The 142,364-nt window shown below is 49.1% G+C and overlaps 2 protein-coding genes and 1 long non-coding RNA gene across 4 annotated transcripts; 1 reads left to right on the top strand and 2 right to left on the bottom strand.

The window, feature by feature from the left end:
• Positions 1 to 59,270: 59,270 nt before the first annotated feature.
• Positions 59,271 to 77,719, top strand: RGMA (repulsive guidance molecule BMP co-receptor a). Its single transcript, XM_035554854.2, has 3 exons — positions 59,271 to 59,607; positions 71,593 to 72,104; positions 74,540 to 77,719. Exons 1-3 carry the CDS (start codon positions 59,526 to 59,528, stop codon positions 75,248 to 75,250), a joined length of 1,305 nt encoding a protein of 434 aa, XP_035410747.1. The 5' UTR covers positions 59,271 to 59,525; the 3' UTR covers positions 75,251 to 77,719.
• A 2,698-nt stretch (positions 77,720 to 80,417) lies between these two features.
• CHD2 (chromodomain helicase DNA binding protein 2) lies at positions 80,418 to 136,119 on the bottom strand. 2 transcript variants are annotated; one of them, XM_035554859.2, is made up of 39 exons: positions 135,190 to 136,114; positions 134,721 to 134,854; positions 121,206 to 121,437; positions 118,393 to 118,479; positions 112,742 to 112,803; positions 111,269 to 111,391; positions 110,819 to 110,968; positions 109,757 to 109,890; positions 108,867 to 109,092; positions 107,949 to 108,049; positions 107,279 to 107,323; positions 106,937 to 107,112; positions 106,118 to 106,242; positions 105,374 to 105,590; positions 104,703 to 104,792; positions 103,827 to 104,017; positions 102,589 to 102,777; positions 102,084 to 102,246; positions 101,547 to 101,699; positions 100,325 to 100,396; positions 99,097 to 99,246; positions 98,375 to 98,523; positions 97,750 to 97,846; positions 96,942 to 97,034; positions 96,293 to 96,466; positions 95,187 to 95,362; positions 93,694 to 93,735; positions 92,529 to 92,668; positions 91,687 to 91,825; positions 91,392 to 91,542; positions 89,982 to 90,104; positions 88,995 to 89,123; positions 88,107 to 88,247; positions 87,459 to 87,593; positions 85,867 to 86,045; positions 85,354 to 85,453; positions 84,907 to 85,123; positions 84,290 to 84,539; positions 80,418 to 84,148 (listed from the first exon to the last, which is right to left on the bottom strand). In XM_035554859.2, exons 2-39 carry the CDS (start codon positions 134,780 to 134,782, stop codon positions 83,815 to 83,817), a joined length of 5,517 nt encoding a protein of 1,838 aa, XP_035410752.1. In that variant the 5' UTR covers positions 134,783 to 134,854; positions 135,190 to 136,114; the 3' UTR covers positions 80,418 to 83,814. The 2 variants fall into 2 exon arrangements, with proteins under 2 accessions (XP_035410752.1, XP_035410753.1); XM_035554860.2 differs by having other exon boundaries at positions 80,424 to 84,148; positions 135,186 to 136,119.
• On the bottom strand, positions 122,149 to 126,747 carry LOC118252051 (uncharacterized). The gene is made up of 3 exons (XR_004780030.2): positions 126,577 to 126,747; positions 126,339 to 126,463; positions 122,149 to 122,929 (listed from the first exon to the last, which is right to left on the bottom strand). It is a non-coding gene; the product is annotated as an uncharacterized LOC118252051 (long non-coding RNA).
• Positions 136,120 to 142,364: the final 6,245 nt, after the last annotated feature.

The raw sequence follows: 142,364 nt of genomic DNA, 5'->3' as shown, positions 1-142,364 counted from the left end.
ACAGGGTGGGGGGGGCGGGGGGGGGGGACATGGCCACCCAATGCTCCCGCAGCGCTGAGACCCACTGCTGGGGTGTGAAAAGGAAGGGGAAAAATATGACAAAAGGCAAGAACAAAAAGACTTCCAGCCCAGAGCATGGTTGGGAAGAGTGTACCCCTTTTTCTCAGGGTTACTCTTTTCTCTTTCTCTCTTTTTGGCCTGGCTCGCAGCTGCCTGCAGCTCCCTCCACTCGTTGCCTAGCACGGGCAGCATTCATGGCAAGCTGAGGTACACCATGGATGCTCCTTGGAAGCAGCCTGCTATTTCCTACCCAGATGTCCTTTATTTCGGTCAGTGTCACTGCTTGGAGAAGGACAATAGCGCTTTATTTCCATGGCACTCATCTTCAGCTAGTCTAGCGACAGCCTTGCCTTACCTTCAGCTATGCTGTGCCTCAGATGAATATGGTGTAGAGAATAATTCAAAACAAATCAAGAAGGCTAAACTTGTTAATCCTTCCATTCTGCAGGGCCAAGGGGTTATTTTACAAAGCACAAATGCTCGGGCTGCACAGTTCTGCTCAAGTGCCCTGTAACAGTCAAGAACAGCTGAAGCAATTAGCAATGCCCCATCTCCTCCAAAAGGCATAAACTCCAGGGAAGAAATCAATAGGAAAACTTTACAATACAGAGCCCTTAGCTCAAGACACGTTTTAGGGATAAAGCTTTTAAAAGACAGGGGATAAGATGCTAGACTAAGACTTAGGAAAGGGCCAAACCCTATCCTTGTGTATTTGGCCCTGCTAGAGAGCCTCAGGTTCCCATCTGAGATGTAAGATAGCGATTTTTGCTTCCTTCATGAAGTCATTTGGAACCCACTGACAGAGCAGGCTACATAAGCTCTGTACCTCCGAGTTACTTACACTATCCTATTATTTAACAGAGTAACAGATCAGACATGCCAGAACAGACAGAGAAAAATGTTTCTACAAACTTCTAACCCCAAGCACAGCAGGATTTCTGGCTGGGGGTGAACCATCTCCTCCTGGTTAGATTTTACAGGAGATCTGTGACATGTTCACTTGTCCAGGCAGGAGGTTCAATTCTAGACTCCTCCAGTCCCGCATCTCCAAAAACTGCACTTTTTACAAAAAGCAAAGGTGAAATGCTCTCAAATGCTTGCTGGATACATGATGGATGGAGAGTCAGGTCAACCTCTCAAACACACCGAGTGTATTTTTTGTTGGCAGAACTTGAGTCCAGGTTTCCAAAATATTGTCTGAATAGTGAGGCTTCCCAACAGCTTTCAGATTTATAATTTTTCCTTTTATGAATCCGTATTTCACCTGAGATGTTTGTGGTTTGTTTATGCCCTTCTTTGTCACATGAGCACCAAACACCTGAGATGTTTGTGGTTTGTTTATGCCCTTCTTTGTCACATGAGCACCAAACACCTCAGTCAGATAAAGTACAAAGACCAAGACTTAGAAAGATATCCTGATCGTAAAAATGATTAATTTTTTACTCTCACAGGCCTTACTTGTTACTTCCACTGAAGTAAATGGGAGTTTTGCCATTGCCTTCAATAGGGTGGAGCAGAGCCAGGGACTTTTGTCTGTTAATTCCTTGTGGATCATTTACAGCCTTCCAAGCACCACTGTAAAAATAAACTTCAGATTTTTAAAAAACCACACACACAACAACAAAAAAACAACCGGAGTTAAAATGTGTATAAATACCCAGAGAGAAGCACTGGCATAACATCCCTACAGTATTTTCAGAATAGCTCATTATTTACTCATTAAATCAGTAAACGACAACCCCATTCTTCAGGACCAGCAGCATGTGCATTTGTCTCCTCGGGGCAGGAAGAGACCAAATGATCCATGATCCCAGGTATGGAGTTTGCTCCTGAATATCCACCAAGCCTGAGTAGAAAGAGCTGGGCTCTGAGCAAATAAACACAGCCAAACATGGGCCAAAAACCTCTGCACAGGGGAGCCGAGCATCTCTTCTCCATAACCTCTCTGCTGCAGTGCAGTTGACCAACCCTAGATGCTTAAACTCATGATGAAGGGAGAAAAAGCAGGCTACAGGGGACAATGAGCAACATTAAGTATTTAGGAAGCTAAAATAGGGACAAAGTGTGAAAGCTCACCCACCCTCTATTTCTTCCACTTTCAATGTGCTCCTCCTATCTCAAATATTTGAGTGACACAAAAACCAACATTGGGATAGAGTTTGAGCATTTTTGCACCACACTGTTACATATTTTCAGGCAGAACCCTTCTAAAAGTAAATATTTTTTCCCCGCAGAAAGCATGTGAAATGTCACACGCTTGCAAACTTCCACAAATCAGCTACTGAGAGAGTCAAAAACTGCAGCCCTGGACGAAACGAGGGGCAATGCTCCTGGGTGAACCTCCACCATCTTGCTGCAGCCATTCTCATGTCAACTGCTTGGGAAAAGAGGGGCTAAGACAAAAGGGGAGCTGAAAGCCCGGCGGCTTGAATCGGAGCTATAAAAGGAACAAAAGTAGCAGCAACAAAACTCTAAGGGCTCCTTTGGCACCCAAGGAGGAAGCTTAAAATACAGCCAGTTTCTCTCTCTCCGCCTTTTTTCTCCCTATCTTCTTTAAAAAAAAAAGAAAAAAAAAAAAAGGAAAGAAAGAAAGAAAGAAAAAAGAAAAAAAAAAAGACTGCTCTTAGAAACAATCTCTTTCTGTTGCCAGAGTCTGAGAGAATAAGTTTCTGTGCCAGCCCATTCACATGGCCAGGTGAAAAGAAATTCATTCCTTTACAGCCACACAACATCTGCTGAGAAAGTGGGATGGGAAACACCAAAAAGGGAGAAGAGAAGAGCCGAGGCCTCCAGGTTAGAAGGGCAGCCCGTTCCCACCAGGGAGCCCCCTCTTTCACTTGCAGACAACTGCTGCATTTGACATTTCAATGGGAACTGAGGCAGAGCAGGAGGGAGGGAGGTGGAGGGGGCTGGGAGGGCGCACATAAAGGGAGCCGGGGGAGAAAAGCGAGGGGACAACAATTCTGCACCTCTTTCATTTCTGCTTTCATGTTTTCCCCCATAATATGACAGTCAGGAGAAAGCGGAGAGTTTCTTTTTAAAATCAGACGGACAGGCAGAGGGTTGGCACTGTTAAAAACTCCGTCAGGATGAATCGATTTTATGGGGCTTACAGAGAAAAATTCTTTTTTTTTTTTTTTTTTTGTCCTCCCCTTTTTTGTTTGTGTTTTCAATGAGAAGGAAAAAGGATTTACATAAAATAAACAAAAAGAATGAATAGCAGCAAGCCCTGCCATGGGCACCAACAGTGGATGCTTTTAGAAAAGTTACACGAATATTGCTGCAGTGTTCAGCATTGTCTGAGTGCTCGACACAGACACATTCATCCCAGAGAGGAATTCAACAGTCCCCATCACTTCATACAAGCCCCTGAATGAGAGCTGCATGCTTTTTTAATCTGCTTTATAGAAACTTTCATCCAAACACATCAGATTAGTTTGTAAGGGCATCAAAGCAGCCCCGGGCTGTAAACGGGTATTATCTCCATTTTACAGAACAGGAAACTGAGGCCCACGGGGAATCACTCAGGCAGCGTCCAGAAATGAATCACTGGCAAAGCCTGGAATAAAACTGGCTCCCAGGAGCACCATGCTCATCTGCAATGAATGCAGAAATGGCCTTGACTAAATGAGAGCCTCTCCGCTGGGTTTTATGCCAAGCCCAAACGTACAAACCAAAAATAATGCAAACAAGGCCAAAAAAATGAAATAGCGCCTTCATATCTAGCACCACTATGGATATGTCGTCATTGAAGCCCACGTACTGGGAAGCATGAAGGAATCTTCCAGCCTTTGGTGAGGAGATAAGCAAATAGCCAAGGTGAGAAGATTGCAGAAGAGCAGAGCAGGAAGGTTATGGGGTCTCCTTGGAAGGGTGAGGTGCAAATTGGGTTCAGCTTCACCAAATCAAAGTGGGAAATGAGATTTTACATCCACAATCACTTTGGGTTTGCTTCTTTACCAGTGAGAATTCCCCTCATGGTCAGCAAGGGAGGCAAGCAACCAAAGAGCCAGCAAGATGAACATTGTGCTCAACATTCAACACACACTGTGCAGTAGTCAGAGGTGCCTCGCTATATGCTTGAGACCAGGGGAGAACCTCCAAAAAAGCCACAAAGCCCTGAATGTCTAAGCTATAATTCAGAAGCTAGGATTAAAAAGGTTTAAATGTTTTATGTTCAGCTGGAATCAGTCTAGAAAGACTTCAGCATCGCTCACTCTTTTGTGCAATGAAAACTGCTGATCCTTCTTGACTGCTGTGCAGGAACACTACTCCCTTTCTGTCCCTGCTCCCCTCTACATGTGCACACACAAACCAGTGGATTCCCGCTAGGAGGACACTTTGCACCGGGACAGATTTAAGGGTGATCAAAGGAAGTAGCAGCCACTTCCCAGTAACGGCAGTCAATGTGTCCAGCATCATAACGAGCAAGTGCAACCTCCTGAACCCCCTCCTACCAAGCCAACCTCATGGCTCTACCCACAGCTCTTCAAGTTTTCTTACTTCCACAACACCTTTGCAGGTTAAAGCAGGAATTCTGCTGCAAATTGATCCAAGAGCTTCTATGCAATGTGTTCTCTGCATTTGTCACACCATCAACAAGCCCAGTACCAGGTATCAAAGCCCTGGGCAACCTTAAGTCCTCTTTGTCACTTCCCATCCCATCTTTTATTTTCCTCACCACCCCAGTGACAACAAAAGGAAGCTTACCTTTGCTGTCCTGTGCGTCCTCCAGAACCACAGTGAAAGCTTCAGCCCATCTTCTGCAAACTCTTGCTTTTACCCTGGAAGAACAGTCAAGAGCAAGATCTCAGGCTTAATCCAGCACCAAAACAGCAAGCTATCCCAAGAAGAGGAAGAATTGCTGCTTGCCCATGCTCACAACTGAAGTCTATCACATGTGAACACATGGAGGGGTGAATCCAGATTAGTGCAGGGTGGGCTAGGCTGCGCCCCGCACTGCGTCACTGCTCAGGGAGGATGGATTTTCAGGAGAAAGCTGTAGGCACCTCTGAAGTATATGGCTCTCTTTTCCATCTGCAAAATGGGAATGAACTCCACACACAGGCACTGAAACCCTATGTGGAAGAGAAAGCTGCAAAGTGCCAATAGGAGGTTAAATCCCTTCCCCGTACCTGGCTGTCAGGGGGAAGGAAGCAACAGATTTTTTTTATTTTTATTTTATTTACGTTTCCTAACTATAGTAAAGTTCCCCTTATTATTTTTGGGCAAGTTAGGGGACTTATCTGCAGCACAGCTTATCCTCTCCCCACCCTTTAATCCCCAGGAGAAGTGGCTAATTGAGTGCCAACGGGGCAGAGCCGCCAAGGCGCGCTCAGCCTCCGGGACAGGTGACAAGGACAAGTCCATCCCCAGCCAGCCAGAGGTGGCTCCAGCCAGCGCTGAGAGGCTTCACGGCTTCGGCTGCCCCTTTTTATAACACATACTCAGAAAAAGAGATATCCGTGGGGTAACGGTGAGTAATGCGCTGGCTGCTATCTGCCTTGCTGAAAGGGCGATAAGAGCGAGTCTGTGATAGTCCCACTTCCCAAATTAGGCAGCCAAATGATCAGGCCTTTGGAAAAACACCACAAAACCCCTCCCTGCCACCACCTCACCACTCGCAGATAAGCACCAAGCATTGCTAACAGCCTCAGCATCAGTCCCCAGCCTTTAAAAAGCCGTGACTCACACGAGCTTGGTTTAGATCTAACGTGATTTATTTTTTTTTCCATCAACAACTGTGAATCAGCTTCGGATTTTCTCCTCGTTGATGGACTACAAATGGGTTTTAAACCCAAAAATGTGATCAAGAGACAACTTGCTGTTCCTACAGCAGGATTTCAGTGATTTTTTTTCCATTTGCAAGAAAGGTACAACTTTTTTTCCAGCCAAGCCATGTGGCAACAACGTGTCTGTCAAAAGCATTCCTCAGGCTAAGTGAGGCATCTTCCACCTCTGCCCTCGGCTCAAGCCAAGTTTTTGAGCTCTAGTTCATACATATTCCACCAAAAATAGCTGCCTCCCAGTCACAGTAGTGTCTTAGATGAAACCACTGCTGGAAGATGGGTTTGTTTTCACACTGCCAGCAGCTATGTGCCAATAACTGCTGGCACAGCAGGTACCCAGGTGGGCGATGGAAGCGACCACGCCTGGTCCCATCACCACTGGTTGTCTCATGGCACCAGAGCCACGTTCCTGGGATGTTTGGCTCCTGCTTTGAAATCGTCTCCAGTGCCTGTGATAGGGGTTTGGGTGGCACAGGCAAGGTTACAATTTTGGTTGTGCCTGAGCAAGGATCACCCTGCAAATGTCCCTAGCAGAAAATGGAACACCGTTAAGAACTTGACACTGAAACAACTCTTTGGAGGGGGCATTTTGCTGCTCTGGCTCTCTTTTCATCAGCTTTATCTGCCCTGGGTGTGAAACCCTGTAATCCACACCTCCCAAAACCAGAGATGAAAGATCTGGGGCTCAGCACTAGCTGAAGACCAGGGTGACCACAAGGCTGGGATCAGACTTCAGCCAAATCTTCCTGCATGTGCAGGAGTGCTTTGCACTGCGGTTCTGGTGTTTGCAAGCTCCTGGAGCAAGGACCATTTGTGTCCTTTTTTTTTTTTTTTTTTTTTTGTACGGCTTAGCACCATTTAATTTATGTCCCAAAAGTTCCCATTTGCCAGGTTAACTCTGGACAAAACTACACCGTTCTTTGTACTGTGCTGTATCTCAGTGCTGACCTAAATTAACCTGAGACCCACGAGCTGCACGCATTGAATTTGGAACCTCCTCCACCTACCACTCCCCAGTCACATTCTAAGAAATCAGGAAAATAAAATAAAAAAAAAAATCAGAACTTTAAATACAAATACAATGAAATCATCCGTAAGACATATGTGGTAACTTACCTGCTCGCTGTCACAATTAGCTTTTTTTTTTTTTTAAACTGAATTTAAAGCAGATGAAAGCCCTGAAGGCTAAAGTCTGCTAACTTCACCCCCCACCAGCTCCACAAATAAATCTTGTGGGTTTGGAAATAGCTGCTTCCCCACCTCTAACCACAGGCTTGACAGTCCCCGCCAAGCCTCTCCGTTTCATTACTTTCTGGATCTTTCACACACATACAAATATGCTTACATACACGCGCACACACACACACAAAAAGCTGCCCACTTATAAACCTGACAGGTAAAATTATTCCCTCCTCCTGCAGCCCTCCTAATTGCCTCCCATGGGCTCTCGTGAAGCACAGACGTCACTGGCTAAACACGAAGTTCACGCGGTGTCACTGCTATGCCTTTCATTAAGGCAATATCTGTCTCGTAGCCCAGCGTGTGTGTTACTTCTGATTTCACTGTTTGGACCCACAAGTGGTGTGCGACTTTCCAGGCTGACTTTAAATCATTACGCCAATTTCCCACAGTCATTTAAAGACAATTTCTAAAGAACCGCTTGAAAGATGTTGTGTTTTTTTAAAGCCCAAAACTATATTTTTTTCTAATGTGTTTGTCCCAGCATACAAGGGTGCTCTTCCTCCTAACAATTTCCTCAGAAACTGATGGTAATTCAAGGCCTCATTCAAGCAGTATCATTAAAAATGAGTTATAAGAGTTATTACAAGGTTTTACAATATTTACCATCTTAAATCTCCACTGCTCGAGGCCTGTGAGTCTCTGCTTTTTTCTTTCTTTTTTTTTTTTTCAAACAGAAGTGAATTTCCAAGTTGAATTTTCCAAAGAGAATTTCCCCATCGCAAAAGCAGGATCTCCCACACAAGTTGCTGGTGGTGTTTACACCTCCCGAAATCCAAAGGAGGAAGCATGCCACCTACAAGTAACGGCAGTGATTTTAATTGGATTACAGCAGTCATCAAGACATAAATAAGCAACCAAAATAATTAGCGTCGTGGTTCCTTGTTTGCAAATTGGGGCCTGTAACACTTGCTCCCAAGTTCAGGATGCAAACCTGCTCTTCCCAAAGCCCTTTTGAACCCTGTGCCCAGAAGCGACAGGACCTTAAAAATTCGAGAGCCAGACAGAAGAAACTGTGCAAGAATTGGACTTAACCAAAAAAAACTTTAAAATGGAAAAATAAACAAATCTGACTGCTGCTAGCTGTGGGGCATTCAGAAAATAGCAGTGCCAAAGAAAGTTTTGCTCTGTTAACGTACAGAAAAATCGCACAGCTTTATAATTTATAACAAAGTGAAATAAATAGAATTAACTTAATGACTGATTTATAACAAAACAAACTGCCTCCAAAGAGCTTGGATTAATGAATAGCAGTGATCAACATAGTAGTTTTCCACTTTCTGAAGCTGTAGGTAGTAAAAACAAAGTATGCAAACCCAGATGCTTAAATCTGGGCTCCTGCTATAGGTTTGCACATTTAAAATCCTTGTTCTAATTTTTCAAAAGATTCGTAACGGCTCTGCCGCTTTGAACACCAGACTGCGTTGTTAGTACCCAACCAAGGATTTTTTGAAGCTTGAGATTTGAAAGGCTATGACTAGAAATACTGGAAACGAACCACTAAAATATCAGAAAGTACCCACCGACTTCCCAACTGATTTCTTTCAGCAGGTGAATCTGCTGATTACAGATTGAACAGGGAGTCAATAATTCCCATTTCTATTTCCACCTCTGTCAATAAAACTGTTCGGGAGCATTTCTTCCAGGAAAGATCGCCTTCATATCCTTCCATACAGGATATCAATTTGTCAATGTTGGCTTAGGACAGAGATCTCTGCATTAATCAGAGATAGGCAGGCGCCCCAGCTGCTCGGTGCACGAGCTGGGTGTCAGGGAAGTTATCTCAGCCCCCGCCACCACCGTGGGCAATCCACACAGCTCCTGTGCTCCACAGGCCAGACTCTTTCAGACTATAAAGCCACATTTTGATTGCAACAGCTCGTTCAGGATACAAGCAAGTCTAATAAGACCAGCTGCTACATCTGTAATAGATAGCTATGAAACTATGTTCCTCTTTTGCATAAAATGTGAGACCCTTATCCAAGCCCACAGAAACATTTTTGCCCCCCCCGACAAATACCTAACCCCATTCAAAGGTGCAGGTATGCATACATTTATTCCATCTGTGCACTCGAGCTGCAGATTAAATACCATTTTTCTGGGCTTGACAGAAAAGAGACCTGGAGAAAAATGTGAAGAAAAAACCGCCAGGGAATGGCTAGGATCTAAAAGCTGCTCCCATCACAGGTGTCCTGTTTCCCCTGAGGGCCACTTTTGGCTGTTTGTACCCCCTCGCCCCCACCCCAGAAGTTACAACCCAAAAAGCAGAGGGATGGGTTAATGCACTGAGTGGAACAAGTCACGCTCTCCATCCCATATTGCCTTCCTCCTGCTAACAGAGGCAGGCCAGGCACCCCAGCGTGGTGCCCACATCTACCACAAGGTTCACAAAGCCAGTTCTACCCAGCACACCTTCCTCCTTTCTGCCACTCCAGCAAGGAGAGCGAGTGTGGAAAAAAATGATGAGGGCAGGGTGGGTGCACAGACCCTGTCCCCAGCCATACAACGTGCACAGCAATGTTTGGAATACTCCAGAGGATGGTTTTCATCGGACAAAATTATGGACGCCGGAGGCAGTAGCTTCTCACCCCAAGGATGATGACTGAAGGAGACACCCAGAAGTCCTACCCGGGTTTATGGGGACTGGCACGTTCCCTACAGAAAAGCCCGACCCCGGCCAGCGGGTCGGTCCCTGACCAGGGCAGTGCATGGGCAGGACCCAGTGTGGTCCCTTCAAAGGAACCTCGCCACCACATCTAGACGCCAGCTGCTCCCAGGAATCCCGAGATGCCTGCAAGCACAGCGCTACGGGAACAAGAAGGGGAGGCTGAGGTGAGAACAGGATTTTCAGCCTCAGGTGTTCAGGCACTTCAGGGGAAAAAAAATTAAAAAAAAAAATCCTTGCTGTAAGCATCGGGAGGGTTGGAGAAGGTAAGATTTGCACAGAGACAAAAGGGAGAGACGGAGCTAGATCCCACGTGTCCATACTTGCTCCTGTCTTGTAAACACTGGGGGAGCAGAAGCCTTTTGGAGCTGGTCCCCATCCCCCAGCAGGGCTTTTCCAGCTCCTTACCACTATGGTCACACAAGGTCCATGCTGTCCCTCAGTGCCCAGCCCACCAGGACAAACATCTGCCTCGTCTCCCCGAGGGGCTCCTTGTGCCAAGGGCTCTGCAGCACGTCCTTCCTTCCCCCAGCTCCTCACCCTGCTAAAGGAAGAGAGAGAGCGGTGCACTCTGCTTCAGAAAAACGGAGGCCCCCCCCCCAAAAAAAAAAAAGCAGCTAACTGCTTTTGGTTAGCAATGTGGAAACGGGAGCCCGGCCAGCTATTACAAAATACACTTTTGACACTGATCTCCCCAACAGGAACAGACTTGCTGGGACCGTACGGACATGTATGCACACCCACACGAGGGGAAAGCTCCAAGCTGGGCTCCAGCCACCAGCAGCAACCCCAACCTCCATCACCGAGAGAGGAGACCAGCTGGTGGTGCCACCAGCCTCAAAGGGGACCCCGTGGGTTGCCAATGCTGCAAACACCTAGAAAAGTAAGAAGGAAGAGATCAGTCTACATCCATCAAACGAGGCAGCTAAATGAATTGCCCTTTACGAGAGCTGCGAGCGCTCCGATGGCAAATCTTTCAGAGTTTGTGACAATAAATCCCACCCCCCACCCTATTAATAAAATATAATAGCGATTCTGAGAAGAATAGCCTATTATCTAAAGTCTTAAAATGACAGAGCAATCAAAAGGAAGGTGATATATAGGGCTGGGAGAAGCAGTTCTGGGGAGTTTGCAACCTCCCCTCATGGTGCATGAGCAGATTGCGATAGATTTAGTGGTTTCTAAGATAGAAAACCACCACAAAACAAGAGTTTCATATCCTAAAAAAAAAAATCTAAAAATAATCCATCGAATGCACATTTTTAAACCCTTCTCGGCGCACATATGTCAATTGTTTGCAGAGCTCAGAGGCACTGCCGGGATCTGCCACCAGAGCCTGCAGAAGATGCAAGCCCCTGCCCTCCCATGCTGCAGCTGTCATGGGGTGACAAGCAAACAGGTGGCAGTGGGGACAGCCAGGGTGACGTTAGCACGTGTCCGGTGCTGCCACTACGAGTGTGGGCCTGGAGCACCATTTTGAATATTTTGTCCCATGGGAAATGTACAGAAAAAAGGAATTTAAAGTCTACAAAATAATTTGAGATCAAAAGTCGTGTCTGATGTCTTCTTTATTTTTGTTTCCTGGAAAAGCATGGCCAAGACTACAGTTTGTTTTCAACTCCTTGCTACTTTTGTAGGGATATGAAATCTAAGAAAATTGTCAAAAACATTAATATTTTTTCCCATTTCTTATTATTACGCCATTATTCTTTCTTCCTCCCTTATTTTTTTTCTCTCCTCCTCATCAAAGGGCCAAATTCTCCAGAACACTGTCTTACTCAAAAAAAAAAAACAAAACACTGATCCCCCTCCTTGCATCCAGCCACTAATGCAAAAACTGCTTATGACTTAATGATGTTCCTCCACGCTTCGTTAGCTTTTATCAGGACCAAAATCAAGATTCGTTGCGAGTCCTGCAGACCTGTCATTCAAGATGGACGTGGGGGAATGGGGTAACTTTCTGGCTTTCTCAGCACCGTTGGGCTTTTTGCCATCAATTTCAGTGGTGTCAGAAATGTCACCCATGGAGATTATCAGCAATAGGCTGCTGATTCTGATCCAGCCCCAATTAGCAGCTGCCTGATAATTGTTGACATTGGAGAGCTATGAAGTAAATGGGGGCCTTGATCCAATGAACCATAAAAATAAATAACCATAAAACTACGTCTGCACTATAAAATCTCACGCAACGATTGCCAGTAATGATTCCTGCTATTTATACGCGCTACCTGGCTGGGGAGGGCTCAGTGCTTAGACTCATAACAGAATCTGCCCTAGCCATCTTTATGAGAAGGTGAAGGGTTGAGCAGGCAGTGAACCTGCACCATTATCCTGCCTTGCCCCTAGTAAAACCCAAACCAGGGCTGCAATGTCGCAGGGAGATCAATCATTGTATCTCTGCCCATGGGGTCTTTCAAGAAGGCAGGTTTCGAGCACTTCTACGAAGTTCTGGGTCTCAGAGTCAGCCCCTTCTCAAGCCCTAAATGACCCATTAAATGTGGTGGCAAGTACAGGGAACAGCCTCAAATTTGCTTTGAGCACATCTCAAACAAAACACGACCCCGCTCAAACAGACACCGCCTTGAGTTCACCTTTCCTGTCACCTCACCTTTGGTATTGCTTTAGCATGTGTGAGCATATTAAAAAGAACATGTCTGCCAAAAGCATTTTCATATCAAAACCTACCGAGTTATAATTGACTTTCCCCAGAGAACATTATGTGACAACTCACTTGTGAATCAACTTGGGCTTGTAAAATGATCTTGATCTTTGCCAAAGCCCAGCTGTGGCTGGCTCTTAATGAGCCACCAGCAGGGACACAACTTCGTACTCATTTAAAAACTCCAGCACTAAAAACCATGGAAACCTGGTCTGCTCTTAGCAGGTCTTCTGACAGTCCTGTACAACCCAGTTAGTAGCACAGAGGCAACAGAAAGGCTTTAATGGCTTGTTTAGGGTCCAGTCCTACACAACTCTGTGTATCAAACTCCCATTGCCTTTGAACTGCAGAGGAAAAGCCTTAAAGCTTTCTTAGTGCTATTCTAGCCCTTACAAAAGGGAGATTTTAATACTTTGGTGCCTCTACCAAGCTTAATACATCATCGTTGGCCAAGAGCTCTGAGATCCCTTCGTGGAAGATGAGAGTATAAAGTTATCATTCACAAACAGCCTATTGATGTTTTCTCCAAAGCAGCCAAATTAATACGATACCAACTCCTTGCCCACGTTCCACGTAATTAATTCAACACTCAGATGACATTTCATTTAATCAAGACGTATCATATCTTCTCTTTCAGATGAAAGAAACACTGAAGTTATAATGAAAACAGGCCAATATATCAACTACCAACTATTTTTCTCTGTATTTCTGCTGTACTCTGAAAGCCAAAAAAGAGCTGACTCCTTCCCTTCTTGATCTGTTCCTTGTTTGATGTGCTAGTGATATGAGAGCCACTCTCAGGCAGTGAACTTCTCAGAATAAAGACTACATTTTCATTATGTTTGTTCACAGCAGAGTTGGGAACAATTCTTTTTTCCCCCCAAACAAAAGTGTATTTTCATTTAAATAATAAATATATATATATATGTAATTATCAAACCAGACCTGACCACCTGGCCCTGCATCCTGACTCCGATGGGGATCAGCTCCAGCTGTTCCAAGGGAGTTTCTTCCCCAAATCCTCTGTTAACAAGCCAGTTTGCATCCTGAAACAAGAGGGCTTCGATCTGATCCAAGCTCTTAAGAGAGAATTTGCAGCTTCCCAATTTCCACCCCCACCCCTGAATTTTTTACATTGTGCTTTCAGAAGGGTAGTGCAGTTAAGAGTCAGCTAGTGAAAGAACTTGATTTTTGTACCCCCAAAGTATTTACAACCTTCTTTGACACGTTTAACAGAGAAAGCCTTTTGCCATAGGTATTTCCATATTCTCCATATTTTGGCCAAGATTTCATGAGATAGGTTCAGCTGCCTTCGTATTGTACTCAGAGTGTTGCAGCCCCTTTCCCGAGGGACTGTTGGAATTGCCTTTCTGGGTTCCTAATGAGGGAAGGAACTGGAATGCTGTAAACTCACAACTTTGTCCGCTTCGTGTAAATCAAAGCACAGCTGCAAAATTTGGGAACAGAAAAAAGTGAGGGGAAAAAAAAAAAATCTCCAACCACACACATCCAAAATATAAATACTCCTGGCTAGTAAATGTCACTTGACACTCTCACATCAAACCTGTCATCAGCTCCAGCGTTTCAAGGAAAAACACTGTTGGGGTTGAGTTCACAAATCTGTCCCTAGTTCTAATTTACAAGTTACCCTTTTATATTAATTATTCCTAAGTATGCCGTAATGACACATTAAATTTGCATGCAAAATCCTAGTTAAAGCCTGAACGAGCCAAGACCTCTGAGAAGGCGCTGCACATAAGAGAAATGTATTGTTTTAAATAACTACCTACTGCTGAGCTGGGGCACAGAACATATTTGGTAGCAGTAAAACTGCTGGAGAGAGGCAAGAATATTTTGAAAACAATACATTTGGGTCCTGCTAACGTAGGAACAAATGAATAAACATATATTAGGGTAGGTACAGGGGGTTCGGGTCTGTGTTTTTTTTCAAGCAAATAAATGCAAGCACATATTTGCATAGGATGCTTATCCTTGGAAGTGGGAGTTAGCCTGTCATGGTCACAGCTGTAGCAAATGCATGGAAAATGCAGGTAGCAGAAACCATGCTAATTCCCAGAGGCCAAGCAGTTGCAGGGACTACCCGTAGTTCAGTGAAGCTTTAAATCAAGTTAGCGAGCACTGGCCCTGTTGTGATTTGCATGGACCTTCCCACAGTGCACCAGGATCTTTTTACCTCATAGCTGATACCATCAATGCTAAGCAAATTGCTTGCATAATTATGCATATTTGCACGGTGCCGTCAGCTGCAGCTGATGTCACTTGCTGATTATCTTTCTCCCAAATTTTTAGTCAATGGAAGCCTGTGGGTGGTTTGCTTTTTATTTATTTATTTTCTTGCTTTTTTTTTTCAGTGTGTGTTTGAGATTCACTGTGCCATGCCAGGCATACTTTTAACACTGTTGCTCTATTGCCACAGATGTGTTGTTTCAGATGGGGATGGGGTGGGAAAGGCATCTGGCTGAATTCCCCCTTCCCACCCCATGGAATGTCATTATTAATTATAATTTACCTTTCATATTAATCACATGATCTTCATAAAGCAATCAGTCATCCCACATACCGCAGTCATAAAAGGATCACATCTTATCTTGCCCTGATGAATCAGTGCTCAGTACATTTAGGTTTCCCATAATCATCTGGCGAAAGCATTCTTTCAAGCCCTTTATTTTAGATTAATAATGGACATCAGGACCCCATAAGAGAAATAAAGGGAGAGCCAATTCTCCAGCAAATGGAATGATCCCAGAAAAAGAAATCTGCCCTTAGCGGGGACGGTTACAGAAAAAGCAGTGCAGAGACAACACCTCACTGCTCATTACACATCATGCCACCCATCCAAAAAAAAAGGTATAACATCCAAGTTTGGCCCCATCAGAGCATCCTGCTGTGCCCATGTTATCACAGATGCTTCCCCAGAACATAAATTCACAGGCTGACATATAGAGCTGATCAACGGGTTGGCAGGGGGTTGGGAAGGCTGGTGGCACACATTTAGTGAGATGATGTCCAAGAGAGGCTCCAGGAGATGGTGGGCTGATCAGATCCACCACCAAGTAGAGCTTTACCCAAGCCTTGACAATTTGGAAAGAAGGTAAAGGATGAAGGAGCTGGAGCATCGTGAGGTGCGTGGCTTTCTGGTTCCACTTTGTTAGCTTTAGAAAATGAAAATCTAGTATAAAAGCCAAAGTGTGACAATGAGGTGACACTCAGGAGCTGCTTGCTCGGCTCCAAAAGCAAACAGCCACTGAAAGCCAGGCCTCAGCAAGGCTGTACCTGGGGTTTGCAGACAACAGTAGGCTTTATTCTCTGGGGACCAAGCAGGGCACGGAGCCTTTGACCTGGAGGTCACTGGTTCAAAACGCAGACAGATTTTGTGAGCGATCAGAAGTGGGCAGCGCCTGATAGCTGCTTGCTTCTTCAAGTGAAAGACAGGGGAAAGGCCCGCTCCAGCTGCCCGCAGCCCGACAGCTGCCTCTCAGCACTCAGCAGCAAGATTGCCAGGGCTGCCCCGTGGCCTTGGAGAGAACAAATCCTGCAGTCCAAGGAGAGGCACACATGGGTCACCAGCGCAACCGCAGCCACAAAATGCTTCACCCAAACCAGCTTAATATCTACAGTAAGAGACCAAAGGGCAATGTTATAATCCTAAATGAAGTATAATCCAGGGAAAGGCCCCATCCAGGCAACGTGGAGCAGCACTGGGAACATGGTCCCAGCCTTGACAGCTCCTAAGCCTTCATCCTTCATCATCAGATTGGTTCCTCCAGCATTGGCTGAAATGGGAGATGCAAGGTGCTGGCTATGTCCTGGGAGCCTGGCTACCCCTTCATCACCACAAATCTGGAGCTTCTCGCAATAACCGTAAATATCTACAGCTCATTTATTCAGAAACCCAAAGAAGAAAGGAAAACCCTTGCTGCTCTCCCACCTCCTTCAGAAAAAGGCATGGACAATCAGGAGTATCTGTCAGTAAGGCCAGCAACAAATGGCTCTTGTGGCTCTGAACACACATACTTTGGCAACTCTGGAGTGTTTGGGGAATATATTACTCCACAGCAGGCTCCCCCCTATTTGTTTACCCAGCAAGCACACTTAATAAGGCGCCTGCTCAGGCGGCCATGGTTATAGCGCAGTGCTGCTCTGTCGAGCAACCAGGCTGGGTTACGTTGTTGATCATCAATTATTGGGGGGGGGGGGGGGGGGGGGGGGAAAGCAGGCTTAAATTAAAAGCAAACCCAGAGTTTATTAGGCACGTAGTAAACCAGGCATAAAGACAAAGACACTCAGCTCCTCCTACCCTAGAGCAAGGCTCTCCTGCTCGTTCCTGGTGCTGCTCTCCATCGGCAGGCAGCTGCGCCTTTCTGCTCCGTGCCCACAGCATCCGGGCAGCCCATGGCACCCCAAAACTGCAGCCACTCGGGGAGGATGAGGCACTGATGTTCCCGTGTAGTTAAATGAGGGCAGCAGTTGTGGGGACTGGAGTGGCAGGACACATGAGGGGTACTGACACAAAGAGGAAGGCATGGGGAGATGAAAAAAAGGAGACAGAAGAGGAGAATGGAGTACAAAAGGAGAAATGTGAAGAGGTGTAGTTGGGTAAGAGAGGAGGAATGGGGAAATATGGGAAGAGGACAAAGCTGGGGACACAGTTGGAGATACAGGCTTGGAAGAGCATCTCCATGCCTAGGGGAAGAGCTTGCCATGGGTCAGCACACCAGAGCAGGAAACCCCGTAAGGGACCGAGCCCATCAAGGACCTCATGTCAAAACAGAGGGGCAGCAAGAAGCTAAGGAGCAGAGGAGAAGGAACAAGCAGCACGGAGGAACATCAGAAAGACAATGTTATGTGCTGACCTTCACCTCGCTGAAGGAGCAGCATCACAACAGTGGCACCGAGTTTGCAGACACTGCACAGATGTTACAGCATCCCAAACACAGGGCATGTGGGGTTTGACCAGTCAAAAACACGAGTACTTGGCTGTACATTGTGCAGCATAAAGTGTGCTAGCGAAGGTCTGACCTCTCCCTGGGTAACAACTCAGATTCATTTGCTTGAAAAATTTATCAAGCACTTTTTGCCATCCTTGATGCTGCCTTCAAGATTCCTTGACTTCAGAGACTTAGTCTGGGTTAGCCAAACTCTGGGGAGAATCCTGCAAGCATACAGACCCAGTCTCTACAGCCTCAGTCAAGTGGACCTCATCCCATTTCCATTGCCCATTCCAGTGGCCTACCAGCCAAACAAATTTGCCACCACCACATATGTTTTCAGCATACGCAGGTGCAGCACAGGAAAGAGACTGGTAATCAAAAAATAAAACTTAAAAATCAAACTATTTTTGTCCAAAACCTTCCAAGAGAAGGCTCTGCAGAGCTCTTTGGGCACACCCAGGTCTTTCACAAGCAGCCAGTCCAGCAAGGACATCTGGCTGATGAACAACTCAGGTCACCTCTGGCCAACCCTCACAGCAAGGGAAGCCACTGACTCAAATCCGGGTTTCCTGACTGCTCTCCCCACCCATCCAAGGAACCCAGCCACTTTGTCATCCCTCTGGAGCTCTCTTGTACTCAGATCAAGCCTCCCACCCTGTTTTCCAGACCAAACTGGTCTCTTCCTGGCTTCTTCCAACGATCAGAAAAAAAAAAATATATATATATATATATATATATATATATATATATATATATATTATATATTATATATATATATTCTTCAGCAGAAGTCCCAATATCCTAAAATTTGAAATCAAATTTGCCTGCCTCAGAAGAGGACCCTCAGTCTCTGTAGACCTCATGCAAGATCTTTGCTGTCAAACCCCAAGAGAAGCTGCAGAAATCCTCATTTCAATAGAATGCCATTCTCAGGCATCACCTTTTCCTAGGACTAAGGGGGGAAATACGGAGCAAAACCACAGGCAGATTTTTGACTCTCAGCTGCCAGGTGTGAAGAGTTTAAAGGGAAGGATTTACACAACTGCCTTGCCAGACCAAGCTCAGATAAGACATATGCAAGATCCCTGTACCTCAGTTTCCCTGCTTGCTTTAACTGACGGATGGAAGAGCTGTTGACTAATTAATCTCGCCTGTAAATGAGCTGCACTCCCAGCATAAGGAGGCTCCGGAACTGAAGGTGGGGTATTAACCCAGAACAAAGGCAAACTGACAGTAAGTCAGATAAGACAGAGCTGACTCCATTGTTTCTCATGGAGTCTCTTACTTGCAAAATAACCCTAATTCACTGCATGTGTTAAGCTTGGAGGGGCCACTTTCCTCCTAGATACAGTCATGCAACTGCCTCATGCCCTGCCCATAAACGAGTGGCAGTAGAGACAAATTTGAACTGGAATTTAATGAATCTGGCTAATTCATTATTTGAAAGACTCTTATAATGTTTTTCAGGTTTATTTCATCTCTTTTTTTTTTTTTTTTTCCTCTGAGCCAGGAGCACCAGATGGCCAATACCAGTCTCATTGCTAGGTACTAATCAGCCACTTCCATATGATATTTGCCATGAAGAATTAATACAATTAGGTCAGGATGTAAAGACATCGTATTATTCATGGCAATAAGCCCAGATTACTTTTTATTCCTCCTGCAACTGCCTGCAGCCTGAGTGAGGTCAGCATCCAGGTCCCTCTTCATTGCAGTGAGCTGAGCTGCTCCACATCTCGTTGCACAGCATTTCTCTTTGCAGCCCTGATCCCTGTTCCCTTTCCAGAAATCCAGTCAATCTCAGCTTCAGAAAGAAACCTTCCTGAGAGCTCTCCAAGTGCACGCTTAACAAAAGGATGATGCCCTTATAATATCTCTCAGCTTTATATATATTATTTTTTAAAGTTTCATTTTCCTTTCTTTTTCAGTCACTAAAAAGGATGCAAGCAATGTGAATTGAGAGCTGGTGACAAAGCTGGGCAGCCAGCACAGGAGGGAGGAGGACTACCGCCATTTTCTTATACACCCCATCACGGTGCTGCTCCCTGACTGCTCACCCAGAAGGAATTAAACAGTGACTTCATTATTAAATCATTGTGGGGTCTTGTCTTCCTTTTATTTTTATTTAAGTCACTGAAATATAAGCAATTCATCCCATGGCAGAGGCTAGCCTGATAGGATGTAGGTTTGCCTGGGAAGGACATTTCCTATCTGCTCCCTTCTCAGCACTTGCTCCCAGTTCTCACCCACACTGGATTTCATTTACTTTAGTCCTTTTTCCTCAAAGTCTAAGGCTGTGAGCATAGATGGGACTGTCCAGTAGCATATGGCAGATCAAGGCTTAATTCTTCTGTCCAATAAATACGTGAGACTTGCTTTTGGCCAAGTTGATTTTTTTCCCCCGTGCCATAGTCTCCCTGTCTATCAAAAGCTCCAGCCAAAATCACAAGCATTCACTGTGGCAGCGAATGGGGAGGCAACTGTGGAGCAGAAAGCTCCCAGGCTGCAGAACAAAGCCAGCCTGGACAGCTGAGGTGCCGCAACAAGCAGCCAGTCCCATGCAGGGATGCCTGGCCGTCCCCAGAGCTCCTTCCTATGCCAGGCTCCACTGCCCCTCACTGCAGCCAGCATCCCGGCGGGGCTACCCGCAAGGCAAACCCTCTCCTGCATCCTACATGACAGCTCAGCTCTGCTTCCTCTGGCTACTTACAATTCAAGACATCTGTGTTTGCTTCGTGACCCCTAACAAAGGGTTGTTTTCCCTGGAAAGGCTCCATCACTGCCTCTCTCCTGGTGCCTACCATGTGTCCATTGATTTCCCCCCCCCCAGGAAGATCTGCATGCTGCTATTTCCAGCACCCTCCCCATGTGCTAGAGGCAATTCATACTTTGGGACACATGGCAAGGGCTGCAGAAGTATTTCCTGTTGTTGCAAGGAGCAGCTTTTCTCACTAACAAAAATACATTACCATGCTTCAAAGACCCACACTGCGACGTGGCTGGATGTCCCCTTGCATGGAAGGGTTATTCTTTCCTCTAAAATCTTACCAACTGATATCACCTCTCCCAGCCTGAACCCCACTCTCACCCTTCTGGAATCACATTTGGGTAGAGAAGTAGGGTGCCAGGGACACCTGAAATCCAGTAGGAGAATATTGTGGGAATGGCAGGAGATTCCCCATGCACAGCATGGTGCCCTAGGCAGAGAACGATCAAAAACAATTTTTTTATTCCTTCATTGACAACACACAAAGTGAACAAAGTACTAAGAGACAAAAAGCTTAGCACGTGGGTTACCCCATTTATCTCAATACAATTTCTAAGGCAAAATATATTCTTTATTACTGCACTTTTCTTACACGAGGGAACATGACCCATCTCTGGGTGGAAGACTACCCAAATTTCTCTGGACATGGACCTAACCCCCCAAACAGCTCAGCCAGCCTTCATAGCCAGTCCCACCTCCTACTGTCACACAAGGTAGGGAAGGCACAGCCCCTCTTAGGACGGCCAGCCCTCACTCCTGCAGCTGAACACCCCTTCATTTTTCTCCTGTATGACAGCAGGATGACTGAATTGTCATCTCGTCACCTCCTGGTGGCAGGACACCAAGGGACACTAACTGACTGACCGGGCCCAACCTCCTGAACTAACATCCTTCACGTTCACATAAATCCTTTCTCACTCTTCCATTCCACTTTGTGACCCCCAGGGGGGATTAAAAAACACAAGGCCAAAGCGTTCCTTGTTATTGATACTATTATGATATGGTAGGGGAGATGAAAAGGCACAGGTAGGAATGGGGGCTCGGTGGAGCAGGCAGGTTTGGTGGGTGGGAGAAGAGCTTGCAGGGCCGAGCAGCTCAGGGAGGACAGGGACCGATGAACCAGGGGTGGGACTGAAGCCTGCCAACCCTCACTGCCTGGCAGGGGAGGTTTGTTCCCTTCCTATCCCTTTGGCCCTGCGCTGACATTCCTCACCGCTGACAGCGGGGAGGTGCTGGGCTGGGGCTCCGCACAGGGCCAGATCCCCAAAGCGGCACGTGTGCGTGGGGAGGGAGGGCTTTGTAGGCCGACAGCCTCAGGTGTGAGCGCTGACTGCAGACATTCCTGCGGAGCAGGGGCAAGAGATTTGTTACCTGGAGAGGGCTGACGCCTGATGAGTGATGTCTTCATCTAGCTGTCCAAGTGGGGGTTGCTCTGCCTGCAGGCAGCTTCTGCTTCACCAGGGCCGGGAGCCCACACGCTCCTAAGAGGCTCTGTAAGGTCCTTAGGATGTCTGTGAAAGAGGTGGGGGAAGAATTTGATTGGGAAAGGGTGCCTTCCCTGTTCCCATATCAGCTGGGTGCTGCTGGGGGTTCACAGCAGGCGCTCGGCCTCCCGCCTGCTTGCACGCTCCCAGCACGGGGCCTGCAGGAACGTGTTCCCCCTAACGAGCTCATGTCACTAATTTGGCAGCCTGCCCGCCTCAGGGGAGTGCCACAGCTCTGGAGAGCAGTGGGACACATGGAGTTTTCAGTGCTCACCTGATTTCCAGACCTTTTTTTTCCGCATGGAGCTGTGTTCCATAACACAGAGAATGCTTGGCTAATGATGATAAGCCTTGTTTTCTGTGGAACTCCTCAAAGACAACTTACAAAAAGCAGAAGGAGGTTTATTGGGAGAGAATATTTGGGTATGTTGTGGAAAGGAGCAGGAGACTGAAGCTCATCCCACCATCCAGGACAGCCAGGCTCCTACATTTCATACCACTTGTACTGTCAGATGGTCCTGTGACTTCTGAAAGTGAGCATGTTACTCCGTGCTTCACTCCTGTTATCTTTAAATTCAGAATTCAGGCTGGCTCATTACTACTGCATTGCAGAGTGAGCACACACGGTTTAATTTATTAGAGTCCATAAAATACTTCACATTGCAGTGTGGGAGTCTTCTGCAACCCAGACCTCACTGCTCACTGCCTCCTGCTGCTGCCAGAGCACACGCATCACTTCTTAGTCTTCACCAGACCACAGCAATTGCCACCATGGGCCAAAGCAGGGCACTATGAGGGCAGGCTGAAGACTGGATGAGAATCAGATGAATAATATACATTACCTGACACTGGGAGGAACCAGAGAGGGCCTCATGCTCCTCAAATGGATTCCAGCTACAGGCTTGATCAAGTCCCATGTCTATTCCAGCAAATACATCTCCACCTGATGCGATCCCCTCAGCAACCAGAGGCTCAAGCAACCAGAGGACCCCTGGGACTCACACAACTCACCCCAGGCCATCTCGAGGGGTTAAAAGGCTCCACAGACAGCCCATTGCTCTTCCTTTTATCCCCATCATGCCCAGCAGACAAAAGGAGATCTGGAGGAGGTGGGGAGAGGGTTAAACTTGAGGGAGGCAGGGAAAGAGGCTGGCGGTGGCTTTTAGCACAGCCAGCAAAGAGGCTGGCTGCCTGCCTCCAGGGACTATTAAGGGACTATGGTGACTTTCATCTCCAGGTCACCAGTTCAAATCTGGTCTAAGGCAGGGACAACAAAGGTATTATGTGAAATTAATTGCCAGTCTCAAGTCCAATTCCTAGTACATGTGTGTCCATCTCAGTAAAACTTGAAGCAGCCAAAGGCCACTCGAGCACAGGAGCAGAGCAGCAAAGAGCGACAAAGCTCCTGCCTCATCCCCAGATGGAAACCTGCCTTTGGCAAAGGTCAGCATGAGCAAGCAGCACTTGTTGTCCTGCTCTCTCCCTTTCCAGAGGTATTCTTCTCACACCACATACGCTTTTGTAGAGAAATAATTGCAAGATGTGTCTCAGATTCACATACCCTAGATCAATAATTCAGAGTAAGAAGTAATCCTTATTTATTAATTCTGCTTTCCAGAAGAAAAATAGCTGAGATAACAGGATGGAGTTAGACGGGGAGATGTAGAGGACAAGGGCAGCCTTTTGGTTCCGATTTTGCACAGCCAGCAGCATAGCAGCCCCTGACCCATACGTGCAGACTGAAGACCCCACTCACTGCTTTGAGCCATAACAGGGCAGCACTGCTTCAGGCTCTCATGGGGGAACATCAGTGCTCTCACTTCAGTTTTCTCTCATTTCAATTTCCAATTGAATAAAAACACTTGAGAGAAATCCAGGTGTTTAAAAAATAAAGTTAAACATCAAAATATTTTTAAACTAATTTTCATGGAAAACTGCCTGAGCTGCTTTAACAGAGCAGGAAACTACTGGACACAAACAAGAGGGTCCACAGCAAACTGGAGAAAAAAAAAAAAAAAGCCCAAATAGCAGACCTCACCCTTTGGGCACCAGATGGTACCTCCATACCACCACATGGGTCTAGGGAAAAAAACATGAGCCTGCCTTAGTTGTTCCTGAGGCATCTTTAGGGCTGCCAGAAAGCAGTGGTTCTGATACAAAAGGACTTTTTGTAGTCTTCCTGGACAGAATGCTCCCAGACAAGGGCCAAGCAACAACTTCAAGAGCTCACAGCTTTTATTTTCCACCTTTAAACTGGGCCACCCAGGGCTCTGGCCAGGATCCTTGCTGGTGCAGGCGGTGGAAGGACTGCTCTCCAGCCTGGAGGATGGACTCATCCCCCACCACGCTCACCCACAACGAGCACCAGCTCCCTCACACTAACCAGAAGCATTACCTTGTTTAATTTCTCAGTCCAAAATGACAGCAGATGGTCTCAGCTGGGAAATGCTGCTTGCCCCTGGAGTTACAGCTGCATCTCTCCTCTCCCAATTAGAAGCAAATCTGCCTCCTGTCAGGCAGGGGTTCATTTTGCACATACAGCCCACCCCATATTGGCTTCCATTTAAAAATAAAAGATTGCCTTTTCTGAGCTGCTTATTGCTGCTTGCACTGACAATAATTCTGTGGAAATTGGTCGTTGCCACTGCTGATGACCATTAGCATGCTGACCTGCTCTGACTTTGCCATCAGCTTTGAATATCAAATCAGTGATTAATGACCCCCAGAAATGACCCTGCCAGGAGGATCCCTGTGTTTCTCCAGGAAGGTATTCTCTGAACTGGATCATTACAGGAGCTTGTCATTTGTCAGCAATTTAAAAGCTGATAAGTCAGCAGCACACGCTCAGGGATGAGACTCTGCTGGTTTCCTTGATGTGCCTGCTGTACTTTGCTTTTTTCACCAGCAGAGGCACATACAATTAGCATGGTTATGGCCCATCTTGTTTGGTTAACAGCATCTGAGAGAATACTGTGAGAAGAATCACTCCTTGCTTGCCCCCTTCTTATCCTTTTTTTTCCCAGAGCATCTATTATTTACAGCCTAAGGCTGTGACTCAAAACATTTCTTGCCACAGTTATAGCTCAAAGACATGACAAAAAGCAGCGTGGAGTCTAATAAAAACTCATTTTTCCAGTTCCAAAAATGGTGACTAATTCTAATAATAAAGCATCTGTGTTGCCTCTGACTTCCTAGGCACTGAAGCGTAAAACCAGGTTCTATACACACCAACAGATGATCCAGATCAGACTTGTCACTGACCGGTCCAACACACAAAGCCAGCACAAACGATTGTGACATTACATCCTCAGAGGCATGCTGCTGGGCAAGGCAGGCCTTTGGTCTGCCCAGCTACCTTAGCTGCTCTTAGAAAAATAAAGCCTTAACAGTGCAACAAAGGCCAGACCAGAAAAGAGCATCAGAGGCAATATATCCACCTAACAAAAATATCCAGTCAGCCCTTTGATACTTTTACAAGGGTTTCCTAAAAAGCTCCCTGGAGTTGCATCAAGACCAAGTGCCACAGAGAGCAGGTGAGCCATGCTTGGAGGCTGCCTTCACATCTGCAAGTGCTTTATGGTCCTGGTGAGAAAAAGAGAAAGGAAGAGGGGGATCCTCTGTAACAAGATTGTTACCCGCACCTGGCACTGCAGCAAGGCTGTATAATGCCTGCTGCATGCCTTCCTCCCACAGGAAAGGAAAACTTTGGGTGGGGACAACTGAAAGGGCTCTGGCTGGGACACTGAAGATACAAGCTCTCAACAGAGTAGGGAGCCATGGATCAATTTGGCAAACAAAGGAAAACGACCAGGATTTTTAGCAAAATGAACAGCAAAGCCTCACCAGTAGATGCACTTGCATGGCTGGAGACTTGATTTATCTAGCAGAGAAGAGGCTAAATTTACATTTGCTGGACTGTGTTTGGTGCATGACTTCTCTGTGACTCAGTTTCCTTTTTACTTGCAAAGGGTTGACTCTGACGGACTCAAGGACAAGCAGAAGACCAACCCTATTTCCTTTGGTCCCATCTATCGCTACCATGAGCACGAGCTGTAACAACCAGGCCCCAGGAGGAGGGAAGCCACCTCATTTTGAGCCAGACCCACCACCCACACCAGCATCACCAGCGTGCTCAGAGCCCACAGAAGGAAGCTGCTCTCCCGCTGACCCCATTTCTCCATGCAATGCTGACCCAGAGCCCCATGCTTCACACAGCAGCAGTCCCAGAGCCATCCCAAGCTCAAACAGACATCCTCACCCTAACGTACTGATGAACTGCATCTACGACAGCACCTTCCCTACCTCCTGCAGTTTCCCCAGCCAGCACCACTCGCTGTGGGAGCAGCACAGCAGAAGCAGAGGTGGATCTCCAGCTGCTCCTTGCCAGCAGCTGAACCAGGTGGCACCTGCCAGCAAACCCTGTCAAGACCCCTTTTCCTACCTGCACCAGACAGCTTCCCTCCATGCTGAGGATATTTCTTCTAAGCAGTTTTGTGTGCTCCACTGCAGGCCCATTCCCCACCCCTCACAGGGCTATCTTTTGTTTTTCAATCCTTCCACTTGCTTTGCAGCACATTTCTAAATCATAACAGGGAAAAAAAAAATCAATAACTAAAACCTTCCCCCCTTTTAAACAACATCTATTTCCTTTTCCAGCCTCCTCCATGAGGAACAAGCACCCTCCAAGGGCCCAACCAGAGCTTCTTCTCAATTAGGGTAATTGTCACCCAGCTGAGCCTGTCTCCCAATTGGGACCCATTAACACTCAATTAGGACAACCCCAGGCACTGCCATCCTCCCTGGTAGGGCTCTTCTGTCTATGTGCATAGGCCTGAACACAAAACCCTCTCAAGGCGGTGCAGAATTGCCCTGTAGTTGGCCATCCATGGGATGTCTGGAAAGGCATGGACGATGATAATGAGTGTAACGAGCAGACTGTGTTCTCAGCACATAGCTGCTCTCCTAGAGCCTGAGTGATGCAGTCAGCCTTGTCCCCATGTCCCCTCCCATTTTCTGAGGAAAAGGCAGAGATCTGGAAAGTGTCACCAGGCAGAGCTAGCTTGTTCTTGGTGACATCAGGCTGGGGAGCAGTCCTTGGTGCCTTCTGCTATCTGCTAAGTCCGATATCTCACTGACTGAGATAACAGCACCTTGATTTCTCATGGCCCAAAGTGGACCGAAATCACCTTTTCAAGGGCTTTTTTTGTTGTATGTAATCATAAAGGTCAGAAAGCAAACAATAGCAACCCAGCGCACAGGAAACAAAAGTTCTTGATAATATTCCTTAACCTTGTGCTTTCTTTAAAGTCTTGATACACTCCGGCTGGCTGTTTGAAGCTGATGTGTTGAAACACCTTCACACAGCCCATCGAGGCAGGGAGCTGAACTGGTTGTCCTCTGTGTCCTCTCCTCCACTGCTTCCAGAGCAGCCTCCTCCATCCACGGGCACCTTCGAGGATGCAGCCCCTGTTCAGCCACATAACCCCAGGGAGAGGAGAAACCAGCCCTCTCCCCACTTGAAGCTGTCAGCATTTTGCTGCTCCCCCTCAAGCTACTCCCTAAATACACCTTAAAAACGCTGTCAAACCCCCAGAAAAATTATGGATGATCATTTTGCCCATTGGGTTTGACCCACATCCACCTGCCTGCCTGTTCAGGCTGTGGGGCAGGAGCTATGCCTCGCTCTGTTGTGCAGCCCCAAGCAAACCAAGGCTGCCAGGGAACGGCACTTGTGCCTTCCTTTCTCTCCTCTGTGATTTATTTCTGTGCCACACATCTCCAAACAGCACGTGAACTTTCGGTCTACTTTTAATATATACATTAAAATACCCATGTCTGCATTTCCATGTGTATATAAAAGCAGGGGGACAGGGAAAGGGAAATTTGTCAGATGACCTAGCAACTCCAAGCCAGCCAGAAGGCATTACTTCTCCCATGTTTCTGAAAATAGCTGGTGCACATTTGACTTCAAAGTAATAAACAGTACAGACATTTTCCAGCCATATTTATATCACCGTAGGAGGACTTAGCAGGAGGCTGGGTTAGTGAACAAGTTTTTCTCTTTGCTGCTTGTGCTCTGGATGAAGCTGAAAGAGTAGGTCCAGAGAAACCATCCGTTCTCAGGCACAAATCACTTTCTCTTCCCCCTATCTTTTCTGTTGCTTGGGGAGGTTCAGGGAATACACATCAGCACCAAGCCCACCATGTCACTGCTGGGATCCAGCTCACAGGAGAGGGAGGGTCTGGCGATGCTCTGACAGCTGGGTTTTCTGGCTCTGCCTGGTGTGCGGATGCCATCTGTCCCAAGTGTCTGAAGTAATTTACTTCTAATTTTCAAGGTGTTTGAACTGATGATACTAATTTATGCCCAGGGTATTCGACACCTAGCGATTCTTGTTGGGACTGACCTTCTCATCACTCTGCTATTTAAGCCTGAAAATATTCTGCTCGTGTATTGAGATCAGCCACGGTATGCCTGAAGCCTACCACTGCCTTTATGAGCAGTCTCCCAACTGGTACTTTGTCCTGTGGCTCCAGATGCCAGACGTCCCACCAGCATGGGCATCACACTGCCACTGATCAGTCACACACGACCCACTTGTGTCCTGCCTGGGGATGCTGTGATGGTGATGTGGAAGTGTCCTGGGGATCTCCAGGCCTCCTAAACACAAGCGATGGTGAACAAGAGAGCTTGTTCACAGGGAACATACACTCTCAGATAAAACCTCTCTTGGGAATTTTGCACCAAACTGTGGCTCTGAGAGCACTAACTCGGGCATACAGCGCCTTGTAAACAGACCTGTGATCATCACTCATCTTCGTGTGCTCTGCTTTGTTCATCCTGTACAAAGAACAAGAAAAGATGACTCAGGATATGTTCATGCTGGCCTGGAAATCAGAATCTCCTGAGATCTATAGCCATCCTCAACACTTACTCTTTCAGCAATCTCAGGAAAGCCATTTAACCATCCTGCCCCTGGTTCCTCTCCTGTAACAGAGCCCATCTATCACACCAACGGCAGCAATTCAGGCCGTTCTGCAGCTGACTAAAGGATGCACCCCACTTTACCCTCTGCTGAAGCTGCCTATATCAGCTGCAGGGTGATCAGCATGGGAGGCTGAACCCCCCAGGTAGCACGGCTGAGCTTTAGCTTCTTTTTTATTATGAAGAAGCAGCAGCTTCTAAAAGGCATGTCATAAAAGCCAGCCAAATTGTCAGGCAACCCAGCCACCAGAAAACAGAATTTTTGCCTAAGCTTTCCTTCCATATGTATAGGTGGGAGGAGGAATAGTTCTGCCCTTCCTGGATGGGAGGTAGAAAATCATTTATATTATTTAATTAAAGACTTTACAGCTGTTGCTGAATGGCAGCTATTTCTAGGGAGAACTTGGCCAAAGAGCCGGATGAGGATGCATCGCGCTGTTCCTCTGCAGGGCAGAAACAGGTGGAGGGGCCATCGGTCACCACATCAAAGCGGGGCTGGCCCCTTTGTAGTGCCCGTGAATGAGACTTATTTTATCCTCCTAACAAGTGGGCTCTGGGCGGAAGGTGGTCGCATCGGTTCCCCAGCCTCTACTTTTAACGGAGGCGGCAAAACCAATCAACTTGGTGTCATCGACGGCTTTTGAGAGGTTGGCCAAGAATCTCCGGAGGGCACAGGGGACAATACAACCTGGAAAGTCCTCCTTCCTTTCAGCCTGCCCTGCACTTCCCCTCGCCTTGTTCTCCCTCTCCTCTTTATTAAGCTGCTTTTGTGGGCTTTCACCCATTCTCTCCAATAGTGAAAAAGTCCTAGCGAGCGAATCGCCTCCTCCTCCTTTTTTTTTTTTCTTTTTTTTTTTCCTTTTTCTGGCATCCTTTTTCAAAGAGGTGCTTTCAGGGGATCGCAGGGCTTTCAGCGTGCCGGGTCCCCGCCACGCCGCTTTGTTGGCTGCCCCAGCATTGTGCTTCCCAGGGCAGTGCAGGTGCAGCGGGGTTTTGTCTGGGTGTTAAACGCGGGCTAATTAGCCAGAGGGAGGGGAAGGGAGATTGCAGCATTCCTTGCACAGAGGCATTCAGGTTGCGCAGGCCCTGGGATTTGCCCGGTTAGCATGATTTCTGTCCCCACTGTAAGAAGGGAGAGCTTTCGGGAGGCAGGATCACACCCTGCGTGGGCTCGCTCACCTCCTCCGTGCTCCGCTATCAGGGATGGGGAGAATAAATTGCACTCGGCTCTCCGCAGCACTTCCACGCCCCAGGAATTGCAAAACAACACATCAGCTCAGGCAGCTGGGGAAAGGCAAATGCAGAGCCAAAGCAACCTAAATAATCCCCGCGTGCAGCCCTGGTAGTGGGGGCTCGCAAGTGAGGGTCTGCCCGGACTGCAACAGGTTTTCTTCACAAGATGTCACAGAAATAAATCTGTAATGTACACCACGTGCATTCACTCCGGGTATTTGTTTTAAAAGACACGAGCCCTACCTTGGTTTCATTCGTCACTATAAAAGGAAAAAAATAAAGGGATTGAAGTAAGCAAAAATAGAAGCAGTTCAACCCAGACCAAGAACACCAGTGGCAGCAATTTCACCAAATAACAAGCAGGATTTTCATCCCAGGTGCCAGCCTGTGCTAGCTCGGAGGCTCAGGGCAGCACGTGAGCTTGCACCGAGCAAACCACACCGACAGCCCGGGAGCCAGGGTACAAACCTCCGAGGGCTGGTAGAAAAAAAATGAGGAGCTGGGAGAGGAGGATCAGCCATCCCCTTGGGTCCTCTGACCTTGCATTTCCAGTGTGAGGGTTTCTCCGTATTCACGTCTCCAGGTTGTGAGCCCAGCCAGGTCAGAGCAGATTCCATGTTGACTTAGCAGCATTTTACATTTATTTTGGACTCACTTGGTGCTGGTGCGAGTAACTGCGACAGTATCAGAGAATCAGGGGAGCAAAGATGTGCAAGTGAAACAAAATAAGCCATACCAAATCTGTAAGGGAGCAGCTCCAAAAAGTCCAGTATTTTTGATCTATAGAAATCATGCATCTGCATCAAGTCTTGGTCTAGGTAAAAGTTGCTAGATAACTCTGCCACAGGTCAGGTCAAAAATTAAAAATCTCCTATTAGGTTTCCCCCGTCAAACGAAGGACAAGTTTGCAGAGATCATGTTTGTGGGAGTTTTCCACAAAGGGTTTCAGGCAACATAAAATGTTCCTGGCAGCACTTTCAGCTGTGTGTCCCAGAGACACTTAACTCTGTACTTAATTCAGGTTTAATAGGCTGCGATTATATTAAATAAATACCAGCTGAACTGATTATTTAATACCCAGTTATAGCTCTTTAACAGCTGTGTGATTGACTGTTACATCTCAATAAATGTACATTTTTCATCGATTGCCTGGCATTTTATTTAACATCCCATAATTGACCTCCGCAAGCCTCGGACCTTCGAAGCCCTGCTGGGGGTCACCGCAGCCTGCTGCACGCTCCCCATGGTGGCAGCAGGAACAGACCCAGTAACTTCCGAGCAACTCCTGGCAGGCAAATGTGCTTCCCCCTTCCTCTCCTGTGTGTTTTTTTTGGGATGCAGGAGGTTTCTTCGCATCTCTCCCGAACTCATAGAGCTGCTCGGTGCCGGCGAGGCAGCTGCATTCTTCCACCCCAGCGCTGGCCTCCCCTCAGGAAGTCGGAGATCATCCTGCTCTCAACAGGCTGTAAAGAGTTTGAAGCTTTGAGAGGCTCTAGAAATGGATAATCCGGATTTTTATACTTTAAAATTCATAGTCCCGTGCCCATTGGTGCTTTCAGTTCCCCAGCAGATATTTTTGTTTTCCCCTTCCCTATCCTGCGGCTCCTTCGAAGACGCTTACCCAGCTAGGAAGCATCTTTATTGCAGCGCTGTCAGGCATCTGAGATGATCAGAAGATGTCTAAATAAGAAGTTGCTTCTAAAACCTGCCTCCATTCGCTACCCAGCAAAGTGAATAACGAGCTGTTATTAAAAGCACATTTGCTGAGATCTGACAACTGCACAACAGATACACGCCGCTTCTGCTGCGGAGCTGTTTAACCCAACTAATCACTTCACATCTCAAAAGGCAGTGTCAAAATACAAATGATACGTACCAGTATCTAATTACTTTCTGGTGTTGCTACAAAAAAAATGGGGTTTTAAGGGATGCATTTTGCAGAGGCTTTTATCTGAGCATCCCCAGGAACTGCGAGCAGCGCCATTTCCAAATAGTAGAACCACCAAATTTCCGTGCTTTGTCAGAAATTCCAGGGTGCACAGTAAATAATGGGTTATTTGTTTGATTTGTGTGTGTCAGTGTAAGGTCAGGGAGCCTGAAAATATAGATGTCATTTGAAAAATGGAAAAAAAAAAGTGTGTTTCGTTTGTTTTTTTTTTTCCCCACTATTTAGTGCTGCCTACCCTTCCAGAATAACAAAGACAAACCCCTCCACATTGCTGGCTGGTGGGAGCTGCACTTCCCTATTCAGACGGCAGTGCTGAAGCTGGTAGTTATAAATGCTCAGGAGCTAATAAACACTTCTCGGGATTTAGCACTGGAGAACCGCATGGTGAGGAATAGACAATTCGTTATTATCATCGTATGCAACCCCTTCCTTAAAATGCTCTGACGTGACTTCTCAGGCAATAAATCAGCTTTCTTTTGCCAACATGCTAAAGCCCATCTCTGTACCACTAAAGCATTTTTTTTCCATATTCTATCTCCATGTAAAGGCTCCATGTGCAAGCAGGCACACGTACATGCAAAAAGAAAACACAGATCTTGCATCTCTGATAAATAGCTCATTTTGTGAGCTCATACTCCTCAGAGCAAGTGGAGAAGTCTTGTCCTCACCCAGCCAGCATGGTCTTCATTTGCTCTATATTTTCCTGACCCTGTCACAGCTCTGCACCATTCCATCATATGGTCGAGGTATTAATTCACTATTTCCTGCATTATACAATCCCCACTTCCTTTCCAGTTTTCTCACTCTAATGATGCTATAATAAAAAACAGAGGTAATAATGAAATTGGAAAATAGTGTAATTTCTAGCTGGCAAAAGGAGTTGCTGGAATAGAGTGCGGCTCTGGAAGCTGCTTTACTACTAGCTTATTAGATGAGGGGATTGAACAGTGTTTGAATGAGTACTTGTGAGCTGCCTCAATGATCTGCCAGAGCAGCATGCTGGATCCCAAAACCAGCAGGCACAGAGCTGATGGCCAGGTAGAGCAAAGAATCAACACGGCAGATGGAGTTATATTCAATTTTAACAGAGAAAATCCCTCAAATTGTTTTGTTTTTTAATGAGGTTAAGCTAAAAGTGTTGTGTGCTCCCAAATAAAGGGCTTCAAGATGCCGGGCACTGCTGTATCAGGCACGGGTTTTCTTCAGGGGAGCCACTCTTGATTGCACTTGAATAAACAGGATCTGAATCAGGACATTAAAATGAAGTTTTAATGAGCAATTTGGAGATAACGTTTCAGCACACCCAGAGACACACCTTCCCCTTACGCTCTGCCCCTCAGCTGGTTTTTAACACTTCGTTCATGCGCCTACGACAATCCCTTGTACAGATGCCTTTTCCCAAAAGGAGTCCTCATGATGCAGTTAGAGATACCTGTCAGCTGGCTGGCTTCAACTTCCAGAACTTCTAATACTAGGCAAAATGACATTTCAAAAGCTGCGTGCTCTTAGGAAATGCAGTAATATCCTTCAAACCTTATTTGTGGGCTGCGTTTGTCATCGGAGAAGTCCAGGCAATGTGAAATGCAAGGGGCTTGTTTGAGCTCTGGACAGAGGATGTCTGAAAGCTGCACAGATTGTTTCTGCACTGTTATGAGGATGTTAGAGGGCAAAGAATTTGCTGCTTTAAAGAAAAACCAGGCATTTCCCACACCCGTGGGCTCTCCTGCAAGCCCTGAGAACTCACATTGAGCATCCAGACTCATGTCATGTCCCAGACAACAAATCCTTGTTGGGAAGACAGAGGGAGAGAGCAAATGTCATCTGTCCCAGTGAAACAGGAGTCTGCAGCCAAGCTCTCGGTCAGCACTGGCCAGCCAAAGCCCTGCAATCAGGGCACATTTGGGGGCAATAAACAGCACCCAGCTGGCTGCAGCACAGCCCCCAGCACTTGGGTGTTGGGATCTGGAGGCTTTTAAAGTCCAGCAAGAGCCTACTTAATGGGAGCAGCATTTACACAGGTGACAGTAGGGTGCAGCTGGGCATGGAGGAGGGGACAGCTGGGCAGGTGATGGAGCAGAGGTGGGGACACCAGACCCCACTGTCCATCTCTCCATGCTCACAGCACTCTCCAGCAGCAGCAGGAGAGGACGTCCCCTGCAAGCGGAAGCAGATCCCAGGCTGCAGCAGGTACTGGGCAGAGCGAACAGAAACATGCATTGCTTGTTTTTCCTCTGAAAGGAATTTCGTGCTGTCGCTTCTGCATTTTGATCCAATAGCTGTCACCTGAAACTGGCAGTTTCCAAGCCTGTTACAGCCCCGTTCAAGACCTGCCAAAATGCCTGATGGATACAGGATCTGAGTGACCCGACCTTCCGACTCACCTCAGCTTTTCCATAGTCTGCGTTCAGATGTGGTGGTGGTTTCATTTGTTCAGGGTATGTGGGCAGAGATAGGTGGCTGTCAGCTGATGATATCAGGTCACATAATTTGTGTTTAATTTATCTCTGTCCTCACAAAGAATGTCTGGTGGGGGAATGCAAAGAGATCTGAGAACAAAACAATGGCTGCAGGTGAGAGGGATGTACAGAATATGCAGTCCTCTCCCTGCAGTACAAATCGGCCTCTGCTAAATCCCTCGGCAGACATCAGCAGCTCCTGTGGGCTTCAGACCATCAGATAAGCTAGAAGAGGATGTAGGTAGCCTGAGTGGTTAGAGCCAAACTAGAACCGGTTTGGGAGGAGGTATCCGGAGACAGAGAAAGCCAGAGTTGTAATAAAGCACAAGGCTGGGCTGCAGGGATGCTCAGGGGACAAGGACAAAGTGACTGGGGGCAAGACCCAGGGAAGAGCTACAACAAATGGCACATCACAAAGGCAAGAGCAACTGGTGGAGGTGCCCAATTACCTCTGCCAGTGATGGGGAACGGCTAGTCCCAGTCCTGCCAGACTGATCCAAAACTGGTTTGCCCAATGGTCTTCCCCAGACACAGATTAATAAACAGTCACTCCTCAGGATGCTAGTTAACTGCAGCTTGCTGTGTTTCATCTACAGCTCCTTCTACTCTGCAAATGCAAGAGCAGCCTGTGTTAATTAATCCTGAGATGCTACGAGTTTCCTCTGCCTCTGCACAGCCACACTTGACCTCTGCATCCACAGAAAGGCTACCACCTTGTAATGTATTTATCTCTAGATTTCATCCCAGCCATGTTCAGCCAGCCTGTCTGTGCAGGATGGGCCCTCTGGAAGCAGCACAAGCTGTTTCCTTCCTCTGAACTTATCCCTGCACCCACACCAGCAGCTCCCCTTCCTCCGCATGGGGGAAAGGGTTCAGTCCTGCGCCTTTGCCTGTGCGGCCACCAGTTTGCACGGGCATACGAGTAATATCAAATTCAATCACAACAGTCAATGATCCTGTGCCGCTGTCCTTCCAGCATCCCTGCCTACTCACCAGAGCACTGGCTGCAAACAAATATCTGCACCTTCTCCATTCTGACATCCAGTTATTCCAGTATAGGAAGGGTCATCTGGCTGTGTGCTTCCTCTATAGCTGCTTTTTAACAACAGTGATTCAATCTCAGCTACAAACTTTGTGTTCAGTTGTCACTGTGCACAAAACCCACTTGCATCTCCTGCTTTGCCATGCAAGGCTTCCCTGGGCTTGAGATTCAGTTTACAACTGGCAAGAGCATTGTACTGTTTTGGGTGGCAGGAATGTACCAGATTCTCATTCACACATTGAATTAACTGGTCTGAATCCCAGTACAGACAGGGAGCCAGCATGGGAAAAGCCCCAAGTAAAGCAAATGCTCATCCAGATTGATCTCATTGCAATGCCTCCGTTCATATCAAGGCTTAGCTGGGATCTGCATGCTTATTTCCACTGCAATAATAACTAGAGTAAACCTCACTATCTCAAAGAGTCAGGGTGAAATATTTAAAGCCATCTGATAGCACCAGTGCTCACTCCCAGCTCCATCCCCTGCAGCAGGAGGAGGACGGAGCCCTTTGCCTCGCTTGTCCCCACACGGTCTGGGGGCACAGCCAGGTCCTGCCAGCAAACCCTGGCCAGCAAGGAGAAAACCCATCACCAAACCATGCCGTTCCTTCAATAATAGATTTGACTCACCACCTTATTGCCAAGGGCACTAAGGACATAGAGCTGAAGGTGAGACCAGCAGAGAATTTGTGCTCCAGAAAGTGAAAGCTGCTTTGAAATGCTGTAGATGTGCAGAGCACAGACCTTTCAGTCCTGAGCACCAAGGTCTTGCCCTTAAGTACCAAGATCTCAACCTGATAAAGAAACAGCGAGATCCAGAGCAAGACTGGTACCTGATGACCACCCATCGGGCTCTGCGTCCCTGTTCAGCAGGTGGAGATGGGCTCTGCAAGAGGACGGGACACTTGGACATAAAGAGCAAAACTGGGATGTAAGCAAGGATAGCTAGGCGATTGGACTGGATCATATAACCACGGTCCCTCCTGGTCTTGTGGGTGGTGAATATTGGATCCCAAGAATGCATCTCCCAAAGTGAAGGACCCCCACACCTTCAGGTTTGTTTCCAATATGAACAAGCCTCAGGAGAGATGGTGTGGGGGAAGCTGCTCCCTGTGTAAGGTGAGGCCAATACTCAGCATTGCCATTCAGTTATTCAAATCTGCTAACAGTGGGAAACCTTTACAAACCTCTCCCTGGGGTATCTCCACTAGTTACCTAGAAACCCAGAGTGAGTTTTATGAGCAGAAAATATGTTGGGAGGCATGTTTGCCTCATCTGCTTTAAAAAGGAGCTATTTTCCCCTTTTCCCCACCCAGCAATTTCATTAGCTGAGAACTATTTATGGGCTTTAACCTTCCCTCTCTTCTTTGCAGCCCACATTTCCAAGCCTCAAGAGCATCCTGGCCCCTTTCACTTCCAGGTTTATAGCTTCGCTCAGAAGCAATCTCTACAAGCTCCTGTGGTATCTACAGGGCTTTCTGCGAATAAGAAGCCATTTAGAAGCCTAATACCTCTGCAGCTACCCAGAGCCCTCCAAGAAACCAACCTGAGGGATGGACTTTGCCTGGGGCTGAATGGCTTTTAGGGTAGGGGAGCCCTACCAAACCCACAGGAATTAAATTCCAGACCATAATTGAGCCCAGCGAGTTTTTCAGCCGATTGTCCCCTCCTTTTGTCCGCAACCTTGCTGAGTTTCTTTGCAGCGTGTTTGCAGAATATCGCAGAGCAAACAGTCCAGGAGCCAGCGCATTGTCCCCGCACAACAAGCCGGGCTTTCATGTTTCATTCATCATTTATGGCTTGCAGGAGCCATTCCCCAAAGTTTGCACATTGCCCTAACAAAGCAGAGGAGGCTTGGTGGCACGCACGAAGGCGAGGGCATTAGCCTTTCACCTTCCCAGGCCTTGGCTCAAATCCTGGCTCAGGTTACCAAAGAAAGTGAGCCTGATGGGCTCCGACCACCATCTGCAGGGCTGAGCAAGGGCTGCCTCCCCGAAAGAGGCAGGCAGCAAATGGGAGCATCACATCACTCCCAGCCCCAGCACAGGGATGGAGACAGGGCTTGTACCTTCACAAACCGCCCCCATCTCTTGGGAGCATCGCACAGGCAAGCAGTGGTGGGAAGATGAAGGCAGGATGGGGAAGGACTGACTCAGGCTGACTGGTCTTCTCCAGCCTAATTTGACCAGCTTAAAATTGATCCTTTCTCTCTTTGCCATTTTGCCTCTCTCTGTGACACATGATGCAGCTAGAAGTAGAGGGAAAAAAAATAAAATGATAATTTAACTACACTACAAAATAGCTAGGATCATCACTTTGCTTCGGGGGGGCTCTGCTCTGTGTGGAGCTGTGTTGCTGAGGGATTTATTTCTTTAATTACACGAGGAGGAAGCAAAAAGAATTGATTCTGGAGAGAACCCAGGACCCAAAAAAATCATCTCAAGCACTTCATACTGTTCCTGGAGATAAGGCTGAGCTTGGCACTCAGAGGCATATTTTTAGAGGAGAAGTTTTGACTATTCCTCCTTATATTTAACCGTAACTACCAGCTGAGAGTTTCTGCAGCAGCCTTCCAGGAAGAGTACTGGGGACAAAAAACACAGCTTTAACGATGAAGGCATAGCAATTTATGAAAGTTTAGGGTGTGCCTGCCAACAGGAGAGCAGAGTTTTTAAATTCATCTAAGATGTGGCCTATTTAGGGATCTGAAGTACACTTAAATTGCTCATGTTTACAAACCAGTAACATTCTGCTTCAGCTCAGGCAGAAATGAAGCTGAGATCCCCAGGAGCTCTCAAAGAGGACATCATTGAGGGCAAGCAGACCTTCCAGCACTTCTGCAAGAAAAGTGGGGTGCCCAGGCATGGTGCACAACGAGGGCAAGCGTTCAGAGGCAAGCAGCCTTACCAGTGAGGGACGGGGTTGGGCCACCAGCTGGGTGAGAAGACAAACCCCTTCTCAAGGCCAGACTCAACCACCAGGCACAAAATCAGCTCCCACAGTTGTGTGTTAGAAGGAGACAGCCTCAGGTGGATCAAGAACCTGTACGCCGGAGGCTTGGTCCCCCTCCAGCACATAGCTCCAGGCCCTCAGCAGCTCCCCTTGCTCAGCCCTTACTCAGCCTGCTGTGGGCACCACCCAACAAACATTGGATACAGACAACCCAGAGCCAAATAGCATGAACAGGACACCTCTGGTTTGGGGGATCCAGGTTTTTAAGCCCACTTACCTTGGCCATGAAGGCACCCCACTGGGGCTGAGCACAGGCCCATGCTTTCCCCACCCATCTCACCTCACTGCTGCTTTTTTCCAGGAGGCAGAGACCACCACAGCTGCCGGGCAGCCCCGGTCCGCTGGTGCTATTTTCCCTTTAGGTATTTCTTTTCCCTTTGTGGGGTTAAAAAACAAATAGAAGGCCCTTTGCACCTGGTGAGGAACGGCTGTTTGTTTAGACAGCCAAATGAAGTCATCGCTGAGAAACGATGCCCTCACACCCCCTTTAATGCTCGCTTGCCAGAGACCATAATGGAGTGAAGTGACCCATTGCCACCCACAGCTGTCCGATACACCCCGCAACGCCGCTGCTGCTTCCATCCCCTCCAACCAGACAAAAGCCACATTGTCCTTATCGCTGTCGTTTCATAAAAAAATAATAATCTCCCTAGGATGAAAGGGAGGTGGAAATTGCTGCCCAATTTCCCTTGCAGTTTGCCCTGAGCGCCTTCTGGTGCAGCACCAGGACCATAGCCCCAGCACCACGCCGACCCTCAGCCCGAGCAACGTTGCCCTAAAGGAGCTCCGTGCTGTAACACTGCTCTGCTCCTCGAGACGAATGGAAAACGAAGCATTTTTAATTTGCATTTTAAAACAAAGGCTTCTAATATCCAGACCATTAACTTGGCTACGAGGCTCTCTCAGCAAAACTTGTTACACACTATGTGTTCTGGTGTCATTAAGGTATATTAAATGCTATTAATTGCGATGCCTCGCTATTATGCTATTTGGAGACTCGCCACAAGCCCACTTCCACCTAAACCTGTATTATGCTGTGAACCTCAGAGGCATTTTAAACATCTCGTACAAAATTCATGAAGGTGAAAAGGAGCCTGCCTTTATTTCCACCAACTTGAGTGGCCAGGGAGCCTGCCTAAAATCCAGCTCAGTCCAGGGTTGATCCCCAGCACCAACATCTCAATCCAACCAGCCAAGCCCCGCCTCGAGCCCAGACAATTAACATGCTTTATATGCACCTTCCTTCTAATGAATATAGGCTTACGGACACCTCATGCATTATTTACCAAGGTGTGCTTATTATGATTGCAATGATTTAAGGCAGTTTGTTACAGGCACAGCTCTGAGTGATTGCGATCGATGGAAGAAACAAGAAGAAGCCAATCTGCATGGAACAACAGTCCTGGTCCTCAGGGGCTGTGCTTCCCTGCTTAACCCTTCCCAAGCAGGCAGCAAGAGAGGAGAGCACTCCTCTGACTGATGCACATGGCTGGTGATCCTCCCTCTTGTCCTCCCTGCTGCAGTCTAGAGTGAAGATGCTTTTGAATGGGTGATGCAGCTCCTCCAGCTGCTTTTTGGGGGGCAGGATCCCTCCTGCTGGCACAACATTCCTACCGGTATTTAACGTGTACATTGGATGTGGCTATAATCTGCTCACTAGTGTGTGCCATGCCACCTCCAGACATTCAAAAGCCTCCATCTCTTCTTCAGGATGGAGTTCAGAAACAGAGCAGCTTCTGCTGCTTGCTGTGGGGATGAGCATGGCAGCAGAGACGAAGCAGTTCATGCAGACAAGTAGCTGGACACTGATCCCTGCTGCTGAAAGACAGAGAGAGCTTACTCCATAAAAACAAGGAGGAGGAAGGGGGAGGGATGTGGAGCAGCCTTGCTGCCTCCCAGGTTTAAGGATGGAGCAACCCCAACTCTTTGCACCTGCTACCTCTTCACATACCTAATTCATAAAATGAATTGCAGTTCAGCATTTACTCTGTGTACCCCAGGAGCTGCACCAGATCTCTGAACCGGCCAGGATGACATGCTGATGTTGCTGTAATGTCCTCCCAAAACAGTGTGAAGTCCCAAATGCCAGAAACTCTCCCCGTACCCTGAGGAGCTAACAGCTGTGCCCCCTTCCCCTCCTTGGGATGGCACAGCCCAAGGAGGGTGCCTTAAGGGCAGCTGGCAAACACTGCTCTGGATTTATCCCACAACTCCTCACACGAGGCGTGTCCACGGATGTCTTTCCCCACCAAGGACACAACCGACCGCAGCCTGGTGCTTAGCTTTTGCACGGGAGCTTCGGACGGGACCCGGCGCACAGGAAACATATTCATTACTTCAAAGGGGAAGCAAACAGGATGTCTGGACAAAGCACCAAATAAAAGGCTAATGACACAAATGGATATTTAATACAATGACTTCCTCTGATTATCCTATAAGGAAACACTTCAAATGCTGCCCATTTTGTACATCCTGCATCGCTGCAATACGCTCCAGAGTCTTGGGGGGAATTTTCCACACCGTGCCCTGGCGAGGTGGGGCTGTGCTCTTACCTGCCTGATGCAGACAGGAGGGCAAGGAACACAGAGCCTGTGCAAACTGCTTCCAGACCTGGGATGCTCGGCCACAAAGCAGGGCCCTTCCTCCTCCTCCTCATCATCATTTTTCCCCCCCTTACTCTGTCCCCATCACAGCCAGTGGAGCAGCAGGAGCTGGGGACGCCACCACTAGGGTGAAACCCCAACACTCAACCTCTCCAGGACCATCCTGCTGAGCCATCCCCAGGGTGGTTCTGTGCTGTGGACACTGCCCAGAGGTTAGCTGAAATCTCAGCTTAGCTTAAGCCAAGACAGGATTTCATTAGCACAGCGCTTGTTCCGCATGCTGCTGTTGATCTCTCTGGAGAAAAAGCCAACTGACGCCTTTTGCTTTATGACAAGAGGGGAGGGGAAAAAAGAGACAAGAAAAAAATAGTTCAGTTTAAAAAAAATTGTTTCCAGAGTCACCGTGACCTGATGATTGCTTTGGGTTAAATTAATCCAACCCAGCATAATTGGCCAAGAGGCCAGCGAGAGCAATACGTAGGAAAACTGAGATTAGGTTCTTTGTTGCTGGAGAGAGAAGCCTGAAAACTCTTAGAAAATGACTTCTCATTTCTCTTTGATTTTTTGATGCTAAAAAAATATATAATCAAGTGACAATTGAGATCTATACAGTTACTGAATAGCAAAATTACAATCCCATTAGGAACACAAAGCTGAATGATTGAGAAAAGTTCCTTTCTAGTTTAAACTCATAGGTTTTGCTAACAGATATTTCACTCCAGTGCCTAGCCAGCACTTTGTTTAAAGGAGGTCTTTGTTAATATTTTGATTAAGTTCATAAACATTATTAGGCAAACCTACCTCTTCCCAGCCAAGGAAGACCTCCTAGCAAAAATCAGAGAGAAAGTTTGACAGTCCTAGAAATTCTCAGATACAGAAATAAGCAGAAGAAAAACAATGGAAATTCCCTCAACCTAAACAGTCTTTAACTATTTCAATGAAATTAAATACATAAATAAAATAAAGACTGATTAAACAACAAATTCCATTACAGGCTGTTTTCAAGACACTGTCCTTCCATTAAAGGAAAGCTATAGTCTGGGGAGGAAGAGAAATATTTCCTAATGCCTTTTGAAATCTGACTTTCTTCCAGCAATTTATACACTGCTTGTCAGGATGATTCCACCAGGAAAAAAAAAAAAAGCTCCTATTCTTCATTTCTTAGCAGCATCCCTGGAATGAGGCTTCTTTTCCTGATGCAATAAAGATAGCTTTGACCAGTCCAGCCATCCCTGCTAGTCATTAAACTCTGGTATCTTTGAACACGGTGTGAATTATTGTTATTTCTGTATTGGTGATGCAACAGCAGCTTTCTACCCATCTCGAGTCGTGCCTAAGCTCGAGGGAAAGGGGCTCATTCAATCCCATCTTTGCTGTACAGCTGCTTTAGGAAAGAAGCCAGTTAATGTTCATTTCCAGGCCAAGAAAAATAATTTTTAGGGATGAGATAAGACAGAATCTGATCCTGTGTTTACAGCTCCCATCGCAACCGAGGCCAAGCTCACAGACCTGTGGGAAAGCCTCGCTGTCTCCCAGAGCATAGGTGTCACCACGAAGACAGCTTGCCCCAAAGGGCTAACGCTGCTCCCCTCCAACCGCCTTCCCTGGGGCAACGCAGGGGATTAGCTGGTCTCATTATTCCATAGCTCAGAGCTCCCCATTGATTCCCCCGTACTGCTGATGCTCAAAAATTACAATTACTTGCAACCCGTGTTCACAGTGGGATGAGACCCCTGGCAGCATCCTTAGCAGGCAGAGGGGCAGCCTGGGGACCCATTACCTGCTCAGGAGCACCAATGCAGAAACCACGATGCAAAATCAAAGACCGCCTTCACTGATATTCAAGGTCACCTCCTCTCACGAGAGCCCTAGCCTCTACCACCTCCTCCAGCCGAATAAATAAGCTCTGCTCCCTTCGCTAACAATTCGGCAGGCTGATGCTCATCAGCCTCGTCAGCATCCACCTCCAGCTGCAAGCAGATCACCCAGCAGAGGAGGTTAAGTGTCACTGGAGCTCGGCAGCAAGATTGGACCTGCCCTTCTCCAGCTGCATCCGTTGTGCTCTTGGGGCCAGGCCAGGCTCAAGACAGAGGATCTGATGGGGTGGAAAAGGAAATTCTGTGCATTCCTCGTCCATAGCCTACATGCCAAGTGAAATGCAGCGATGAGCAGCCAGACCAGAGTGCTTGTCTGAGCCTTCGTTCAAGCTGTATGAATTGCAACGGGTGTGAAGCAAAGCTGTCAAGTTGGGTCCAGAGAAGCCAGGCCGCCCAGGGCTGTGAAATCCTTGCCCTCCAGTGCTAGTGCAACAGGTGAAACATTAGGGAGATTGTAAATCCTGGGGTACACCCTCCCAGGACTGAGTTCTGGCTTAGGAAAAGCACCTGCCCTGAAATGTTCTGAACATGTGAATTTAATTTTCTTTGACCTTTTCATCTCTCCTTAGCCAGGCACAAAAATATCCTCCTCAGAGAAAAATTCCTGCCTGGAAATGATGGCCCTTTTTTTCCCAAGGCCTTTAAAAAAAAAAAAAAAATTGCTTGTCTTCCAGAAGTCTGCTGCAAGCAAGCAATGCACCAGCTGCCTATTCAAAAAAGAAAAAGTTCTTTTTTTGTCTATCAGTCCTCCTCCATGCTCATACCAGCTATATGTCTAAAAACATGACTGTAATGATATTTAAACATAACAAGAAAATCCAGTATGATTTGATGATCAACACTGGAAAAAATCAGCTTTATGTCCCCTGCTCCCTCCTGGTGGTGCATTATTAACTGTGCAAATGGCAGTGTCCCACAAGCAGAGTTGAGGCTGCAAATCACAGTGTCCTAACAAATATTGGTGTGCATGGCTTCCCTGCATAAACACATCTACTTCCAGGGTTTTGGTTTGGTCTTTATTTTTATTTTGTGAGGGATGGGGATGCTCATCCCTCACAAAACATTACCTGTGCCTTCCCACCCGAACCCAGCGGTTGAGGCACCGAGGCCCTGGGGCACCTCATTCATCATCACCCTCCTTCCACCCAGGGTCAGCGACTTGCACAGGGCATCAGCTCTGCTCCAGGACAGGCTGGAAAGAGCTCACAGTCAGGGTTGTGCTCAGAGACTTCTGGTAATTTCACCTCTGATTCAGCGACAGCACTGGGATCGGAGGCCTGGCATTTGAAAACTTCCCAGCTGAGCTAAAATCCCTCGGGAACATAATATGGCTGGGAGATGGTGCCAGCAGCAAATGTGAAACAAGTTGCTCAAAGGAGTCTTTCAGGAATTTGGTTGAGTTTTATTGGCATCACCCACACCGTGTTTTCTTCACCACAAAAACAATGTTTCTGCCACCGCCACCACTAATTTCACTCCACAGCTTGTAAGACAGCTCCTGTCTTTGGAAATCTGTTCCTGAAAGGGTTCAAAACCCTCCTGTTTGCACCCTTCAATGTGGGACCTGCCTCAAGCCACGGGGCAGGTGAGGGACCCAGGTGACTTTGTGGTCACCTCTGGGTGATGCTGAAGTGTCCCATCCGTGCAGAGGAAGGGGCGACCCTACTAGCCCTGCTGCAAGCCAGGAGGAAAGGAGGATGAATTTGAGGGTGGAAAACGCAAAGTCAGCAATATGTGAGGCACCATTATAGGACTTCTTCAGAGGTTGGTGAACTCTAAGTACCAAAGTACCGGAGCATAAATTATCCCCGAGCAGTGGACCTAAGAATACTTCTGTGCTCTCAGGAGGAACAGTTTCAGGCCGAGATGTCTCTGAGCTCCAGCCAGTCGGGCTGGGGGCATCATTCCTCTTAGAGAAATGGGTCACAGGGTGCTGATAAATCCCAAGGAGCAGGAGGTAGTTGGTAGAGATGTCATACAGGGACATCTGTCTACTGAAGGGCTTAGTTAACAACTGCATCTGGTGACAGTGACCATGTGCTTCATATATTTGTGCAGCATAAATGGCTTTTGGTGTTTAAACTTGCCTGCCCCAACACTTTTTTTCAGCTGGATACAATTCTCTCAGCATCCTTCCCAAACCATCCCTCAGTTCAGCCTGCTACACACTGAAGTTGGTGTCCATTAGTGCTGTTTTCTGCTGAAACTCAAGGTCACATTCTCCGGGCCTAAACAGACAATGTAATACCCTGGGATAAACATCACCAACAATTTTTGTTTCTTGGGTAGAGCGGAAAATTCCCCGGAGAAGTTTCCAGCCCATGGGAACAGGAGGCATTGCTCTCGCCGGGTTGGTGCAGGGGCTGGTCTTCTGTTAGGGGACAAGTGGTCCCCAGACCCACAGCTTCTCTTCCACATTTCTTCCCAGAAAACATCTGTGGTCAGGAAGAGACTTGCAGCACATGTGCTGAGGGTAAACAACTGCACTTCTTTTAAAGCAGTTTGAAAATGGGACTACAATAGCATGGACTGAACTCAGTGTCCTAAAGGAGTTATTCCAGCCCCGTGTCCCCTGCTCCTGTTCCTTTGACCTTGCCTTTCTAACGTTAACACATACCACACATTTTTCAAAAAGCAACCAGCAGAATGGGATGTTTCACTGCATTTGATCCTCCCTGGGAGAGAGGAGAACAGAAACTCCTAATGCACGCTAATCCCATCACCAGAGCGCTGCTGAAAGATGGTTGATACTTGGGATCAGAGCACCTGCAAGGGGAAGGGAAACCTATGGACCCGTCCAGGCTCCCACATCCCAACCCAGCAGTGGCTGCCTGTCAGCAGGTAGTGAAGACACTCTGGAATATAATTTATCCACCATAAACAAGCCCATAGCAAGGCTTATTCGTGGCCACAAAGGAAGCAGCATCCAAGGGAACTTCATCAGCCTCTTGTTAAGGGAGAAGAAACCCTCTAAAAAAAGGAACGGATCATTTCTTTAGCCCAAATAGGTGACGTCTAGATGTGGGGTGACACCTTTAATGGGAGGAAGGGAGAGTCAGGCAGCGATTTCCATCCTGGGGCTGGGGCAGGTGGCAGCAGCCGCCGTGGGGCTGTGTGCAGACTTGTCCTCATTTTTGTCCTTTGACCCGCTCCCCCCCAGCTGCCCGGCCTCATTTACCGGCATTTGTCAGCCCATCTCCTGTTTCCATTAACCCTCGGAGGAGGTGAGGGGGAGATCAGGATGGGTTTGTTGCGTGGGGCAGTGAGATCCTCTGCCAGGACGTATTGGTGGGGGCGGCATGATGAAAGCTTCCTGGCATGGCCTTGATGCTCTGCCTGGTGCTTAGTCTCTGTAGCTCTTACTAGCCGGGGTGGCACTGAAAAGTAAATGCCCTGGAGCTCTGCAGAGGACCCAAAGCAAAGCGAAACAGAGGGAGAAGTGTTTGTCTGGGTGGAGAGATGACAGCCCCGGGGCTGCATTGCTGAGCAAAGCCCCTTGGCATGGGAAGCGAGGTCACTACGAGCTCAGGGTAGCTCCCTGCAGGTGGGGGCAAGCAGTCACGGTGCCCATAGGGTGCTCCCCAAAACCCTTTATCCCCCCCTTCCCTCTCCAGCCGCTGTCCATGGGCACTAGTCCCGCTCTGCCCCCGGGCTGTGTTTGTTCAGCGCAGACAGACATTTTCAGAATTCCTCCACCCAAGTCGAACTTTCAGAAAAAAAATAAAATAAAACCCAAGGGAGCTGCCCCCGCTGGAGACCTCGCTGCCCATGGACAACCACACCCCAGAGCTTAAATCCAAGAGTTCAGCACGAAACCAAAAGGAAAATGTCCTCCTGCTGTCAGTCACTCCAACTAATCTGTGCCACTGCTGGCCAAAGAGAGCAGATGAATGATACCTGCTGCACGCAGGGGCACTTGCACTCTGCCCCTTCTGGCTCCCCCTGACAACCCTACAGTCACTGCAGCTGTGGCTGGGACCTGGGCTGTAGTGTGCAGCTGTCTGTGCTGGGACAGTCCCAAAGAAGCCGAGCTAGGTCAAGGCCAGTAAAGCATCGTGAATGTCCAAATAAATCCTGCTCTGGGGGGCAGAAGTCTAAGGAAAGCCCTCCCAAGTCTTCTTGTTTTCAATCCCTAATGGGAAATGATCTCTATTTACCTGCGAGATGATCAGGTTTTAGATACGGGGCGTATATATTATTGAGTTTGAGTTTTATCTTCTCTCATTTCTCCTTATGGAATTTACCACTGGCAACAAAGCAGAAACTTCCTCTTTGCAATACAGCTCACTGCTAGGCATCAGCCCTTGGCTTGGAGAAATCCCATATTTATAAGATAAATGCTGACATTGAACCTATTGTCGAGTTGCTGCACGGCTGTTCAGGATGGATAGATGGACAGACTGTACCTCCCTGCACGTTTCAGTGCAGCTGCAGTCAGCCAGCCAGGTGTATGTGTCATTAAAGGCACCTGAATGATAGCGAAGGGCACAGATTTATCATTATTCCTGCAAGCACAGGTTCATTCCCTACCCTGCGCCTGGGAATTACTGAATGCCACAAAGGACAAATTGAGGATTAAAAGGACCCCACGGCCCTGCTTTGCTGCTAGCCCTGGGGACAGAGCTGTCCCCTTCTTTTTGTCTCTGATCTGGACTTGGGCAGGTGGCAAGCCCCTTGCTGGAGCGGAGCACAGCCTCCCCTGCCTCCCCGCCAGCATCGAGCTGCTGATGAATATCCATCTAATTGGAACCACGGCTTCTCCGGGTCAGCCCTCCAACTGGAGAAATTAGCTGATTTATTCCAATAAAGATGCTAATACGGGAGGCTTTGTGAAGGGCGAGAAACTCCCATTGTCATTCAGAAGCAATTTGTAGCGGATTTGAAGCCTTTGAAAAGGTGACGTGCCGGTGGCTGGGTTTGTATAATTCCCATCCCGAAACTCACAGCTGAGCGTTCTCCCACTCCATCTGGCTCAGTGCTGCCCCGTCTATATTTCCCCAGCGAGGAGGTGCCAATTTGCTGGAGCTCCTCCATGCACCTCCTTTGGTTTTGGGAGCTCTCATCTCTCTTTGGTTGGTCTTCTGAACCAAAGGCTCCGCGTGCTGATGTCGTGCACGATGCACGCAGCGGGACTGAGTTATTCGGAGAGGGTTCAGTTCTCCAACCCGCCTGGCAGCTGATGCTTTTTGGACCTTTTGGCCAGGCCTGCCTCTAATGCACCAGCCTCTGAAGGAAACCTAATCAACGTGATTGCAACGAAACCCTCCTGCAAACCGCAGCCTAAATTCACATAAAACCCAAATGCCTCCCCAGGCTGCTCTTTGCAGATTGCTGGAGGAAACACAATGCTATCACAAAGTTTCTCTAATCTAGCAGCTGCTTGGAGATGGAGGCAGAGCTCCGCACCACGCTGAGGGACCACTTTTCTGAAGGGGGCATCCCCTGGCCCCCGACCTTATATCCTCTGCTCTTCCATCGTGAGGTGTGACGTCGAGGAATGACAGCAGAAGGAATGACAGCCCAGGCTGCTCCCCAGAAGCCCAGAAGCACTCAACTCCTGTCCGTCTCCCTGCATCTACGGCTTTACGCACAGCCTGGCACTGAATTTAACAGATCCTGCAGATCACATCGCTTCAGTGGGTCCATGTAACTGCCTGGGGGTGGCTCAACCTTAAATGCTGCTCTGAGGCCCCCACTCAGCCAGATACTTCTACACATCCCTAAATCTGAACACGGGTTGAACCCGAGGAACAACGCCCCTGCCTACTGCAAATAGCCGGAGGCCAGATGGCGAAGATGGCCCTCGTAAGAGCTCATGGAGGAGGATTCCTTGTTGCGGATGTAGCTGGGCTCGTTCCTATCGATGCGAAGACCACCAGCCCTTTGCGCAGCACCACCTCTAGCAGCAGACAGTCACTGTGTGATGGCCGGACCCTTGCCTCCCGTTGGCACCGGCACTTTCCTCACCAGGGATGCTGGCGGAGGAGCCTCGTGCCCACGGCAGTGAGCTCCTGACATGGCAGAATTATAAATTCAGCGTTGGACCACGGCCTAAATATTTTCTCTGGGAATACCTGGCAACAGAAATGACTTCTGGCGTTTCTCAGTTGCCGTGCTGTGCATTTACTGCTGGGGCTGCAGTTGCACCGCTATCGTTTTCTTCAGGCTTAAAGCAAACATCAGATTAAAATAAGAGAAGAGTCTTAATAAATGCCTTCATAGGAGAAAAAAAAAAAAAAAAAAAAGGAGTTTTGGTCCCCAGCCAGGGCAGCTGATGCATCTGTGAGGTTTTGCTTGGCCGTGCAGCCTGTCCTGCCGCGGGTCTCCCGTGTGAGCGGCGCAGACGAGCGGCGTCCGGAGCGGGAGCGCGGTGCTGAAACGAGCCCGGCTGAACCCTAAGCCCCCGAGCAGGGATTACAGAACCTGTGAGTGATCGCAGAGCGCTGCAGAACTGTAACTGTACGCTTCTTTTCTTATCTCACTTGTAATGTTGATCTGAATTTTAATGAAAATGGGGAGGGGGGAATGTTCCTCAGACATTTTGGCCAGCTCCAAAGCAATGCTTTGCATTATCTACCCAGAAAGAGTAGCTCTGTTAGCACAATAGGTTTTTTTGTTTGTTTTTTTTTTAACCTCTTGAAAAACTGGAGTGAAGATGCTGTTGTATTTTCTTGTTTGCAGTTGGCTTCTTTTCCTTCTTGGGACTCAGAACTGGGGAGTTTTCCCTTTTCCCTGGCCCTTGGCTGGGACGGGGCCATGGTGCCTTCCTCCCAAGTGCAGCAGGTGAAGGAGCTGGGAGAAACCAACATCACCACAACGTGACCACCAAACCTGCTCCACTTCGCTGCTGGGCTCCAGCCTGGACATGTCCGTGGCCTCCCTGCAGTGAAGAAACCCCACAGACAGCACGAAGCACCCCACAAAACGCAGGCTCCACCACCTGCCCGGCGTCAGGTCTCACCTCCTTGCATGGGGAATACAGCGTAGATGCTGGCAGCTTCAAGGCGCTTGGGGAATAAAAGCATTTCTTTGTTCCCCAGCCCTTTCCTTGGTGGTGAGACTCTCTCCTCCATGCTCTTGGGGATCCCATTTTGGTGTCCATGATGCACCAAAGGGGCTGGAAGGATGTCCTCCCCCCGACAGACAGACGTTCCCCACGGAGAGGTTCTCAGTGCCACCATCAGCCCTACAGCACCACTCGGTCACCTTCTTCCTGGCCTTTGTCCCAAATGGTGCCATTGTTCCAAAACAAAATGGGCACGGGGATGTTTCCACCCCAAGGAAACCCATCAGCATCGGTCACTTCTCTCCCCCTCCCCTCCCTCCCTTCCAGGGCCCCTGAAGCTTTCCTCTGTGCCTCTTCTAGGATGAAAAGAAGCGGCCATTGATTGTATTAATAATTCAGAGCCCCATCTCGTGGACGGGTGTTCACGGCCCGTGAGGTGTCAATCTTTCACCTCCAGATTGGGATCAGCCAGGTCCTGCTAAGGTCAGGAAAGAGAGCTGCAGCACGGAAAACGTCTTCAAAATAACAGCTTGAGGTGACTCCTGCAGAAATGGGAAGGAAAAGGAGCAATCTGTGTGTCCCACAGTCTCCAGCGTCCCTGCAGCTTGCATCCTGTGATGCCCACGAACCCTTGAAGATGATTTCCACTGACTTCACTGTGCTGTGAGTGGTGTCACACACCCCAACCCGCCACCGTGCCCCAGGTGGCCTGCGCCCTCCTGCTCCTGGGGCCAGCCACCTGCCTGCTGATGGTGGCTCTTGCCCCAGCATCCTGCTTCTCCCCCCGGCCAAGCTCCTCCTTTAACGGCCGCCCCGGCCGTGCTGGTGCAATTGGCTCTGGAAGGACAAAGTTTACTGGCGCTGCTCGTTTGGTTTGGTTCCTGGCCAAGCAGGTCCTCGTGCAGGGAGAAGGGCAAATTCGCGTTCGGTACGACTGGGTGAAACTGCTCACCGGCACTAAATCGGGGACAAGCAAAGAAAAAGGAGGCCTGAATATCCCGGCTTTAATTTCCACCTGGCTTTTTTCTTCACTCACCAGGAGCAAATTTACACCAGCGCTGTCGCGGCCTATCAATACCGACAGTCCCTTCCCACCGAGTCCTTCTCTTCTCCCACGATGTGCAGCACCCGGGGTCCCACGATCCTGTGACCTGCCCGGGGCGAAGCTCTCACGGCCGGAGCCTTTCCCCCTGCACCTCGCTCAGCACCGCGCCGGCCGCTTGTGGCGCAGAAGGCAAGGTCGAAGGCACGCACCTTGCACTTGGAACTGAAGGTGCCAGCTCCTGCTGCGATGCCAAAGATTAACGGCACGCTGATAAGGGCTGGGGGAAGTGCCCGGCGGGGACTTCTGAGAGCCCTCGCGAGTGAGGCTGTGCTTGGCTGGGAGCCTCTCGTGCTTCCCAGCCCAAACCCAGCTCAGCACCAGTTCCCTGCTGCTGGGATGCTCTGCCCCTGTCACCAAGGCTCTTCTAACGTCCTGGGCATTAGCATTTCTTGGTCTTGGGCTTTGTCTTCTCAGCAAAGCACTGCTGCAGGACAGCCAAGACACGGATTGGTGGCAGCAAACCCTGCGCCGTGGTAGTACCATGCCCGGGGACTGCACCAGCAGCATTTCGTGGTGCGGGGCTCCAGCCCGACCCGCTGCGTGCACCCACAGGAGGGCATGGGCTCACGGTCACTTGTCCCCCACCCTCTTGGTGGCCACGCTCACTTGGGGTCCCCTGAAGAAGCTGTTTGCCTTCCCCGAGGTGGGGGTCTGTGCCTGATTCCCTTCCTGTGCCATGCCCCAGGCCTGGCAGGAGCAGCTCTGATGTGCTGCAGCACCCACACACCACGGCATCCGGAACAGCAAACGGCTCCGCACGTCAGTGTTGTGGAAGGAAACGGCTCTTTCTGTGGCTGATAACTCAGGTGGTATGCATCGGACTTCCCCCCAGCCTTTTCTCTGTTCTCGCTTTAACCATTCATCCTCGCAGGCGCTGTTCCTTTGTCAGGACTACGCACCCATCGTACCCACGTGGAGGAAAAAGACCTCTTGGACGGCGGGGTTACCACGGCAGGGCTGGTTAGGTTCGTTGTGATTAAATCCCATCCATTTTCTAATTTGTACCTAATACACACCCGGCTCCCTCCTCAAGCCTGAGCTGTACGGGCACATTTTGCCTTCGCTGCTGACTTAATCAAGCAGCGGAGAGCTGCTGTGTGCTCTGCAGTTGTTGTCTCTTGCGCTGGGAAAAAAAATAGAGAGAAAAGGGAGAAAGAAACACTTTGCAAAGGGCTGCTATTATCCACGCACGAGGGCGACAGCACATTTAGCACGTTTGTGGCTCTGGGGCTGCAGTAATTAACTGCACGTCTGACACTCTGGCTGGCACAGCCTTGCACCCGGAGCTTTCCCAGAAATGAAGGCACCCTGGCACCCATGCGGGCCAAACCCAGCCCCCCCAGACCTCTGTCAGAGCAGGGTGCCCACCCCAGGCTCACCCCGATGGGTTGTGGGGGCTGCAGGGGCTGGCTGGGTGCTGGGGCTGGCTGGGATGGGGGCTACATGGGGCGCTGTCAGGGCAGCTGACAGGGTCTCCAGCCCTTCCCCAGTGCCTGAAAGATCCCTGCAGAGCATCCTCTTCCCTGCCCAGACCCCAGCCCTCCCCTCAACCCCCCATTAACAGAAAGATGCCCTCAGTCACCATCGAGGGGTATCCCCCCCCCAGCCCCCCCACATCCCCCCTTCCCCTCCACAGCCCCCCGCTGCAGGTGGAGCATCCCCCCCTCTCCAAGGCGGGGGAACCATACAACCCCCCCCCCTTCCTCCCCCAGCCCCTCTGCCTGCCCAAGGGGTGCCAGAGGGGGTGGATTCAGCGGGGACCCCCTCATCTCCCCCTCCTCTCCACCCTGGGGGGGGGGGGGGGGGCAGCTCCTGCCCTCCCTCCCCGGCTGCCTGCTGCCGAGATGCTGCTCCTAGTGCAGAGGGAAGGAGGGAGGAGGGAAGAAGGGAGGGAGGGAAAGAAGGAGGGAGGGAGGAGACCTCCCTATCTGGCTCTATCTCCTCCGCTGCCTCTCACATTCTCCGGGAGGGCGATGCGGCTCCCCGCGTCCCGCTGAGCGAGGCCCCGCTGCACCCCACCGGGGCTGCGCTGCCCAGGGCAGGGGGGGCCGCCCCCCCCCCCCCCCCCCCGGCTTCCCCTGCCACCTCTGCTCTTTGGGCTTTTTTTTTGATTATTTTATTTTTATTTATTTATTTTTATTGTATTTTATCCCCCCCCCCCCCCCGCCGTCTTCCTGGAGAAATATTAATAATAATAATTAATAATAAGAATAAGCCACCACTCCCTGCGCCAACCCCGCGGCGGGCTGGAGAGGCTGATGCGGCCGCTAAGGTAAGGGGGGGGGTGTCTTTGGGGGGCTGTGTGGGGCCCCCCCCCGGCCACACACTGCCCCCAGCTCCCTGCATGGCCCTGGCTCCCACGGTGGGACCTGGCGAGGCCGCCGGCCTCCAGCTGCCTCCTCCTGCTGCCTCCGGTTTTATCCCAAAACCTGGCTCTTCTCCTTCTTGCTCCGAGCGTGCGGCTCTGCATTTACCCGCCCCGCTGATGGTTGCCACCCAAACTGCTCCCTCCTGGGCTAAGCCCGGCGAATAACCCCTTGCCGACCACCGCTGCTAATTGGAAATATTTCCCCTTCCCGCAAAACTCCCCCCAGATATTTTCCCCTTCCCGTTATAACGGGGCTGATCGCCGGCAGCAGGACGGGAGCGCTTCGTTTGCTGAGGTCTCCCCAAAGCCGTGGGGTCTCAAAGCTTCAGGGTGTGGGTTGGAAGGGGGTGACAGCCGGCCAGATGTGGCCACATCCGTGCGCAGGGGCAGCTGGAGCCCGGCTGGCCTTGCCCCTGCTGAACCGGCCCCGTAAAAAGCCCCAAATCCCAGCTGGGAGCGGCGTAAAGCGGCAGGATGTAGCCCCGAGGCAGGACACTCCGGAGGCACCAGCCCGAGCGGCCCCTGTCGAGGCTTGCTTCCACCCCGGGACCTGCACGCTGCTCTTCCTAACCATTATGTACGTTTCAGGCGAGCGGGCTGCGTTTGCAAGACAGGTGCTTTTTGTTGTGGTGGTGGTTGTGAGGCAGGAGATGAAAGTTTGGTGTTGTTTTGATGTGATCCTTGATTGCTGCCTGTTGGAGTAATTGCATCGCAATTGCTCAGAGGTAGAATCAATTTCCCCAAATTGAGATTTTAATGGGAGCTCGCGAGCTGCTGTTATGTCATGTGGTTTAAGGCGGCGTTGGGTTGCATTTATTTTATAAACTGGATACTTTTGCAGGCGGCGCAGGGCTAACAGCACCACCCAGTGGGGCCCCAGCCCCAGCCACCCCCAGCTGCTCCCCCGCCACAAAAGCTACCGCCCGGCCCAGCTTCATTTCTTCAAATACCTACAGAAGAGACGGATTCATTTTTTTTGCCGTTTCCCCACAAGGAGCGTGCCTTTAACAGCTATTCGGGGAAATATTAAAAATCAGGCGGTGCCACTGTCACTTAGCATCTCATAGCCAAGAGGCATCCCATGGGGGGCTGGATTGCTGGCCAGGAATCAGCAGAAGGGGACCTGGGCAAGGTGCTCGGGTTTCACATGGGACCCTTCGAGCGCCCCTTTCTCAGCAGGCTGAAGGTGCAGATTTGCAGACGCTCGATGCTGTGCCCCACCTTTAATGGGGAGCCCCGGGAGATGTCCTCAGCTGACCTGTCAGGTAGAGGGGCGGAATTAGGGAGCTGTGTTTGCGCTTTCTCAAGACTCCAGTAGCTATTAAAAGCAGCAGAGAAAGACAAGGTTGCCTCGCTGTCCTGTTACACAGCCTGTTTCTGTCTGCGCTGCTGAACTCCCAGATCTGGGTGCGAATCCTTCCCTGCTGTTTATTTTGGGGCGCCTGAGGTTTGCCCACCTTTCCTGCTGAGCTGACACGTGGCCATCCGAACTTGCTCTTGGGCACCTCCCAGCCCATTTTTTTGTTAGAGAGGAGCCCAGACGTGCAGGAGATACACTAGAGAGATAGCGCTGGATATATTTACCCCAAAGTGGAGGCCAGGCCAGCAAGAGAACTACATCCGCAGGAGGTGAAGGCCAGGCAGCACCCCAAACACTGCCGAACACGGGAGGGCTGCTCCGTGGAGGAGTCCCACCCCACCAGGCTTTTGCAATGAGAAGAAACGAAGGAACGCCACCAGCCAAAAAAAAAATGGACGTGATGACCTCGATCACACTGAAAATATCCCCGCATCTTCCACTTTCTGTCGGGGTGAGACGAGAAGCTTTCCTCCAGCCCATCTTCCCCTCGCCTTGTGCAGCCTGGTGACTTTGAGGTGACTTCGTGGCGCTTGGCGGAGCGAACCCAAAGCAGGATAAGCCCCGGCGACTTCAATTAGGGCCGCTGTTAATTAGTCACTCTCAGCAGATGCGAAGTTGCGAGTCAACAGCGCGCTGTTTCTCCTTTATTTATTGGTGCTGCAAAGCCACATTTAATTCCACCTTCGACCCGCCGGCCTCTCTTTGCATAGGCAGATCGGCGAGTCTAATGTTCACAGAGGCAGCTGCGGGCCAGTGGATTATCTCAGCCGGGCAACTCTTTTCTGCACTTTGCCACGCAGGAGCCGGGCAACCTGCAAAGCCCAGCCCATGCCACCTCCTTCGCCTGCCCCGTGAAGTCCCGGGGTGCTGGGGCAGGGTTTTGGTGAGACCTCGGGGGGACACCGGGCTCCTGGCTGCTGCAGGCGTCACAGAGCAGGGGCAGGTTGGGAGGGCACTGGGTTTTGACACTTGGTTGGCAGCTTCGAGGTGCCCAGCTCAGGGAGAGCGTCTGTTCTTGTCATCAGCCAGGAAAACTATAAAATAATAAAAGAAATTGGAAAAATTAGTAAAGGGAAGGTCTTTAAAATGAGCTGCAGCATTGCCCAGCATCACAAACACAAAAGACGTGGAAAGATGAAGGGTGGGTTTTTCATTATTCTTGTTCTGAGGTTTTTTTCTCTAATAAGGGAATCTTTCAGAACACAGGTGTTTGCTTTTACTTCCACGAGCATTTTGGAATCGGTTCTCAAACCTCCCCAGACAATCATTTGGGGGTTTCCACTACAAACTTCCCTTCCTCCTTTAGGGAGTGATTAGCTTTTTGCTGCTTAACCCAAGCACGTATCAACACCGAACGTTTCAGGATAAGCCTCCTGCCCTGCTGATCACAGCTCACCCCAGCCAGGACACGAACAGCACCCGCTGGACACCTTGTCCCGGGGCAGACAAGGCAAAGGCACACATGCTGCAGCTGTGCAGGGATCACTGCATGAAGGGAAGTTCACCGGAGAGTCAGGAGCAGACTAGGAGTCCTCTAACTACTAGTTACACTCCTCAGAAATACCCATATTTACTATTTTAGCCATATAATTACAGGTGTTGAATAATTCCATTAGGAAGGCAGCAAGGGGAGGCATCGCCTATAAACCTTAGGGTTCAAATTAGGCACATTCCTTCAGCCCCGCTGAAGCCCACAAACACGCACGGTGTGGCATGGGGCAGAGTGCCCTGGGAAAGGGTCAGAAAAGCCAAGTTCAGACCAGCGGTGCCGGCTGGGCATCCCTTGGGATCTGTGATCTCCCTGCAAATAGCAGGCAGGATGCTACAGGCTCACACTGGCCATGATTCCTCCGTGCGTGGCACCTGGATGCTCAGAAGCTCGCACCCCTCCGTAACGAGGTTAAACGTGGGAACCGAGGTGTGGATGCTCACGGATGTGCCTTTGCCCCTGAGCCGAGCCTCAGAGGTGTTTGCATTTTAGCGGCGGGTGGTTGCCCACATGCTGTTTGCAAGGAGCACCGAGCCTCAACATTGAGCCCCGTCCAGGCTCCACGAAGGAAAGAAGCAAGGGAAAACGGGATCAGCGCTCCCCAATTCTCCAATTCCAAGCTGAGACAGCCCCGTCAGGCAAGGCGGAGATCCGAATTTCGCCCAGCCTGCATTTCAGTGGGCGATTTTCAGCCCGGGTCTTTGGTTCAGCTATCAGAAAGGTGAAGGTTGTTTGAAAAACGTGGAACGGGGAGCGGGAGCTGTAAAAGCGCACCTTATTTGGGGCCTTTTCCTGCTCTGCAGTTACGGCTTGGACGCATCTGTTGTTTTCTCCAGTGAAATCCGCTGCTTTGATCAGTGCCAAAAACAGCAAACCCATTTGCAATGCATGATGCAGCTGAGCAAAATCAAGGAGCAATTGCTTTACGAACTGGAGCCAGGGGCACCGGCGCACGGCTGTGCAGCAGCACACTTTTCCCTAAGCCAAAGGCAGAAGCTCCAACAAGGATCTTATTTTAAAAATAACACCTCAAACTGGATCCCAGTCCATCATTTCAATGCCTCGGCTTGCCACAAGACAGCAATACCAAAGGGGGGGCCGTAGGTCAAACAACCCAACCAGCCTCGCGGCAGCTATTTAGCAGCTGGATTTGAAAAGTTGGCCATTCAGCCGGCTTGCGCCTTAAAAACAAATAGATCACGCTGTATGTCATCGGCCTGGGTAAGAGCAGGAGGGGTATTTTCACAGATCGAACCAAAAGCAAGGCTTGCATTGCGGGAGGGCAGGGCGAGAGCAAGGGGAAGGGATTTGGGGTCTAAAGCCCCTTCCCCTTGCTTCCTCGCGGGCCCCCTCCAGCTCCAGCTGCCCACACATCCCCTCGGCAGGCATTTCTTCTTGGGTGGTAGCAGCAGCTGGCAGGGCTTGGACATATTTGCCCCTGTTTGACATCCCCCACAAAGAGGTGCTTGGGGTAGGCGTTCCTCCCACACTGCCTCTGCTACAGGTCTGGATGCGGCCTGCCAGCTTTCATCTCCTGCCCGGCTCTGGCAGCGGTCCCGCACACAGAGCTCCCCCTGACTCCGGTGGACATCACCCGAGCGCAGCTGTAGGAGGATCAGGACCAAGATGGCTCTCCCGTCAAGCAGGCAAGGCCCCAGGAGTTTTGGATCCCATCTGGGTCCCAGATGGAAAAGCTTCAGCAGTTTTAATTCCGGACAAAGCCCCAGCGAAGCACCTCCTTCATCTGCAGCACTGGGGCTAGACACATGGCGATGCTCCTTGGGCACCGACCTCCGTCTCCTCTTCCTCAGCTCCCTTTGCAGGGATACTTCTTGTGGCTGAATCACGGGGAGGAAAGAACAAACTCCTCTTGGAGCTGTGAAGCTGCTGTCACGCCACGAAGCGTCCTTGAGGCAGAGGAGAAGGGGATTTCCAAGGACAGCTGGAAGCAAGTCAAGGAGCACCCCTGGCCTCTGACACCCGCGGGAGGAAGGCCTGTTGTCAGAGGGGTGGCGGAGAGCAGCCGGCATCCTTTCCTCTTTGTATAACACCCCCGAGAGAAAGGAGATAAAACATGGAGATGGCGAGGGGGCACTCCATCAAAGGAGGGCTAATGATCTAAAACAAGGAAGTTAAAGCGCATTAATTAAAGCGTATTACACCCGTGGGCACTCTCGTTCAGAAGTGAAGTTGTCTTAGCTCGCTGCGGCTAAAGCATCCTTCAAGGGGAATTTTAAGCAGACCCAAGTGGGCTGCTCGGGGGGTGCTTCCCTCCTGCCTTCGCCTTTTGCTGGGTGGATCAGAGCCCAGGGATGGCTGCAGGTCCGACCTGCTCGCCTCGTCCCGCTGCGGCATCGCAGGGGGTGGAAGAGGGCAGGATTTTGCAGCCCGGCAGGCAAACACCCCTGTGTTCCCAGCTGCCGCTCCATCCATGTGGCTGGGGAGCAAGGAGGGGGCTCCTGGCACTGCCACCTGCCCCCCACTGCCACGGCGAGACCCCCGGGACCACCGTACGGGTGCAGCCGGCGGGATTTGTCCCCCCAACAGCAAAAGGGCGGGCTGCACACCCAGGGCACAGCTCTGCGTGACCCTCTGCATCGGCCAGCGGCAGGCTGGCGGCTGGACGGGGGGATCCCACCAGCCGTCCTCCCGCAGGGCTCCCAGATTTGCTGTTTCTGACCCATCTGGGGTTTTAAATCAGCTGGAAGGGTCGCGAAACGCTCGCACCCACCGTGCAGGGCGGCACGGAGGGGCTGCGTGTGCCAGGGGCGAGGACACGGCCTCACCTTCCCCACCCCAGCCTCGCACCAGCCCCCTGCCCTCTCCCTGCCTCAGTTTCCCTCCCCGCCCCACGCCGCAGAGCCAACGGCCACTTAAGGGGAAAAAAAAAAAAAAAAAAAAAAGTACTCCCACGGGCACTGGGGGGGTGGGGGGGGTTCTCCCCAAAACGGCTCTCCCCGGGGTGGGGGGGGGAGGGTCTCCCGGGCCTCCTCCCCTCCCGGCCTCCCTCCCCGCGCTGCCTCCCATGGCCGCGGCGCGGAGCCCGCCCCTTCCCCGCGGCCGGCGGCGCGCATTGGCAGGCGGCGGGGCTGCTGGAGGCTCGGGGAGGGGACGGCAGGAGGAGGAGGAGGAGGAGGAGGAGGAGGAGGAGGAGGAGGAGGAAAAGGCTGGGGAATCTCGCAGTGCAGAGGCCGCCGGAGCTGGGGCCGCCCGTCCCTGCATCGCTCCGCGGAGCCATGTGGGGCTTTTGATTTTTTTTTTTTTTTCTTCCCCGTTCCTTTCTTTCGGCTGATTTATTTCCTCCCCCCCCCTTTTTTTTTTCTTTTCCTCTCTTCCCTTCTTTTTTTTTTTTTTTTTTCTTTTTCTCTTTTTTTTTTTAAACTCTTCTTCCAGGGAGAGGATAGTGGTTAAAGCTCGAGCTGGATGGATGGGTATGGGGAGAGGGGCAGGATCCACAGCCCTGGGACTTTTCCAAATCCTCCCTGTCTTTCTCTGCATCTTCCCTTCAGGTAAGGAACAGCCTCGTTTTCAAGATTATTTCCCCGTATTTCTCGCAGCCCTCGGACCTCCGGCTCAGTTCCCCTGCCCGTGGGCCTCTTTTCTCCCTCCCTCTCTTTGCAGCAGTTTGCCACATGTTGAAAATAAGCCGGGAGAGAGGGGGGGGGGGCTCGGATTTTGGTGCTCCCCCTGCCTCCTCCCCAAGCCTTGGCGGAGGCTGCTGCTCCCTGCCCTCACCTTCTTTGTCTCCCCGCTGCCTCCTCTCACGGGAAAGGAGACGGTCGGAAAAAGAAAAAATAAAATTTAAAAAAAAAAAAAAAAGGAAAGAGAAAAAGAGAAACAGGAAGAAAAAGGAAAAAAGAAAAAGGGGAAAAAAAGGAAAAAGGGAAAAAAAAAAAAAAAGAAAGAAAGAAAAAGGGGGAAAAAAAGCCCCAGCCGAGGGGCTGGAGGTGACAGCAGCCGCCAGGCAGGTTCCGCCGTGCCCATCCCGGGGGGGCGATGAAATTTGGGGGTTGGGGGGGGCAGATGAACGCCCCCGGTGCCAGATCTGTGCCCGTGCGCGCACCGCCGGGGGCTCGGAGCGGAGCCCCCCCGCTTTGCGCTCTGAAAGGGGCAAAGCAGAGAGGGGTTGGGGAGGAAAAGGGGGGCGCTGCTTCGGGGGTCTGGGGCAGGATCGGGCCCGGAGGAGGGGGGGGCACAGCCCGGAGACCCCCCCCGTGGGGCCGCGCTGCGCACCTGGGGCCGGGCGGCGAAGGATGCGCGGGGGGCGCGCAGCGCGGTGTGGCCCCCCCCAGGCTCCTTCCCCGGCCTCTCTTGGGTTTTGCAGGCTTCGCACCGTGTTTTGGCTGGGAAAAAAATATAATTAAAAATCCCCCCTCCCTTGCCCTGGCCGAGGGGGGTGCAAGCAAATGGCTGGGGGGCACCCAAGGGCACCCCCCCCCAGCCCGCGCCTTGCGTCTCTCGCTCGGCCCCCGGCCCGCATCCCCCGGTTGTTTGCATTGTGTCAGAAAAGGAGAGAATTTCAGAATTACAGCTGAAAACGCCATCTGTTTCCAATGAATCCCCCATAGTTTTTCACAATGTTTTTGGCAGATCTCTGCCTGCAAATTCCTTCAAGCCCTGAGTGCTTGTTTTTGTTGGGGGAGGGGAAGCCGAGTCCACAGAGGCGGATTTGTTCCTTCCCAAACTCTCCAGTTTCTTTACCTCCTTTTTTTTTTTTTTTCCTTTTTTTTTTTTTTTTTCATCTGCAAAGAAGGGGGGAAAAAAGACCCGAGCGAAAGCAGGAGGGAGAAAGAAAAACCCTGGCGCTTCACCCTCCCGGTTTGTTTATCTTCTCGTTTTAGCCAAACTTTCCCTTTTTACATTTTTAACTCGCCCCTGCCTTTCTTTTGCATAACCGTAGGTGCAGCAGTCTTGCACACACATGCAGCAAATAAATAAAGAGCTGCTCTACGCCCTTCCTCCCCCTTCTCCCTCGTAGCCCAGATGCAGGAAAGCAAACCCGGCCCGTGCTGTGCTTAGCGCGGAGCTGCTCCCGGCCCCGACCCTGCTGAAACCCCAGTTTTTGGGGGAAAAAACCCTCTTAGTGCACCCATAATGCCCTTTCCCGAGCGGTTGGGGCTGGGAGATTTACGGTGCAAGAAAGAACTTGATAGGCGATCTGGCTGCCTGCTTTGTTTGATTCTCCCTTCAGCAGTCAAATAAGGTGCAAAGAACTGGCAAAACGGGGCGATCCGGAGCCGGCGGGAGCGGGGCGCAGACGGAGCCGGGGCTGCCCGTGCGCGCTGCTGGGGGGCTCGCTGCCAGTTTTGGGGCTGGGAAGATAGGGAAAGGGGGATGCTTCCCTGAAGCTTCCTTCACCCCTTTTTTTTTTTTTTTTTTTTGCCCCAATGTGGGAGTTTGCAGGGTTTCAGCAGCACCCCAAAGAGGCGGCGTGGCCCCAGTGAAGCTTTGTGGCCCCTCCAACCCCAAGCTGACGGGGGCTGCTTGAGGCAGCCCACGCGGGGCCCGGCGTGTCGGATCAGTGCCTCGCCGAGTCCTGCCCTATTTATTTATTTGCTTAACCCCCCCCCCACGCGCACAGCCCGGGCCGTATTCCCGCTTGTGCTGCTTTCACACCAACAGCTTGGCCCCGGTCTTGGCGCCGAGCACCCTTGGGTGCTGCACCCCTGGGGTCGGGGCGAGCGGTGGGCACCTGGGGGTGTCCCAGGGTGGTTGGCTACCCACTGCCAGTGCCTCTCAGCTGGGGCTGCACCAAGTTTTCTTGCAAATCCTTTTGTACCCTTTTGAAATAGCCCTTCTGAAAACCCGGCTTCAGGCTTTGCTCTCCCCCTCGTCCTCTGGCTCGCTTCAGCTTTCCCGGGTTGTGGCTCTCCTCGGCTGATTTGCCTGCAATACGCCGCTGCCACCAGAAAACCTGGGATTTTCTGCCCTTGGTCCATCCAGGCCAGGTGGCCGATTCCCAGTAAGGACCCGGCCCTACTGGAGGTGTGCAGGATGGGTTATAAACGCCTTTTGTCTCGGCGGCAGGGAGGGATGGGATCGCAGCGTTAAGCCGAAATCGAGGAGGGGGGCTCGGAGGCGGCTGAGAGCAGCTCCCCTCCAACGGGGCCAGGAGGATGGCGCCTGTGTGGGACGTTGTCAGGGCAGGGAAAGGAGGGAGGGATTCAAACGTAAACCTGGAAATATTTTGGCTTCCCTGTTTTGCTGCTCGCTGCTCTCGTACTTGGAACAGGGAGTCCTCTGCGACTGCCAGCCAGGCTCGGCGTGGGGCTGAGTGGAGGCGCTGGGCTTTTAACACGGATGGGGTGGACGCCTTGCTTTTTGTCCCCAGAAATCGCTTTCCTGAGATCCCAGGCCCTTGCTTGCTGGGAACGGGGAGATATCAGGCGTGACTTCGGGTTTACAGTGGCAGCAGCCAAGGTTTCTCCTTCTTTGCGGCCTAAGCAGCTGCGCCGAGATGAGTGTGCGCGTGAAAGCGCTTGCAGAGCTGTGCAGCCCTAAAAACTTCCTGACCCCGGGCTTCGCTGGGGCTCTGCACCAACCTGCTGTCCCCAGAGAGCCTGGCCACAGTGACAACGAGCTCTGTGGGCTCCCCTCGGGCTCAGCTCATGAACCACCCAAGGCTGTGGTAGGGCTGTGGGCCCCCCCCAGCTCCCTGGGGGTGAGCAAAAAATAAATAAATCCAAAATGAGGGTGTTTGGCCCGGTTGGATGGGTGTGGTGGGGTGCTGCTGGGTTTGGTTTGCTTTGCCCATCACAGCAGGTGCCAAATGTGGAATGAGGGGCAGCAATGGGGAGTGTGGGAACCCAGGACCCAAAGAGCAATTGGGGTCCCGGGTGGTTTGAAGGAGGCTCGGTGGCCTCAGGGTGGATGCAAACCCAGAGGGACATGGGGAAGGATGGAGGATGCTCGGAGATGCAGCTGTGATGGGGCAGGTGAAGGGGAGCCCCATCCTTTTCCTGGCTGTCCTGGCAAATCCTGTCCCCATGCTGCGGGTCAGGAGGGAGCTGTTGGGGGCACGGCCCTGCGTGGCACCAGGAGCACGCTTCCAAGGGGAGAGCCCCTAAATGCCTTTAAAAAGCTTTGCAACCAGCACTTGGCAACTGCTCGGATTAAAAGAGCTCCCATCACCACCAAGACATCTATTCCCTCGTCCGTGAGCTCTCGAAATAACAGGGCGTTCGATTGCAGCCTGGAGATTGCTTTGCACTCAAGTGCAGCCGGGCTGAGTAAATCACTGCTTCACCAGCTGAAATTCCTGCAGCAAGGGGGAGAATTGAATTATGTCCAACTGCAAAACCAGATGCCATCCCCTTGATGAAGTCATAGGGCTCTCGCTGCGGAGAACAAGCTGGCTCCTACACACACGCACCCTCTCAGGCACAGACTGAGCAGCTCTGTGCAATGTCCCGGCCGTGGTGCGCAGGGCCCGGAGCTGCTGGAGGCGCGAGGACAGCGAGTCCTTCGGGGTGCTCCGCCAGCGGGGCGTTGAGGCCCCCTTTCCACTTCTTGAGCACCGAGGAGAGCTTGGATGTTGAGTTCCCAGCAAGCAGAGCTAGCCCTGAATATAAGGGGGATTTTGTGGGTCAGGCAGAGAGCAAGCTTTGCTCGAGCCCAAAGTATTTTCTGCTCCCTGGGTTTTGTCTCCTTCCCGGACACCTGTTGACTTTGGTCCCCAAAGCTCTAACAGCGACCTGTGGCAGTTTGGTTTCCTGACAAGCTACCTTTTTTCTTGCTGTGTGATGCTCCAGCCAGCCCCTTCTGAGATGAAAAGGACGTGTGGCAGGGACAGATCCTGGTGCTGGGCTTTGCAGCCCACGGGGATGCGAGAGCACATCTCCGGCCTCCCAGGGATGGAGGGTGAGACTGGGCAGCGGGGAGCAGCAGGACGGGAAGGGATTAGGCCGAAAGTTATTCCAAGTTACTTTTTCTCATAAAAGATCCACATGGGCAGCTCGGTCCCTTTGCATCCCAAGCATAGCCACAGCGTTTGTTTGGGTGCCCACCTGGGTTTTGGGTAGACTTGCGGGGCCGTCACAGCTGCCGTGCCACCCCACGCCCTGCGCGCAAATCAACGCCTCCGACGGAGATGCCGCAATTTTTTTGGCAGGCGTTTAATTGTATAAATTTGCCTCATCCAGATTTATGTGCTCCGGGCTTTTCTCCATCTCCTCATTTTGTGTCTCATTTACCTCTGCGTTTGAAGGGTTGAAATTTCACAAGAGCACGGCGGGGATGATTATTCCTAGAGGGAATCCACACCTGTAAGCATAAAGCGCTTCCCTGCCAGCCCTGCCGTGGCCCGGGCGAGGAGGAGGAGGGCAAGGGACCCGCTGCCACACCTGGGGGGCCCGCGGGCGCTGGTGGGTGGCAGCTGTGCCTTCAAACGCTTCTCAAAGGCACCCCGGGAAAACGGCTTCGGCGCAAGGTGCTGGAAACCCAAACCAGCCCCGGCTGTGGGGCCGCCAGCCCCGTGGGAGCCATGCTGGAGGGCTGCCCCACCGCGGGGCTGGTGGCCGGTGGAGGTGGCCACTGCGCCTTGTGCAGTGTCTGGGTACCGATGTCCCTTTTCTGGAAGGATGGGGACAGGTGGCGGTGGAGGAGGAAGCTGAGGGTGATGCTTCGTGCAGGGGATGAGAAAAACACCTCGCTCCCCACTGGGCTCGTGTTGAGTGAATCCCTGCACGGCCTCAGTGTCCTCACCTGTAAAATGGAGCACTGCCGAGGAGGTTTACACGCTCCCAGGAATGGTTGGTGTTGGGAGAGCAGCTGGGTCCTCCCAGGGAAGGCCCAGGTGGGCAGTCCTGGCACAACTGAGCCCCACTTCCCATCCCGTGGTGAGCCGTGGTGTTCATTGGCATCCTTCTGCAGACGAAGACTCAAAGAAGGTCGCTTCCCTACCTCCTCTTCCTCCATCCGCCAGCTCTCAGTCTGCATCCGTGGAGCAAAACCTCCCAAGCCACCACCACGACACCAGGCTGTGCTTCTTCAACAGCTGTGCCAGGGGCACTGCTGAAGCCTGAATCCCACCGTGAAGCTGAAGAGTAAAATGAGCCAACACACAACTCTGTTGCTGCAAATGCTTGTTCTTCCTTCCAGTCCATCGTGCCTCCTGAACTCCTCAAGATTTGCCGATACCTCTCAGGACAGCGCCTTCAGGTGCCCACGGCCCCGGCTGTGAACTCCAAGACTCATGGCTGCTGCCCCCTCCAGTGGTGCCAGCGGTCCCATTTCCCTGCGAGGGGATGCTGGGGTGGGCCTGGAGGAGCAATGCTGGCCGGGCATCACCAGCATGGCCAGCAGGCTGGGGGGAGATGTATTTGTCCCTAAGCACGCCGTGTCTGCAGTAAGAAGACTCTGGGAGCCAAAAGAGCTGACTAAGTGACAGGAGCGTCACGGGCTCCTTCGTCAGCATCCACCACTTCGTGCCGTGGCCAGCGAAGGCACTGACTCTGCAGTTTTCCTGCCCGTGTTTGCCCTGTGTCTGCGATGCCAGGAGAGGAGAGATGGGGGGCCATGAACTCGGCACCAAGGACACGAGGGAGGTGCTGCAGTGACAGAGACCAGGAAACTCTTCCTGCGTCCTCCTTTCGACATTACCTGGCGAGGCCTTTCCCCAGCATCTTCTTGAGCAAGACAAGGACTGGACTGAAAAAGAGACACTTCAGATGCACCCAGAGGAGCTCCGAGCACGCCCTTCACCTGCCCCTAGCACATCCTCAGCCTCTGCCAGCGGGCAGCGGGCGCGCAGAGCACAAGCCCTGGCGTGGAAGGTGCCCGCGCCGAGCCAACCTCCCCATGCCCAACGCCCTGCCAAGCGGCAGCTCCAGCCCTTGGAGAGAGGCAGGTTTCTTTTTCTCCTGCAGCTCCCTCCTCCTGGTCCTCCTCCCCCGCTCCAGTGCAGCTGAAACCTGAGCTGATCCCTTTGCACATGGGTAATTTATTGGTCTATTGGGCTTTTCTTGATGGCAAATTGCATTGTCTTTCTTCCTGGATTGAGGCTTTGGAGCAGTTTGCTGCATTCCTGCAGCTCTTTTCTCAGGGCTGATCTTTCACACCCCCTCTGAGCACAGTCAAATCAGTTTTATTGGGCCTCTTTGTTATGCAAACGAGGCAATAATAACCAGGCTATTATTCGGCAAGATTGGGTCTGATTAGCAGTTCAAAGGAGGTCGCTGGAAGAGCCCGGCACGGCCAGCGAGGCTGGGGACGGGTCGTGGGGCTGGATGCGAGGGTGATGCCACTCATCCCCTTGGGTCTTACTTCAGGCTCCCGAAATCTTGCAGGAAGAGGTCCCCTCAGCAGCGTTTTGAGGAGCAATGTGGTTTTTTAACTCTTTTTCCCATCATTCTTTTGCGAGCGGTGGCCGGCCAGGAGCTGGAGCTGGTAGAAGTCGCCGGTATTTAACACCTCCGAGAATCATGCCTTTCCTATTGAGGTGTCAGCATAAATATGTTTATTTAGATTACTTAAATAAATATGTGTTTAGGAGCCTAAGTCTACGTGCTCAGATGTGAGGCCAAAGGTAATTACGTTTTACTGTGTTCTCCGAAAAAAACCTTTTACTGCATATGTGAGGCTTGCACATCTACACCTCAATCCACGGATTTGGAAAAACGCAGGATGATGTATTTGCATCACATGTGGGTGATGAAATACTTTCCAGCCCGTTAGTAACCAGGAGGATATTAAACAACATCTCTTAGCAGTGAACACTTTAAAATTAACAGGTCTGGTTAACATGCACCCAAGAGTCTTAAAAGGATTGGCTTTTGCTTACTGAAACTAATTTCCAGTAATTCTCATTGCTAGAGAAATTACAGGGGAAGAGACGAATTGTTGGTTTTGTGCTGGTTTTCTGAACGAGCATGATTTGGGTAAATGAAATCCCAGTAACCTGACACCAGCCGAAGGGAAAATAGGGGGCACTGATAATTATAAGGCTGTTAAAGTTTGGCTGTTAAAGTTGGATGCGGGCGCGTAGTCGGTCTGAACGCTTAATTTAATAGCGTGCAATCTAGCGGAGATGTGCTGTAGGGGAGCACAGCGTGGCTCTGACCGGCACCTCCAGACGTGGCCGCGTGCTGGGGCTGCCTGAAGGCTGGTTTCTTGGAGCAGGGAAGCGAGCTTTATGCGATGCGGAGAGAGAAAACTGCGATTTTTGTGTGCCCAGGCAGGGGCGAGTGCACGTCCCACGTCCGCAGTGCCCGTCGGGGCGGTGAATTTTGCAGAGAAACCTCCTGCCGTGGGGAAGGGAGGCAGCAGGCTGATTGTAGGGCTGGGCAAACACCTTCCAGTGGGAACTTAAAAGTGCAAACCGTTTAGCTTATCTGGAGGATTGACAAGTGACTTGATTGCAGTGTGTAAATATCTTTGCGGGAAACACGCTGGATACTAACGGACTTTTTACTGCTTTGGAGAAAATTGCTGGTTCTTTTTATGTCCTTACAATGAAGTCAGATAAAATCCACTTAGGACCAAGACCTGCGTTTTGTAGAGGTGATAAACTCCTGAAACAGGGGCAGCTTTTCAGCCTGCGGTCACCTCGGGCTGCAGAAGTCCTCGGGGAGGTGCACTTGAACAAACACAGGCACCGGGCTACGTGCAGGCCGACTGTCGTGGGCCGGGCGATTCAATGCTTTTTTTCTAACTCTAAACCTTCCCAAACTTCCAGCCTCCAGGTACTGAAGGAAATGTTGTCCCTTGTTTGAGTGGCACTGAGTCCCCGCCTGGGGAGGCGGCTGGGCTACCAGGGGTTGAAGCCACGCGGCGGAGGCACTGCTCGGTCCCTGGGACAAAGGTCCCTTTGCCACAGACCGGGGTGGCAGTGTCACCCAGCCACGAGAGCGTCACGCAGGTCCTGCAGAGCCTCGCTGGGTTCCTGGTTGAGAGGGGTTCGTTTCCGTGCTAAGTCATCTGTGGTTGAAAAACAGATCCATTGTGAGTAGATGGAAAATAGATTACGTGAAATTGAATAAACATCGCTCCTTGGCCCGGGTACAAATGAGCCTGCGCGGCTGTGCCAAAGCTGCTGCCAGGGGACAAGGCACGGCGGGGAGCGGTGAGCAGGGCGCGTTTGCTTTCCTCTGTGGTGGCTTTTTGCTGCGTCTCCAGCACGGTGGCGTTGGTGGCAGCCACGTGGCTTAACCCGGGGCTGAGTCACGCAGGTGCCTGCGGGCCCGAGGTGCCGCACAATCGCCACATCGAGCAGGCAGGCGCAGGAAGATCGAGGCCGTGCCAGCCGGTGATGCCAGCCGGTGACGGGAGCAAAGCCATGCTGAGCCCTGCCTGCAAACCCCCGGCCACCCGCCCCCCAGTCCCCATTCCCACCCCACCCCGGCGAGACGAGGGAGCGATGCCCCTTGTGCAGCCCCCCAAGGCTTTGCCAAACCACCGGGGCGATGGGAGAAGCGTCCATGGGAAAGCACAGGCGTGCACGGCCCCGCTCGCACACCGCCCCTGCGCGCTGCCGCCAAGGCACCTGGCTTGGAAATCTGGCCTTATATGGGGCCATGAGCGAAACAGCAAAAAGGGGACCGGTGCCAAAACCGGAGCGATAACATCTTAAAGAAAAACGCTCCCCCTTCAGGCCCAGGGAGGAAAGAGGGAGGCTTCCCTGCCCTCCTGTTTTTTTTTTGTTTTGTTTTGTTTTTTTAAATCAGGACCTTATAAAGTCAGGAGCGACCCTTGGTGGTGTGGCAGCGTGGGATGCTTGGCGTGGGGATGTGTTTGGCGCTGGGTATCAGAGGCAGTTTTGCAGCAGGGGCTGCCCAAGGGCTCACTGCCTGCTACAGCCCCAGCTTCCTCCGTGGTGGTTTTGCAAAGACACGTAGCTTGATGTCCCACCAGGAGGTCATCATCACTTGGAGACAGGAGGAAAACCTCCCTCCCCTGCAGCTCAGCCAGCCTGCTCTGTGCGTAGGCTGCCGCAGGTCACGGCTGCATCTCTCAATCCAAGTAAATGAAGCGTGCCCTTAAAGAGCAACAGGCTGTGGCTTTATTCCCGCTACAAATCCCATCAGAAGGGCTGGAGCATCCCGCAGGCTGGGCTGGCTCCGGGCTGCCCTGCACAGCGTGTCCTGGTGCTTTGCTGAGAGTAGGGGCTGGTGGTCCTGCCCGTCCAGGGACGCGTCCTCCTGCTCCTCTTGGGGCCGTGCTGCTGCCACGTCTGTCTGCAGGGGAGGGGCGTTGGGTTTTGTGGAGCCTCAGGGCACCCCCAAGCATTGCATTAGGTGTAACTGCTGGGAGAGCAAGGCTCCTTGGCCACAGGTAGATGGGGCAGCCGGCAGTAGTGGCACGAGTCGTGCTTCTCCATGCTCCTTTAGCTTGTACCTTCCACCTGGAGGGTCCTGGAGGATCTGCAAAGCCGTGCTGCGAGTCTCTCAGCGGAGATGCGATTTCCTTATTTCACACCCCAGTAAACCCACATCCATCCTGCTTGCACTCCCCATGCCAGCAAACTGACTTGTTGCCATCACTCCAATGGCTTCACCAAAACTGTGGCATGCGTGAGATCACCTGCATTAATGCTGCCGTTCCTCAGAGAGCTGCCTTGAATACCCTCCTTTCCTTCTCCTGCTGCATTTAGGCACTGTGCTAGCTATAGCAGCCACGTGCGGATGTATATCCTTTGGAACCAAGGTGCTTAGCACTGAGGATCCAGGCTTTTGTGTCTGTGGGTAACAAGCCGTTCCCAACCATCTCTCATCCAGGAAAAACACCGAGCGATGCACTGCACTGCAAGTCAGCTGGCAGTGATGGCCCACTGATAAGCAAAGTGTCCTTGGTGGAAATCCAAACGCTCAGGGCTCAGAAAGGAGGGACATGAAATTATAAATTCTTCTAAATCCGGCCCATAAATGCAGAAGGCTTAGCAGAAATGCCGACCCCTGTCTGAGGTCAAAGGCTTGTTATCAGGTCACCTCCGGCTGATGGCAAGTGAAAGCAGGACGCAAAGGTTTAAATTCTTGCAGGTTTAAATTGGACTCTGCCAAGATGAAACAGCTCCTGGGTTCTCAGAGCTGTTGCTAGCATTTGCGTTTATTAAGCACGTATTTTGAAACTGTGAGGAACCTGTCACCATTTCCTATTTGCACTTCACTCTTCATGGAAGGAGAGAGGAGACAGGCTTCCTTAAAGCTGGACTGCTGAGCATTTTACAGCCTTGGTCTGCCCTCCTGATTTTCCAGCACCAACTATGTTTAGGTTTCCAGCACTGCGATGTTTGAGACTAAAACACTGTTTTCCCTGCAACAATGCTGGGTTCTGTAACTTTCTCTTTAAAGAAATCTGAAATTATTTTGGCACAGATACATTGCCAGCCTCCTTCTAAACAAATGCCGAGACAGGAATATACGTGTATGCCTGCACAAGGCACCGCAAAAGCATCTGGAAATGGTGGGGCTTTTTCTCTTGTTGCTCCGCTGCCTTTTGTGCCTGATCCCATCCAGTCTCCAAGCCTTCTGAAGGGGTTGGTTAAGAGGAGAGGAAGGAAAACACCATGAATTTTAAGTGGTGTGAGCCCGGGTTCACCCAGCAGGGCTCCAAATTGGCACAGGCAGAGAGCAGTGTCTGTGCGACGTTCAATGGAGGCCATGTGCTTCTGCACAGCTGCTTTCAACTCTACTCCAGGGAAGCCACACAGCCCTGGGGAATAGGCACTGGGGAGGGAAAAAGGCAAAAAAATAAAAATTCAGGATCCAAATTTCCTTTGCTTTCCTCTGGCTTGCCAGCAAGTACTGAGCCCAGCAGAGCTCTGCTGCCTTCGGCTTCTCCATCTGGAGAAAGGCAGGCAGGCGAGCGGGGAGGCTGGCACCCTGCACCCTGCTGTGCCGGTTTTTCTCCTCTGCGTCAGCCTCTTGTTCTCTCCCCACGGGCCATGGCAGGGAACGAGCCTCCCGCCTCGTCCCTGGGCTCCCCGAGCACCCACGGGGTGCAGCGCGCGGTGTCGTGTGGGATACTCCAGGAGAGGGGCTCCCAGGGGTCTCCCCGAGCTCCCGGAGGAGAAATAGGAAGGCACACAGATATTTGCCACGGTGGAAATAAAGCTAAGCACACAGTAATTCACAGTTTTCAATGTCAAGCCCTAAAAAGGCATAAAAAAATGCCATTGCATCTCCCACCACATTAATAACCCCATTCCATATCCCACCACATTAATGACCTGGCCTTATCTCATTAATGAATACATCCCTTTCTTCCCCACCCTGGTCTTCCCCCGAGGAGCATTCATCTAAAGGCTGGTTGCTCTTTCCCTTCTTGCCTTAAATTGGGGCAGATCCTGTTGGTTTCCTTGGCTTTGAGAGCCTCGCGTAAGAGCCGGGTCATGTGAGAGGGTCACATCTGGTGAGCGAGGTCGCATCATGCGGTGCGGCCAACGTCAGGAGGTCGGGCTGCGGGAGGGGGACACCAGCTTTTTGGTGGGGATAGAGTTGGTAACTCAAGCATTGACCACTTCGTGTTTTCCTCCCGCCCTGCTTCCCCCTTCCCCGCAGTGACGTCTCCATGCAAGATCCTCAAGTGCAACTCTGAGTTCTGGGCGGCCACGTCGGGCTCCCACCACCTGGGCGCAGAGGAGGCCCCCGAGTTCTGCACGGCGCTGCGCGCCTACGCGCACTGCACCCGCCGCACCGCCCGCACCTGCAGGGGCGACCTGGCCTACCACTCGGCCGTGCATGGCATAGACGATCTCATGGTGCAGCACAACTGCTCCAAGGATGGCCCCACGTCCCAACCCCGCCTCCGGACATTGCCCCCCGGGGACAGCCAGGAGCGCTCCGACAGCCCCGAAATCTGCCACTACGAGAAGAGCTTTCACAAGCACTCGGCCACCCCCAACTATACTCACTGCGGGCTCTTCGGGGACCCCCACCTCAGGACTTTCACGGACACCTTCCAGACCTGCAAGGTGCAAGGGGCCTGGCCGCTCATAGACAATAACTACCTGAACGTCCAGGTCACCAACACGCCGGTGCTGCCTGGCTCCTCGGCCACCGCCACCAGCAAGGTGAGCCTTGGGCACAGCCTTGTGAGCAGGGGTGGGGGTGCTTTTGCATGCCCCTTCTTTCCACCGTCAGTCTCTTCCACCATCTGCACATCTCCCTGAGGAGGATGAGAGTGGATGGAAGCCCCTCTGAACATGAGCATTTGGCTATAAAATCTGTCCCCACTTGTATTTAAATGCCCACGGTTTCTTCCTGGGCATGCCCAGCCCCATCATGGTTATCAGGCTCAGATGCTGCAGTTCAGAAGGCAATCATGGCCAAAAGAGGGGGGTAGCAAATTAAGAGGGCTCCCACCTGGGCAACTCCAGGTGCACAGACAGACCAGGAATGATGGCAGCACTTACGGAGGACATCTGAGATCCAAGCAGGGAGCTGAGCTCCTCCAGCTGCCTTCCCGCTGCCCAGGCTTGTAATTGTCTCTCTGGTTTGCAGCCAGATCGTGGCATTTTGCGGGGTACAGTCTGCTCTGGCAGTGCTGTGACAGCCTGAGTAAACATCCCAGAGGAACAGAGTGAATACTGAGAAAACCCAAGGGCAAACACGCTGTTGTGACACAGCAGGACTTGTGTGACACAGCCTCGGGGTCAAGAGAGACCTGCAGCTGACATGCTGTCACGTTGCCCTGTGGTGCATGTGCTCTAAAGCTGAAGCCACTTCTTGTGCCAAACTATGGGAGGCTCAGGAGGAGGCGTCTTGCTCTTGGAAGGTGTCCTGTCCCACAGTGCCTGGGAGACCTGCCGGTCCCTGAGCTAGGAGAGAGCTGAGTAGCATGAGCATGACAGGCCATGCAGTTCCCAGGGCCACCGCTTCTCGGCTCTGGCCGTGACCATTTCAGCCTGAGCTGGAGCTGACATTTTGCTTTTGACATATCCCTAATAAACTTCCTTAGATATACCTGATGCTCTAAACTCCTTACCTACCAAAGTGCATTCAAAACCTGCCAATGCCTTGCAAATAAGTCTGACTTGAGGGAGGCGGTCCCTTAAGGACACAGGGACCTACGATTCCTAGGCTGGAACCCAAGATCGCCACTTTAATTGAGCCCTTTTTCTGCCTCACAGGCTTGTGGTCAGGAGAGGTTAGTCATGAGATCTGCAGCACGAGCTATGGGAAGCGTTACTGGGTCGCTGCTAGAGGACCATGTGCTGCTGGAAAGGACAGGAGCCTCTTGGTCCAAGGGGCTCTTTGTGTTTCTGCTTGAGAGTCTCTGACCTTACCCTTATTCCTTCAGGCAGATACAGGGCCGAAACTGGAGAAGGTCTCTGGGAGGAGTAGTGCAACCTGAAGGCCAGGGCAAGGTGGTGCCTCAGGACATGGCTGAGGAGGGGACAGCAGGGCTGCCGTGGGGCTGGGAGTGTCTGTGTGCTCAGTGGAGGAGTGCTGGGAGAGAGAGACATTGCCAGGCCTCTGGGTTCCTGTTGGGAGCAGTTCTGGAGCCACCACCGTGCTCAGCCCAGGCCTTGGGGTGCCTCCATTTTCCCCTTTGTACCCTGTCCTTGGCCTGTCTGCCACGTGGCTGCAGGAGCTGCCTCTCCTCCGGCCCTGCCCCGTTCCCCACACAGCAGCTGGGTCTCAGTCTGCTCCTTCATGGGGGGTGTCCCCCTTCCCACTCCTCCCTCATGGAAAGAGGTGCAAACTCTGCTTTTCCTCCTCCGTGTCAGGCCTTCCCCCCGACACCAGGTTGGCAAGGGAGGAGGAAGGGCTGTGAGGTGGTTTCTTCAGCAAGGGACCCAGGTTTGAACCGGTTGATGGTGGGGAGGATGTTGGGCTCAGTCTGCACCTGCATCGCTTCCAGGAGAGCCTGCCCACTTGAACATCCTGAATGCACGTGGGTCTGCGTGGTTGAGATGGAGCACAACATGGCCCGGGGGGCAGAGGAGAAGACCCTGTTGGTTCACAAACAGCCAGGGAGGGGAGGAGGCTGGGCCTGTGGGATGTAAATACCATGGGAGCCAGAGAAGCTCCACCACCTACAGGAGTCAGGGCTCGTCCCCCTCTGCTGGCTGCCAGGCCCTGGAGGCAAGACGGCGCTGCGTGCACCAGCATGCCACCACAAGCCTGCGACTAGCGATAATCCAACCAGCCCCAGCTGCATGGGAGCTGCTGTGTTGGGCCTGCTGATAACAGCACAGATCCAGGTGGGACATCACGTCCAGCCTCTGGGTCTTGCCTCCACGCATGGTGTCCTCAGCTTTGAAGCAGGATGACCATGTCTAAGTGCCTAAGAGCTGGGGCAGCCAGCAGTATGGGTGTATAAAATTTGGAGCAGCTTCTTAGGAAGAAGTGTTTACCCATGAGCTAGGCCATGCTCCTAGCTGGGTTGAGCAGACAGCTCTTCCACCGCCCACATTGATCCTGCTGTTGTCTGTATGCTTTTGAGTGGTCAGCACTGGTTGTAACCCTCTGCCTTTTTTTCCTCCTTTCCTCCCCCCGCCAGCTCACCATCATTTTCAAGAGCTTCCAGGAGTGCGTGGACCAGAAAGTGTACCAGGCGGAGATGGACGAGCTCCCCGCTGCCTTTGCTGATGGCTCTAAGAACGGTGGGGACAAGCACGGAGCCAACAGCCTGAAGATCACCGAGAAGGTGTCGGGGCAGCACATCGAGATCCAGGCAAAGTACATCGGCACCACCATCGTGGTGAGGCAGGTGGGCCGCTACCTCACCTTTGCCGTGCGCATGCCAGAGGAGGTGGTCAACGCCGTGGAGGACCGGGACAGTCAGGGCCTCTACCTGTGCCTCCGCGGTTGTCCGCTCAACCAACAGATTGACTTCCAGACCTTCCGCTCGGCTCAGGCCGCCGAGGGCCGCACTCGCAGGAAGGGGCCCAGCCTGCAGGCCCCCCCCGAGGCTTTCACGTACGAATCGGCCACAGCCAAGTGCAGGGAAAAGCTGCCCGTAGAGGACCTCTACTTCCAGTCCTGCGTCTTCGACCTCCTGACCACAGGGGACGTCAACTTCATGCTGGCTGCTTATTACGCCTTTGAGGACGTGAAGATGCTTCACTCCAACAAAGACAAATTGCACCTCTATGAAAGGACACGGGACCTAGCCCCGGGCAACGCGGCTCCCTCGGGGCTCCCCCGGGCCCCTCCTGCCCTCTGGGTTGCACTGCTGTGTTTGAGTCAGTGTTGGCTGGGTTTGTTATAGAGGTTTGCTCCCTCGCACTGTGGGGAAAGGGGAGCAGGAGGGGATGAGGGACAAGACAGCAGCGCCGGATGAGGAGAGGTTGGAAAGGGGATCCGGTGAGGAGCGAGAGGATCGTCCTCAGATCTCAGCCCCTCTCTCCAGCAGCTGGTCCTCCCCAGCTCTTGTTCTTGGAGGAACGTGATGCTCCCAGGACCAGTTGGGAGATTTTGCTGGACTGCACCTCGAGTGGTCCTTCCTCACCTCCCATCATCCTCATCCTCCTCCTCCCCGTAGTGTGGGTGCTGGGGGTCCCCCACCTTGCACAGCACCCCTATGGTCCCGAGAATGCTCGTGGTGACTGTGATGTTGGCATGTGTGAACGTGGCTTTGTGTTAGGGAGCCGTGAGCATGACGGGGCTGGGCTCCGTTTTTTGGGCTGTGCATATTCACACAGCCCCATCGCTGCAGGAGGCGATGCAAAGCAGCAGGTAGGGGCTGAAACAGTGGGGCTGGCCACAGAGAGGAACGAGGCACCTTCTGGGTGGAAGGAGGACATGTTCCTCAAGCTTCGGCTTGTGTTCTCTGTGGTTCAAAGGGCATCTCCAATTTTAGCCACTTCTTTCAGCTGATTCACTCCATAGTTCTATTTCTGGCTCCCTTGTCTCTGCCCAGACCCACTGAGGACTCTTGATTGCGACAGGAGAAACCTGGCCAGTATTCAAGTGATTTCTTAACTTCTGCCTGGCGACGGACGAGCTCCTTGCGCCACTTACTCCCCTAAAACTGGCAGTGGGGAGGCTGCTCAGTGGGAGACCCCCTCTGTACCCCCTCAAGCCCCACAACCCCTTGCCTGCCCACGGATCAGCCAGGTCCTGGAGCAGGACTGTCCCTCTCTGTTTGTTTGCTGCTAGGTCTCTGCTTTGCTCCTCATCCTGGGGCCGTGACTCGCAACCCCATTGCAGACCCGTTGCACCTTAAGCCCTTCTGGGCTTGACTCTGGAATGGGGCAATGTTAGAAATCCAGCCAGGAGATAGGATGCAGCAGAGGCCCCCCCCCCCCCCACCCCCCGACAACCCCCACATATCTGTTCCCTGCCTCAAAATCATTGATAATCTCCCTTCCCTACCATGTTGTGCTGCCCAACCTCTTCCTCTCCGTGTTCCTCTGTGGTTCACCTCATTGCTCACTGAACAAACAGCGAGACCACCTTTGGTCTGCATCTTGGAGACCTCTTTATGGATTTCCCCTCCTTTCCTCAGGGGGACTTTCCCAGAACTCAACCCCAAAACATGTGTCACCCTTGGGGGAACCTCCTGCTCAAGGGAGGTCTCTGGGCATGATAAGACAAGCTAGCACCAAAAGAGGTGGGAATAGGCTACATTTGGCAGTCTGAACTGGTGCCAAGAGGCAGCCTGGTGTAAATACTCAATGTGACTATTCATTGTGTCCTAACAGCTCTAGAGCTCCATTTGTAAAGCAGCAGAGAAATGCAAAATTGTGTCAATGGATGTAATTTATATTGTCTCTTTAATATATAGAGCCCTGGCATTGATCTCGTGTGACTGTACAGATGAAGAGATGTAATTGGTTTTTAAGTGTTTAAGGAAAGAAAAGAAACAAACATACAAACAAAACAAACAAAAAAAATATGTGTTTACTACTTTGCTCCTTGCTTTGTTTGCTGGTGCCCCAGGTATTCTGTTTAGGCAGATTTTAAAATAAGGATATCACAGTTTGGCAGCACTGAGGAGACCAACCACTGGACCGCGGCATGGGACAGCTTGGCTTCCCAATGCACTAATTGCTCAGCCAGGCTGATTTGGACTTCTTGTTTCCCATATTAAAGAAAGATCCAAATATTTGTCTGTAGAAAATCAAAGCCCAAGTTTTGAAAGCCAAAATTTCTCACTGGCTATGGGGAAACATTTGTTTCTTGCCATATTACCCCATAGATAACAGCGACTGTGCAAAGCATCCCCTCTGAAGACATGCTGCTTTGCAAAAGTGGTCTCAGCTGGCCAAGCCACAGCATGCCAACAAGGCCATCCTTCCCATAAGACCTTCCTTTCCTATAAAGCAATCACACTCTTACACATTTGCTGTGGCTCAGGAGTAATTTAAAGCCAAGGAAATTATATTTGATTACCATGTGGCTCAGTCCCACTGCCAGGTGAGTGCTCCAGTGGTGGTCAGCTGTCCTAGGGTGGTTGGGGTATCCCTATTTTAGAAGCAAACAGTGAAGCACTTTATTTTGGTTGTGTTTGACCCAGTTCTGGTTAAAGGTGAAGTGTGGCCAAGAAAGACCCGATACTTGGAAACAAAAGAAATACATAGGTAAAGGGAGGACATTATGAGAATGTCCCCCACCTCCTCCCTGCGTTCAGACCCACGGGAGTGTCACCACGTGTATATACTGTAAATTATTTATTGAGAGAAATGCAAGTAAAGTTTGAGGTTTTTTTGACAATAAATTAGTGGGTCTCGTTTTGTTCCCGGTGTGTTGTATGGTGCTGTTCACCACTCGCTGTTGCTATCCTATTTCTGCATTCCCTCTGAAGCAGCTTGCTTTAGTCCAAAGACACTTTGACAGCTCATCTCTGTCCAAAAATTCTCATAATTTTGCTCTGGGGTTTTATTTATTTACCGCCAAATGAGAAAAGGGGATGGTGTGGAACAACTATAGCTAATAAACCATCTGAGCTTGCCTCTCTGGGCAATGAAAGGAGCCAAGCCAAGCAGGGTGCCATGGCCCTGCCCCTCCCTCATGCAGCGCTCTTGGCGCCAGTCGGGTTTGTTAGTGCCCTCTGATGAGGGAAACCAAAACTGCACTTCTTTGGTTCATTTTCCTCCTTGAAAAACTGACCTGCTCCCTGCTCTAGCAGCAGGGGCCAGGAGGCTGCGAAAGCTGGGTGGGACATGGGCACGGGCTGAAGACACTCGCTATTTGGGTAAATTCACACAAAGACATCCAGCACCAGAGATCTGAGATAGAAACCCAACCTCGCCCTCTGTCAGAGCCCTGAACAGCTGGCGGGGGTTGGAAAGGGCATGGGAGGCAAACCCACCCACTCAGCCACCACTTGCACCAGCTCCCAAGAGCTCAGCAGGTGGGACAAGGGGCCGATGCCAGGAGCCAGTGCCCCCCGAGTGGCCGGGATGCTCCCATCCTTTCTACTCCCGTGTGGCACTGAAGCTTCCCCAGGAGGTGAGCAGCAGCAGGAGGCACAGGCCATGCAGTGACACCACGCACAGGGGCAGCAGTGACCCTGCCAAGGGTTTATACTAGCTCTAGGTGAAGCTTGCAGGCTGATGCTCTGCAGTCAGGGAGGACACGGCCCTAACCCCTGTGTACAGCTCCTTCATGCTCCAAGCGAGGCTGGGGCCATTCCTAGAGGAGGGTCGTGCCAGCTCAGCTCCAGGCCCGTCCCATCCTACTCTTCTCCCGTCCAAAGCACATCGTCTCATGGGGAAAAGCTGCTCAATTCCCACAGCCTGCTGTCTCAGGCATGGTGTCAAGCCCCGTTTCAGCTGTGCCTGCCCATCCCCAGGCCTCAGACAGGGGCCTGGGCTGCTCCGAGCTTCACGTCCCGCTGCTGGGGGTGAGCAGGCCCACCACGGCCACCCACGGGCCTGGCAGCCCTTCGCACGCAGGTGGCTGCGATGAACCGCAAGCACAAATATTGTTCGGCGAAATACGGCTTTTCTCTGGGAACCGGCTGCCCTCTAGAGGGTCCGCTCTGGCATGGCGTGAAGCGAACCCGGGGCCTTCTCGGCCTCCCCGCCACCATGAGGCAGGGCTGGGGGTCCTGCTCCCACAGCGGTGCGATGGCTTCGCTGGCCACCCTGGGCGATGGGCCCCCTTGACGAGAAAAGCCAAGCGAGCTGGCAGGAGACTAAAGACCAAGTTTTAGCCTGCATAATGCAGACACAGCCCAGCCCCGGCCCTGTCCTGCCCAGCACCGTGGGATGGCCAAGGTCTGTGTCCTCATGGAGGAGATGCTCCTGTGGGACTAACCACAGGACTTGGTGATCCTTGTGGGTGTCCCTTCCAGTTCAGGTTATCCTATTATCAGACCTGCCTGACTGGGAGACACAGGGGGTTGCATCATGCCAAGGGGTCATTTCTCCTTCAGCTTGCACAGGTGCTCAGGATTTAAGTGTTTGCAGCATGGTGCTGATGTCCCCAGCATACAAGTGCTACGCGCATGCCCCCCATGCCCATATCCTTACCTGCCCTGTTGCTCTGGCTTGCCAGGCCCGTGCTTCTCCACCTTTCCCATGGGCACCCCTGTGTAAGAGATGAGTCAACGCTGAATTAAAAAGATCCCTGTCTTGGGTGCACTCACACCGGTGTGCTCCAGGCAGGGACACCAGGACCAGCTCCCCATAGCCCCCCACACCGAGCCCCCTCTCCCTGCCACAGCTGACAGCCCTCACTCTTTCCACTTGGAAACCCATTTTTCAGGGGCACATAACTCAGCTGTGAAATTTCACTCTCGGCTAAAACTTGGCTCGGTTCAGCAGCAGAGAGGCTGGAGAGGGCTGGATGTCGTGGCTACAGGTGTGAAAAGCAAAAGCCCTTTTTACAATGAGCTCTTATAACTTGGGAGAAATGGCTTCAATCCCTGCACTGTGCCTTGCCAGGGGCCAGGTTACGTGTGGGCTCAGAATGAATGGGTGAAGGGGGAAAAAAACAAACCGAAGCAGCCTGTGGGATGCCACTGCAACCCACCTGGGGAGAGGTGCATCCTGACCAGGAGGCTTGGGGAGGGAACGGAGAACTCCACCGATGCACTGGGAACAGGGAAGGGGGAATTCTCCCGAGAAAGGGTCAAAAAGAAGCTCACACACCCGCAGAGATCCAGAAGAGCTGGAGGTTGGATAAACACCGCTACCATCCGGGGTGGAAATCAGTGAGGAAATGCTCAATTTCTCCTGATCAGGTGGAAATTCCCATCCGAAGGTGGTTCCAAGTCTGGATCAGCCTTCTATCACCGCAGACTGCGAAATTATGTAAAACAGCTGAGAAGAACATGCTTATTTTACACGGTGAAAATACCCATCCTGGCATGCCCAGGGCTTGCAGGAAAGGGCCCCGCGATCCTGTGACAACCCCGGTTTTTGGCACCCACCCCATCATAGCCATGGGCCGTGGGACACCCCCAGACACACCACGCTGGCACAGTTCTGAAAATCTCAGGAACACTTTTTAATATACAAGAATCAAAAGTACAGCAGTTTTACAATGTAGGAAAATTTAATACATACTATATAAACAACATATTTACATCAGAAATCACTAGGACAGTGGCATTTTTTCACAAATATAAATTAATATTAATTACTGTTTTTTTAGTCAACAGGTTTAAAAGTCCACATTTTTACAGTAAGAGTCCTTCTCTCCCCGGAGGGGAGGTGGAGGTCGGGAGGAAATGAGTGAAAGCAGAATAGTATTTGTGTGTGGATCACTTAAACTGTTCACGTAAGGGCTTCAAAGAGCTGTTAAGTACCCACCCTGCTTGGGCACCGCATCGCCTGTCTGCAGCAGGTTTTGGTCTGCAGGATTTCCATCATCTGAATTCAAAACTTTACACCATTTCCAAAGGGGTCAGGCTGAAAAATTATTTTAAACAAAGAAACAAACAAAAAACCTACAGCATTTTGCTACTTTCTCCTGCAAAGAGGCTAGAGGGAACCCCGCAGCTGGCTCAGAAGGAAGAGCTGTACCAGATGCTGACACAGACACTGCAGTAACATTTTTGGCTGTGGACCTGTCCCCTGCGATCCCATTCACACCCAAGTGACTATGTCTGGTTATGGTCCCTATTCTGATGGGACATAAAATGCGTGTGCACGCGTGCGTGTGCTTGGGGAGGACTTTCCCCCAAATCGAGTTCTCCAGCTTTATTAAAGTCCAACCCAGCGAAGACCCACCCCCGTGAGCAAACCAAACTAGGTGACTGTTCAGTATCAGGCCAATGTGGGGACCACTCTTTGCTGGATATAGACAAAGTTTTTGCTGTTGCACTGGTTTCAAGAAGGAAACCCCAAACCACCTCACCCCTGCAACACAGGACAAGCAGAACTCCTCGTGTATGGACACAGAAAATGCCTCCCACTGGGGTTCAGTTTTCCTGCACCAACCATAACACTGGTCTGGCCAGTACTGCCTCTTGCTACGACTTGTATGGCACAAACTTTCCATCATGATAGCACCACGTTGTGAACGAAAAGAGCAATTTCTCTTCGCCCCTCTGAGGTTTCTTCCATTTTCACATTAAAAGCTAATACCTCTGAAAAGAAAGGACCTCTGTTGAATACCACAGCAAGCGCGCCTGCAATCACAGCTTAGTGAAATACGCGGCGTTAACACGCTATCTCAACACCTCCTCCCCCCCGCCAGCCCCAGGGGCCCTGTGGAAGACTTGCCCTCGCCTCCTGCGCAGATGAGCACAAGCATAACACTTACTCGGGGCAGCGCAGCGCTGCCCATGCTGGTTCCCCCTCTACAGAAGCAAAACTGCTTCTGGTGAGTTTGGTGAAGTTTGGTGAGTTTGGTGAAGTCTTGCAAAAGAAGAATAAAATACAAACTCTGGCATCCCAGAGCCACGACTTGATGTCTATATCCACGCTGAGCTTGGCCCCAAGAGGCCTGGTGCTTGCCCAGCACGCAGCAGCACGGGGTTGTGGCCTCCTGCTAAAGCATCACGGTGGTGCTGGGCGCTCTTCTGAAGGCGCAGTGGGACACAGCAGCGGGCTCTGAGCAGGGTGTGCACGCTGTGACTTCAAGGGACCCAACTCCTTCAGCTCCGGGCAGAGGGGAGAGGCAGGGGATTAGTGTCGATTTGTGTGCGCCTTCCAAAGTACTGGTCGGAGTGGGGAAGCCAGCCCTCAACACCCCTCAGTCTTTCAGGGAAAGGACATCACAGCTTATTAGGGTCATATACTGGCATCTTAACAGGATCCCCAACTTCTGCCCCCCATCAAGAAGAGCGGTCAGGAACAGCCTGATCTTTAACACTGAGCTCCAGGAGATGACGCATCCCCAGACACCGTGCTCTGGGCAGCCCAGCTGTTGGGAGAGCTTTGTAGTCTGCAGAGACGTGACTCTACTACCCAAGGCCTCGAACCTAAAAAGAAATCACCCACTCGACTTCTGGCCAGCAACCTGTGTGTAACCACTCACACCATGCCACCAGCCGGGCACTGTTCTGCATCATATGCAATGACTCGAACACTTGGAGGAATGTTTGCTCTGAAGCCCACCAAGCTGGGCTGCAAACCCCTCTTCTCCCTCTGCTATGCTGGGCTTCTAAGACGTGCTCCAGGGATTTTTAAGTACCTAGTCCTGAATTTCTCATTTTCTCCCTGCTCACTTAAGTGCTAAGCTCCCAGGTACATTTCTAATTCAGACAGACAGCAGTAGCAGTGCTGTTACTCTCAGCAATTCGGAGCTACTGCTGAACGGTGGCAGGAAGGTGACTGGTGACAATTCCCTGGACAGAGATTAGTCTCTGGATTCCCATTTAACTCTGCTCTACCACCCTTTACCTTTCAGTTGTACTACAGGTTTGTGATCACTGTTTTGTGAAGCACAGAGAGAAATGCCCAGAAACCAGAGTACTTCAGTGGCAGGGAGGTTAGGAGCTTCAAGGTCCCCGGATGCCTAGAGCCATCTTTTGTCCTGGTACCTTGCAGCTCCCAGCCAGCATCTGTGTTAATTCCTGGACATCCAAGCCGCCCATGTCAGAAGAGAAGAGGAGTTTTGTTATCAACTCCTGAGCCCTGTCCACTGGTAAATACTGCTCTCACCCCAGTTTCTTTCCTAGTCATTATAAGTGAGCTTAGCTTTTGCTAAGGAAGTCTGTCTTTCTTCACATATCCCAAAGACTCCCAGAGTCAAGACTTGACAGTTCCAGCCCTGGATCCCCCACCCCACGTCTGCTGCAGGGGACACAATGGCAGTCAGAGCAGTTTCTTGAAATGGTTAAAGACATAAGAAATGACAATGTGGCCAGAAAAGTGATGGATTGTCACCAGCAAGGCTCCTACTCCTTTGGAGTCACTCTGAAGTGACATTGAGCCCCTCTTTCAACCAAGCCCTGTGACAGCAACAGCTTGGCTGCTGAGGGACCCTCCTGGAATATGTCTTCCCAGTGGCCTATGCTGGTTACACACAAAGCCCAGCCCAACCAGTTTATCCCCAATCCCAAAGCAGCATCTGTCATGTAACATCAAGTCAGCACAGGCACACGGCCTTCTGCACAATCCTAAGCAGCAGCAATCTGCCTTCTTGGTTTTGGGGAAACACTGTGGTTGGGGAAAATTCCCTTGCGCCCATTGGACTGGAGGAAACAAAACCAAAGCAAAGAATGAGGCAGTAAGTCTGGTTCCAACGTTCAATGGGAGAAAGGGCGGAAAAGAAATGGGAATCCAGAACAGAACTGAGAGTGAGGGAGAGTCTTCTACCTGCTCCCCCAAAGTCCTCCTTGACCCAGCAAAGATGATAGCAGCATGTTCAGAGTTTCTGGCTGTTGCATCAGACCAAGTATTTCAAGATGTGCGCTTCCCCCCCTTGGTCACTTTATGTTTTCCGAATATTCCAGTTATAATCTGGATTGTTTTTCTGTTCTAACGACCTATCCAGAGGTGACCTGTGATCGAGGGGCGACTTGGAGTCGTGAGGAGATTTCTGAGACGGGGGTGAGCGAGGGTCCGACACTGCGGGGTGAGGTGGAGGGAGAGGCTGTTTGTAATCTCCCGATTTGTCTGCGTGGAAGGACCGGTAGTGGTCCGAAGGTCCTTGGCCATGGTATCCCATGGGTGGCCTGTGATCAGACATCCGTCGGAAATCCTGCTGGTGGTAATTCTGAGGCCTGAACTCATCGGATCGTCGGCGCTTGGAGTCATGGTGGTGCCTGCAGAGAGAAAATGGATGGATATGAGGGAATGGATTGGATGGATGGACGGAGATCAGCTCCCCAAGGAAAGCCTGTCCACCACCGCTGGGTGTATCGATGTGAACTCCTCCCACCCTTCCCGAGAGGAATGAGAATTACCTGTCATAATAATCTCGGTGGCCTCTGTGGTCTCGGTCACTGTTGTACTGTTCATAGGGCCTCTTGCGGGAGAGGTTATTTGGTCTGTAGTTCCCAGAGCTTCGGTGGGGGTCTCCACGAGATCGCCGGTCCCCGTAGTGGTGGTCCTTGTACCAGTGCTGCTCGTATTGGTGGTGCCGCTCCCCACCCCACACCTGGTTGCTGTTGCCGCCGTAGTTGAACTTTCGATCTCTCTGCCAGTCTCCCCTGTCTGCAATGAGGAAAGCATTAATTAAATGTCATTTATACTTTAGGTTAAGCCCATTACTTCCTTGTTGAATTCTCAGAGAAATTAGAACTATTACCATTGGAACTTTCTCCTCCCTAAGCTATGTGGACCCCATTTTATTCTTTTAATTCCTTTACCATTATTCTATCAAATCTTACTCTGTCCAATTCTTAAACTTCTGACCACTCCATCATCACGTTTTCTAGTCCAGCAATAAGTACAGTGAAAAAACGTGTTCCATCTCCTCACCTTTAAACCTGACCAGCCACAAATCCTGGAATTATTTGTGTCCAAGAGCAAACAGCCTGTAGGTTAAGAGGGATGGTTTCCTCTGGTTCCCAGGGCTCACCTGTGTTGCTGAAATGCCTCTTGTTGGGATGGCCGTAGTTGTCACGGGGGTGCCCATGCATCTGCTGCGGGGCGTGGGAAGGGGGCAGGTGGAGCTTCTGGGAATGAGGATTGTGAGGCACGTGGGACTGGGACATCACAGAATCGCGGCTGGAGCCTGAAGGCTCTGGGCGGAACGGCTTCTTCATGCTGGACATGTCCTCCTTCTTCTTCTGCTCCTGCAAGGGGCGAGAGAGGGTTACAGCTCAGCTGCTCTTCCACCAGAAGACTCAGACTACACGAGCGATGGCCCAATCTGTCGGGCTCTGGGTTGGTCTGGAGATTCCCCAGGCTGTAGGCCACCACCTCATCCTGAGGGCTTTGTCAATCAGCTGTGCCCAAGCGTGGGCAAGAGCAACAAATTTTAAAGAGAGCAACCAAACTAGAGGAAAGGCACTTGAGATCTCACCTCCTCTTCCTGTGATCTTTTCTTATGAGCCATCTTGTAGAGTTTGTGCAGTTTTCTGGCATCAAATTCTGTGAACTTTGACACAAATATCCATAGGTTCCTGGAAGGACATAAACTTTTTCTGTCAGTTGCTACATGAGCTGTTCAACTGCTATCTGCTCTCAAACCAACATTAAACCAGTTCTACCCTCCCTGGAAAAGAGTTTCATTCCAGCTCAGGACAGGGTGTTTCAGGAGAGTTAGAACCAAGCCCTTAGAAGTAAAATAAAGGATTTTGCACTGGTTTCTCTAAACTAGCTCTGAAATTAGTTTAAATGAAACCGCACAATGGGGGACAAAACCCTCACCTGAGACTGGTCAAGGACCGAGTGGGCTACAAAACATGAGATTTCTCTTTTAAAAGCATGTTAAATAAGAGGCAATTGGCACACTCATCCACATAAAACACAGCAGCCTCCAACTGTCATTTTTAAATATCACAGATCAGCCAGAGAAAACAAAACGATCCCTCACCTTCTCCATAGCTTGATAAGATCCTGGTCAGTGTAGGCTTTAAGGCACTCAGAGATGCGGTCCCCAATTTTTAGGAGGCAGTTGCGTGTGTGCTCCAGCTGTTCTTGAACCGTCAGTCCCTTATCAGGCTTATCTAGTTGCTTCAGAGCTTTTTTCACTGGTCTCATCCTTTCCTTGCACTTGTAAAAGCAACAGAAAGCAGAAAGTGATTCACTTGGCACAGTGCTCTGCACTGCTCCCTTGTTAATCAGACAGAGCTGAAAGAAGTTTAATAGCATGAGATATTAGCTTTATCTGGCCATTAGGCAAGGAGAAATGAGCTATGAAAACAGCAATTTGTTAGACATGCTGCAGAACATAATCAGGAAAAGATGAGTCTTTCCATCTCCGCTCTTCCCCCAGCCTTTTAGAAGCAAAGGATTTGGTTTGCAAACAGTAAACGCACGCAGGCTGCTCTTGCACTGAGTCTGGGGCAGGCAGGGAAGCAAAACCAAGCATCGACATGCTGAACGAACAGCCCCAGCTGAAGGAGTGCTCTCAGGAGCCTCCCTGTCCACCCCGGTCTGTGTTCGCTTCCATCTATTGCTTTTACTAGAACTGGGAGACGTGAGGTGAAAGCACCTCCTTTTTCTGCTGCGTGCATCAGCACTTTGCACAGACAGTAAATCAGATAGGTTTCTACTGCCTGACTGGACCTTTCATGCACCGTGGAGGGAAAATAAAATAAAACAAATAAATAAAGATAACACAGGACCTACAGGGAATACACACATTTGAAATTACAGAACTGTTTTCTTAAATATGATATTTCAGCATTTCCCTATGCAAGTCAGGCGAAGGAGCATCTGCCATGACAACTTTCACTAAAAGGCTATTTTTACAACAAGCCTTGCAGGCACGTTTGCTGCGAGAGCATTTACACAGCTAGGGAAGAGCTCACAGCTCAGACAACTCCGTACCAGCTACACCATACAAGGTCACCCTCAAAACCCTCCTGTGTTTCGCTGCCTAGAACAGTTCCAGTGGCTCCTTGGCTCCTATGGCAGAGAGACTGCCACATAAGGCTGCAAGATCATCTGTAACCCGGGGCTGTCAAACGACTGGTGGCAACTTGCCAGCTGAAGAAGAGAGCCCTTCTGCATGCTTTGTTGACGTGGTGCCCTCCTGTGCCCTGGTTGGCATCCCTTGGCAGAGAGAGAGAGGACAAACGTGTGCGCAAACACCAAGCTGAATGTTGAAGAGAGCTATCTGAACCCTTCAGCAGCGCAATTGTGTGGTGAGAATTGGGAGTTGAAGAGCTTTGAAATTTCTTCCAGCTGATGTGCTATGCACAGCAGCCAGCTGGTGGACAACTGGTCCAGCTGGTGGGCAAGTGGACAACTCCAGGACAGGGTTGTTCTGCCATGCTGTCAGACCAGCCAGAGGAAATTGCTGTGGGGCACTATGAAGAGGTTCTCTCCCTGCCAAAGTGGGACATGGATCAGTGCTGTGCAGACACCTCGACACCTAAAACGCATCCTCACAAACGCATCCTGGCTGCCTTAGCAGGGGCCTCTGCAACCGCCATCCAGACTCCCAAGGAAAATACTCACTATGCTGAATGTTTCTTGGTCCAGATCGTCGTCCTCGTCTTCTCCAATGGGGACTGGTTCACTCCCCGCTGTAATGTGGACGGGACCTTGCGATCTCTTCCCTTTACTTCCAGATTTGGCTTCACCACCTTTAGGCTTTACAAGGAGAAATTATGCACATCACATGATGAGCCAGACTGACGGATCCCCAGCGATCCAACTAACAACCTCCACACTATTGATACTGGCAGTTATTAAACCCTGGGCACCGCTCCTACAACTTTCCTCCCAAGATCTCCGACTGTGTTGCTGTAATGCCTCTGTTTAGCTTTATGTCACCCCTGAGGGAGCAGAGGGAAGTCAGAGAGCCAACGTTTTGGACATGGTTATACTCATGGAGAGAAAAAACAGCACTGAAGACTTGGAAGAGAGGTTAAGCTGAAGAATATAAGCCCCTTGCAGAGGACAGAGCTCAGAGAAGTCTCATGTCTATAAAAACTTGCAACTTCATGAAATTCAGGAGGGCTGGAAAAGGAATAAGGTCTTGACCCACAGTGCTTCGCTGACATCTCTTCACACAGGCCCTTTAACGAATCACAGGGCTTAGAGCTTGCCCTTCTGCTCAGAGACTTTCCTATCTCTTAAACTGCTCCTGAGAATACTTCTTACCTTCTCTTTCTTGTCTTTTGTCTTCTTCTTCTCTTTATCGCTTTCCTTTTCTTTCTTAGTGCTTGTCTGTTTTTCTTTGTTCTCCTTGTTCTCTTTCTTCTTCTGTTTCTTTTTCACTGGGCTCTTTTCCAAGCCATCCTCCTAGAAAATCAGACCACAGTCAAAGTTGGAGTCCCTCAACCTCACATAAATGCTCTTCCCCAAAACATGCATCCTTCAAAAGCAATCGTTTGTTGAGGCTCATCCAAATTTGCCCTCACACCTCTTTAACCAGACAGCAAGACTGGCACTGCAGTCCACCCAACTTTGAACAAAAGGGCATAAAAATTATACAAGCCCCAGTCTGTAACTAACTGGCAAACTGCAGATAAGCACTGCTTTCCTCTGCCAGTTGTGCTGGAGAACGCTCAGTCCATAAGGTAGATACTGATCAGAACACGAACAAAAAGCTTCAGACTACCAGCCAAACCACTCAATGACAGAAGGCTTTCTAAGCAACAGCATGACCTTGGTAGACTCCAGCTTCACCACTGGCTGATGTACTGAAAAGGAGAGGGAAACAATTCTTCTTTCTCTCCTTTATAAGGGCAACAGACTTTGTCCTGAGACAACCTTTCCTCCAAGTCAGTATGTGGATGTGTGTGGCCGTTCTAGCATCCTCCCAAAACATTTATGGCACTAACCTAGAAGAGTGGGTGGGAAAGGTCCTTCTTTCACCCCACAGCTGTATATATGTTTTTGTAAGTTTGCCAGTCTCCTGTGGGAACGCATTCTATAGCTCCCCTTAACTCCACAGGGCATTTGCCAGGGGTGCTTCTCAAGTTGAGTCTCTGTAGTAGCAATATAGCTCAAGGAAACCTGGAAAAGCCACTATCCACCTTGACTCACCTTGACTTCACCCTCTTCTGACTGGTTGTCTGAGTGCCGAGGAGAGGAGAGTTCGTTCCCATGCTCATCCTTGACTTTGGGAGCCTTGTTCTCTTTCTTTACTCGTGGTTTCCTCTTCTTTAGCTTGCCCTGGAGGAAAGACAGAACAAGTCAGAGCAAGCAAATAACTACAGGTGCTTGCTCGAGGCATCCTCCTTCTCCTGAACATCTCGCAAACAGCTGCAGGTCCTGCAGGGTGCCAGGAAGCCTGAAGAGCCGCAGGAAAGCCTGGTGGGCCCCATATGAAATTAGATAATCAAATTGCAGCCAGCTAGAGGAATTGCCTGTGAGATTTGAGAGGTCAAGGGGGCATCTCAAGCATCTACAGACTGGTGCATACGGAACAATGACAATGAGGTGACAGGGCCAAAGCTCCCTGATTCCCCCTGTCAACACATATGTCATGGATATTTAACAGAGCGCATCACGGTGCAACTTCCAGGTGGGAGAAAAGGAAGGCCAAATATATTTTAAGACAATTTATTCTAAGTTAATTTATGTCCTGTCTGAATAGCTTGAAGCACTTCTTGCTGGGAATTGAGGGAGTTTTCAGCACCCAGCCTTGTCTATTCCATCATTTTTCAAAAAAACTGTCATAAATTGTAGCAGTTTTCCCCTCTCAGAAATTGCGTAAAGAAAAGAGCATGAGGTCCCCTGCTTTCCCTTAGTGGCTTGCACACTCAACTTGCACAGTCTGTTTGTAAGTGACCAAGTTGAAAATTCAACATGTGAATAAAGTCATACTGGAGACCTTCAGCAAGTATAATAATTAATAACTTGTCCCCCATTGATTATCATTTCAGTATCACAGTGCAATCAGACAACAGACAAGTCCACATTCTCTCACCTAGAAGACACTCAGTGACCTGGCATCACAGGCTGTCTCGCCTCCCACCACCAACCAAGCACTCGTCCTGAAAACCCCAGAATCAAGCAGCCTTATCTCACCTCTTCCCCATCTTTCATGTTTTCTTTCTTGTCCAGGTCCTTCTTCAGCAGTTTCAGTAGATAATCAACTCGGGTCTGGAGCTGTTTTCCCTGAGGTTTCTTATCTGTCTCAACAGGTAGGATCTTCGATAAAGAAGAAAAAAAAATACACCCACATGCACCTATCAAACCTTGGTAAAAGAGATACACTATCAGCAGTCCCTCCAGATCCAGCAAATGGTTGGAGATGCTGCACCTCCTGGGGTGCACAGGAAGGTTCACGCATTTCTTCCAACCTGTGCACCCACACAGACTCTCCCTCTCTAGCCATACACAAAGCTCCAAGCAAGAATCCCTCCCCCTTGACCTTTTGCAGGTAAAAGGACCACAGCTGTCTAAATTCTCTAGGATCTTTCTTAAATTAGGGGGAGGGAGCAAAATATATTTGGGATCTTGCATTGCGACATTGAGTCCATTCTCCTTGATGCACCAGATTTGCTTGTGACAGCCTTGTCACAGCAGCCTTGTACCCTCTGATAGCTTGAGACATTGGTACAGCGATGGTAGAGAAGAATTTTTATTGGAAAACGAGGCTGCAAGGTACCACTTTGTGGAGGAAGCATAGCAGCTTGCCAGCTAAGGTTACCTTTTTATTTCATTGGAACCTGGGTGGCGTGTCTCAGGCAATGAGAAAATTGCCTTTCTGAACTTCATGTAGGAGGGCTCCCAACCACAGTCTGATCTTTGCTAAAAGCACTCGGGGGAATGTCATGGGAATGCAGCATATTGGCAGCCAAGCAGATGTACAGTCCCAGTGTTCCTCAGCCTGATGCTGCAGTCCACCCTCCTTCCACTGTGCTGACACAATGGATAGCGGCTTATTTTTAACCTGGATCATTTCAGCATGGCCCCCATAAACAGCTCTTATGGGAATGACTGAGGAACAGAGGAACTAAATGGAGGCTTTCCAGCTGGCTTTGCTGCCAGAGCCAGTCGTGTAACTATACCCTCAAAGCTAACACAGACCAGTCTTGACATAAGCAGCGTCAAATCTGTGAAAAATTATTTCCACACAGAACTCAAGCTCAGCTTCTTGTGAGATGCTCAAGGAAATATCAAGTCACGATTATGCAATGCACCCTCTATACCGTGCATGTAACCACATATGTCAGCATTACTGTTTTCTTCCTGCGGCACTTCAGTGTGGTGCATATGGTACCGTTCAGAGAAAATTTACTGCCAATCAAATGAGACAACTCTGCTTTCCATCAAGCATGCAGCATTCCGCGGAGGTCAGTGTTTTCCTCATTATTATTTATTATTATTTTTGGAGTGGTTACAAACATAAACATCTGTTTCTGGAGCAAATCAAACATGTTCTCTGTGAAGACCGTAATGGACCCAATGCAAGTAACATGTAAAGCAACCTACCTTATCAGATAACTTCAACTCCGGATCTGTTTTAATTAGTTCCCAGTTTCCATAACCATGCTCGTAAATTCCCACTAACAAGCGAGAATCCTCTTCCACTCCCCAGTCTACATCAAAATGGGCAGCTTTGACACGGCACGTCAGGCGGTACCTGAAGGCATTTCAAACATGAGCTACTTTTAATGCTGCAGGGAGGTAAAGCAAATCCACATATCTAGGCTAGTCTCTTTTCACCACAAAATCCAAATTCCCTGAGCCTCTTTCTGCCACTGCCTGCTTAACTATTCAAACTCACTTCTTTCTTTCCTCTGGGTCTGCGGGGATGGATTTATGCAGCATTTCAAACTCCTCTTCATGCTGGATGATGGATTTCACATTGACTTGGACACCAGAGATCTTGATAGTAGGACCTCTTCTTTTCCCAGGTCCTTTCCCTGCTCAATAATAAAACACAACAACTAAGAGAACTCTTACAGGAAGAATGTGTAGGTAAAGAAAAAAAATGTCAGACATGCAGAGATCAACACCTTGCTCCAGATTCCTAAGGCCATCTGCTGAGGTAGGCCCCCAAAATTAGTTAACTTTCACTAATTCACTTAGATCTGCAACCCAAACATCTCCCAGTACATCATCATGATCTTACAAATACATCTAAGTACACTGAAGCAGTTGCTTCAGTAGTTCTGTTCACCTAGAGCAGGCAGATACCCCCTGCTTCAAGTACCAATGGCACAGAACAGCCACACATCAAGCGTGACACCAGCCCCAGATCCAGCTCCACCATGGAGTACACAGCACACGTTTGATTCCCAGTCCCTGAAGCAGTTAAAATACGATCCATCTGCATTGGGACCCAGCATTAAATAAGCCGATGACTTCAGCTTCGCCCCAGGAAAACTCATGTTCAGCAGAAGCTAACAGACCCAAATTGCACTTTCCAGATTGAGCAGAAGGTTCATGGATTTCTCTCTGCTGGTAAAAACTGCCTGGCAGAGATGGGATGACTTGAGACCTTGCTTATTTTTCTTGCCTTTGCAATGTGGCACACCACCCCATCCAGCAAGGGAGTGCCTCGCTTTCATCAGCTCCACAAAGCACCACCAAAAACATTATAACAGCAGCAAACGACCCTCTTACCTTCACTTGGATTTTCTTTCAGCTGCTCCTCGTATTCTTGCATTGCTGACACACAGCTGTTGTGGATGAGCTCCCCTAACCGCTTCAGGTCAGCTACAGACTTATCCACCAGCTCCGCATCCCGGGCGATGCACTCCAGCCTGGAAAAAGGGAAAAAAAATTGTAAGTTTTGTATCTGATGCAGCATTTCTCCTCCCGGTCATTCTCTGAGCAATTGTTTCACAGCTTTCAATAGTCAATGAGCGCCGTGTATGTGCAGAGCTGGTGCAGGTAACGCAGTTTTAGTCTTTTTTTTGGGTCTGATAACTGCACCACAGTGCAGATGCAGTATAACTGACCCAATCCTTTGGATTTTTTAGTCTTAAAGCAAAAGTGAGAACTTCTCAGGCACAACTGACTGTCCGGCGTGCTTTACGCCCTCTCAGTGCTGTCTCAGTGACATTCAGTGCTCAGGAGCTGCCATCTGCTGTCCCTCTTGCCTGGCTGAGGTTCATAACGCCAAGGCCCATACGCAAGCCTTGTGTTTCCCAACCAAAGAGTACAACCAGCTGAAAAAACAGTCATTTCTCAGACAACACACGCAGGGATTCCTGCCTCAGCTCCGAGCCCTCAGTGAGGGCTCCAGCTTTCCAGACCCACCATGCACGCTTGTCTCCCTTTTCCCCTCACTTGTGCTGGGGCACAGCACCAGGGCTCTGCAGACCCAGGCTTGGGGATAGCGTGTGCCTCTCTCCCTTCAAGAGGGATGCAGCAGTGAGAGAAACATCCTCCAAATTCAAACTTGAAACCAATATGCATGGAGAAGCTCGAGAAGCATTTTGGGTAGCGTTTGCTGTTCAGAGAGCTGCTCCCTTTCCTCTCAAGGCAGAGCAGAAATTCCCCGAGGGCCAGGATCTGCCAGCAGGATGATGCTGTGCACAGCCCAGCACCGCCACCGCTGCCCCAGCTGCTTTTTGGCCAATGTTTATCAGTGCCCACCAACCGAGCCATGAAGGACCGTACGGCAGTGTTTGGGTTGCGGAGCACATGACAGCAAACTTATCGGGATTGGTGCTGCGCGGGGAGGTTTTGTCAAACACCGACAGCAGCGGGTGCATGGCAGTGCTTACAAACACAACGTTGCCCCCAGGGTAACTCTCTGAAGCAAATCCAGGCTGGGACTTACCGTTCAAGAGGCAGTCCAAACTTCTTGTAAGCCTTGATAAACCTAAGCAAAAAAAAAAAAAAAAGAAAAAGAAAAGAGGAACTAAAGCAACTGCCATAAAAATGGGTCCAATATCACAAATACACTTGAACATATTAATTACAGCCTGCCACATTATCAACCTCACATTCCACTCTGATTAGCTAAGCATCACTCAGGACTGGGAAGCTTCATCCATTAACCCTCACAAAGAGTTTTGTGACCTCGGCTGGAGAAGAGCACGACGTTATTATGAATGTTGGATGTTTGACAGATGAGGAAAAAAAAAAAAGAGGAGAAACATAACTGTAGCGTAAAGAAAAATTAGAAGAAAGCATTGGCTCACACCATATTGGTAATTATTAACTTCATTTTCCAAGGAGAAAAGAGGCATTAAATCAATGTCATTAGTAATTTCAAGCTCAGGCTATAAGTAACAACCTGTCACAGCAGAGCCAAATGTAGTGCAATGCGTCACAGAGCCTTGCAGACAAGGATTGTTATTTATTTTTATTTCTTATTTTTTATTGTGAAAATCGCTGCCATTACTAACACACAACTTCAAGGCAAGAGTCAGACATCACTGCTGCAACTGAACAGGGCTTTGTGCTGGAGTAGACCCAAAGGCTTCAACTACAGAATATTTTAAAATGAGTTAATTTTTTCCCTTCTCTTTTTCGTTGTGCACTCTTTCAGCCTCTTTCTGCTACAGCACTTTAACCTAAATGGCTGCTACAGTCACGTTGCAACACCTTCTTCTTCTTCTATGGTTTCAGGGCTGGATATGGGGCAGCTACCACAATGCAAAAAGTTTGACCATCTCCTATTTAAAAACGCATTTCACAGAGGCAAGGAAAACTCACAAACCCTTTTCCATCTTTGGCTGAACCTCTGGGCAGAGCCTTAAGACAAAAGCCTGAGGGAAAGGCTCAAAAATGAGAAGAAAATACAAGAAGAAAAGAATACTTTGGAATTCAGCCCCCAGCTGACTTCTGGAACACAGTGCAGAGAGGATATACTACTGCTCTGATTGACTGGACCACTGCTTCTCATGGGGTTATTTTGCCAGACAGAGCTTGCCTTTAACTTCAACTTAAATTGTCAAGACTACAGCCAGAAAAATATCGGGAAGGCCAGAGCCTTTGGCTTCTCCAGCTCCATCTCATGGCACCTAAAATCTCATGTGTAATATGGAATTAGCTCAATCCACTCAGCCCTGCTGCGCAGTTACAAGGATTAATTTTAGGAAGGTACCAGTTTCACTGCTGATAATCTAGCCTGTTTTGGCCAGACATGAATGTTAAAGTCAGCAGCAAACTGAATTATACAAAAGTGCAGAAGCTGTCCCAAAGAGACAGCTTCACCTAAACCACCTATGTGCTTATAGCTGAATATCTCCTGGATTAACTTGGGCTTTTCTACACCTGCATGGGGTTTCTGTATTTTTGTAAGCTGTCTCTTGTGCTCACACTGACCTCCGGATTTCAGCATCAGTAAATCCTTCCACGGTATCTTTTCTAACACTCCGAGGACGTCCCCTGCGCTTTGGTCTCTTCTCGTCATCGGTGTCATCAGTCTCGCTTTCTGATCCAGATGATCTCTGAAGCCTTCTCTTAGTTTCCGCATCTGATTCACTGTCATTCGTTTGTGCCTGCATGCAGCAGAAAGACAGCACTACAGTTAACAACTGCTAATCTGCTAACCTTTTCCATCCCTCTCCTGCACTGGCGCTATTTCTTGTTGAGACTGAAACACCTCAGCATCTCTTCCTGAAGATGCAGAAGCCCATGTAATCAAACCAGACTGGGTACACACACTCTTGCAGTTTCTGGCTAGCTAAGTCTCCAGTGCTCATCCTCTCTTCACAGTCTTTACAGTTTCACAACTGCATTTTGATTTACTGAAGCATAAGACACACTAAAACACATTGATTTTCTGTGGTTTTTTGCCACAGTTCCTAAGGCTCCTTGATAGCTGGGGTGTTTTAAAGACAAGGAGACCTCAGAAGTAATCTGCAATCATCAGATACGAATTATCCTTCTGTTTAATTTTCACTTAAAAACTTCCCCAGCTTATCCCAGAGAACAGTTAACAACACTCAAAGTCCAAAATCCCAACAGAGTTTCTTTGCACAACCTGCTCCCTGTTGGATTTGGGTAGATCGCATCACCTAAAAGCGAACTTGGGATGACAGTATCTCTTTTTGCCTGCAAGAGCCACATTTAGGCAAGAATAGTGCAGGGAGCTCTGGAGCCCAAGTGAAAGCAGCAGCCTGGAAATGACATAAACCACAGAAGATCTGCATTATACAGTCGGTTATTTTTCCCTGTGCTCACTACAGGTTCTCTTTGCTTACACAGCATGAGTTGTACCAAACCCAATATAGGCTTTCAGACTGCATTATGAACTGTGGGCCCAATGCATGATGCCAACACGAAACCAACATGCTGTCTCTGTGGGTTACTCCCAACCAGCTTCAGAGAAGGGGAAGAAGCACTCAGATGGCAGGAAAGTTTCCTCTTGAGCACTGCCTTTGCCATCTCTGGCCTCCAGCCTCTCGGCTCCTCGAGATGTGCTGTACCTTTTTAGTCGAGCTACGGATGCGAGGCAGCATGTAGATTTCCTCCAATTCTTTCTGCCTTTCTTCCTCCTCCACCTTTTTCCTCTGCTCCTCTGGAATGATATCGTCCCAGTCCTTCTGGGACCGCTCGTCCAGCTCCATCTCTTCCTCCTCCATGGTTGCAAAGTTGGCCACCTTTTATAAGCAAAGGAACACTTTTGGAAATTCCCACCCCTGGCAGGAATACCCCAGAGCTGTCTGCTAAGCCTCAGCTTCTTCTCCATAGGAATTTTGCCAACATTTCCATGATTACTATATAATTGATCCCTATGTCACTACATTCCTGGTTCTTTGCCATGTGTTTGGGCTAACAGCTCTTGAGGAAGTACGTGCAGCTTAAAAAGTACTGCTGAGCCTCACGAAGTTATCGGGTTTGTTTCCAAATTTGGTAAGTTCTGCAATTTATTCACAGCCTTCATGACCACTTAAAAGGAAACGAATACCTACACATCTGCCCAGCTACCAAACCCAGACAGCCCCTCAGAAAAGTGCTTTGTACAGGTCACTTCTCACCGGGCCTGATTTGTCCTGTCCACCACTGACCTCACCTCCGTGGCAAGATGCGGGGACTCACGTTTTGGCACCCCACTGCAGAGCCCAGGGTCTGTACCTTGAACTGCGAGAGAAGCTCGTCGGTGGCACTGGTGGACACTTCGTTCTCTCGTGTTTCAGCCAAACGCAAAATCTCGTCGATGTCCATCTCCTACCAGTCAGAAAGAAACAGCGATAAAGCGGAGGGGGCCGAGCGCAGGAAGAAACGAGAGGCTTTGAGAATAGACTGTGGGGTGCAAGAGCTAAATAGGGATTGTGCTGATACGAGCTAAATGAAGTGCAAATATCTGCAAGGTGTCATCACCCACGGCAGGGATGAACTATCTCAAGTGGTACAAGAGAGTATAAATGCAGGTGATAGAATAAAAGGAACATCAAGGCTGAGCAGCAGGGGAAATTTCCAGGCAGTGAGATGTATCAGCTGTTTCCCTCAGGGGAAGCTCTGCTACTTGGGCCGCTAAGAGAATTGGTCAGAGCACTCAATAAGAAACTGCCAAGCAACGCCACGCTGCGAAGGGAGGGAGTGACCTATTCGACTTCATTACTGACTCCAGCATCTCTATGCGAACAAACCAAAAAAAGCAGGCTGGAGAGATGCTCAGAGGAGGCAGGGAGAGAAGCCCTCATTAGGCCGTGCTATAGCCAGCTCGTGAATCCCAGGGAGCTGAGGGGCTCTCCTGGTGACCATTCCTCCAGCAAGGAGGCTCTTCTCAGCCCTCATCCCCATCCCAGAGCTCTCTTCCTTCAGTTTCCTGGGACTCACAGGCTCCCTATTCACCAACCTGCTCTCGTGCACAGGGCAAGTACGAAGAGGGAGCAGTCAGAGAGGGATTACCAACAGCGATGCTATTTCAATTTCAAACTACCTGAGGCTCTGACTCTTCCCCTTCAAGCTCCTTGAAGAGATCTTCAGCTCCAAATTTCAGAATAGCCGTCAGCTCTTCTTTGTTGAATGGATTTGAACTGCAAGCAGAAAAGAGAATGCAGAAGGGTTTGGAGCTGTTAACTCAGCTTTGTCACAGCACAAAACCATACCAAAGTTACTCCTAATTAAAGCAAGAAGCAAGCTTTCTCCCCAGCACTAAAAAGAAGCCTTTTTATTCATCTTTTCTGCTCTGGCATGGACATCTACTGTTAGAGGAAAAACCTCCGTCTATTGAGGGGAATTGGGAAGAGTCTGAGGTCGCTGCAGCTGTTCCCTGATACCACCAACAGCTTTTCTCAGACCAGGAAGATCTCTGGTAGAAAAACTGAAGGAAAAAGAGGCAATGCCTTTCAATCTCTGATTATCTTTATCCTATGTGTCCAAATTAATGACTGCATGAGCCAAATTAGTAGAAGGTGCCTTAATTTGTTAGTGGAAGGTGCCTTTAGTGGAAGCTCTCTTCTCCCCCATACCCTATCAAACAAATATTGGCAGGTATCAGAGGGTGAAGCTGGTTATGCCACGTGCTGTGTCAGATCTCTCTGCCTCCCGACACAATCGCTTACTTGGATCGCCCAGAGTTGTTGTCCAGAACAGTCCGGCCAGTGGTGTCCATACGCTGGATCACCAAATGATCCAGCACCATTTTCTTCTTGGCCCTCTCAATGATCTCCTCCTCTACCGTACCCTTTGTGACCAGCCGGTAAATATTCACCTGAAGGGTAGGAGAAGAACAAAGCTATTTCCAGGACCTGAATGTGCTCTGCTGACACAGGAATGCATCCCTGAGTTGTTTCAGAGGAGACTCCCCTGCTGACATGGTCCTTTCATGTACAGATGTGTCTTTTTAGAATAAAACCAAGCACATTCTTATATATTTCAGGGGGACTGCTTAATATCAGGCAGGTTAACACAGAGCTTGTAGGGTATGTAAGATAAAAATCTTCTGAAAAAAAATCACTCTAAATCCAAATTAGCATCAAACTTTTCATGTATCTAATAAAACCCTAAAAAATAAAGATATTCTACTTTGTAGAGCAGAGTGAGGCTGAGAAATGTGATGCCCCCAGCTGGGTTCTCAGTTTTGAACCATACCAGGACTAAAAGCCAACAGTTTGGGCTGATTTTCGGTTTCCTTGGCTTTAAATGAGTTTCTCTTGGGTTGATGGTACTGGAGTGAGGTTTGGGGGCAAAAAGGCCGTGTTTTCAGCAGCTCTGGCGAGGGGGGAGCCCATTTACAGGTACTTGCTGAAGCCACAGAGCAAATGAGCCAGGTAACTCTCCTGACCTGCTTCTTTTGTCCAATGCGGTGAGCCCGGGCCTGAGCCTGAAGATCATTTTGGGGGTTCCAGTCCGAGTCAAAGATAACGACAGTGTCAGCAGAGGCCAAATTAATTCCTAGCCCTCCAGCTCGTGTTGACAACAAGAAACAGAAGTCCTAGGGGGAAAAAAAAAAAACACACAAGTTAGCCGGCCTCTAACTGTGGATATAAAACAGTAACGGTGACTACAGAGTTGTGCAAGGAAATGGATGTAGGCTCTGGTGTATTTGTACTTCCTTCCAAAGCAGGAAAAGGCTCAAAGCCAAGGCAGAAGGGAAAGGTGTGCTGCTCCAGGAAGGGCCAGCATGCGTCCTTGTGGGAGGGCAACGCAAACAGCTCAGGGCAAGGGCACCTTGGAGTCACCTCCAAAGGCTGGACCACGCTGCCCACCAGACCCCCACGAAGGCAGCAGGCAGACACATGCTTTTTGTTGTCTGAAGCCCGCTGGGGGTGAGATCAGCTCTGAACACGGACCGTCTGAGTCACTGCCCAGGGTACAGGCTGCCAGGACAGAGCCAGGATGTCTGAGCCCTGGCGGATGCCCCCAGCAGAGGGGAAAGGGCAGCTTCTACGGGCATTCCTACTCCCTCCTCTCCCACCTGCACTGCTGCTTCCTCCTGGCTTTTATTTATTACCTTCCCCAGTACCACGAAGAACCTTCTGCATCGCCTGTGTCAGCCCCCAGTCCAGGCTTCTGGAGCAAGGCTGGACACTTCTCGTGGCTGGGAGATGGCCGAAAGCGAGCGCCCTGCACCCTCACTGTGAGTCAGCACACCCCACAAGAGGCACGGGATGCCCTCTCCTATTACACCGGAGACTCACCTCCAACACCAGACCCCACTGCCTGCCTGCACCTCAAACCTCCCCTTTGCCATTTCATATTCAAAACCAGCTGCAGACTGGAGGATTTATTTAGCAACCGTCTCATTCCCCAGACCATAAGGAGAGAATTGCTAAATTCGGGCTCTTCCCGGCCTCTTGGGGACTACGTGGAGCTGTGCCTTGCAGCCCCGTTCTTCGGGTGTGGGAGGTTTAAAACAAGCAGTATGGGCAGGTGCAAAACAAGCTATAGCTACTTTAAAAGTGACAGGGGTCCTGTAAAAAGAAACAAACTGAGCTTAATCCCCTCCTGGCAGTCAGGACCTGCAGCCCACCCTGACCCCTCAGGAGGCCAGGACGCCCCCGCCGCCGTACCTCGGAGCCGTCAGCGTTGAAGTGGTCCAGCGCCTGCTTTCGGATCTCCCCTTTGATCGAGCCGTCCAAGCGCTGGAAAAATCGACAACAATGATAAAAGAAAGAAGGTAAAGGAGCCCTGAGGAACCGTGGCACCCAAGTTCTGGGAGGCTGACAGCCCCTTCCCCTGCCCGTAGCATTTAGTCCTTAAAAATAGCTGCCAATTAAAAGGAACTGGGCTGCCTTAACCTGCTGCGTGCGAGGGCAGGAGGGGGGCATGCTCGGGCAGCAGTCACGCAGCGGGTGACACTGCAGCTCCCGTTACAGGCTCCCAGCCAGGATCTCTGTGTTTGCTATCCTCTCCTCGGGGTTTATCACGGGACGAAGGCCAAAGCAGGGGCCTGGCAGAGGAGGTGTTGTGCAGAGACGGAGCTTAATTTATTGAGGTCTCGTATGCTGGGAACGCGTCCCTCGCAGCAACCTTCAGGAAGTGGTACAAGTCCAGAAAAACAGCAAGAGGGCTGGCTAGCCAGCATCAGTCGGATGGAAACAAACTGCCCAGGACCCATTAGCCACCTCAGGTAGAAGAAATACGGATATCAGCATCCCTAAATAGCTTCAGAGAGCCAGCAAGGGAAGCAAGCTCCAGGGCTGAGAGCCCTCTGCACAAAACTGCCTGCTGGTAGATGTGGGGACGCCTGCATGCAAGGGCTTTTAGCATGAGCACATCAGTTATCTCAGCTAGAGAAATGGATCACGGAGTACAAGGGGTTTCTGTTAGGCAGGCTGTCCAATCCACAAGATGGTTTAGCGATTAACACCCACCAACAAGTGTTTGAATCCGTTGTACAGGATTCTCCCCATCATTTAGACTCTCGCTTCATGAACAGCAGTATCAAGCTGTTATAAGAGCAGTCCTCATCTATAGCTCTCAAAGGATACATCATTATCCTCACTTATAGAAAGCAAAACATCCACAAAAAGAGAAGTGCCATGTCCAAGGGGCAGCATCAGACAGTGCGTGAGGCATCCCACGCTCTCAGCTGGTTTCTGCCTCTCCATATGTTCCCTTCCTGGAGTGCCACAGTGAAATGAAGGGACTTCCCTGTTCCCTCCAGTGTATTTCAGTGCAACCTGTAATCCCAGCCACCCCAGCCTCTGGGAACCCGAGTGCCTCTCATTGCCCAGGCTCCCTCCTTATTTTCAGGTGAACCCTGCTGTTTGCCATGCAGATGTTTCTCACCTGAAAAGGGTAGTGTTTGATAGTCAGGTACTCTGCCAAGATGTCCAGCATCCTCACCATCTGGGAGAAGATCAGCACTCGGTTGCCTCTGTCTCGCAGCCTGGTCAGCAGCTTGTCCAAGAGAATTAGCTTTCCACTGCTCCTGATCAGAGACTGAAGAAGTAACCGTCATTCCAGCTGATGTTTTCCAACCTTACCCTTGTGTATACTACACAGAGACATGCAGAGACCTGCTTCTTTGGGGACCATGCTTCTCCCACACCTCTCTGATCAAATCACCTGGATTCACACAGCAGAAGGCGCGCACACAGTAAATTACCCAATATAAGTCTCATACTGCATGCACCTCCTGCACAAGATCCCACAATATGTTGCCTATGGTGGAAGGGAAGGGCAGGAGATTCAGTGGCTCAGCTGTGAGGACTATTTCCAATGGACAGAGGCAGCTGAAGCTAAAGCCTCACCTGATTTATCTTGGTGAGAGGATGGGAGGAAGAGGAAAGTTAAGGAAAAGCCATAACCAAGGGCGCTGCCCACCTGCAGGGTCTCAACGCCATTCTCTCTCTCGTTTTCCTCAGGAGGTTTGATAAGGTAGCAGTGGTTGCAGCACTTCTTCAACTCCATCACAATGTTCAGGAAACCAGATGTGCTCCCCCGTGTTCCCTTTGAAAGAGCTTTGTAGTTTCTTGTCAAAATCCACCTGCAGGCAGGAAAATAAATCCAGATCATTCCACAGTGCAAAGAAGGCATGCTGGAGCCTGAGAGGACCAAAACCTTCAGGGACATCCTAGTTCAGGCATCAGTCTACTCTCTTCCCTCCATCTCTCCTCGCTTCCTCCAGAGGATTCTGCTTTTTCCTCCTCACTAGAACTCCTGATCTTACTTTCCTCTTGACAGTATTACAGTTAAATATTAAACAGCACCACAATTCTGTGGGGAGCTTTACTCCCCCAAAATGTATTCCACGAAACATGTTCCCAAGTCACACAGAAAGCTGCTCCCATTTCTGCCGGTACTCCCAGTAACTTAATAAGCAACTCACTTGTAATACTGCTTCTGCAGAGCAGACATTTCCACCCGGAGGATCTGCTCCACTTTGGCTGGCAAAGATTTCTCCACATCCTTCTTCACTCTGCGCAGGAGAAAGGGCTCCAGGACTTTGTGAAGGCTCTGGTAGCCATTCTCTCTACCTTTCCCGTGATCTTCTTCAAAATCTTCCCAGAACTCAAACCTAGCAACAGAAATCAGTAGTAGAAAGTAGAAAGTAGTAGAAAGAACACTTTGTATTATGGTACCAAACAGCACATACCAGATATGCTCACACTGCATGATGAGACAAGAGACCACGAGTTTGATGGAGACACAGAGGAGGATAAAAGGTTCACTCTACTCTGGCTAACTGAACAGAGTGGTGGCAAAGCTAGAAGCTCTCTGGGTTTAGGTACCTTCCAAATATTTTATCTTTGAGCTCCATTGCTCCGCATTGACTCCCAGGACCAGAAATCCCAGGTTTTCCAATATTCTGCTCCGATGTCTCCTGCTAGCATTTACCTAGCTGTAGTTTCTGAAAGTCCCACATCAACCACCCCTCAGGCAGGGCTTTGACAACTAGATTCTGTTTTACACTGCTCTGATGGCTTTTTTGGACTGCTGCTTCCTCTAACAGCTCCTTTGAAATTTGACAAACTGCTCTTCTCTGTTTGTGAGACCTTAAATCTCTCCCTTCAATCTTTCTGTGTTCCAACTAAAAGAATTTGGGGGATAGCTCTTTGTACAGTCAAACATCATTTGGGTGAGTTTGGGGGCATGCTCATCCTAGCCTTAGCAATGCACATAGCCCATTTCGTTTTAAGAAAACAAAACATTTGTTATAATGTGGACATGCAAACGATCAGCTAGACACCACTGTCCTCGAGCAATACTCCCAGGGACCGCCATAAAAATGTTTGGCAAGGATGGCTGAACCGCATTGTACCGGAAACCTCAAAAATGGTTGAGATGATTGCTTAAAACAAGGTTAGCTTTTTAGAGATGGCGCTAAGACAGCAAACAGATTTGAAAGATGTGTATTAGGTTTCCCCACTCAATTTGGTGCCAGAAATACTCTTTGTATTAGTCATTTAACCTCTCATTTTCCCTACAAGTGTTTGTTCCCTTTTCACTGGTCTAATGCCACTGAGTTTAATTCAGGGTTTCTGTCTTTCTGCTCTCCCTCAGTCTATTTGATGGACAAGAAAAGACACACAAAGGTATTTTCTGAAGCACCAAAAGGAGACTTACTTCTCCGGCATGATGAAATGAAGCAGGGACCAGAGCTCTTTGAGGGAATTTTGAAGTGGGGTGCCAGTGATCAGCAGCCTGTGGTTGGACTTGAAGTCAATCAATGTTTTGTACAGCAAAGAGTCATCATTTTTCAACCGATGGGCTTCATCCACGCCTAGAAAGGCCCAGTTAATACTTCCCAAAACAGCCTGAAGGAAAAGAATTTAAATATATATATATATATATACACATGCTGGGTCAGATGAGTCCCCCCACGTTGCTCATGCCTCTCTCTCCGTGGCCAGAAACCACTGTCATGTTTGCTTTCCAGGGAGTCCTCCCCCAAGCCCCAGTTCCTCTCTTTCTCCATGGCCATGGAGCCCTACTATGGCACTGGCCTCACTGACATGATCAGAGCAGCAGCAGTAGCATATAGCACTTTTATTTATAGCTACATATAAAACTACGTAAGTTATGACAACCTGAGAGTTTTGGTTATTTTTTTTTCACTAGTATTAAGTTTCTTGTTTTCTCCTAGGACTCAGTGATGCATTGACTGGGTTGACGTGCATTTCCTAAGCAGACAGATTTTGCTTAAGCGTGAAAATCCAGATACTGGGAGCCCTGTGTCAGAAGTTTAGTGTAATGTTTTGCCCTCTTAATTAGTCTAAACTAAACCAGGTAAAATCCCACTACAGCTCTGCTCGGTGTCTTATAAGTATAAAAATTAACACAACTGCCACAGTACTAGAGTGAAGACACAGTGAGCGTCCAACAAACCCTCTGCCCACTTCCACCATACCCTCTACCCTCTGTCCAACCCACTCAGAGGCTGGTTTCCCCAGTTACAAGCAAGAAGTGACCTAAATAAAACATCCTTGGCCCATTACTCACCTTGTCTTTGAGGAGGATCTCATATGTTGTAATAAGTGCATTGAACTTCAACCTTTTAGACTGAGAGTGGATCCACTCATATTCACGTATCTGCGAGAGGAGACAACCAACATTATTGAAGGGAAAGAGTTAACAGGTCTTATTTGAGCGTAGCTATAGCTGGAGACTCCAGCCAAGTCCAAGCCCTGCTGCTGAACATGACATTTGACGAGCAAAGGGTGTCCAAGGAGCAGCTTGTTTTACTGCACGCATGGCTCTTACACAAGCACCAAAATAAGGTCAAACAACTTGCTGTTGTGACATTCCCCCACCATGTCACTACTGCCACCACTAGACTCACAACATTTGCGTGCCGCCTTGTCTGAATAATTCAGACCAGACAGACAAGGCTAGCAGTGGTGCCCTGCAGCACGTTTCAGCCTAGTGGTCTCCAGACCCTCTAGGGGAGGCCAGTACTCCTGTGCTCACTCTAAGGGGGAAATAAGGTAGAAAAGTCCCTACAGCAGGGAATTACACCCAAGTGCTCAGCTACAACCAGCTCTAAGTGCCCACAGGACTGTCGGTACTCTCCAGCAGATGGCATGTCACACACATACATGCTACACAGAAGCTGCTGCATTGCACCCAGCGTTTCCATCCAACCCCACACCCTCCGCTTTCTGATTACCCACCATGTTCCTGCTCATGAGGTCTCCGATGTAAACGACCACGTTTATCTCAGGTGCCCACACTTCAAACTCTCTCTGCCACGAGGTGAGAGTCGACAGAGGTACCACCACCAGGAAAGGGCCGTACAGCTGGTGCTGGTGGAAGAGGTACGACAGGAACGATATTGTCTGAATCGTCTTCCCCAGGCCCATTTCATCAGCCAGGATCACGCTGTTGTTCCTGTGCAGGAAGAGAACACACACAAATACTGTTTGACTACATGTTTGTGCCACTGCTAACGTACTGTGCGTTAGCACAAATAGCAACCCACAACAGAGACAGAAAGGGAGCAGTGCAAAAACATTTGTATGAACGCTTGTGAGTGGATCCCAGAGAAATCCAGACAGCAGCTTGCAAAAAGGAGCAGATTACAACCATTCCAAACTGGCACGCAAGGATGAAGGCGCAGGGAGAAGGAAATCAGTGGCCGAATTTTAGAAGGACATTTCTCAAAGACTTCAACAAAGACTTCAAGTGTGCAAGCATGCTGAGCCTGAAACCAGTTATTTTCTGCTTTCTTTGTTCCATCTACAATGCAACTGGGTGTGAAAACACTTGAAATCCTTCAAGCTGCAGAAGCAGGCTCGGTAAAGACCTCCCTTGAGAACAAGAGGGACAGATCCCACTGGGATAAAAATCAGGAGACGCAAAACAAATGTGGCTCGTTTGCGGTGCTGACCAGAGCTTCAGACAGCATCCGTACGTACTTGCACCATGAGTGAGCGAGCCAGTTGAGGCCCTCCAGCTGGTAGTCTCTCAGCTCCAGGTTCTCACCACCAATGTAAGAAGGCTGTTTCTTCAAGGCAACAAACCTTGGTCTCTGCTTCAATACCTGAAAAAGATGACACCATAAGCCCGCTGGAGAAAAAGATCAGGTAAGGCTGAAAATTCAGCAATGAAATCTGTGGGTTCAGTGAGGAATGTAGATTGGCTCATCAGTTAATGCCCATTTTTGTCTTCCTAGCTACTTCTTGTGTCTGCAGTTCAGACACCACTCAGCAGTGTTCTGTTTTCCTGCCTTCCTCCAGTTCTGATGATCAGAGCTGTGAGTCCTCCCAAGAGTGCAATAAGCTGTACATAATGCACACTGGATGGAACAAATTCCACTTTCCTTTTTGGCCTTTTCTGTTTTTTTTTCTCCCACTGTCTCCATCCCTCTCCTCCACTGTATCAGCGTCTTGCAGACTTCCTCTTTTCCCAGCTGCGCTGTTTTTCCATTCAACTGATATTAAAACTTTGCCTTGCTGCAGCAGCTCCTCCTGAGGAGGAAGCACTTTGCAAGGATTAATTAAGCCTCCCACTCCGCAGGGGGACATAACATGCTCATTGTGCAGAGTAACTGAAACCAAAAGGGGTTCACATCTCTGTCTAAAGTATAGGAACAGCAAACAGCCGTTCAAACACTGGTGGGAAGATGGGGAAATGGTCTCTGACATTTATCCTGACAAAACTTTATGTTCCCACTGTTTGTGTCATCACCCAGCCTGGAGAAACAGAGCAACCGGAGAGAAGAGAAGCAAGCAAACCTTGCAGTCCCGGGTAGGAATTGTTTTGGAGTTGTTACGGTTGTTGAAGCTGTCAATGCAGTGCTGGAATTTCTTGCTTATCAGAGCCTCATCTTCCCAGCTGCATTCCGCGTAGGGCAGCCCCATCCACTTGCACAGGTATTCAGGGTCATTTGAGGATGTTTTGCGACTGTTTGCTGCAAAATATGAAAAAAAAAAAAAAAAGCCCAAACATCATCAACTGCGGTTCTGTGGCTGAACCACAAGCGTGGTTCACCAGGGCAGTCTGAACCACCCCTACAACTGCAAGACAGGTCTTGGCTAATGGGAAAAGCGTAGAGAGGCCAAAGAGTGCTCCTTTACCTGGGAAGTCAGCGTGCCCCGTCGCAGACTTGCTGGTCTTCACGGCTGTGGTTGGAGACACAAGGGAAGCAAGGGTTTATGTGCTGGCAGCCAGCAGGGGGAGCAGGACAGACAGAGGACCACGTGCATTTTTGAGAGGAATTGTGTGGAAATAGGTTAAACAACTCTCCAGGCCAATTGCTAAAGCAACTGGATGCCGGCACCTCTGACTGATATTGCTATAATAATAGTGAAGTGCTAAGCCCCGTTTTTACTTTTAATAAGTAAGTAATCATGAAAATCTAACCCCTGAGCTGCCTTGCAGCCTAACCACATCCTTAACCACAATGTCACGGAAAGTAGTCGTGACACTACCAGGCCTGTGCTTCTGCAAACACCTTGACTGAAGTCAAAGGACTTCACCAAGAGCAGCAACTTCAGCGAGCCCCTGGAAGCTGGGTGTATCATCCCATGCTCCAGGCAACGAAAGGGCAAGTGACCAGCATTGCTTGTAGATAAAAAATTGAAAACATGTATAGCTACTGTTCAATCCCTACATTTCACACACCGTTCTCCAGTGATATGGGGATGCAAGGAGAAAAAGGGAGCCTTATGCTCATTTTGCTGTCAGTAGTGATTAAGGTTCCCAAGTCTTACTTCACCCCTTTACAAAAGTATTGGGTTCGCTTACCAATTACTCTCTCCACTATTTGATACTGTTTGTTCAGCTCTGAAGCCAGCTCCTGTTGGCAGTTGAAATATTCCACATCTTCAGGGGATACCTTGGCCAGCCTATATACAAAAAGAAAAAAAAAAAAGACATTATAATGCTTCTGTAACGTCATAATGCTCATTGAGGCAATGTATAGAAATTTTATTTTCTTATATGGTTATGGAATTAAGTCACTGAAGCAGACTACTGCTTATTTGACATATATATTTCTTAAAGTTTCCTATAATTATAAAATATTACTGGGAAGCGGATGTCATAGAGGCTCCTATTGTCTCCCTGGTAAATGACTCCTTATCCTGCTGCAAGAATCAGCCACAAAAATCCAAATCAAACAGTCAGGGATGGAAGCTGCTACTCCAGCTTTATCACTTTGGAAACACACAGTAGCCCCCTTTATATTTCTTGGGGAGGTCAGACAAAAACGTACATATAGACAAGCCCATAATTAACAAGGGTTAACAAGGCTGCCTTGAAGCAGCCTGCAAAGCAAAACTCTACAGCCTGCCCTGTGATGAGCCCTGTTTTCCAGCACAGCTGCTTGGTTTAGCACGCAAGGTCTCACTGCTATCCATGAGCCCTTATGTCACCTCCTGGGCCAGGTGCACCTTTTATTTGTTGTCAGCTACCCAACTTATAAGCCTGGGAACTGGCAATATGTGAAGTTCTGTCTCCTCTCTCTTTTAATACCATAGCCACAGACATCATTTCTATGATGGGGATGTTCATCAGCAAGCAAAGTGTTGTGCACTGAAAACAGTTGCTTTGGATGGAATATGCTTTGTGAGAAGAAACCAAATGTTTTCAGCCTTGACGGTGCAAACCTCTGGCTAAAAAATATTCTCCCAGGGCGAAATCACTGGTTGAAGTAAAGCATACCATTGCTTGATCTCCTCCTCTTTTTTCTTGAAGTTCTCTAGCTTTTTCAGGCCCTTCACTTTCTGCTGCTGCAGGGACTCTTCACTCTCCCATGTGCTATGGATGTATGACCAGCCTTTCCATTTGATCAGGTACTGAACTTCTCCCTCATCCTTTTCAGGGTCAAAGTCAGCACTTGGGTTGCCATTGGCTTCAGTTGCATACACTGTGGTGGAAGCACCAGTGGCTGCAAAAGAAATCAGGCTGCAGTTGGTACCTTTGTTAAAAAGCACTGGACATGAACTGCGTTAGAGCAGGAAGTTATTTTTTCTAATGCATCCTTTGTGACAGCACAAAGAATATCCTACAGATTCTTCCACCCAATGAGACAGGCATACAAAAGTTTTCCATACAACAGGATCTTTTTAAATCTCTCTATCATAAATGCCTTTTCTTTAAATATAATTCAAAGGTCTCTTGAAAATACCCAAGACCATTCAGTTTTACAAAAACACTTTTGTGAGGCTATGAGAACAAAACATCGGCTTTATTTCCATTGTGGCTTTGTCAATGCAGCTATGAAAACTGACTACTGGAAGAGCTATTTTATCTTTTAAAGAAGAGAAAAGCAAGAACTTGCAGAACAATGACTGCATCTTTAAAATGCGTGCACGCTAAAAGAAAGCTGCCAAGCACATAAACTTGACATTTTAGGTTTTTCAATGGTAGATTTTTTACAAAAGCTGCTAGAAGGAAGAAATAAGAGGCACAGACGAAAGCGTGAAGAGCACTGAAATAACCCTGAGCCCCACTGGAAGGCTTCAAAGTTGCAAAAGCATTGGACCAGTTGAAGAGAAACAGAGAGTGCATGACTGAAATCAGAAATAAAGTCTTTTTCCAGAGCTACGCACCTCCTTTTTTTCCAAGCCTGATGTCCAAGACTTTCTCAATAGTTTCACTGTTGTCTTGCTGTTCATCAGCTCCTTCCCCAGTCATCTCTATCAGGTCATCAGAATCCGTCTCAAAATCATCATCTTCTTTGTAACTGAACAAGATCAAAACCAAACTGATAAAAAAGCCTTTGACTCTTCCCAGTCCAGAAACACAGAGTGGCACGGAGTGGAGCAAGCCTTTTCCAGCATTTATTCTGGGGCTCAGTGCTTGTTCAGCACACGCATCTCTTAAATTAGCCATTCAGTATTTTTCCCTGAGACACAGATAGTAGCTACGTTTTACCAGAGCAATAGTGCATCATGTCCATATAATGTTTTTGATCATGGCCAACACCAGATGCTTCATGAGGAAGTGGAACAATCCCTGCAGCAGAAGCAACGTAAGACCACCAACAAAGTCTCTTCCATCCAGTGACAGATTATTTTACGTTTAATAACAGAGGTTGCAGAGCGCTGAAAGGCTGCTCAGGTGATACGCTGCCCTAGGAATTACACATCTCATCTCTGATGAATAGTGAACAACCCAAAAATATTCTTGGGCTGGCTCTTTGCAAGTCCCTTATGAGATGACTGCCAGAAGGCAAGAAGGTGTACTGGGGAATGGATAATGCTTTGCCTCCACCATGTCTCAATACTCTGTCCTAAGGAATTACTTATCAGCCATCTCAGACAATTGCCCCAGTCTAACACAGCTGCTCCCTCCTACTCATTTTAACCTATTAATTGCAATTCTTAATCTCATTTGAGAGTGTTTTAGAAACATTAAGCAAACCTCCTCGTGCTTCTCTAAGAGAAACTGGTAAATATTTCCTGCCATACAGATGGCAAACCAAGGTAAAGAGAAGTCAGATGCTTGCAGCGTGAACCTGTTCAAAGAGCCACATCTCAGGCAACAGATATATCTACAGGGTCTCTCTGCGGTGTCACACAGGGAGTCAGTGCCTGGGGCAGGGAATTTGGGGTGCCCTCTTCCCCAGCCCGCCAGCTCTCATCAGCAAGCCACCTCACACTCCTTGATACCTGACATTTTTGGCTGCTCTTCGTCGAGTTTGTCTCTTGGGGGTCTCATCATCTTCATCGTCATCGTCGTCTTCAGATGAGTCCGGTTTCTTCCTCTTCTTCCCACGCTGGGGTTTGTGAGGTTTTTTAACATTGGTTTTCGCCACTGTTCTAAAATAAGTATTAGCAGAAAGCTATAATACAGTGGGTTTTACATAAACGTCCATGTTAGTAAGCCTTTAAAAAAGCACAAATTTCAAATATGAGAATCCTAAAGACTTAGCCTGCTCTAACTACCATGGCAACCACTGCATCACTCATGGAATAACTAGGTCCACAGGCTCACAATTGAGGGTAATATTGAAGAAAGCAAACATTCTTTAGCAACAAATAGAAACTGCCTCTCCACCCCAGCACAGGCAGGAAAGACATGCAGAAAAAGAGATACAGACTGAACCAACCACTCCTTACCTCCTCTGGGCAGGTCTTCTTGCTTTAACTTTCTTCGGTTCAGGCTCACTCTCTGCACTGGTACCCTGCTCCCCTCCATCTTCATCCTCTTCTTCACCAGAGACCTCTCTTTTCCATTTATTTCTGTGGTCAGAAATGTAGGTCATCAAGGGCCATCATATTTCAACACAAATGCTTGGCTAAGCAGGCATCCGAGCCATCTAGGTTAATACTAGCAGGCCATAATTATGAGAAAAAAAATACTGTGATGCATGGCGGAACTGATGCTGCAACTCTCTGCTTTTAGGAATAGGTCACGTCACCCAGATCTTAGTTACACAGTGGCATTATACCGTGAGCACGAGTGGCTCTCACCACGTGCTACAGCGGTGCATGTGGCAGGGCTGTGCTTCAAACAACGGGGTGGCAAAGCGCTTCCATTTATTTATTTTTCACTTCCACATATGCATTTCTGAAACGAGGTGGAAAAACCTTCAAGGTGGTTTCAAACAAACAGACATTTCTCAGAAGTGCTCGCTTTCACTTACAGTTTACGAGCCACAGGGTGCACAGATACACTTTCCCCTCGTAGCCCAGCAAACAGGGCAGGAAGTCTCATACCAGTTAGCTTTAAGTAAGTAAAGTTTCCAAGGTTGAAGCCAAATCCCACTGATGCTATTTGTGAAAGCAAGCAGGTTCTTCACGGGTAACTCAGAGCAAGATTCAGCTCTGAGCTCCCCTCCTCTCTCCACGGGGTACGTGGGGAGTCCACGGGGATTATTCCCCTTGCTCCCTGCCCCTTACTCCCCTTCATCTTGTTCTGCACTACTGTATACAGCTGAATGAGAAATTAAAAGACAAGAAAGAGGAGAAAGGGAGCTGGGACCACGTGGCATCCTGCTGTGTTTAAGTTTTCTCCAGCAGGCAGCTTGGTAGCTCTCTTCAGTACTCTCGGTGTTTAGAAAAACTCAGAGGTGCTTATTAGATGGAAACAGCACCAAAGCATAATTAAATGAACCTGGATATTTTGATGGGACATCCAAAATGTCCTTTCTGGAAGGTCTTGCATCTTATCAGAAGGTTATAAAAGATAAAAAAGATAACAATTTGGCATTTTATTCTCCATTCATTGAAAATGGGGAAAAAGTGAGGATTACAGTATTTGAAGTACCCCTGAATGAGAAAAAGTAACACAATGAAGTGAAAGACTGACAACAAAAAATGAACCCGACTTGTTCAGTTTCCCTGGCATAGGCAAAGTGGGAAAACAACAGAGAAGCTGGGAAACTGCAACCATCCATAGGTTTACATTCAAACTTCAATTTTAATCATCCGAAGTATTACTACTGAAAATATTAATTAATTTTACAAGCTTTCCATGTTGACAGTGCCTGTCAAACAATTACTACTATTCTGAAAAATAAAATAAAACAACAGAATGAAAGAAAATAAAACAAAGTGCCACTACTCAAAACCTCTCTCCCAGAAACTTACGTTTTTTTCATTTGCTTCTGGCCTCTTCGTTTTGGGCTCTCATTTTCAGATTCGCTACTTGCCTTTAATTGAAAAGAGAGAAAATCAGGTTGTAGGCTTCGCCCCGGACTGTCTCCTCAAGGACACAACTGAAATGCATGCACGTGTCCCGAGCCTGGATGCAGCCCGAGTGCTTTCACGGCGGCATTAGGGGATGTTTTGGTGCGACGGGGCTGCAGAAGAGCTGCCAGCAGCCCCACACTGGTCCCCCCAGTGCTGCCTCGGCTGCAGGGTTGGAGCCCCTGCTCCCAGCATGGAGCAGCAAAAGGCTGGGAGCCCCCCTGCAGCATCAGTGCAAGGCCACCCACCCCAGCGTCCACCTCCGGCACCTGCCAGGCGCCATCCCGGCGGTGGCAGCGGGCAGCGGCCCTGCAGCGTGCGGTGCCCCGGGGATCACACAGCGACGGGCGCGTTTGACCCTCCAAACCTTGCCCTGCTCGGGTCCTGGAGACAAAGCCACGGAGAGGGAGGGCTGCTCAGCTAGGACGCGAGGCGAGCATCAGGTCTGCTCCGTGCCCTGTACTGTCTGGGGAAGGAGGGCTTTCTGTGCTTGCACAGACCTACCTATTGCACTCACACAAACGCGTTACGACCCCTGCTTTCATTACAGAAACTTCCTATAAGGAAGGAAGTTCTCATTGAAAAGACACGGTTCTTATCACAAGTGTCCTCCTTACTCTCCTGGGTTTTTCTCCCGTAGCAAAAGCAGCCGAGGAAGCGGCTGGGTCAGACCCTGCCCTGCTGTTTTCCTTCCTGCTCATTCCCCCAGCCTCCACCAGTGAAGTCTTTCTGGCTAAATATATCTCGAGATATTCTACCTCCTCGCTGAACTATTTTAAATGTGGGTGTCATCAACTCCTACGGGCTGAGATAGCTAAAAATCTTTGTTGTATGCAGCCCTATTTTTGTAAAAACTGGTCAACCGTAAAAACAGATCCCCACACAATTAACCCCCTGAAACGAACAGATGACTTCGCCCGAGCTACTTGCCACGGAACACACAAAGCACCAGGGAGAAAACTGAAGAAGCCAACGGGAGATTTTTCTAAGGGTATTAAAACGATAGAAAAGGCCTCAAAGACTGCTTGCTCTATGCATCTTGCTCCTTTGAAATCTTCCGTTTAATAGTGCTTTTGGCTGCAATATTGAAGAATTGACCAGAGGGACCCCAGCCTCAGCTCTGGGTGAGCTCTGGCCGTGGCTGTGCCTCCCGTTCACCCGCCACGTTCCTGGGACAGCGGCAAGGCTCCGAACCCAGAGGTGCTCGTACAAAGATCACCTGAAATGGCCTGAGCTGCAGTGTTAAGAAGCCGAGGCAGGGAAGAGACATGCCCTGCACTTCTGCAGCCTTTATTTCCACTTTCCAGCTTCCCCTTCCCCAGCAGAAACTGCCCTTTGGCTTGTGCCTGGGTTTCCACTGAAATGAACGGGAATACTAGATGGCACATCAGACCACGAGCTGCATCTCCCGGTGGTTTTGTGCCGGATTTAGGTGACACACGAACACCTCCAGCGCTGTGTCCCAACACGAACACGTTCGCCACCTGTTGCACTGCACGGGATCCCCGTTTCATAGTCCAAGCATCCAGGAAGCAAGCGGCCGGCTAACAGCACGGGCAGCCCTGCCCTCGCGTCGCGCACAAACACTCCCACAGATTGCAGCTTCAGCACAGCACAGTTCAAAAGTCCTCACTTTTCTTTTTTAATCTTTTTCCTCCGTTAATCTCTTTTCTCCTCTCTGACACGGGCGGCTTTGCCATTCCGGCTGTGGGATGTTTTTCAGTAGCCGTCCCTCAATGCGTGTCTACTTTCTGCTGTCTCTTGGCAAACCACGAGCAGAGAGCAGTTGATTTTTCTCCTGCTCTGCGTCAGAGAAGACCAGATTTGGAGAAAACCAAACACGACCTTTGCCGCTTTCTGAAACTAACTCCACTCATTTGCCAAAATCCCACGTTTCAAGACTTTAGCGTTCGCTTTCCTAACGCCTCTGCTCTCCTGCTCTGCCGCCGTTTCCGCATAGCTGATGCTCATCTCGAGAACTCATCTTTCCCTCTTTGCCTTCAGAAATCTAACTTGTGGCTCTAGCTCGGCTGCCTTCGGCTGTGTTTCTCAAAGTCCCCGCTGTCTCCTCCGGAGCTGTCTCTGCTGCAGCCTGGCCCCAGCCTGAGTCACCGTGGCCTGCCCGGTGCTCCCACCCCGTGTGCCCGTGACTCAGCCGCTCCTCGCCCACCCCAGCATCACTTCTTGCTCCTCACCCGGCTCCGTCTGCCTTCCTGACCCCGGGCTGCCCGGCTCCAGCTGTGGCTGAAAGCTGCCTCCTACCATTTCATATAAAATCATTTAAAAAAAAAAAAGAATTAGCAATGTCTTAATTCTGAAATCCCCGTTTCGAGACCTGGATGCCAAACTTGACGCTGACTTGCTGAGATCAGCCCACGGGTGAGATCGGCACCTCCGCAGCGCAGCCGGAGCTGTTAGCAGCCCTTTGTCGAGGCAGGCCCACGGGCTCTGGCCAGCGGTGACCTGCGGGGTGAAGGGAGGCAGGGCGACAACCACGGAGCTGGGAGCACCTCCCGGAGGTCTTGTCTGCCTGCAGCCACGCTCAGGAGGAAGCAGACGGGTTGGGAAATCCCGTGCAACTCGTATGTTAATAACGTCACCTCCCTGAGCAGCATGAGCTAAGCTGACAACGTCCGCCCCCAGTCGCCACCGGGGTTTTTGGCAGCTCGGCAGGAGATACCAGGTGTGCACTGCTTGCTCTCGGAGCCTGCGGTGCCAGCGCTGCCCCAACACCGCGGCGCGGAGCAGGGCTTGGCCTGCCCCTTCCTCAATGGCCAAGGAGGAAGGAGATTTGCACAAAGACTGGCCTGCCCTAGCTCCCCTTCCCTACCGAAGGCTGCTGATGTGCCCAAAGTGTTCCCAATGCCGCTCTTCCAACTCGACTAGGGACCGGCCTCTTCCTGCCTGCACTCCCCACCTCCAGCCGAAGGGATCAGCCCTCCCTCTCCACGCCTCGCCAGCTCCTCCCGTCTAACTTATTCCTTCTTCTCTCCTAGCTCTTACAATGCACACAGCTTTACTAGATGAACTGTGCTGTATTTCACCATGGAGAAGTGCCATACAAGACATAATGCTGCTGCATACGTTGCACCAAGACGGCAGCAGCTTTAAAGATCTGGTCCTGCAGATTTTCCAAGGGTGTCCTCCCCACCAGCCCCTTGGCATGGCCCAGGGGGGCCTCTGGGGCTCACCCCGCCTGCTAGGAGACACGAAGGTCCCAGATGGTGGCTCACACTGAAGTCAAAGCAAGGATTTGGCTCATGTCAGGCTTAACAGAGCCCGAGGTCTGCAGAAAAGCTGGAGCCTCTCAGCTCGCCAGCTTAGTTTTCTGATGTGTGCTGAACTTCTCTTTCCTGGCGATACCGGTAACGTCTGAACTTTCAGCAAAGATGCGAGGCAGGGCATTATTCACAATGCAAATGAGCAGGACATTTTCTATTTTCAACGGTAAAAAAAGAAGTATTGGGGAATGGCTGGGCCCCTCTTTCACGCACCAGATGCACCATGCCATTTACTACGAATTCTAATTACAAACCATCCTTATAGCCAAAAGTTTGTGTCCATTTTGGGCACATTTGTTTCTTGATGGCCCTGGAGCACTCTGCAAGGCACCTGCGCTGCATGTCTCACTTCCCCTTGCTGAAACCTGAGGCTGATTTATTAACTGCAAAGAAACCGTACAGGCAAGTACAGTTTTTACTGAAAACTCACGTGTGTTCTTATTCCTGGAGACAGCCCTAGTGCCCCGAGCAGCTCCGTGCCCCTATGCAAAGCAGCACTTTCGCTTCCTGCTCTTTCACAGCCCACGCCTGGGTATTGATCAGAAGTTGCCACCACCTCTGACTACACCTCAGAGACCTCCATGAGGTGCCCAATGCCTTCAGGGCAGTTCCCAGAAGGCAGGGAAATAACCCTGCCCTAACGGGTGGGCTCAGCAGAGACAAGTGGTGAGCAGTGTGGAGAAGCGATAGGGAAGAAGGCGATTAAAAGCTCCCAGACACTGTGCTGGAAGTCCCAAGCAGCAAGCGACAACAGCAGGTCACTGGCGACAGGCTTAACCCTGAAAGGCAGAAGGTGATCTTAGGAGGTGCCGAGCACCTCGGGCTCCTGCCAGCTGCAGCAGCACTCAGCACCAGGCAGGATCGAGCTATGCTACCTCCTCCCTCGTGGCGTTTGGGTCTTCCAGCATCAAGGCTTTCCGTCTCCTGCTCTCTGCGAGGCCCCAGCACTGTGCTCCTGACACGTCACACCCGCCACCAGACTGCTGCAGATAGGAGTTGCCCTACAGGGACCAGTCAGCACTGCTTTGGGGAAAGAGGGGGGAATGGGGTGGTCCAATTTTGTTAATTCTTGCTTTCCTTTTCACGAAGATGGCAGTGGGCTCATTGGGAGGATTGTTTTTTTGTTTTTTACAATATTTTGTGGTATAGCAAAGTTTTTGCATCTCAGATTATTTTTTTTTAACTTTATCGTACCTTAAGTAGTAAGAAATAAAGATATCGAAAAAGAAAACAACATTTGCAAAACCACGTAATATTGTAAAACAAAAAAAGACGGGACTTACCTGAGCCCCTACAGGGCACTGGGGGCTGCAGCCGAGGTCTGTGGCGGGTGTGACATCGCCAGCACAGTGCGTGCCGCCGGGGCATCGCACAGAGAGGCGGCCAGCGAGCCTGGGCTTTGCCGAACTTGAAAAGGAAAACAAAAGCTAAGTCAATGACGTGCCGCAAGCCCCTTCCTAACCTGCTGCCGTGCGGGATGTCCAGCACAGGAGGCGGGCGGTGGCGGAGACCTGCGTCACACTCGCACCTCTCGGGTGTCCGAATGCAAACTGCGGCGCCGAAGCACAGAGAGCCTGGTCTGCATGCTTTTGGACCAAACTCTAAGCCCTGAGCTTTAGTTTCAGTCTGGCTTTCTTTCCCTTCCTCAATAACCACTCAATCTTCCCGAAGGTCTGCGGATGAGAAGTTCTGCGCGCAAGGTCTGTTAGATGTAAACGAAGGCAGCAGCTAATTCCTACATCTTCAGGGAAAAGGAAGCTCTGAGAAAGCACCAACTGGAAGGTTTGTCTGCCAGGCTCTATCGACTGTCACCTTCAAGTGAAGCCTAAAACACTTCCAACATTCAACCAAAGAAAAGTGATGGCTCACAAAGCTGAACACACACAAACGCATCTATCAGCACGATCCGTCCCGGGATGGGCAGCAACGCCTGCTTTATTGCTGTGAGTTGTTTCGGGGCACTTTCCTTTATTCCCGGTTGGAAGTACGTTGTGGTTTTGTGTTTTCCAGTACGTTTCTACGGCAGAGCACGACTCACGTTACGCCCCATGCCAGCACCCAGAGCGGTGCCTGCAGAGCTCAGCCCAGGCAGCGCCCCACTGATTTCGAAGCCCTGGGGCCACACGCATCCACGTGCAGGACCAGGACCTTAGCTGTGCACTCCAAATCCGCAAACCAGGCTAGGACTCAGTGTTTACGAGACAATGCAGACATGGTTTGGTTGTTTTTAAGTGTTCAATAGTCCCTCACCTTTTCTTTTTTTTTTCTTACCTCATCTTTTATATTAAATCGCGATGGTTCTTGTCTGCTTCGGTTTGACCTCCTAACCCCATAAACATCAGGATATTCTTCCCACATCTGCAAAATAAACAGACCATCAGAAGGCCTGCTTCACCCCAGTTATTTCTGACATTTCAGAGAGGTTTGATGGTCAATGTTAAAAAAAAAAATCAACATAGAACCATTAGGGAATTTTGATAGCAGTAACCAGCAGAAGGACACTTAAAAAACCTGACTGAAACAGATCATGGTTATTTGGGGCTATTTAGCAATACTTTAAAGCACATGATTTATCACAGCATTATCTTTATAGTGGTCCTTCTTTCCCACAAGATAGAAAACACTTTCCAACATGTTTAGGCTGAAGGACAGAGCATTGAGGCTCTGCAAGCAACAGGTGGCAACTCCTTGCAGGTGGAATGAACGAACCTACACAAAAGGATGAGTCGCTCTCACAAACAGCCCTCCCGATTCCTTTCTGTAGAGAAAACCTCACCAGCTGCCTGAAGGGCCCAGTGGCAAGAAGTCCCCAGCAGCAACTTCACATGTGAAGCCTGTGACCCATCCTGGATGGCAAAGGGACCAGACCACCCTGTTCTTCTCCTGAATGCACTGATGCAAACGCCGTTTGGCAGCGCGGGACACACGGGTTACTGGGAATGGTTGTGCTCTATTTGCTATAACCAGGCCCTGTAGCAGTTTGATAAGCTATGTCCAAAAGCATGCCTTTGTTCTCTCTGGATAGACAGGAGGAGTAGGGGGGGGACCAGAACTGATGGGCTGATGGATTTAAATGTGCCTGTGCTGGTGACACAGAACATCAGAAGCTTTACAGGGCAGATGCAAATCCCTGCCATGCCTCCCAGACACCTACAACAGTCCCTCTGCCTCGTCCCTCAGCACAGTTTATCCTTTCAGAGTTTTCTAAACCTATTTACTGTCCTTCTGCTTCTCCTCCCTCCAGTCCTCAAGCATCTCTGCAAGCCACTGGCAGGAAAAAGAAATCAAAATGGGCTGCCAGATGCAGCAGTGACTTGGGACTGAGCATGATGAACGCAAGGCTGCAGTCTGGCACTTTCTCTGCTTCTCTTGAAGGAGTAATGGGCTAACATTGCAATGGCCAGATAGCTAAGGTGTTTATCTGTCAGGCATGAAAGCAGAGAGAGAGAGAGAAATTCAGAGGTTTTTTTTATTACCCCACATCAAAGAAAAATTCCAAATACTCCCCCAAACATTTGAAGAATCTGTCTTTTCATCTTTTAAATGGCACAGGTTTTGGACGGAGGACAGACTCCCATGACAAATCGGAATAGCACCTAACACAAATGAACCTCACCTTCATGGGCGTATCTAGACAGCAACACAATATAAACAATAATATAATTAATTGCATTGGCTATTCAAGGGGAACAGGTACCAACACGCCTAGGTTAGACCCAGCTAAGGAAAACGCCCATTAGCATCAGAATTAAGGGAGGGAGAGGCTTTCCTTATTAGAGGGTGTCCTGACCTTTCCATGTTTCATCCACACTAATTATCCTCTTGCGTATGGATGCGCTCCCTCGTGGGGTAATTGTAATGTTTATTGTCAGGGCCGTGCTCTTAGCAGCCCACTGAAGAAAAGGCAGCTTCCTTCAGTCCACACTTACCAACAATAAAACAGAAATGTGAATGTTGTGTTACCACAGCTGCCTTACAAAGGCGTCCTGCCTTGCCAGTATGAACACAGGAGGTTTACCATGACCTGAGCAGGCAGCCTAGAGACTGGTGAGAGGGAGAAGTGCGAGCACTGTAACCAAATCCTTTACCTCTCCCTCGCAGGTATGTGGGGAACAGGCTGAAAGCACTGCCCTTCCTGCTCCTTACGTAGATAGCAATTTTCTCCATTAAATCCCTCTCGTGAACGAGCTGCACAAGGTGCAAACCACAGCTATGAAGAACAGGTCAGTCACAGACCACAACACAAAGTATCACTGACCTAACCTGACTTTCCTCCCTCCAATAAATTCAGTTCACCCAGTCCCTATCTCCAAATGGGCATTTGGGCTTTTTTTTTTCCTCACCCCACACCCCAGTCTCTTATTCGGGTGCCTCTTGGGTAAAGCAGGCAGCCAAGGCACAACTCCCGCGCTGGGAAGGTGCAGCACAAACCAGTGGCAAACTGCACACATCAGACACCTGCAAACCCTTTTCCTCCTGTGAACCAGAAGTGGAAGGCAAACCTGCCTATGTAGGGCAGGGATTGCCAGGGGAGCTGTGGAAAAAAAAACAAAAAAAAAACACAGCAGAGAACAGCTGTCCTGGACATAAGAAAGCTAAATAATTTTTTTTGTCCTCTTTTTCCTTCCCCTTTTTTTCCAAAGAGGCAGGCAGTGACGGAAACAAACCAAAGTGGCCCAGATCCTAGACATTCTCCTGGCTATGTCCCATGGGAAGCTTTACTGCTTCTAAAGGGAGAAGAGACAGAAGAGAGGAGTGGAAGGATGGAGGGAAAGGATGAAACGAGAGGGTCACTTATTGACGACAGGCATTTGCCCCTCATTTTCTACCTGTCTAGTGCCCAAAGGGTTGTCACAGCAAGTGCACAGTCTCCTGCTCACCAGGATGACACAGGGCCATGCACACATACCAAATGGCCAGCGAGGGGCTTGGGGACACCAGAGGGGGGAGGCTGCCTGGGCAATGTGCAACTGAGGCTGGCCAAGTGGCAGGGAAGGCAAAGAGCTTGGTTAAACATCCTGTGTCCTGCCCGTTCGTGGTGGGTACAGGGGTAACACGGCTCTGCAGAGCACCAGGGGCAATACCTTTTTAACATCTGCTATCCTTTCCTTCTTAGAGGCCGGTTTTTCTTTGGTTTCAGGAGGGGTCTGCTGGGATTTCGAACCCGTTGATTCACTTTCGGATTCAGACTGACTCTCAGAGGACTCCGAGCTGCTGTTTGACTCGCTGCCCTGCTCGCTGCCCTGCTCGCTGCCCTGCTCGCTTTCAGACTGGCTTGCAGAGTCAGAGCCAGAGGCTTCTTCGGATGCCGAGTGACTGATGGTAGAGAGAGAAGAGATTACATTTTAACTGTACTGTCACAGCTTCAAAATATGCAGCGAGCAAACCTGAGCCCCATCCAAGCCACAACGGTAGGCTTGGAATAGCCTAAACACCAGTGTGAACTGCATGGCCAGCTGTTGAATGCCCAGGTGACAGTACAAGCTCCAAACCACTGCCCTGCTCAAAACCACCGGTCCTCCGGGGACGATCTGGCTTGCTCAGAGCGAGCAAGAACAAATTCGGAGGCCACCTGGTAGCACTGAAGATGAGCAGTAGCGCTGGCATGGCTCTCCTCTACAGCCTGGTAAACCCAGGGGTTCAAAAATCCAACATCCAATTTCTGAAAGAGGCCAGCACCAAACATTGTATGCATTATATTGTGTATTGGTAAATGTCACATTCCTTCAAAAAGAGTAAATTTAGCAGTGGAGAAGCACTTTTACAGCACGTGGCTGGGCGAGCTCTGTTTACAGGATTACATCAATGCTGTGGAGACTGCACTGCTCAGAGCACCCAGTAAGAGGAGAGCAGAACGTTAAATAGGTGCTTTTTTCCTTTTGGTTTACATCAAAATGGGTTAATACACAGAACATCCACTTAAATGCAGGCTCCTTAACAAAACAAACAAAAAAACAGAGAGGCCAAGTTTTTTCAGGTGGCCCAATTTCTCAAATACCTTTGTCCAATCTCTCCCAAACCACAATCTTTTTTCTTTTTTCTTTTTTTTAATTTAAAATCCAATTTAAGAAAATAGAAAATTCCTTACAACATATAACACACTTGCTAGTAAGGCAGTGTTACACAAGCTAAAAGGCAGTGCGACAATAATAAGACTGCAAACTTCTTGAACAAGGAGCATCTCTTTCCAAGTCAGCTCTTATCTGCAGCTAACTGCTTTCATTACGTTTAAGAGTTTGTTGCAAATATAACATCATGAAAAAAGAGTCAGAAAAACTTTGGAGAGGGAAAGCGGCTTTTTTAATGTGTCTCCTTTTGTACAGCTACAGAAGTAATGAGATACATTGAAAGCTCTGCTTGGATTTCATGATTCAGGAAAAAAAATACAAGGACAAAAAATATATATCATAAAGCACAGATATCATTCAATAAAGACGAAACAAGCAGAAATCAATGTATGCTTTAGAGGCATATCTAGACACAACCAGCTAGCGCCCGTACACACATCCACGTGCAAACAGGACTCATTCCCAGCGCGGAAAGAAGCTCCCCGCCGTCGGCTGGGAATGATGAGAGTTGCTGGGAGATGCAGCGGGGCCTCCCTGCCGCCCCGGCAGAGCTGCGGCTGCTTTCTCCGACGGAGCGGGCAGAGGGCAGCAGCCGAGCGCGGTGGGAGCCTCCTGCAGAAATCCCTCCAGCGCAGGGCGTGCGGCCAAGCTCCCAGCCGCCATTTCACAGCCATCCCTCTTCCACCATCTTAGGGTTTCATCGCTCTGGTGGCTGTTCGCTCTGGTTTTGCTCGCGTGCCCTGGAATGGAAGAGCTCAGCATTTGCAGAAAGGAGAGGGGAAGGAAAATATAAAAGAGCTGTGGGCAAAAACGTCAAAAGGGAGAGAAACGGAGACTTTTCAGCAGAGACGAGGATGTATAGTCACTGATGATCGCTGGTTTCATTGTCCCGGTTCAGTTTTGACAGGGATGGGGGTGTCGCATGGCTCCTTCCCAGCAGGACGGGACCATCGAGCAGGTCCACGAGCAGCCACCACAGCCCTGTACCACCCAACTCCCATCCTTTCCTCGCCATTTGCCTCGCCATTTGCCCCTGCCTGCTGCCAGGGCCTCACGGCTCCCCGCCTGCCCTCCTGCAGCTCGCCCTGGCCCTCACAAACGCAGCCACGAATCTCCCAACATCTGCTCAGCCACAGCCCTGGAACGCGGCCCGCTTCCAAGAAGTGTTGAAACTTCTTCGCTGGAAATTTTTCGAAGATCCAGTGGTGATTTTTTCAAGAAAAGTGAGGGATTTTTGTTAGGAAACATCACAGCATTCAAGGAAACAATACGCCAGGGACAGGCGGTTTCCATGGGCAGGGCTCAGCAGGACACATCCCACAGAGCCACCCACAGGGCCCTGACCTCCTGAGAGGGCACCCGGAAGCAGCCAAAGCTCCAGTGTCACGGCACCAAGAGACAACACCAGGCTTGGGACAAATTAGTGTTGGCATCTGATGTCCCACGGGGACACAGGAAAGGAAAATACTTTTCTTCAGTCACATTTATGGGCAAGAGGTGAAAGGAATTACATCAGGGCCTAGGCAGTACTTATGTGAAGGCAGAGCAGTGAGCGCTGGCCTCTGGAGCAACTTCTTTCTCAAGGCCCTAAACTTTATGACAAAGATACAGGGACAACCTTTGTACACATGACTAGCCATTATTCCTGCATGTTAGCCACGTTATCTGGACACCATTATTTTTTTCTGGATGTGAACAGTGTTGTCTGACGAGGAAGGCGCAGATGAGGTACACAGCCGGTGCCCAGGTATGCACATGCCTGCCCTAGTGCAAACGAGAAACGCTATTTCCTTTCCAAGGCTCTTGCAAATAATTTTTAAAAAGACTTTGAAATCCCTTTATCAAGGCAAAAGGATACGTCCTTGCCCTTATTTCTATATTAAAGTGCTAGAATAAAAGAAAAAGCCAATTCTGTAAAATAATCCTTTCTAAATACCACCGAGACAATCAGGAGGTGCTTCCACCTGCCAATAAAGTGTAAGGGCTTCGCAACGTGACGTGTCAAATCAGGCCTTGCCTTTGTACACACCTGGAGATTTAGGCCTCTTTTCACACACTAGTTTTGGGATATGCCCTGCTTTAATATCCCTAAGTTAACATCCAAAAGAGGCCTACTCACAATTAAACTATAACTGGGGGATAAGCTATAATTGTCTCAAAATCCCTCTTCAGGCAGTCCAACACCCTTCCGATTCAGTAGAGAAAAACACCCACGAACATCAAAACTACAGCTGGATTGTTGGTAACTCCCATAAAGCGAGAAACTCCCATAAAAACTGAGATCTGCTAATGCTCAGCAAAACATGCTCCCATGGTTTCCAGGAACTACTTTAGGCTGTAATTCTGTTTTAATTAAGAATCTGCTCCTGACTTGATGGAAGAAGAAAAAAAAAAAAAAGAAAAAAAATCATCCCTTACCAAGGACACATTCCTTCCAAGAAATAAGTAGCTGAACAGCAATGATAAGACCTTTTACAATCAGGCATCCAAGTTTACAAGGCAATTACAGCATGTCTCAAGCCTCCTATGTTAGCGTTTAATATTTCACATCTGAGCACCATGACTTCATTTTACAGGGGATCATCTTTGCTAACAGCAACAAAATGTTTTATAAGCTCTCAAGGAGAACAAACAGTGGATACTTTCAGAAGGTGCAAGGCAAGCTGACGTCTCTCAGCAGTGACCCTACACGTTTCTGGAGTCAAGAGCTGCCACGGGAAGGGCTCTCACTGGCACCATTCTGCCCTGACTTCAAAATTCAGCTTTCGACGGACAGAGCTTGAATTCAGACAGGGGCAGAAAGGAGGATTAATGGCTGCAGGTCCTCCCACAAGGCGAGCACCTCCTAACTTTAAGGATTGGTACGGACGCACCACATCACCGGTTTGATTCTAAACAAGTTTGAATCCAAACAGCAAAGTTCCGCTGGGCTTTGCTCTGCGAGCTGAGCTGGAACCCAGCGCAGGCCAAATAACCCCAGCGCAGGCTCAAAATGGTCTTTGGCACGGGCTCCCAGAGCCGGATAACGTCAGAAGCAAAGTTTATCGTTCCCCGCAGGCAAACATTCGCTTAACCCTGGTGCTGAGCAGAGCTTCGCGTGCCCCACAGACAGCGGAGGCCCAGCTCCGCGTCAGCTCACTGCCACCAACGCAGGGACCGGGGGCATCTGCTCCCCTCTCCCACCCCACACCCTGCAGCCCACGTCCCCACTCACCTTGTGCCTGCGACAGCAAAAGCCGGGCCACTGGGCGCCTCCATGAGCCACCTGAACTTAGCAGCACACAAGAGGACGAGCCCAGAAAACGATGAACGAAGTCTGTGCCGGCTCGGGGAGTAAAGGCAGAGCCAAGCCCTTACAGACCAGCAGCACAACACCGTGCTTGGTAGCACCGCGGAGAAAGGGGCCAGCGAGACCCCGGTTTTGGGCAGCAATGAGCCAGATGAGCAGTTTGGCTACGCCTGGCTCCTCACCACCTGCGTCCGGCAGAGCCGAGTGGTCCTACCAGTGGCGTTCCAGCCCCGCGGCAACCCCTGCTGCCAACACAGCCGTTGGGCCCGGGTTCTGGAACTGCGGGTCAGACCACCTCTGCGGGTGAGCCCACCGGCCCCGCTGCTGCGTGACCTAGTGGTGGAGCTGGCCCCGAAGCCAGCAGGACGTCTTCTCCACACCAGGCGCATCCGTCAGGCCCAGTGCTACCACCAGGAGCGGTTTTCTCACCCCCCGTACATCTCCAGCGAGGGCTGCCAGCATCACCTGCCCACCAGTGGTACCCGGTCATGGAAGCGACCCTGGATTTACTCCAAAGCACGCAGCAGCAAAGACCGTGCAGGCCACCGACTCAAAACTGTTTGAATAGGTGTGTCTTGCAAAAGTGACCTACACACAAGTGGCTGTGAAGGCAAAGGGACATGACAAATCATATAAGGTGCACTGACTGAACTGGATCCCGTGTTGCTGTTTTCTTTTTAACGTTTCCCCTGAACATTTGGTCTATAAATATGATGTTCCCTATTATATACAAACATACACACTACGCCTACAGACCCTGAAAATAAAAACAAGCATCATCAGTTCACGCTGATGCATGCATCCAAGACACACAGTAGCTGTAAAAAAAATACATATATATCAAACCATGTCGATCTCACCTCTAGCCATGGAGAGCAACACAAGACTGACTGTGGCTGTAAGTCACTTGATGAAAGTGATGAAGGATAAGGGATAAAGCATGCAGCACAGGAACGACACGATCTCCATGGGATCTATCCCTTGTCTTGGGGAAGAAAACAAAAAACAGAAACACGAGCAAATGCTTCAGTAAGCACAGCCATGAACACAGAGACAGTGCATGGAGCTCATAGGAGAGCTAAGTGAACGACACTGTACCTGTGACACTTCAGAAAAAACACTTTTTGAGCTCCCTTCAGACTCTGACGGTCTATTAAGAGCGATGGGTGCTTGCCTGCCTCCTAAGGCACAGATTTTCTTGGTGATGAGTTGAGATGGGTTAGTCAATGAAGAGTTTTTCCTAACTTGGGTTAGTCAATGATGAGCTTTTCTCAACTCATTTCCTGCAGGCAAAAATAGAAATGGTGGAAGGGAGAGAAGAAAAAAATTCCCATGACTCTGCTACCAGTACACTGTTTCCAGCTCCACGAATGATCTTGCTCCAAGGCAGGAATTTAAACTAGAATACAGTAAACACAGAGAGGCTCTTCACAGGGCTTAGAAGAAAGTCTCGAACACCTCTGAATATTCACAATATATTTCAGCAAAATCTGGACAGGCTTTCATGGGGCAGAACAAACTGTCCCAGGAATATATATATATATATATATATATAAAATATATATTATATATAGGGTTACCCCTGCCAGATGACCAATGCATCCTTCAAAAGACAGATGAAAAGGGGAGGGAGTTGGGGGTAGAAAACTATTTCCTCAACCTTTCAGTGACGAGCAACTTTTGTTCTTAAATTGGCAAGTGAAAAGAGTTACCATGGGAAATACACACATTTTCCACGTGTGACTGCAAACCCTGCTTGCAGAAGGTGGGCGTTAATTACATTTACGCAGCACTAGGCACAATAGGCCACGTAGCTACTGTAACAACCAGGGGATTATGCACCCAGCAGGTATCCTATCTAAATATCCATCTGAATTGGGCCGTGCCCCTTGCCAGCCTGGCTCAAAGGACAGGAAGGGGAGGAGGCAGAGGGAACTCGCTCACGTTCTGGCCACCGCTATTTGCTCCAGCACAGGACTCCCAAATGCCAAAGGCAAAGCAATCCTGAGCACATAGCGAGCTAAATATATCCATCCCGGCTCTGGTGCAGCTCCCTGTAAAGCACACGGGGCTATCTTGAATGCCAAGTATTTTCCAAAAGTTTTCTTCTTCCCCACACTACAAAGACACCACATTATGCTTGCATAATAAAGCAAAAGTAGCAGTTCATTCACGAGCGGGAGAGCAGGCTCTCTTGCTCTCTGATCTTTGAGCCAGAGGCTGAAAATGCCTGGGATGTGTAGTGGGAAAAGAAAAAAAACCTCAGCACAGCGACAAAAGGAGTCAAAACCTGTCTGCTTGATTAAGGAGTGCCATTGAGAAGCTCCAAAGGCAGCATCCTTCCCCTTCCCAGCACCGAAAGGGAAGCACAATTGCAGTTCTCAAGGTTTTGAAAAGGAGGACTCCCCCTCCCCAGGAAGGCGGAGGGGCATCGTAATGCTCCGAGCTGCCTCCAAACCGCACTGAGCACCTCTGCTCCAGGGCCAAAAGGCGCCCACGTTTTTCGGTAAGGCTGAGCTAAGGAGCAGGGGTGAACTCACCGAGCCCCTCTGCCACTCCAGCTTCTGCTTTGTCACGCCGGGGTGGGCTAGCACAAAGGGAACTGCACACAGCCACATGTAAAAAACATCTAGATATACTGCAGGGAGGCTGCAGTGCACACACGAGTTACGTTTAAATTAGTACAGTATGGGTTTTGCATTTTTTTTCTTCTTGCTTCCCCCCTCCTTTTATCAATCACAAATTTAATTTGAGAAATAACAGAGTATAGAAGTGCAGTAATACGGAAATTTGGAACCCCAAAATCAGTAACAAAGACACAGAGGCACAAATTCCTTTCTGATTCCAGATGAAAGGAACTTGACCCAGCCTGAGAGCTGCATTCCAAGGGACTGCTAAAAGCTGCCTTTAGCCAACAGATGTAAGGCTCGGCATTAAGCCTCCTTTCCACAGAGAGCAGGCACATGGCATTCAAAGCTCTCCTGTCAGTGGCAACTCCAGTTGAGAGCAGAGGCTCCTCCCCATGAAAGAGACATAAATGACCCCTGTAACTAATATATCAGGGATTACACTGAATCATCTACACCTAGGAACAAAACTTGCAAGAAACAGCAATAGTTACAACGTAACTTTTTTCTAAGGAGCTGGCTGTCCTGGAGTTGGGATTCTTGACATTGCAACACACTTGTTCATAGCTGGGGTAGAGGTTCACGAGCAACGAAGCGTTGAGCAGCGCTGCAAGCTGCGAAGCTCCCAGTGCTTGGCAAACACACTCCTCAGGAGCCCTGCCAAGGCGAAACGCCATGTGAGCAGTTACCAGCACAATACCAGGCGAGAAGCCGAGATAGACTGTTTCAAACATTTTATTTTTTTAACCTTCGAAGCCAAGGTCAGACAAATACATACACCGCAGCAAAGACGATTCTCAGCCCACATGTAAATATAAAGAAAACCATATATTGAAAATTATAATTTTGTAGCAGCGCTGCACAAGCTGTGATGTAGTAAAAGCTACTGCACATTTGGAAAGACTCATCAACATTTTGCTTCTTCTTATACCCAAAATACACTCCCTGCTTCAAGAAAAGGACGCATTAGCAGCGTGACAGACTTACAGAAGCTTCATTGCAAGCCACTAGACATGAATTTTTCATCTAGTCGTTTTTGCTTTCCTTTCAAGGATCCTTTGCAGGATATAAAGGCAGTCTTTACAAGTTCTCCAGCGCCTGTTGGAAGATGCTCTTCAAATGGCATTTCAGCACACATCTTTTCATAAAAATACACCAGAAGAATTTATGTAAGACACCATGTCAGTAGGGCAGTACATCCTTTGCTAGAAGGCTGCTTATATCTAATTACTGTAATCCAGGCTATCCCCTCCCCCAGTGCTGTGCTGTTTGTATTTATTTTCCTTGAAGGAGAGGGGAGATAATGCAGAACAGAGCCTTTCTCCATCCATTATCATCTTTCTGAACTGGATTTTAGCTATGGGCAACAAGAGATTGAGGAGTGTTTCTTGGCCTTCAGAACTCAGCCTGATTTAGCTGTGCAATTCCTACTGGAACCGATGCCTGCGACACAGAACAAGGCACAGTGGACATACACACCTCCAGGGTACGTATCAGATGCAATTTCAGCCTAAGATGCCAAAGCCACCCAAAGAGGGCTTACTGTCAATGTCTGGAGTTCAAAAACAGCAAGGCCATAGCATCAGAAGTGTCAGTTCAGGGACTACCTGCCTGCTCGCAGTGCCAGGTACGTAACTGGAACTCACTTTAACTTTTAAAAAAACATTTGTGCTCTGAATTTAATGTAAAATCCAAGTGTGGCTATTCTAGGCGAAATGCCGAAAGCCACACTGCTCCCAAGGCACACACGGGAGACACCACGTTGTCCTCGTGCCACCCCTACATGCTCTCCGGGTGTGACCCCGCGGCGCTGCAACGTGAAATTGTTCCTCCCCAAGCTGTGGGAGAGTTCAGGGTCAGCCCATGTAGGAAATGGGGGAAGGTGCAGATGAGCAACTGCTGCCCTCAGGGTGCAGCAGGTGAAACATCAACCCAAAGGAGAGCAGAACAGGCACCGACCACAATCTCAGCTGGGGAGGCTCTGGAGGCTGAAGGCATGGGGCAGTGCAGGTGGGAGGACGCGTGCCTGCACGTGTGCCCCAGCACAGCAGCGCTCTGGCAGAAGCGCACGCTGCGTGCTACAGGAGTGTTTTTGTAGGGCTGTGGAATTACCCAAGTGAATTCTTTAATCCTGGCTTTCCGCTTTTATTCAGAAAAATAGTCGTGCGTTTAGAAAATACATAAAATTTGATTAATTAGCTCAGGATGGTTAACTGAAGGACACAACGCAGAAGAGATGAGAATCCAGCTAAGTGCAGCTCCTTGCAGTTGGTGAGCTTTTTTTTATAGCACCGCATACAGCATCCATTGCTGGCAGCAATCACAGAACAGGAAACAGAGAAGTTTTAAGTCTGGGACTCGTGCGTTTGTAATTGGATGAGCCATTTCCTTTGAGAGGGTAATGTGAAGCAGAAGTCACAAAGCAAAACAAGAACAATCTCTTTTGTGCGCCACACGGCTTACATCGCCATTCGGATGAATTCCTCGCACATTACTCCTTTTGTCCCCTCCACTGATCAAGAATTTTCCCTTTTCAAAAAAGCCTCCTGACAGCTTCATAAAGGGTTAAAGCTCGAACAGGAAAGGGGGGAGGGAAAAAAAAAACTCATTAAAGAATGCACCAGTGCAAGTGAAACTGAAAGGCAGGGTGCAGCAGGGCGGCCACAGCAGCTACCCAGCAACTTAGCAGAGGAGGAAGAGCTGAAAGCCCCATTTAGAGATATTTTAATAAACACAGTTAATGTTTCCACTCAGCGTGCATAAAATCAGTTGCAAAATGTGTGCTGAAAGAAGAATTTTGGTGATTTAAGGATGCTGAAAGCCATAATGGTATATATAAAAAACAAAGAGGGTCAGATATTTCAGGAATGTTACATTCTGTAATTCCTTTCAAGTTAAATGTTATATTCTGTAATCACTTTCAAGTTAAAAAGGAAAGGAAAAAAAAAAAGCGACACCAGAAACAGTCCCGCTCGCTTCCGAAAATAGCCGTTAGTCTATTAAAAAATTAAAAAATAAAGGAAAAAAAAAAGAAAAAAATCTAAAAGCCCGCCAGACGAGGGGAAGCAAGGGAAGCCGGCTGCCGCGCACCCCACACCTCACAGACAACGCACTCAGCGTACGCCACGCAGTTTGCGCAGCCGGCGCGCGGCGCGCCCCCGGCGGGATCAACGCTAACAGCGCAGGCGGCGCACTCGGCGTACCCAGCATGCGCAGCGCGGGGCGCAGCCTCCACACGGGGCCGCCGGCGGCGGCTGAGCGCGCAGCCAATGGCGGCCGCCGCGGCGCAGCAGCCGGCCTTTGAACCCCCCTCCCCCCCCGCCTCCCCTCAGCAGCTTCCTGCTGGCGGCGGAGCGCGCGGAGCGCCGCAGTGTGCCTGCCTGTCAGCGCTGCGGCACAAAGAACAGCCATTTTGTGACTCGCCTGGCCCCGCACCAAGGCGCTGCCTTGCCCCGAGCCCCCCGCTCCGTGAAAGCGGCGGGGATCTTCCCGAGGGGGCAGCGGGGCAGCGCCGAGCCCCTCCCGTCCCCCCGGGCAGCGGGGAGCCGAGGGGGGTCGGTGCCCGGCGGCGTTGTTGGCGCTCGCAGCCGGCTCCGCGCCGTGTGGCCGCACCGCCATAAAATGGCTGCCGCGCGCACGGGGAGCGGGCGGCGGGGAGAAGCCCGAGGCACTCGCTGAGGAGCGCCCGAGCCTTGTCAGTCGAAGGTACCCCTTCGACCCGACGCTTGGCCCTCTGTAATATTTTGTTCGTTTTCTGGCCCAAAATGGTGAAAGAAGCCCAAGTGCGGCCCCGCGCCTTGTGGCAAGCTGTTGCTGCAGCACTGCCACCTCAACAAGGGCAGGCTGGGGGGCAGCAGCACGCCGGGCAGCTGCTGCCTGCTGTGCCCATCAGTGCTCACGCCTGGCTGGCTTCACGGGACCCCTGCCCGCCTTCCACTTCTGCAGCTCCCATCAGGGGTGTGCTGGGAGCATCTCCTCTCAAAGAGCCTGCCATTTAGGAAAAGCAACGCAGAAGATGCTAGAAAACACACCAAGGTTGTGTTCGGTGCTGTTTCACGCATGTCCCAGACACACGGGCAGTGGACACTGAAGTGCTGCATCCCAACTTTTAGCCTAGGTGGCGAAAGTCCCACGAGATAAAGCACTTCCCCCGGGGCAGACCAGTGCTGTGGGCAGTGCCAGAACACAAAGGGCAGGTGCTGCTGTTCCCCCGAGAGGCACCAGAAAGCTCACTCCTCAGCTTACAGGCTGAAGAGTTCACATCAGCTGTCCCCCAGGAACAATCACCTGCTCCAGGACAATTCTCAGAGGCATTCTGATTTATTCAGCACATCCTTTCACTTTCTTAGGACTGGCAACGCAGGAGTCAATTTCAAACACTCCCCAGGCAGTGTACTAAGGTAGAGTATAGGTATTATGTTTTCTTCTCCCTGAACGCCTTCTCCTAGTGCTGTATTTTGGCATCTCCAGCTCAGGTAAGTGGCACACCGGTCATATCTACCTTTTCCACCCACTGCCACCACTCAGGCCTCCAACCAAGGATTATGTAACAAGACTTCACAAATTTACACGCGTTCTGAGCTAGTCTCACAACTGAGGAGAAAACCGGCTAGCAGCATGTGAAGCGCAGACATCAATGCATTTCAGGGCTACAGTAAAGCAAACTGGTGGCTTTACTTCCTAGAAATCATTTCCCCTGCAACTTAAAAGTCAACCTCAGGAAGTAAAGCACATTTTACGACATTCAGCTGACTCACAGCTCAGAAGCAAGCTCGACAGGGCTCACTCACAAATATCCTGTGTTCAATTGTTCCCACACTTCAGGTGAGTGGATGTTACCCACAGCAAGTTTATTTTGAGGAAAAAAACTGTAAGGGGGACAGCAACCTCACACAACAGGTGTTACACATAAATCAATCGAGATAAACAACCTTTCAAAGAAAACAGCAAAATCACACATGTGAGACTATGCAAATATAATAACCCTAAGGACAAAAAAACACAAAGGTCTTTTTGCTGTGGAGCTACTGCTGGATGTCTCCGATTTCATCTCATACTCAGCATTCTTCTAACACCAACAAACTACCTTAATTCAGATTTCCTGCACAATTTACATCTATTATTACTTTGCTAATAATCCACATTTTAAAAGATGCATAAAGACTTAAAGAAGGTGAATACCATTGAACTTCTTTTTTAAAGAAGACTTTTTAAGCAATATTTTAAGTTCTTCTAATAATAAGAATAGCAAGGTTTGAAAATCTGATGTGTTCTTAAACTGCGTTGTAAAAGCACTGTATAGGTGCTACATGCAATGCTTCAACAGTCCCTGAGGCTAATTTGATTAATACTCATTTAAAATTAAACAAACTTACCTACATCCATTTTAGGATTTAAAATCTGACTGCAGAGTTAATACATCCAAAATACCATAAAAATTTATGTTAGGTTACAGTAATTCAATAATATATTCCCACCGTATTTCAAGTTTGTGTTTGAGGAAGGTTAAATATTGGATATCAAAAATACTATTCAAACACCTGCAAACATCACACAGAGCACATGTGATACAACAAACAGTTCAGAATTTTTTTTTATTAATGTTACTTAAAAATTACTTAACACCAGAGGGAAAAAAATAAACAGGCCACAAGTCAATCAAAATTAACAAAATGCAAAACTCAGTGTATTTACAAACTAGAGAACAAAAATGCATATAGTTTAATTTCCAATATTCGAAAAAGCCGACTCATTAAATACAAAATGAGCAATCCACTAATTGTACTTCAGCATTCCTAGCAAAGAAACATTTTCAATATTTCATACTTCTCCCACATCAAGGTTAAATTTATGAAAATCTGTGAAGAATCTCATTACTTGACAAAAGTAAATAAAAACACCGAGCAAAAACACCTTAAACAGGCAAAGCATTTGCACAGCCTCTTGTTAACAGTCCCGGTTTATATTTTATAATACAAAATGCTATGACCAGCAGGGGAAAGTCTGGTTTAAATTGTATCAAAATATTCGAAAAATATCGAAACAATATCAAAGTTCTACAAGCTCAAATAAAATTTGAAGTAAGAGGTATCCGACAGAAAGGCACTTTCCAGTTTTTATTTTAAAATGAGCTTTTTTTCATTCATGTAACTTTTTCTTGTGCCTATTTACTATAATTTACTACTACACCAGGCTTCTGTATGGCCCTCAGTTAAAGTTTAGACTTCTGAGATTCTTCAAAGAAAAATTTGCCTTGTATGTAAAATGGTGCAATGCAGCAATGGCTAAACCGACAAGGTCATTTTTCACAGCACAAAAAACCTAAAAACTGAAATTCAAAAGGTGGAAAAACATAATACAGAGAAAAGGGCTCCCCTGAATAAAGGTACAGTACCTTTTGACTATGACATGGGCCCTTAAGTCACAACACAACTTTCAGAAATTGCTACCAAAAAAATTAGGGTGTGGCACACTAACAATCTCAAGGTCATTCCTTAAAAAGGAAACAAAATCAGTAAAATGTTTTGTATTAAGCACTGACAGTAACCTAAGGCTGTCAAAGTAAACAGGGTATTCACAGGTTTAACAAAAAAAAAGAAAGTTGATAGATCATACCTCGATGCATTGCTGTGGACTGAACCCTCCTCTCCTTGGCTTTTGTCCTTATTTCTCATCATCTTTTTATTCTTAAATACTAAGAGGGGGCCAGGGGTGTCTGTTTGCTTTGAAGTCCTGTGCCCAGGTATTTACTGTCAAAAGTTGAAAGAAAGGTAAGGTCCCAGTTCGTTTCACTGGCTTTCATTATCAGGAACAAAGTCCTGACGCTGCAATGATATTGTTATAACAATACACAACACTGATCAACACGGCAAAACGGAGATTTAAAACAAATAATCGTTTTTAGAAGAAAAATCCGAGAATAAACACAGTAGAGGAGCATCCTGCAAACTTTCCCAAAGTAACACTGGATGCAAATAATCTCTGAATCTTATTGCGTCATCCCAATACAGCTCAAATCGGTCGAAAATCAAAGTACTCAAAACGGCAGAAATCTAAAAATTATTATTATTAATTGCTCACCTACCTGATCCATGCACCGCCGCCAGGACCAAGTCGATATTAGTTTCGGGTCGTGGAAAAACATTAGATCCAAAATATTTAGAGTTCAAATGATAAAATACGAATTTCAAAGAATGAAAAAAAATATATATTCTAATTCCAAAAATATGCTGCCGATAAAGCAAAAGAAGCGATAATTAGTACAAAAATGTCCGGGGGAAAAAGCTCATTAGGAGAGCGCACAAAAATGGAGGTACGCCATGGCTTCTAAGCTGGAAAAACAACGACCTGGGCTCTCTCCACGGCTTCTTCTTTCCAGCAAGGCACGAAAAGGGAGCCCTCAAAAGCTGCTTTTCTGCCCGAAAAAGGTCCACTCGGCCCCCAATTAGTGCCTAGGAGAGGCAAGGGGCTGTGGGGGCCCCCTGAGGCTGCCCGAAAGTTAGGGAAAGTTGCGTAAAGTGTTGGGGAAGGCACGGAGCTGAGCGCGCTCTCTCTAAGGCACAGCCGCCATCTAGAGCTCCTTCCCAGCTCTGAGCTCTGCCTTTGATTGACACTCTCTACATTTACCCCACAACTCAGGTGATGTACCATAGACCCACCCCTTCATTTCTACCAAAAAAAGAGAGAGCCTCCACCTAAAGGGTGCCTGCTACCCCCCACAGCCCTGGCTTCTTCCAACTACCCCAGCTGAAGGGGCACCTTAACCCCATGTGGCTCAGGCACCCTTTTGAAACCAGAAAGGAATGTAATTTGTGCCTTTTGTTTTAAAGATTTGCTAAATATTTCACTGCTTGGGCTAAAATTACTTCCTCCCTGGACAGGAAGTGGTGCTGTTACAAGCCATTTTGAAAGAATGGAAGTGGAGCTCACAGCCATGCAGCCAGCAACAGCCCACCTTGGGGGTCACCCCACCCAAGGGGCAGCTTTTTTTAAGTTAAGTAATAGTATCCCCAGATAATAGCTCTTCCTTTTGTCACCGAATACTTGCATGCAGAGCTTGGGACAGGAGCCTCACATGCTCCTAAGAAAGCCCCACAGCACTAACAACCCCTTCCAGCTCGACAGCGCCTCCCTAGTGGTTCTGCCCAACAACAAAAATCCAACAGCTACGCAATTTTCATCAGATATGCGAAGGCACTGCTGTAAAATAAGTCTGGCACCATTAAAAGGGTGATTTCCAATTTCCATTCTTAACCCATTAATGTTCATTGAGAGATTTTTAACAAGACAAACGATTTTTAAAACCACATAATAGCCAAGATGGAGACGTAGAAATCCAAGCCATATCCCATGGTCATCATCCCAGTACTGAGAGCAGCTATCATGGAGGAAGTCCAAGCATCCCCCGACCTCCTGCGTTCTGACCACCATTTGTGTTCCCTCAAGCAACTACCTAAAGCACGAGGACATCCTGCGTACTCGTAGGCATCACACCAAGACAATGAGATCAGCCACTGGGGGACTGCTGGGGGGAAGAGGGTCATGGGCTAGCTCAGACTTCTATGAGGTCCATCCACCGCACAGCATCCCAACAGCTTGGAACCATTGGCTTCTACCAGCTGAACCAAGATCCTTTCAACTCCTCTACACGCTTGCCATCCACGTCTCCCAACAACCTATCACATCTCCATTCCAAGAGGTTCGAGAAGGCACGCTCCGTCATCACAGTCCATTTTACACAATTTCCGTTTAGCAATTATTTACAGGAAGACCCCTAGACCTAAACTGCAAGAACTAAAAAATACAACATCAAATTCCAAGCAATTTTGGCTAACACTAAAGAAATCCGTTCCTCTGAACATGGCTCCCTTTAGGTTGGTCCCAATATCCAACACCACCATAGAACGCATAGCAAAGAAATTTCAGCAGGCAATCATCAAAATAGCTGGATTAAACAAGTACGAACAATTCATTATGGTTAAGGTCGGTTATTTACAAAGACAACTGAGGAAACCAAAGGGCTAAACACACAACATTTGGGGATTTTTTTTTTTGCCTTTCTTAAAGAACAGAAACAACCTTGCCTAGGTTCTCAGCACCAGCTTTGTCTTTTGCTAGAAAACCAAAATGACAAAGACAACCATAAATTTCAGGTAAAATGTACTTCGGAAGGTGGCTATGTTTCAACTATTTCATCCACAAGAAAGTTAAAAATATCTATTTTTAAACATAACCATTTTAAAATTCATTTGTAAAGGTGACCATCATCTGTAGCAATAAGAAAATTAACTCAATTTTTCCTCATCGAATACATGCTATGGTACCAGGCAGCTAAGCCTACATTAAATAGCGGTGAAGGAGATTAGACACTTGTACAGAACAAATTTAAGACAGAACAGACTGCTTAGGAAGTATGTTGCCCAGGAAATCTGGTGAAAGTTTCTGTACATACGACTGAATCAGCATACCTACAAAACTTACACAAAATATTTAAGTACTCCTTTATTATATCATATTTGCTACGCCTTCAAATAATATTGATTCCACCTTAAAATAACTTCAGAAAGTTTAGCAGAAGTACCCTGACAACACACCAAGTACTGAAAAACGCCTAACATTAAGCACCTGAATGAACAAGCCAGAGAATAAAAATTCATTAGAAGTCACGGCAAAGTGAAGATAATTTGTAAATGAAAACCACATTTTTAAAAAATCAAGAATATAAAAAGAAAATTACCTTGCCTTTAGTGCTTGGCAGCTAACGTATTTCTCACTTTCATACCAACCAAAAATGTAAGACACTTAAATATCAACACAATAAAAAAAAGATTCAGCCAGAAAGGACAAACACGAAGCATGGAAGAAACCAAAGCCTTTTATTAAATCACTTTTAAAAAAAATACATTTTCTCCAAATAGGTAGCAGCAGATCTCTTACCAAATTCATTTCCCTCTTATGCATACATAACCTGGGAATAAATTTTTGCCACCCGATCCTCAAACAGATCCATCACTGGATTGTCACTGATACAGTCCCCTGATTAATTCAAGTGCAAAGTCCATTTTGATCGGATGATCACAACCCAGATCTTCTCTGGTTTAATAACACGGGAGTCCATGTTTTAACGTCCTTTTCTTAGACAGATATATCACAGCACTCATGCATTAGTCCATTTCCTCAACCTCTCAATCAACAGTGGAAATGCCATCTTGGTCTCATTCGCAGACTTCTTTTGACACTCTTCATCTGATTGGATTCTTTATGGAAAATTAAAAGAAAAATGCTGTTGGAATACAGATCATCTTATCTTTAAACTAGAGACATTCAACTACTGCACCTTAAAATAATTTAAGCATAAATGATGCTGCTTTCATTCCGTATTATGCATCTGAGAACATCTACTTTTATCAGGAACTAACAAGGTCAATTCAGCAGTTCAAGAGTCAAAAATACATACTGTAACCCAAACTATAAAGAAGCACGGGACAATTGATTAGAAGCTCAAGAGCCCTTTCAGGCTCCATAAACTCCATTTAATTTGTTTTCCCCACACCAAAGAAATCACCAGGGGGAAAATACAAGATTTGCTTTGGCAGCCATCTTTATTGGACTGACCCATTGACTAAGGCTTACACTGCTGAGTGGAAAACCAAATTTATTATAATTGAGCCAAAGCTTTTAACTGCTGTCCATTCTCCTTTCTTCAAACACGGATATCCATCAAAACCAATGCGAAGACATGAAAACTGGTTTCTTGTATAAAGATGGTGACTGGAGACAAGACATTCCTAAAAGTCCACCATCTTAACGCAGTTTTCCAGCTTGTGGAAGACATACAAGGCAACAAAAAACAGATGCGTATGAACGAGCAGAACGGCTGATCTAGTTACTGGTGGGAAAGGACACGTCAGAAGGCAGATGAAAATGGTCACAAGTTACACTAGTTGCTTCAGTAAGGCCAACATACTACTACTCCTGATCCATATTCCAACTTTACTCTTCGTGTAACAACAATCAACCCCACAGGTGAGTGACAGAAACCAAACTGATCAAATGACTTCCACATGGATGAAAACAAACCACATATTCCCATCTTTATATTTTCTTTCAAGAAAAATAAGCTGATGTACCTCAAGATAACTACTCGTCCTCCTAACATGCAAAAATCAAGTACAGGAAATTCCGAAATGGTAAGAACATTATTTTAAAACAAGTGATGACCGTAGGAGATGAGAGTGATATACAAGAAAGGTTTTAAAATGCCTTCATGATTTTTGAGTATCTGCACTCTAACATTGCTTTCTTCTTTTGACCATGTACATCTTTAACCTCATTTTTAGTCTGAAAGCCAACTCCACCATTATGTTGTTCCCATGATAATTCCAGGCATATTCTCAGAAGTGACACAGAAATTACCCAGAGTACAGCAAAAAACAGTGGAGCCATCTAGTGGTCTCTCCACCATTCAAGTTTCTCCATTCTCATCTCAAAATCACCAGTAACAGCAAGGCAAACAGCAATGGAACCAGTGCAACAAGCCTTCCTTCATCTGACTTTGACATCTGCCCATGTGTCTCACATTTAATATTCCCCCATATGCAGCCTTCTTACTTGCTTTAAGCACAGTGGAAGACCAGCACAACACACAGAAGAGAATGCAAGATCTCGTAATTCACTTTGCTTTACATTGTGCAACATGTATAGCACTAACTTTATCCAGCCCATGGAATCTACATTTTCAAAAGCAAAAATCAAACATTTCGGTTTGCTGTATTTCTGTTTCTAGCATTCAACTCATCCTCAGTTAAGGCATAAATATTTGGAAGAGTTTCTTTTCCATGCTAAACTAAAGAAACAGCCTGGGATTTTGGTTGGTTGTTTTTGTTTGTATGTTTGTTTTTGCATTCTTACTGGTGTACTACCCTAATTTCAAACTCGGACGTTTAAAGATATTTTGCATATTTTTTACACTGATGTTTTGACTAAAGTACCAAACCATGAAAATTATACCACCACGAAGTTGTCCATTGTTACAATCAAATATTCAGAGGTACTAACAGGAGTGCAGTGCAAACCCTATAACATATTTAAAATAATTCAGTTATTTTAAGAAGTAAATTTAATTACTGATATGAGCTTTCCCTGCCTCTCAAAAACGTGATTCAGTTACACATTACTCAACCTTGAAAGGCCCTTTGCAGTTGGGTTAGCCTTCTGCCTTAGACACTAATGAGATCTGCCAAAAGCAATTTAAGGGCAAGTTTCTCTACTAGGTTCACCTACATTTGATTGTAGCAAAAACTTTGTGAGTAACCCTGTCACATTCACTTTAAACTCTTCTTTTGACCTTGTAAAATAATTAGCAGTAAACAGAACTGGTAATATAATTAAGAATGTGCTACAACAGCCCTTGGTCTAAAAGTTGTTCATATATTGAAGACACCACAATAATGACCAAGTTTCTTCATGTGAAATCTACACTTGCATTAAAAGATTTCACAGGACTTGTTTACTCACATTGTCTTTAATGAACATTCTGCTAAAAAATTCAATGATGTTGCTAAAACACACTCCTCCACTAAGACATATGCAGTGATCCTACATTTAATGTAAACCATTGAATAGCCTTTTTTTCCCCAAATGACATTGAATACTTCATTCCTTCCCTAGCATCAGTTGGGCAACATTCAATTTTTCAAACTTCTATTATTTACTGTTTACTGTATTTGTTTCCAAACACAGCATTTTGGCCGTGATAAATAGCGAGCCTTGGTAGTCTATGCAACAGTGCCAGTTTCCTTCAGATCCCTGGTAACAATTTGACAAGTCTGTAATAACAGACAGAAACCATTCACTGCCACTCCTAAAGGTGTATGGCAACAGCTTTTGAAACATCTAAGATAAATAGCTTTTGCTTCAAGTTTCTGTAATTACTTCTGTGTAGCTCTACCTAGTAAGAGCTCACAGCAATAGAAGACATTCCTTATGGCCTAAGCCAGGGCCTCAATCCTTTTGTGTCTGCTGAAACTCTGTATTTCTCAAGTACAATATTGAAGGCCAATAACAAAACAATCATGTGTCAATGCAAGTGCATAAGACACCCGCACAGTTACCAAATGTTCAGATTGAAGTTTCTCATGCTGGAAGGTTTATACAACAAAATGACAAATTGCTAGTAAAGGGAATTCACTCCAACAGAGGGAGCTGAATGGACAGAGTGAGGTTCTGACAAAGAAAACCTCAAGTTCTACACTCCAAAGTACACTAGAGATTTTGCTCCTGAAGGCACCTCTCTGGTAACTTTCATACTAGAGGGAAAGGCAGATGCGCCCTTTATTGACATCTAGAGCCTATAATGAGTAAGTAACTAAGTACGTACTCTGGGCAGTCCTAAGTCCTCTTCTACATTATTACGTGTGCAGTAAGCACAGCAGTGAAAGCACACCTCCTCGTGTAGGATCAGGTGTTTTTAGTTGAAAAAGGCTGTTTTCCAGTTTTCTCAGATTTAGAGATTAATCTCCAGTAAGATGTGACCAAGGACTTGATGCAGAGGTGCACTCTTTGGATGTATTATTTTTAAAACCAACCAAATTTTTTTTTTAAAAGAGCAAATATCCTGAAGATTTGGGCCTAAATTAAGATAAACCACGTAAATGTTATTGTACTAAGCAAAGCGTGCCAATTTCAATAAAGCTCCTGGTGTCTTCAAGTATTTTCCCCCTTCTAATTCAAATAAAAATGTATTTAAAAATTAGTGTTTCAACTAAGCATGATTATGTTGGCAAACAGAGAAGGGAATACTAGGCTCTCTCAAGATCCATACATTTCTATGTTCTTTTACAAATGCACTTTGAAGCAACCCATTCCGAGGACAACTATTTCTCTAGTTCAGTTTCACATTCATCCCCTCCTCTAGGTAAAGATTGCAAAACAGACAAAGATGGAATAATTACTCTGTGTAACTTTGAAGCCAAATTCCTACACAAGACACCAAATCTGACACAGCCTATTTACAATTCAATGATAGAAAACAAAAATGCACACAGAAAGATGCAGGAAACAGAGATAAGGATTTAATATTGAGGTGGAACATCATAATGACTCACATGTTTAAAGATTATAGCAGATGACCTGGGAAGAAAGGCAACAGGGGACAGCACAGCAAGAGTTTCAAGGAATAGTTGGAAGGAGCAACATTTACTTGTAACATAGTAAGAAACATGCCTTTATACATGTATCTGCACTGTGAGAAATAGCTTA

This window comes from Cygnus atratus, chromosome 11 (assembly GCF_013377495.2).
Source record: "Cygnus atratus isolate AKBS03 ecotype Queensland, Australia chromosome 11, CAtr_DNAZoo_HiC_assembly, whole genome shotgun sequence".
Classification (NCBI taxonomy): domain Eukaryota; kingdom Metazoa; phylum Chordata; class Aves; order Anseriformes; family Anatidae; genus Cygnus; species Cygnus atratus.
Note: the sequence above shows the minus strand (reverse complement) of the source record. Positions and strands in the feature narration are given on the sequence as shown.

Excerpts from the sequence above, each read along its gene's own strand:
- RGMA (XM_035554854.2), top strand. The coding sequence starts at position 59,526 with ATGGGTATGGGGAGAGGGGCAGGATCCACAGCCCTGGGACTTTTCCAA. Across the intron at positions 59,608-71,592 it reads TCTCTGCATCTTCCCTTCAG|TGACGTCTCCATGCAAGATC; the intron begins GTAAGGAACAGC and ends CCTTCCCCGCAG. Across the intron at positions 72,105-74,539 it reads CGGCCACCGCCACCAGCAAG|CTCACCATCATTTTCAAGAG; the intron begins GTGAGCCTTGGG and ends TCCCCCCGCCAG.
- CHD2 (XM_035554860.2), bottom strand. The coding sequence starts at position 134,782 with ATGATGAGAAATAAGGACAAAAGCCAAGGAGAGGAGGGTTCAGTCCAC. Across the intron at positions 110,969-111,268 it reads AGAAGACCTGCCCAGAGGAG|AACAGTGGCGAAAACCAATG; the intron begins GTAAGGAGTGGT and ends TACTTATTTTAG. Across the intron at positions 97,035-97,749 it reads GGGAAGAGTCAGAGCCTCAG|GAGATGGACATCGACGAGAT; the intron begins GTAGTTTGAAAT and ends TCTGACTGGTAG.